The sequence below is a fragment of the Delphinapterus leucas genome, chromosome 20 (assembly GCF_059928025.1).
Source record: "Delphinapterus leucas isolate spDelLeu-1000000601 "Yukka" chromosome 20, BTC_Dleu_Yukka2, whole genome shotgun sequence".
NCBI classification, from domain to species: Eukaryota; Metazoa; Chordata; class Mammalia; order Artiodactyla; family Monodontidae; genus Delphinapterus; species Delphinapterus leucas.
This window is the reverse complement of record NC_143148.1, coordinates 31,177,742-31,301,875: the sequence shown is the minus strand read 5'-3', so window position 1 is coordinate 31,301,875 and position 124,134 is coordinate 31,177,742. Positions and strand designations below refer to the sequence as shown.

Here is a 124,134-nt window from a genome sequence, read left to right as displayed (position 1 = left end):
TCACTTTCCTTTTTTTTTTCTCTGTATATAATCTTAAGAAATACAGGATAAAATAAGTGTTTAACTAAAATCCCAAGTAGACCTAAGAAGTTTGTTGTGCTGAGGCCTGGATAGACTTAGGAACACATGAATCCAGGGGTTAGGGAAGAGTAGGGTCAAAAAGAAAGATAGTACACATAGTTTTTGCCTTGGTGAAAAGTCGGAACTTCGTATGCTGCAAAAGTGAGGTATCAGAGCAAATGTGAATTGCCACAGCAATCAGACAAGAAATAAAAGGAATCCAAATTGGATAGAAGGCTGTAAAATTACCACCATTGGCAGATGACATGATACTATACATAGTTGACCCTTGAACAACACAAGGGCTAGGGGAGCCGACCCCCTGCATGGTTGAAAATCTGTGTATGACTTTTGACTCTCCAAAAACTTAACTATCAATAGCCTACTTATGACTGGAAGCCTTACTAATAACACAAACAGTCAATTAACACATATTTTGTATGTTATATGTACTATATACTGTATTCTTACAATTAAGTGAGCCAGAGAAAAGAAAATGTTATCAAGAAAATTAACGAAGAGAAAATACATTTACAGTATTGTACTATATATTTTCAATACTGTTAAGTTTATGTCATCCATTTACAAGATGAATTGTCTATCTGTCAGCACCTACATCAATATTGGCTTATATGATACAAAGCACTGTAGATATTATACATATTACCAATAGCAGACAGCAAAAATGAAAAGACAATGTGAAAAAGAAATTCATATTTCTTTACAAGTATAACGATTCGTGCATTGATAACAAAGAAGCAGCAATATGATTGCTTTATGTTAGCCTAGTGTAACTGATACAATTGCTTCATGGTAGCCTAGCCTATAGGCTAATGAATGAATTGTTATAAATTTTCTTTATGGCACAAAATATTACAGTCATATTCATAATACAGTATTGGAAACATTGTTACATTATTTAGAAAACCACTTACCTGTGATGAGAGGCTGATATGCAGTTTCTCCAATTATGAGAGAGAGAGAAGCACACTGTGCAGTAAGGTAATCCTTTGAAAACGAAGATGTAAAACAGTAAGAAAACTAGCACATTATTAATCCTATATGGAATGTCACTCACCTATGCCTGTGTAAGAATACGCTATCCACTTCAATACAACTCTTGCACGTATATTTTTGTACATTTATTGAAAAAATGTACATATCAGTGGATTTGTGCAGCTCAAACTCATATTGTTCAAAGGTCACCTATATGGAAAATCCTAAAGACACCACCAAAAAACTATTAGAACTAATAAATAAACTCAGTAAATGTTCAGGATACAAAATTAATATACAGAAATCTGTTGCATTTCCATATACTAAGAAAAAACTATCAGAAAGAGAAATTAAGAAAACATTCACAGTTGTATCAAAGAGAATAAAATACTTAGGAATAAATCTAACCAAGGAGGTAACTCAGAAGTTATGACATTGATGAAAGAAATTGAAGACAATATAAGCAATTGGAAAGATATTATGTGCTTATGGACTGAAAGAATTAATGTTGTTAAAATGACCGTACTACCCAAGGCAATGTACAGATTCAATGCAATCCCTATCAAAGTACCAATGGAATTTTTCACAGAACTAGAACAAATAATTCTAAAATTTGTATGGAAACAGAAAAGACCCTGAATAGCCAAAACAATCTTGAGAAAGAAGAACAAAGAACAAAGCTGGAGGCATCACACGTCCTTATTCCTTATGCTACAGAGGTACAGTAATCAAAACAGTATGGTACTGGCACAAAATCAGACATATAGATCAATGAAACAGAATAGAGAACCCAGAAATGAACCCACACTTATATGGCTGATTAATTTACAACAAAGGAGGCAAGGATATACAATGGGGAAAAGACAGCCTCTTCAATTGGGAAACCTGGCCAGCTACATGCAAAAAATATCAAACTGGTCTACCTTATCACACCATATACCAAAAAAACAAAAAACAAAAACAAAAACAAAAACACCTCAAAATGCTTAAAGACTTTAATATAAGACCTGAAACCATGAAACTCCTAGAAGAAAATATAGACAGTACACTCTTAGAATCAGTCTTAGCAATACATATATATATTTTTGCCTACGTCTTCCCAGGCAAGGGACGCAAAAGCAAAAATAAGCAAATGGGGCTATAGCAAACTAAAAAGCATTGCACAGTGAAGGAAACTATCAACAAAACAAAAAGGCAGCCTACCAAATGAGAGTAGATATTTGCAAACAGTATATCTAATAAGGGGTTAATATCCAAAATATACAAAGCATTCATACAACTCAACATAAAAAAAAAAAACAACTGGATTACAAAATAGGAAAGAGCACCTGAATAGACATTTTTTCCAAAGAAGGCATACAGATGGCCAACAGGTACATGAAATGGTGCTCAGCATCACTAACCATCAGGGAAAGGCAAATCAAAACCACGAGATAAAAAAAAAAAAAAAAAAAAAAACCACGAGATACCACCTCAAACCTTTCAGAATGGTTATTATCAAAAAGACAACAAATAACACGTGTTGGAGAGAATGTGGGAAAAAGGGAATCCCTGCACACTGTTGTTTGGACTGTTCATTGGTGCAGCCAATGGAGGTGCCTCAAAAAGTTAAAAATAGAGCTGCTGTATGATCCAGCAATTTCACTTCTGGGTGTTTACCTGAAGAAAACAAAAACATTAATTCAAAAAGATAGACGCACTCCAGTGTTCATTGCAGCATTATAGCCGAGATACAAAAGCAACTTAATTGTCTGTCAGTAGATGAATGAATAAAGAAGAAGTGGTATATATTTTTATCGTTCATAAAAAGTGAAATCTTGTCATTTGCAACAACATGGATGGATCTAGAGGGTATTATGCTAAGTTGAGTAAGTCAGACAGAGAGAGACAAATACCGCATGATCTCACTTACATGTGGCATTCTAAAAAACAAAATCAAGGAACAAAACAAAATGAAAACAGACTCATAGATACAGAAAACAAATGGGTGGTTGCCATAAGGGAGGGAGGGTAGGAGGGGTGAATGAAATAGATAAAGAGGACTAAGAGGTGTAAAATTCCATTTATGTAATAAACAAGCCACAGGGATGTAGTATACATTATTAGAAATATGGTCAATAATATTGTGGTAACTTTCCATGGGACTGATCATGATCATTTCATAATGTAAGCAAATGTCAAATCATTACGTAGTATACCTGAATCTAACAAAACATTGTACATCAACTATATTTAATTTAGAAAAATCAATATAGTATGTTATTAGTGTAAGAATAGTGTAAGAATAGTCTGGTCAATGAGACACAATAGAGATTCCAGAAATAAACCTGTATTAACACAATAAATTGATTTTTGACAATGGCATTGAAAGAATTCAATAAAGAAAAACTTTCAACAAGTGATGCTGGAGGAACTGAATACCCAGATGGAAAAAAAATGAACCTTGACCCTTACTTCAGTCTGTATAAAAAAGTTCATTTGGGATGGGTAATAGACCTAATTGTAAGAGCCAAAACTGTAAAGTTCCTAGAAGAAAACATAGGAGAAAATTTTTATGACCGTGAGGTAAATAAAGACTCCCTAGAAAGAACACTGGTAGAAATAACCATAATATTTACAAAAATCAGATTTCATCAAAATTAAAAATTTCTGCTTATCAAATCGTATCATTAAGTACAGGAATAGACAAGCTACAGACTGGGAGAAAATATTCACAGAAAATATATGTGACAAAGAACTTGTATCTAGTATCGAGGACTTGAATCTTTCATAACTCATTACTAAAAGGACAACACAATTTCTTAAATTTGCAAAAGACTTGAACAGGCAATTACAATAGAACAGATACCAGTAATTAAAAAGCACACAAAAAATTCATTAGTCATCAGAAAAATATTAATTAAAACCATAATGGTATATTACTTCACACCACAAAATAGATAAAATTTTAAAATGCTGACCATACCAAATGTTAATGAGAATGTGGAGTGATCAGAATTTGAATCTATCTCTGGTACGAATTTAAAATGGTATAACCACTTGGAAGACACTGAAATTTTTTATAAGCTAAACATACATTTACTCTATGATCTAGTAATTCAACGCCTAGCTACATACTTAAAGAAACTGAAACATAAGTTCATAAAAAGATATGTATAAGAGTGTTCATAACAGCTTTATTCATAATAGCCCCAAACTGAAAACAGATCAGAAGTCCATCCTTGGGAGACTGGATCAACAAACTGTGGTATATTCATAGAATAAAATACTACACAGCAAAAAAAGAAACAACCTACATGAATGAATCTCAAAAACATTATGCTGGACAAAAGTCAGACACGAGAACTACGATTCCATTTATATCAAGTTTTATAACAGGCAAAACTAACCTATATTCCAAGATACATACTCAGGAGAATTGAAAACATAGGTTTACCAAAAAAACTCGTACACGAGTGCTCACAGCAGAATTATTCATAATAGAGAAAAAGTGGGAACCACCCAGATATCCACCAATTGATGAGTGGGTAAACAAACTGTGGTATATCCATACAATAAAATATTACTTAGCAATAAAAAGAAAGTACTGATACATGCAACAATGCAGGCAAACCTTAAAAACATTATGGTAACTGAAAGCCAGACACAAAACGCCACGTGTTGTATGACTCCATTTATATGAAAGCACTAGAACTGGCAAATCCATACAGACAGAAAGTAGTTTAGTAGTTGCCGGGGGCTGGCAGGAAGGGGCAGTGGGGAGTGACTACTGATAGGTATGTAGTGTCTTTTGGGGGTGATGAAAATATTCTAAAATTAGACAGTGGTAATGATAGTACAACTTTGTGAATATATCATTGAACTGTATACTTTAAAAGGATTAATTTTATAGTATATGAATTATATCTCAATAAAAAAAACTATAGTGACAGAAATTTGAGCAATGGTTGCCTTGAAATCAGGGTGTGGAAGGGGATCAAAAGGAAAATAGGAAGGAACTTTCTGGGAGGATGGAAATGTTCTGTATTTCTTTAGAAGTGTGAGTTAGAAATGGCTAATAGAAATGGCTGTATGCAAATTTTTCAAAACCTATCAAACTATAAAAAGTAAGATCTGTGCATTTACATGTAGATTTTTGCCTCAATGATAACCAAATTAAAGGCAAAAAAGAAAAAAGACTTAGTTAAATTGGAATAGAATACTTCTTTAACCTAGGTATGACAATTTTATCACATATATGAATCTCAAACCAGTAAGTCAATATCTTAGTATTGAAACCCTCTAGAATCTATCATTACAGTTGGAAACAAGACCAACATGTCCCGTTATGGGTGAAATGTTTTAACAAGATTCTGCAAGTGTTCACCAAAATAATTAGTGAAAATAAAAAAAATAAGGTTTCTGTATTAGAAAGGAGGTGGCCCCAAATATTGTTATTTACAGTTATTGGAATTGTCCACCTGAAAAACCCAAGAAATAATGAGAATTGTTGGAACCAAGAGGGTTTACCATCCTAATGGTAAAGCCAATAGCTTTCCTATATAATATTAAACACTATTTTTTAAATATAATGGTTAAAACAATACCATTTTTAAAATTAACAAAAATAGGAAATGCCCAAGACCAATATAAGCAAAGTTATTAAACTCTACTGATGGACATGAAAATCACTTTAATAATTCAAGAGTGCCTCTCGTCTTTGCATGGATGGACTCAAAATAATAAAGATATTGCTTTTCTCAATTCATGCACATGTACAGTCCCAAGCAAACCCCAGCAAGGTTTTTATGATATTTTAAAAAAAGGATTCAAAACTAATATGGAATTAAATGTGTAAGAATAGCAAGAAGAAGAGTGAACTTTCTTCTACCAGGTATAAGAATCCTGTTTTTCTGGCCGCGCTGTGTGGCATGCAGGATATTAGTTCCCCGACCAGGGATCAAACCCGTGTCCCCTGCAGTGGAAGCGCAGAGCCCTAACCACTGAACCACCAGGGAGTTCCCCAAGAATCCACTAATTAACGTTGGTGCAGAACTAGTACAGGAAGGGGGTACCTTGATGGAAGATAATAGAGAGCCAAGACAAAAACCAAAGCATGAGTATGGATTGGGACAAAGTAAAGGCAGCGTTGAAATAACGAGAAAAAGATTGGATTGTTTACCAAATAACGTTAGGACAACTGACGTTTATGTGCAAATAAAAATGACTACCTATTACACACCTTACCATACCACAAATTCACGATGGAGTAAAGGTTGAATGTAAAGACAAAACCAGAAAAGTACAAGGAAAACAATAGATAACTATTACATTTGTTAATTTTGGTTAGAGAAGGAGTTTAAGGAGGATGTTTGAAGTATATCATCAAAGCCAGACACTAAAGAGGAAAAGGATTGACTCCTTAAAAACAAAAAACTTCCATATGACAGAAACCTCCTTAAACAAAGTTAAAAAACAAACAATTGGGGAAAACACTTACTGCTTATGTGACAGACCAAACGTTAATACCTTCAATATGTGCTTTTTTATGGTTGCTTTCAACTGAAGAGTCCTGCTCAAACTTGCTGAAACATGCATGGGGATTTGCTAGCTTCTGTAACTGGAGAGCCCAGGGATGGAGAGGCCTGAAGCTTCCATCATGAGGAAGCCATGTTGGTTGCCTGTAGCCCGGTCTCTCCTATCCTACCAGCCTAACAGTCCTCCAGGAAAGAGTGCTGCTTCTCTGATCGCTCCAGCATAGAAGCTTTTGGAAGGATTCTGACCCAGTTTGGGTCACAGGTCCATCACTGAATAACCCCTGTGGCTGAAGGAAGGTTTCTTTCTCTTTTGCTCCTGTTTCTCTTTTGTTCTGAGATTCTAGTGTGTTACCCACTGATGATTCTACCCAGGCATGGATCATGTGCTACCCTTGTGGCAGGGAAAGGGGTAGGTCAGTGCTATACAAACGACTTGGGATGAATTTTTCATAATACGAGAGATTCTGTTATCAGAATAAGGGAGAAGGAATGCTAAGGGGAAAAAACAGCAGATTTTCACTAACATATATAAAGAGCTCTCACAAATCAATAAGAAATAGTATGTTCAAAAATCCATGAAAAGCCATAATGATTCATCATTAATTAAATTTCACTTTTCCTTAGTCCTATTCTTTTATATCTCTGCTGAATGCTTTCCAAGGTTGTAGTTGGCTACTTTGACAAATTAAGCTGTTATAATTTATCACAAGATGCTAATATGTTATAATGAGCTTCCTCTCCTCTTAGGTAACCCATAGAGTGCAGGGGCTTCCTACAGACAATGTTTTAATCAAAGGATTGTCTCGGTTGTGAGGATTTTAGGCATGAAAACTAAGATACAGTCCCTCAGGCAGAATGAATGCTCAAATCTTTATTTCACTAGCATTCAATAAATCTTTCTTCTTGTATCTTTGACAAGCAAGGGAAGGCCTTGTTCTTTTGGTTTTTCTTGAATAACCTGTGATTTTGCAGTTATTTTATGCGCATATTTCTTAAATGAATTTAGGGCCCTGAACTTTACTGATTTTTTTTCAAATTTAGTTTGTCTCATTGCAAGAAAGATTAGATTATTACTTTTATATAATTTATATGTTTTTTATAAATATAAATTTTTATCTATTAGATTTCAAGTTGCTGCTTTTTAAAAAACATACAGGCTGTATATTTTAGGCCTAAATGAGAGTATTCATAGAAGATAAAAAGTTCAATTTTTGAGAAAACAGAACATTTCTATTAACTTAGAACCCTGAAACTCAGGAAGCATGATTATTTTGATGTTTTGTTTGTTTGCTTTTAAATTTTGCACATTATTTTTATGAAAGAGAAGGAACCAATGGCAGGGAGTTAATTCAGAGACCCTCTCAAGTTTATATTTCACTGAGTAAATAAAAGTATATGCTTAACCCTTTATGTGTGCTCGGAGGCATTATTCACCTTCTCTGTGTCTCAGATTCATCATTTTTGAACAGGGATTACAATAGGATCTACCTCACAGGATGGTTTTAAGGGTGCAATGAGTTAAAAGTGCTTTGAAAAGTGCCTGGCCCAAAGTAAGTGCAGAGCAGTTGGCTATGCCTATTATTCATGTCATTTCTAACCATAGCCCATCCTACCGACAGTTATGTAGCTGACACTGTTCAGAAGTCCTTGGGAGGTTAAGAAGTACCTCCTGCATGACAGAATGCAGTTGAATAGAGTTGAGAAGCTTACTTCCTTGAACTAGAATTCCCTGGAAATAGATGTTTCAACTATGGATAAAAGAAATGAACACTACCATTAATCAGAAACATAAAAAGCTCTCAGGATTCCTTGTTACCTCTCTGTAGTCCTTATTCTATGATGATTTATCCACTGAGGTTTCTGTTTTCTCTACTAATCTGTGAATTCAAAGGATGCCTATGATTTATTTACTATTAATTTCCTCGACCCACTATGGGCCTATCACAGAGGGGCTCACTGAATATTTGTTGAATGAATGAATGAATGAATCAGCTAATGAACAAATAACCGAACAGGCATACAACTCTCCAACCCTTTTATATAAATAGTACCCTACTGAGCAGTGTACAAGTCAGGACTAGAAGCCCCAGAGGCCAACTACCTGGAGAGCAATGGGACAGATTTTATCTACTTGCAATCTATTAAAAGATCATCCTTCAAAAATTCTTTAAAGTGTCTTAAGAAGAGGAAATTCCATCATCACATGTGCTTCAGCCATGAATTTCAACATTTCTTCTTTGAAAAAACATGAAATATTATACCAACACAGATAAAATCTTTTGACTACTTTTATTGATCATTCATGCATATATACTGTTAAAGTTGAAACAGAATTGAAAGGTGGTAACCAAAAGGGAAGGTAAGTTAATTTAGAGAAATTTAAAGGATGAGAGGGAAGCAATAACCATGGTTGAATTTGCTGAATATTTTTCTATGCTGGGAAAAAAATATTACCTGATAGGTATTTGATACTTGAACAGAATGAAACAGTTCGATTCAGAAAATATTTTGAAGCTTTGATTTTCTTTTGACGCAGTAGGCGAGGTCTTTTGTTTTTTTAAGAAAGGATCTAGTTCAGTTCCGTTTGAGTGATCGTCCAGTGTCTCCCTGCAGACATAACTTGTTTTACTGCTCTTCGCTTTACTGGCCTTTGTAGATATTGTGTTTTTTACAAATTGATGGTTCGTGGCGACCCCTACCAGGCAAGTCTATGGGCGCCATTTTTCCAATAGCACTTGCTCACTTTGGGTCTCCGTGTCCCATTTGGTAATTCTCACAATATTTCACTTTTTCATTATTATCATATTTGTTATGGTGATCAGTGATCAGTGACGTTTGATGTTACTATTGCAAAAAGATTACAACTCTCTAAAGGCTCAGATGATGGTGAGCGTTTTTTTTTATCGATAGTGGGGTTTTTTTTGTTTTGGTTTTTTTTGTGGCCTCTCCCGTTGCGGAGCACAGGCTCCGGACGCGCAGGCTCAGCGGCCACAGGCAGACTCTCAACCACTGCGCCACCAGGGAAGCCCACGATAGTGTTTTTTAATTAAGGTATCTGCATTGTTTTTGTACAGAACACTATTGAGCACTTAATAGACTGCAGTATAGTGTAAACATAACTTTTACAGGCCCTAGGAAACCAAAACATTCGTGTGACTCACTTTAGTGCGGTATTTGATTTATTGCTGTGGCCTGGAACCAGACCTACAATGTCTCCGAGGTATTTCAGGTTGAGTATGATGAGCAATTGGATTCGGTTCAGCTTATAGCTCACAAAGGTTGTGTGTTCCATTCTGGTGGGGTGGTTGTTGTCACCCCTCGGTCTGGCTGACACCTCCAGCTATTGTGAAACTCAGGGGTCTCCCCTGGAACTGTCAATGGAGACCCCAAATGAGATCAAATGAGGCAGACGCCTTAAATCAGAAGTGTCAGCTGAAGAAAGAGCTCTTTCCCTGGGTTCCTGCAGTGAGCGGTCCAGGGGCCCATCACTTAATTCAGAGCTAAAAGATCATAAGCAATGTGCTGGGTTTTCAGAAGTGGCGAACTGAAATCCTTTCCCCTCAAATTTCAGAATTAATCAGGAAATATCTACAAGCATCAGATAGATGAAGATCAAAATGTCATCTTTATTGCTGGCCTCACTCAATTAGAACATGTGGCTGGAATCTGTGGCCCAGTAATTGGGTTTCCACATCTTGCTTCTCACTCCCTCCTCCAAGACAAGGTATTAGGATGGCCCCTTTGTAAAGCAGACACTTCCTTGGTCAACGGCAGATAGGGTCACTGTCTCCCATCTGAGAAATCTCATGAGTTCAGACCAGTAGAAATGGCCTTCCTACCTGCCTCCAGAAAGGAGATGCCAGGCCCAAGGTAACTCATCCTGTGGATGCAGAAGCAGGAGGAGATGCCCCCTCCAGGCAGACAGCCCTGAGACAGAGCCAGGACCAGCCAAGCCAAGCTCAGGCCAACTAGGCAGGTAGCTCCTTCTCCTCTGGGGAGCGAGTGAAGGGGAGAAAGGGACCAGCAGCATTAGGGAATAGCTGTCCACTTTCCACGTATTTTATCCTTGCCCTTTCGTCTCACAGTTCAAAACAGCACTTTGAAAACTTTCTTCAGAATTGAGTCCCTGAGTAAAAGCATCTTCATCCTTCAAAGGAGCCACTCCCATTGCTTTTTTTTTTTTTTTTTTTTTTTTGCGGTACGCGGGCCTTTCACTGTTGTGGCCTCTCCCGTTGCGGAGCACAGGCTCCGGATGCGCAGGCTCAGTGGCCATGGCTCACGGGCCCAGCCGCTCTGCGGCATGTGGGATCTTCCCAGACCGGGGCACGAACCCGTGTCCCCTGCATCGGCAGGCGGACTCTCAACCACTGCGCCACCAGGGAAGCCCTCCCACTGCTTTTAAGTCAGGAGAGCCATGGTTGACTTTTTCTAGAAATCCCCCTTTCCATCATGCCTACCCCTTCACCAGAGGTTCCTGTCCTTGTCACTTTCTTCATCCTTAACAACTGAAAGTCTGCGGCCCTTTCTTGCTAAGAAGGGCCTCTTGTGTTGTCTCACACCAGCCCAGGTGGCTCTCACCCATTTCGAGACATTTTTCTCCCTCTCCCAAGCACCTGCCCTCTACCCAGCACACACAACTCGGAAGCTCTGATCTCCACCAAAGCCTTGGACCATTTGGATTATTTCCTGAGCACTTACTGTAGTCACAGCCTGTCTTAGAAGACTTAGTAAAGGTAGGGAATTGATTCCCTGTATATACTAGTTTTCTCTATACTTACTAAATGTAAGACTGGAAACATTGATGTTGTTGATTTTGTTGTCATGTTCTGTTGCGTGTGAGTTCTTGGGCCGTTGAATTCATTCATTCAACTCAATCATTTATTCATTCACCTACTAATGTTTCTGCAGTGTGCTTGGCCCTGTGCTGAACCTGGGGTTACAGATAGGAATAATGCTCAGTTCCTATCTTTGGGAAATCAGTCTGGGGGGAGGGATGGACGTAATAGATATTTTACAATATGGCCAGGTAAACTGAATTATAGAAGCACATTGAACCGAGGTCTTGGTCGAAGGTTGAAGGGTGAGGGAGACCAGGACATTTTGGCATGTCCTGGTCTCCTTCCGTGTGAAGAAGAGTGGAATGTGCCGCAGGAACAGTGAAAGGCAGGCTGGGCCCAAGCTGTGGAAGCCTTTGTAAGACAGAAGAAGGAGTTTAAACGTCATTCTGTAAGCAACAGGAAGCTGGCAGAGATTCTAAGCAGAGGTGTAACTCCATCAGCTTTTTATTAGGGAGATAACTCTGCACCAGGCGGATGGGATTCATTCTTAGAAAAGTTAATCCTTCCAGGGCAATAGGCACTTGGCTGCTGAGAAGCCTGGCTTTCAGCTCAGTGTTTGGAGGGTCTCGAGCGATATTGATGTAATTGAGCTTTTAGCAAAAAAGATGAAATCGTAATAGCCAATATGTCTAAAATGAAAAGAACGTGATTTGCCTTATAATAAGGTACCCCCCTTAAAAATAAATCTTTAATTCAACGTATGAATTTTTAATGCCGAGAACGCAGCATAATACTTTGAAATTGAAACTTGAGATACAGGCATGGCAAAAATCATCCCTACAGTGGATTTGGGGCATACAAATTGAGCAGTATGAACTATTGACACCTCCTGGTGGCAGCAGATGTGTGCTGTTTGCTTGGTCAAAACAAGAGGGAAATGTATCAAAGGCATTAAAAATAAATAACACTGGCAGCCCAGGAGGAAGGGATGGGAGGATGAAATGGCCCTGGTCTCAGGACCGACCTGGTAGAGACCTGCTGGAAGAGAGAGATGGCAGAGGGAGGCCTCAGGTGACCAGGGCCAGCCGCCACTGCTCCTAGTGAGAAGGGCTGAGCAAGGGCGTCTGACAAATTTAAAACCAAAAGGTAGATGACCGAGATCGGTGTTCCAGAATGTCCACTGGCAGTTCTTTTGTTGCTGTTGGTTTATTTTAAATGTATTTATTTGTTTTTATTTTTGGCTGGGTTGGGTCTTCGTTGCTGTGTGCGGCTTTCTCTAGTTGAGGCGAGCGGGGTCTACTCTTCTTTGCGGTGCACAGGCTTCTCATTGCGGTGGCTTCTCTTGTTGAGAAGCACAGGCTCTAGGCACGCGGGCTCAGTAGTTTTGGCTCGTGGGCTCTAGAGCGCAAGCTCAGTAGTTGTGGCGCACAGACTTAGTTGCTCCGCGGCATGTGGGATTTTCCCAGACCAGGGATCAAACCCGTGCCCCCTGCACTAGCAGGCGGATTCTTTTTTTTTTTTTTTGCAGTACGCGGGCCTCTCACTGTTGTGGCCTCTCCCGTTGCGGAGCACAGGCTCCGGATGTGCAGGCTCGGCGGCCGTGGCTCACGGGCCAGCCGCTCCGCAGCATGTGGGATCCTCCCGGACTGGGGCACGAACCCGCGTCCCCTGCTTCGGCAGGCGGACTCTCAACCACTGCGCCACCAGGGAAGCCTTCAGCTCAAAACCTAAAATGAAGAGTTGAAGTTTCTTAGGAGAGTCTGGGAGTCACCTAACAACTGTGATACCTCAGTCAGGGGAACCGTGAAGCCCAGTGAAAAAGGCTTATTTCTGTCGGAGGCTCCTTACCAACTCTGGCAGTGATAAACATTACATGGCATGTCGCTCTCCTCTCCCCAACCCCCAGACCAAGAAGGCTCTATGAATTAGCTTCAGCTCACAAAGAACAGGTCAGACAGAGGCCCCCAATTTTGTGAAATCCCAGGGAGAGAACACTACACGTAATTTATTTCTATCACTCTGCATCTGAGGCTTGCACACACCAACTGCACAGTCCCAGGCCAGCCGTCTGCCGGGGTTCAGAGCCCGGTCCGGACCCAGGCCGGACTGGGTTTCATCTCGCGACCTCCGATGGCACCAGTGGGTCGGCCTGGCTCAGGGCGACCTGGTCCTTCTTCTCCTGCTTTAAGAGCTGCTCCTCCCACAGTGCCTGGACCACGTGATAGGCGGTGAGCACCACGGGCTTGGGCTTCTCCTCATTGAAGAGCCGCTCGTTGGCCTCCGGGTACAGCTGGTGGGGCCCGACTGCGCGCAGATGTGCCGGCAGGTGCAGGAACTCGTGGGCCTTGAGGTCGCAGTCGCGGATCCGGGACCCCGGCAGCCACCAGCGGCCCACGAAGCCCACATCTGCGATCCGGTCCAGGAAGTCGGCCCAGCAGGGCTGCAGGTAGCGGCAGCGGGCCTGGTGGGGGCTGACCTGGGCGTCGAAGGGCGTCTCATACACCAGCGAGTAGAGGCCCGGGCTCACGGGGCGCCGGTGGCCGCGACCCGGAAGTCAGAGCGGCTGCTGCAAGGACGCTTCCGAGTCGCGTTGCGTGAGGCGGCCGCCAGCGGAAGGAGGGTCCCCGACGCTTCGAGAGATCGCTCCAGGCCGGGGCGCAGCAGGCCGCCGCCTCCCCGCAGGCCTCGGAGGAGTCCCGGAGCGGAGCGAGGGCCCCCCGGAGCCCAACCGCGCCCACTTGCCGGGCTTGGCAGACGCAGCGTCGCCCTCCCTTCCGCGGCTTCGGGACCAGAATCCCTCCGGAGCGGCCACCGCCCTTCTCTTCAGCTTGGCCAGGTATGCGAAGCGGAAGGCCGGGGGAGTCTCTTCTGCTCAAGCGCCAACATTGCGGTTCGTGGCCCCTTTTTAATTAAAAAAAAGAAAAGAAAATGAGATTTTACGACTGCTTGCGTAGAAGAGAAATAGAAACAGGTGTGGATTTCATTTGCCTTTATGCCAACACAGTGAAAGTATGCATCTTGCTTCTTGCAAGAAGCGGACGTTCTTGTGCTATGGGCCCCAGGGGCGCGGTGCCCGCAGCATCTCCTGGCAAAGTCGGCCCCGAGGGGGGCAGCCGGAGAGGCAAAAGGTCACACGGGGAAAGAGGTGAGCTTCGCTTTAAAGGAACCTGGAGGGCTTCCCTGGTGGCGCAGTGGTTGAGAGTCCGCCTGCCAATGCAGGGGACACAGGTTCGTGCCCCGGTCCGGGAAGATCCCACGTGCCGTGGAGCGGCTGGGCCCGTGAGCCATGGCCGCTGAGCCTGCGTGTCCGGAGCCTGTGCTCCGCAACGGGAGAGGCCACACCAGTGAGAGGCCCGCGTACCGCAAAAAAAAAAAAAAAAAAGGAACCTGGAATCAAACTTGCACTCAGCCACTTATTCCTGTTTGGCTTCAGGCAAGTTATTTGCTCTGAGCCTCAAGTTTCTCCGACGTCAAATGAGGATAATAAATCAGAGCAGCTCCCTAGGATTGCGGTTAGGGTTGAATGAGACAGTCCTCCAGACTCAGGACTTGACGATTGCTCAGTGTCTGACATTTAGTAAGCGCTCCATAAATGGCGGCTGTTACTCTTCTTATTATTTTATTATCATCGTCTTCCCTAAGGGTTTGACCCATTTGGCCAGTATGGTTGCTCAGCTCAGAGCAGGGCCGACACCTGTCTGCCCACCCACTTCCTCCCTGGCAAGGTGAGCAGGGATCTTTCCTCCTGCAGGCATTAGGCCTAATTCATGGTGGCTTCACTTTGGGTTCCTCTTGCAAAGGGCGTGTGGGCCCATCGGGCTGCAGAGCCAACTGGTTGGTAACGCCCACCCCTAGGCACAAGCTGATGAACCTCACCTGTGTTCATAGTTTGGGAGGGCAGTGATGGTAGCAGCCATCGCCCTGCTCTATGACTGCTGAGATTATCGCATTCCAGGGTGCTAAAAACCCACAATCATTGTTTAACGCATTTGGTTGAGTTTCAGGCCTTTTTTTTTTGCTATGTACACAGATTATTATAAATTTATTAAAAGTACACTATTTAAGAACCTGAATCTATTCTTACACATTATTACTGGAGAGTAAAAAAGTTCCATGAAATTTGAGTGTGTGTGTTTGGGTCTTTTGCTAGCCTAAAGTTTCCATAACTACATCTGTTTAAGATTCTGTGGGTATGGAAATCTCATATTGTTGATCTAGAAGGGCTATTTTTGCTTTACCAAAGGCCAATCACACAGGTCAGTGGCAACCCCTCCCCCCACCTTGCTCAACTGCTATTCTTTGGGCATTAATTTTAATGTTTAAATAGCAAGTGCATTTTCCAAAGACTGCCTAAAGCACTAGATAAGCAGAAGGCCACTGGCTTGGGAAGAGGAGAATGCTCAGCGAAGCCTTTCGCATAGAGAGAATGCTGAATATCTCCACCATTATTTAGCATCAGAATCAGTTATGGTTGTCTGACTGATGGACAATTTTTTCCCTACCTGCTCTCTTTGCAAGTGACCTATACTGTCTAGACAGTTGCATATTATTTATACATTCATTTCAGATTTTATGATTTTTGTTTGTTTCAGTAAGGTTGTGCAGGTTTCATGCAGCCAACTGTTGGAAATGTACTTCATGAAAAGCCACATAATTGCACCAGGTGAATGCTTGCTTTCTTAGAGTTGCGTCACCATTAAAATTTTTAAAAAGTGGTTTTTTTTTAAGAAAAGACCATTAGATGAGCTCTGAAAAAAAATGAGACCAAACTTCCAACTTCAGCCCAAACACACACACACACACACACACACACACACACACACACTCCCCTCCTATCTTCAGAGTACCAGCAGCAGGCCATGGAGAGAATTAAAGACAGCTAATTTCAAAGGTTCTTAATCAATTCAAGTTGATCCCATTTGTTGATTAGGGAGTCAAAACGCATTATTTGCATTCTGTTTCAAATTCAGAATTTTCTTCAGGAGATTTGAGGCTGGAGAAATCTCTTTCAGAGCGATCCCTTGGGCAATAAGGGAGTTAATTTGAAAACTCTGGTGAGTCTGATGGGTTTTGAAAGTTTCACATGAAACATTTATAATGGCTCCTTTCAGGGTGGTGGATTTTGGTTGAGTGTGTGTGTGTGTGTGTGTGTGTGTACTTGTGTGCATGAGGGTTCTTCAGGAGTCGTGAACCAGTGGCTGAAGCTTTGTGTAATTATCTGGGTAGTGAACAAAATGCCCCATTTCCATCCAGATACATGGTGTTCTGTAGACATTACAGTTGGAGAAGGGCAAGTAACACGAAGTTTAGGATTAAATGGAGGGACATTCCCTTCCCGAGGTGCATCTGAAGCTTGGGGCTAATTCTGTGCAGGTGTCAGGCCCCAAGTCTGACCAGCCCCACTGCCTTGGATGCACAGTTTGGAACTGTGTCTTTTCCTGGCTTCATTGTGGGAAGACTTTCTACATGAGACTGAAATTTGGTATGGGTTCCTTCAAGCCCATGACCTGGTGAGCTCTGGGAGACATGCCCTGACCAGCGTCAGAGGAAGTGAACCCGAGGGCCAGTTCTCCTGGGAGGACGTGCTCAGTGTAACCAGAAGTGAGGGCATGCATCTGGAAGTCCCTCCCGTCGGATTTCACCTCCCACCCTCCCAACCCCAGTGAATTTTGCTAAAAAAATCCCAGCCCTGCTTAGAAAAGAAGCATGTTGATGTGTGTGCCCTACATATTGGAAGAAACTATTTCTTTGGGGCAAGATTATACATTAACCTACTTGCATCTCATTTATGTCAACTGGAGATGGTGAGGGTGAACATTTCATAGGAATTATATGAAGAAAAAAATGTAGCTCCAGCTGGATACACTTTGTTCTGTATCTTTGGAGTCTCACCCCTAGCCCCTCAATACGTACCCGCTTACACTGCTTCCATGTTCCATGGGGAGTCACAATGGACACCTTAAAATTGACCCTGGTCACCAAATTGTCAACCATGTTCTGTTTATCAGCCAACACCAACATTAAAGCGTAAAACTTGCTTACCAGGTGGCTAAAGTTATTTGGGATGTAAAAATATCACAATGAAGAAAGCAAACAGTCTTCACCACTCTTACAGAAGGGGAGAAAGCTTCACCTGTCTAAGTACCAATTCTAAAACACACCATTTCCTTCGATAACGGCAAAGTGGTCCTTTTCAAAGGCTGTTTCTTTCTCAGCTTTGATTTCATTTTCTATTCCATTCCTACAGTATAAGGTTAATTCCCACATTCTGCATATTGCCTGGAGTTCAGCACACATGTTCACTGAGGTGTACCGCCCTGAAATAACTTTGGTGCCTCTTTCACCCACTGTTAGGAAGTATATTTAAAAGAAATTGCCTTTTATAGATTTAAATTACAAAAGTACTGATATCATGCAAAAGGCAGTTTAACTCATGCAGGCATACAAATAGGTAAATCTTAGGGAAAAAGATACCAAGGCTAATATGAATGTAAATAGGATTAGCTGCCTGCATTAGCAGCGGCTGTGAAATTTAAAGTACTTTCTGTTAGGTTATTCTTTAAGATACACCTATATTTCATGTGTGCATTTGTAGATATTTGGGAATATATTTTACTTTGTCTTGAATTTTGTAACAAGTATAGACAACGGTCCTGAGCTCCACTTATTGACAGCCAAAGTAGAAGGGGAATTTAACTTTCTTGACGGTTAAATATTTATTGATGTAGAATTTTAAATCTCTAGGAAAATAGGACACATTTTGACCAAGAAAACAGAGATTCATATTGCAAAGAAATTAGAAAACCGAGTGTCTAGTGGTTTTATTTTTCTTTTAAGAAAAGCCTTGTTTGTTCCCAAAGGTTGAATCAGATGTCAGTGAGCAGTTCAGAGCAGGGATTGGCAAACAGTAGCCAATGGGCTGGATCCAGCTCCCTGCCTGTTCTTGTTCATCCTCCAAGGTAGGAATGGTTTTCACATTTTTCAATGGTTGTAAAAAAATCAGAAAAAGAGTACTTCATGACACATAAAAATTACGTTAACTTCAAAACTTAGTATCCATAAATAAAGTTTTATTGGAATATGCCATGATCACGTGTTTAAATATTGGCCGCTTTCTCACTCTAATAGCAGATTTGAGGAGCTTATGGCCTCTAGGGTCTAAAAGATTTACCATTTTCCTTTCACAGAAAAAGTTTGCCAGCTTTAGGTTTAGAGTAAAAGTATCTTTATGCGCGTTATTGTTGAGAATCAAAATTACATTATTGGAGTTGGAAATCCATTCTGAAAAGAATCTCTCATATTTGTTTACACTGAGATTATTTTCTTAGCTAGAAGCATCAGAAACAGATTATAGGTAATAAGGCATTTTTAAAAAGTAAGCCACAAGCTAACAGAGCACCTAAGGGCTACAGGTATGAGTCTTTGGATGGAAAGATGTGTGGTCAAGTGAGAGGGAAGAGCCTGGATCTGGAGTCCAACTCCCTGGGCTCACATCTCTGGTCTGCGACATAAGTTATCATGCTTAACCTTCTTTTTTTTTTTTTTTTTTTTTTTTTTTTGCGGTACGTGGGTCTCTCACTGTTGTGGCCTCTCCCGTTGCGGAGCACAGGCTCCAGACGCACAGGCTCAGCGGCCATGGCTCACAGGCCCAGCCGCTCTGCGGCATGTGGGATCTTGCCGGACCAGGGCACGAACCCGTGTCCCCTGCATCGGCAGGCGGACTCTCAACCACTGCGCCACCAGGGAAGCCCAGTGCTTAACCTTCTTGCTCCATAGTTTCCTTATCAGTAAAATGGGGGCAATAATGAAAACTTGTCTCAGGGCTTTGCCGGAATTAAATGAGATGATGCATTATCACATGTTTAGAAGAGTGCCGGTCGGCAAAGCTCAGTTAGCGCTGGTTATTTTATTTTTTTTTAATATAGGATGTTGGCATTTAAATCCTTGTGTATTCTGAGAGTTCACTTCCATGATAGAAGCACCTATTCTTTAGGTCACAATATTTTGAAAGGGCTCATTAGGTAACATCACTTTGGGGTTTTGGAACACTTCCATGTGATGTGCATGCCAGCTGAGGATAAAATGCTAAAAATACAGCTTCCAGGGGTCACTGATCAGGAGTCAGTTTTCTCAAGCTATGCTGAGGAATGGGATGGGACCAAAAGAATTGCTGAATTGATTTGCTTCAATCCAGCCTGTCCTATATTACTTAATTTTAGATCTAGTTAAGAATATTCACTTAGTCCATCATTTTCACATGAAGACATCAAGGTCCAGAGACTGGGATAGACTCAGCCAAGCCACACAATAAAGCAACCCCAGAGCCATGAGAGAACTCAGGACTTATAACTCTCAGACCTGGAGCCTAACAGTAAAAACACATGCACTCAGCACCCTTTTTCTTAGACCATGATACTTAGCATGAGCTTAGCATGGTGCTCAGCACTTAGTAAGTGCTCAGTAAACACAAGAACAACAAAAAAGAATGAACGAATGAGCTACCTGAAATCTTCAAAGCCCTTTAAAACACACACAAGCATGAGAAAGATTTATTCCAATGGTTAAATGAAGAAAACGCTCCACAAAGAATTTTTTATGGTAGATCTGCCCCAGTATCTTACACCTGAGCACCTGCTGTGATCAGTAGAGTCCAGTCCATCACTTTTTTTGCCAGTAAGAGTTCGAATGATTAGTGATTCAGTCCATACATAATGAGTTTATGCTTTTTCCTTTTCCCTTTCACCTACTCATAATTTATATTATAGTGGTATATTATATGGATCTCTATAAACCCCCTCCAATACATATTGGAATAAGGTAAAGTGTGCATAAATAAGTGAATGGATATATGGATGGATAAAGTACATAAAAGTGAGAAGGAGAATAAATGGATAAGTAGGTAAAAAAGAGACGGTCAGCCAACAGCCATAAATTGCTTAGACGGGTATGCAGTAGGTGCTTAATGAATATCGGTTGACAGGATAGCTAGATTAATATATTTTAGAAAGCTTTTCAACATGCAGAATTGCAACAGAATGTAACCTGACCATTAACTTGACCAAACTGGGCACATTGTTCCAGAGCCCTGGAGTTAGATGAGCTTTCTTCTGTCTGGCCTCACAAGGAGCACGGGAATACAAGGGCACCTCCTTCCCAGACCAAGTTTGATGCACGAAAATCTAGACTCCCAAAACAGATCAAAGAGCCATGCATCTCACTATTCATTCATTCATCGAGTCCCTGCATTTTTGCCAGACCAGTACTAAATGTTGGACATCCAAAGCATTGTGCTTACCCTCGTGGAGCTTATAGTCTAGAAGAGCAACTAACATGAAACAGATATTCACGAAATATTACAATGTAGTTACACTTCACTAGAGAGGGTGCCCCAGGATATGGCATGTGAAGGTTGGTTTGGCTAAATGGTACCTTTATTTAGCAAACCTTTAGTGGAGAAGACCTGATGGAGGAGGACAGATTTAATAATATATGTTCTCCTGGTGTTTAATGGTGTGTGAAGTCCTTCCCACAGGTGGGATGCATGATCACAATCCAACCATCAGCACTTTGGGGCATTTCTGTTCTCAGTGGAAAGCTTGTAAAACCAAGAGTCAGAGAAACCCATTGATCTAGAACTACCTTGGTCCACATAGGCCTCTTTTCTAAGGCTGTATGCACAAAGCCAAGGTCATTTGGAGGAAGCAGGAAAGAACTCACCTTTTGAAGATGCAGCAAAGGGTTAGACAGCCCTGTTAGTTGACTGCATAACTGGTTCATCAATTGGCTACTGTCTCAATGTGATTATGAATATTCCTCTTGCACAAATAATAAATAATTGATATTTTAAATAAGCATCATTAGTAAGTTATGCACTTGATAATTTGGTGGAAGCATTTGATGCGTGCCTAGATTGTACAAAACATTGATCTACATGCGGTGGAGATGGGGGCCTCGAAGGTGTGCCACTCACATCTCCCTTCCAGAAAGAACTTGCCATTCAGCTACAAAGAAGGCAGTTACCTTCTTTCAAGCCTCTATTTGTTGGCCTTCAGAATCCACCTCAGCTTTCAGCCAAGACCATGCTCTTCCTAGGCAGTCCCTAGGTCTTGGCCATTTTTGCCCCATGCAGAACTCCACCAACGGCAACCATTGTTCTGGAACTTCCCGTTGAATTGGTTAAGAGTTTATCGGATGAACATTATGTCCTGAGGCTCTTTCTTCCTAATCCTGCTTCCTCCCCACTTTTCCTTTCACTGGTATCAGCTCTGCATTGTGGTCCAATCTTGCTTCCTCCTTTGTACCAGTCTCCCTTCTAAGATGGTTCCCAATGATTCCCAGTCTCCCAGCATTCACGCCCTTGTGTAATCTCCTCTCCCTGGCTATTGGCTGGGCCTAATGACTCACTTTTAATAAATGGAAATCAGCCAAAAAACGATGGGAAGTCATTTCTGTGACTTCGGTCTCCCTAGGACTCTCTTGCTCTCTCCCCCAGTTGCTCACTCTGATGAAACAGGCTGCCATATTGTGAGCTGCCCTATGGAAAGGCAAGAAATTTAGGGTAGACTCCAGCCAATAGTCACCTGAGGGCCTCAGATCAATAGCCTTCAAGGAACTGAATTCTGTCAATAACCATATAAGTGATCTTGGAAGCAAATCCTTCTCCATTTGAGCCTTTAGATAAGAGCAGAGTTTCAGCTGACACTGATTGCAGCCTTGTGAGAGACCTTGAGTCAGAAGTACCTAGTTAACTTGCGCCATATTCTTGACCCACAGTAACTATGGGGTAATTTGTTACACAGCAATGACTAAATAACACATCCACTTTTATCTTTCATAGGCATTACTCCTTTCTGGAGGACCCAGCTGGCACATAGGTCATCACATCTGAGCCTTGGGAGAAAAGTCAAGGTAGGAAATGCAGACCTGATGGTCAGCAGCATAGACGTGGAACAAGAGATGCTATCATTTCAGAGCCCGAGGTTGAGAAGGGGAGGGATCGTGTTGGGATCTGTGCATAGCTTCAGGCATTGGAATAAGAGCCAGCCAAGGAGACAGAGGAGGGATCAGAGAGCTTCCTCCTCTGGGACCTCTTTCCTCACTCTTCCGTGACTCCTCCCCACTGCTCCCCTGCAGGGGTTGGTGAGATGCTCCCCCACACCCACCACCCCGTTTCCTCCCAATGCAAGTCATCCTCCTGTATCATAATTGTCGATTTCAGTGTCAACCTCCCTAAGAACCCACAAGAGATCCTTGAGGGCAGGGCTAGTGTCTTCTTCACCTTGACTTCCCAGTGTTTCACAAGGTTGGTGCTTAGTAGGAACCCATGTAATGTGTGAACAAATGTATGATCAGAATGTATGAAACCAGCAAAATGGGGTGTAAGTTTGACTGTTAAAACATAACTCAGTGAACAATTCTGTATTAAAACCTTAAGAAGGGGGCTTCCCTGGTGGCGCAGTGGTTAAGAATCCGCCTGCCAATGCAGGGGACACGGGTTCGAGCCCTGGTCCGGGAAGATCCCACATGCCATGGAGCAACTAAGCCCGTGGGCCATAACTACTGAAGCCCACGCGCCTAGAGCCCATACTCCGCAACAAGAGAAGCCACCGCAATGAGAAGCCCACGTACCGCAACGAAGAGTAGCCCCCACTCACCGCAACTAGAGAAAGCCCGTGCACAACAGCGAAGACCCAACACAGCCAAAAATAAATAAATAAAATAAATCTAAAAAAATATTTTAAGAAGGTAGATCTCAAGTTTCTTACTGTAATTAAAGAAAAAAAAAAACCTAAACCAAAAAACTATAGCTCAGCTTTGTCAACATCTGCCCTGTAATACATGCAAAGTAATATATGCAGTTTTCTCAGTTAACCTTCCTAACTCTGTGAGACAGTGACTGCTATTTCCCACTTCACAGGGAGGAGACCAAAGATGATGCATTAGCTAGTGGGCAGCAAGGATAGAGCTTGAATGTGGGGACTTTGAGGTCCCGCTCTGCATGGGAACTAAAAGTTAGGTGAAGGCTCCCCAGCCTTCAGTCTGGACTTAGAATCTGCTTCTTGTGTCCAGGGGCTGAGTCTCCAGGCAGTAGAATCTGCCTTCCCTTCTCCCTTCAGTCATCTGGATCCTAGGAAGTTCAGTCCCTTCTGGCTGAGATCTCTGGGGTGACTGGCCAGGTTGGGTGAAATGTCTGAGATCAGCTTTTTGTGGGGAGAGGCTGGGCTGTAAACAGGAATAGTATTCTAACCGCTTACCACCCAGCATGCTCTATTTACCTGTGGTTGGCTTCAGTGTCATGAAGATACAGACATCATCTGTCCTTTGAGCTATGTCACAACTATTTGTTGCAAAGTAAAAATTTAGTCAATAAGCAAGTCATTTTTCTTCCTTTTGGATCATTCCTCCTTACCCATCCCTCCCCTGCCCTAAATTGACAAGGCATACGGCTGTTATATAGATAGCACCTCAGTAAGCTGATTTTTCCTGGCAACATCAACAATATGATGCAATAACGTGAGGATTGTACACATGCAGGTGCAAAAGCTTTTGAAGTATCAGGGTGGGTACGTTTTCCTTGTAGTATAAAATCTGCATGCTGAGTGAGCACCTGCTAGTCACTGCCTATTCATATTATGGCAATAGCCAGTTAGTTGCACAATTACTGGGCACATTTTGGTTAGATGCATACCATGTTTTTCCAAGAACAATTAAAAACTACTTGGAAATGGTCATGGAAAGTGTCCTTTGTTGATTTGACTCAGTTAAACAATGATTTCAAATAACTTTTGATCTAAATTTCTGTATAGGGCCTCCAAATAAACCACTTAGTGACAAGCTTTATCTGTTTCTAATTTATAATATAGCAAAAAGAAAATTTATTTTAGGGTCCAGGAAATACTTCCTTAATCTCAATGTGTCCTATCACTACAGGGAGTGGCTTTGAAGAAGTGGAGATATCAACTCAGCAAATGAAACCAGAATAAGGCAAGGGTGCTGCTTTGATAGGAGAATTAGTTAGTTCCACTAACAAAGAGGCTACAAGGCAGTGGGACAAGCATAAACTTAGGAGACTTGCTTCTCTATTGAAAGTGTGGTCCGTGGACCAGCAGCGTGAACATCACCTGAGAGCTTGTGAAAGATGCAGAATCTCAGGCCCCACCTTAGACCTGTGGAATCAGAATGTGCAGGTTAAGAAGAGGCCCAGGTGATTCTTATGTACATTAAACTCTGAAAAACTGCTGTAGCACCAGCCTTGCCTGTAACTAGACAAGCCGGAGTATTATTCTCCATCTTTAAAATGAGGAGTTTGGCCTAGAGTGGTGCTTCCTAAAGTAGGATCTTCCAGATACTGCTATCCTAAGATGCTCCTTGGGAAAGAGGATTCTGTGGTCAAACATGTTAATGAACAATGAATGTTAGCTTATTCAAGGCTCTGATAAGTCCTGCAATAAAGGAACCTTTTTAAGTAGCATTATTTGATCTCTAAACCATTTTTCACTAAAATTCCATCCCATGGAATTAGTGTTCTACTGAGCATGCTCTGAGGGAAATTGTTTTGGTTTTTTTGGGTTTTTTTTTTTGCGGTACGCAGGCCTCTCACTGTTGTGGCCTCTCCCGTTGCGGAGCACAGGCTCCGGATGCGCAGGCTCAGCGGCCATGGCTCACGGGCCCAGCCGCTCCGCGGCACGTGGGATCTTCCCGGACCGGGGCACGAACCCGTGTCCCCTGCATCGGCAGGCGGACCCTCAACCACTGCGCCACCAGGGAAGCCCTACTGATTTGTTTTTAAAAGTCCTCTTTACCTCCCCAATTCTATAAAATACATGTCCTCTACGAATTTTAGTCAGCATTTGTGTTGTGACAGGTGGTCCTCTCAGTAATCTTCAACCAAAGCTAAATGTCTCCTCTTTCCCAGCTTGTTTGAACCTTTAGAATGCTTGACCTGGAAGCTTAAGCCAAAAGATAAATAGTATAGGGGGACCAACTGCTTTCCCTAGACTGTCCTGTTTTTAGCACTCAAAGTTCTTCATCCCAGGAAACCCCTCAGACCAGGGCAGTTGTTAACCCAAAAAATAGATCCGTCTTAACAAGATTGACAAGAGGCTCGTTTTCCATTCCCCTTCTCTCTCCTCCCCTCCCTATCTAGTCCCCGTCTCTACCTGGCTCCCCTCAAATGATCAGCACGGGAGGAGTTGCCTGGTGGTTTGGTCAGATTGAAAGACACATGAGAAAAAGGGTAGTAGGTGTTGAGTTTGCAGACACAAACCATGTGGGTCGCAGTTCCAATGAATGGAGTTGTCCCGTTCCGCCAACCTGATACAAGAAGAAATCCCAAGCTTAAGTTAGAGTGTGAGTCTTTGCTTCCCAAACAGATTCATCATAATGTTGAAAAATAAAGACCTACTTTGGAGGAAACATGAATGCTAAACATGTCAGGTGTATTTTTGTATCTTTTAATCAGTTCTTGAAGAAACGCAGTATCCCCTGTGGTGATGAAATCTAGATCGCTCAAGTTTCTGGGTATGGAAATTTGGGGCAGGAAACACCTAGACAGCCCCTGCCCTTGAATCTTTTTTTCCTGAGGCTTTCAAATATATTACATTTGATTGACAAGATCCGCACATGTGTACAAATTTCCTAGTTCAGGGATTTTTTTTTTTCCTTGCTACAGTCCAACCTCTATGAAGTATTCTTTGTTAAAGAATACTTTGTGGAGTCCTCCTTCTAATCCCTATATAATTCTAAATTCCAGCCTTACCTCACTGTGCATTGCATTTTCCTAGTTTCAGTTCGATGGAACGTTTTAAAAGACACCATTGCAACCAGAACTGGATGCCTCAGTTTTTGCAAAAGCAAAAACAAGTACTAGCATCCTTTAAATAACAATATTTTCTGATGTTAATGTTGAATTAATCCAAGAAATGAATATGTATTGATAGTATTCTTTTGGGTTTTGAAAATCCTTACAACCACATAATTAAATGAGTGCCTTTAGAAATACTGATAAAAGCCCATTGCCATTCAAATATCTATACAAGACAATGGCCGTAAGCTGTGGGCTTGGGAGATTAGTTTGGCCACGAGCCAGTGTTTATCACAATATTTCCATCTCAGCTGATAAAATTTAATCATTCTTATTTAAATAGAAATCAGAATTAATGCAGGTTTTAAAGAGAAGGAATAATAAATGAATCACACTATCTTTATTTCAGAGCTCCTGGCATATATTGTCTATTCAGAATGGAAATGCTAGCAGTTGTTGTGTTGTTTTTCTACCTTGGACTTTCATTCCAGAGTCCTCCAAAATAAGGAGCTATTGCTTCTCGAATATTTATGTCTTCAGCTCTGCTTTAAATAAAGTGGTTCCCACCCTCCTCTCCAGTGGGATAAGCAGGGCTTTGCGTGTGCCGGGGGTTGTGACTTGAGTTGGAAGCAGCAGGGCACGTACTTGAGTGATTTCTCCCAGAGGGGCCATGGGTTTGGACTGTCCATTCACATCCTCTTGCCTGGGTCCCTCCAGACCAACAGCGGGAATTGAGGAGGCATCCAGTGTAGATGGAGTGTGTGGCTGGCTTTGGACCAGAACCGTAGTGCTGCCAGAGGTCAAGTCCAGAGCCAAGTCTATCCCTGGAACAGAGACCACAGCTTCATGTAAGCAGTTACAGCCTAAAGAAACCTTATTGGTCATTTAGTTCAACCCACTCATTTTGTGGACTAGGAAGTTGAAATCCAGAGAGCAGAATTGACTTGATTCTTCAGGGTCACCCTTCAAGATAGCAGTCTTGTTAGTACCACACTAACCAGGCAAGTCAGATCTCCAGACCCCAGCCTTGTGTTCTTTAGACTTTGTACGGTCCTTTTAGCCCTGGGCTAGACCTGGAGTGGATGCAACTCAGTACTATTTTGTGTGACTCTGCCTATACATTTTTGGTGCATGTCTCAAATGGTGTGTACGAAACCAAACCCGTTCAAATTTAAATAACTCCCCATCCACAAAATAAACAAACCAAGTAAAGGAACCACATTTTACCTCAGGATTTTTATTTCTTGGGTGGAGAGGTGTAGACAACCTTATTTCTCTTCCTCCTCCTTGAAATAATATTTTTTAAAATTTAAATGTCTTACATTTAAATATAAAAAAAACCAGTTTCCCTGTCATTTCATTGTCTACATAATATTGCTAATATTAAAAAAATAAAATAATTCCAATAGGTAAAATTTACTGATCATTTACTATGCTCTAGGCACGTTACTATCTCATTTAATCCATACAACATCCCAGTGAAGTAGGTACCATTTTTATTCCCATTTTACAGTTGAGAAAACTGAGGCTCAGAGGGGTCAAGTAACTTTCTCAAAGTCACCCAGCTAGCAAGTGACAGAGCTAGGAGTCTAGTGGTAGAGCTAGTCATAGTCCTAACAGCTTATCAAAATGCAGTCTGGCTATAGGCTCTGGCTCTTAACCATGATTCCATACAGCCTCAGAAATGTGGATTCTTAATTTAGCCAGCACTAAGGACTTACTCGAATTTTTAGTTTCATTTCTTCTTCAAACTTTATGATGAATCCCATTGTTTCCATGACTGTATACTCTCTCCCAGTTGGAATGAGGCCCTAGTAAAGTCATTTGGTGTAAACAGTCAAATTTGTTAGAAAAGGCATTTTGGAATCAATTTGACTCTATTGCTTTTGACTTTGTTATGAATTTCAGTTTGGGTTAAGGGTGTATCAGACTTCAAAACATCTGGTTAGGTCATTTAAGAACCTTCCTGAGATTTCACAACCCCTTAAGACTTCCTTTCAAATGCAGACATTTCCTCTGTCACCACACTCTTACAAATGCTTTGAGAAACAATGAAACAGTGCTTTATTCACCTGCAATAATGTAAAGAAGCCCTCCTTAATCTGGCATCAGTGGGAGTAAGATGTTTCACATGAGTGAAATTTCCAGATACCTCGACCCTAGACGAGATGACCTTAGCTCTTAGATTTAAGAGCTGGGAATTTTTTCTCAATAGGTTTTGATAGTCACACATTCCTTTCTTTTCTGTTTTCTTTCTGTTTGTTTTTCTTGGGTTTTAACCTTTCTTGATAACCCAGAGCTATGGTCGTAATCATGAATAATATACTATGTACCCTAGTTGGAGGCTCTGGGAAAAGTGATCTTTTGGGATTTGAGATTTGCAAACAAATGCCACTTTGTAATGAAAGCATCCCTTAAATTATTTGACGCCTTTAGAACTTAAACTATAAGCAGGATGATATAATTTGAGAATCATGCAGTAGTTTGAATACAAATACCATGCTTGCATTTTGATAGGCTGTTAGGATTATGAAGACAAGTTGAGAGGTTAGTTAACTGTTATGGGTGGTCTGGGCTCACTTAGCATAATGTCGTTCAGGTTCATCCACATTGCTGCAAGTGGCAAGATTTCCGTCCTTTTTAAGACTGAATAGTATTCCATTTCATGTATACACCACATTTTCTTTGTCCGTTCATCCTTCCATGGACATTTAGGTTGCTTCCATGTCTCCTGTTGTGAATAATGCTGCAGTAAACATTTGGGTGCATATACCTCTTATAGGTCCTTTTGTTTGTTGCCCTTAGCTTGTGTGTTTTAGTCTCTGTCAAACTGAAATTTCAAACATAATAACTCAATTGAGAAACTCATGAGTGACAGATGGTCCTCTGTCTCCATTATTTATGATCATGTCTCGACTTAAAAATTAACCAGGTAGTGAAGAAAGTCATGTTTTGCACGACATTGGAGGCTGTTCCAACCAGTTAGCTGCTTTAAAAGGAATATTGGTCTTTAGATGTCCTAAGTGTCCCTTTAGGAGTCTGCCTGACCAAGAACAAGAGAGAACAAACTTAGCTGAGGTCCCAGCAGTTCTGTCCGTTCCAACCCGAGTCCCAGGGTGAACAGACAGTGCTGACCCCCAAAGAGGCAAAAGGCAGAGAGTCTGGGCTTCCCAGGCCATGCCCATTAGACTTGACCTAGATCAAGTTTCCCCATCATCCCCATCCACTTACGGGGGTCTGTGCTGGTAAATACCATTTTGGGCAGGTTCTCCTTGTTTTTTTACCATGGTTACTGCAGGGGCACTCTTGCTGGACTTACTGTATTTCCTGCTGCTGCCAAAGTAACATTGGTCATTCTCCATCACCTTTGTCTTAATTCCCCAGAGAGAACCTTGGATTCAGGACTTTTGAGAGCCCTCCTCTCTCCCATCCCTCTTTTCCAGCTTTTCCTGCCCCTCCACTCACTAACTCAGGCACTTAACCCCCCTCTGCCCAGGTAGTCCTTCAGTTATTCCCACCTGTCAGTCACTTTCCCTTTCCTTTTCCCCCCCTCCTCCCCTCTGCAGATTTGTACCCTCCACCTACTGGTTCTAGTCCCAGCCTGCTCTCTAACGCTGTGTGATCCTTGGCAGGTTGCTGCAGCTCTCTGGACCCCATGTGTGCATCTATACAATAAGAGAGTTGAATTGGATCAGCAGTCCCAAACCCAAGTGCAGGCAGGGTTCCAAAACGAGAAAATAAGACTGATATACTTTCTTTGCATATGAAATGATACTTAAAAAATTCTTCCCTTTCCCATCAGAACCTACTTGCTTTGATTTTTTTTGCTGAAACACATTACCGTCTCTGTCTAGCTTTCATCTTTCAACCAAGGATAGAGACAAGGGGCTGAGAAGTAGATCACAGTTCTGTTTGCTCTAAGAACAAAACTGCACAGGTGTGATGACATATAGCAAATGACACCAGCCTCTGTGTTGTGAGGCAGTAGGGAGCAGTGGAGATTGTGGCAACTGGAAAGCAGGACACGTGCCCAGGCTGAGGGAAGATCCTGTTGTGCAGCCCCAGATGGGTATAGCTTGGCTCTCCCTACCCCCAGTAGGATTTGGAAATTCAGGTTTTTAATATAAAAATCTCTCAATGTTTTATTTTCTTCTTAAACATTGGCATCTAATTTCAACTCTAAAATTTAAAAAAAAATCATTATATTAGTGAGCACCGTGCAGGCCTAACAAAAGGGGCCTCTGAGCCATATTTGGCTTAGGGGAGACCAGTTTGCTTTCTGGGGATTATAGGGCCTCTTATAGAAGAGTCCCTATGTGTTTCCAGTTAATAATTCAGCACCTCTGAATCACATCTTTACTCCATGGATTTTCAGCCCTTGCACATTCGATTTATACTAACCCAGCAATCATTTCATTCATTGCTTTGCAGTTTCTCCAACAGTTTAATTTCTGTGTTTTATCTCATTATCCGGATCGCTTGTTCCTTAGGGCTGAGCCAAGCGCTGGACTAGACTCCAGGGAGAATTGTTAGGGTGAAAGGCCCCGGTCTCTGCCTTGAAAGGGAGAAGATGGGATGGAGCATAGCTGATCTGGGCAGAGGGTACCGGGGGAGGTGCAGCCCAGGATGGGCCTGAGGGCAAGGGCAGCCCTTCCTCAGGTCTTTTCTTGATTCCAGGCGTCATCTCTAGCCCCAGCTCCATAGTTCTCTGCCCAGACCACTGCAGGAGCCCCCAGTGACCCCCTAGAGCTAGTCTGGTCCCCTCCAGGCCTTTGAAATCACAACAGCCAGAGTGACTTATTATGTTCGTCTGGCCTATTCTAAACCTTGTAAGGGCTTCTCATTGCTCTTTGGATGAAACCCCTAGGCGTTAATGGGGCCTAAGAAGATCTGCCTGGTTTGACCCTCTCCAGTCCCGTCTTCACATCCCTGCTGTCTTCTCCATTCTTGCCTTTCAGTTTCTCAAACACATTCCCTTTCCTCCCACACTGGGCCTTTGCACATCCTCTGCCCTCTGTGCAGACGCTGCCCTTTGCCTGGTTAAACCCTTCTCAGCATTCAGGTCTCAATACAAGGGTTGCTTTCATGAGGAAAGCTTTCCCGAGCCCCCAGGCTATGTCAGGCTTCCCCGTGGTCTGTGGGAACAGAGGTTTGAATTGCCTTCTTCACCATTAAATTCCTAGATTGTACAATGCCTGGCTCAGGGTCGGGAGAAAATAAATATTCACTGAGAGACAGAATAAAGAGCTGCTGGAAGGGTGTGATTTTAGAAGTACTTGCTACATCCCTCTGTCCTAAAAGTATGCCCTCATCTGGGTCCTCTATCACAAATTAGTTTTACAGTAAGAAATATGGGTCAAGAAAAAGCATCCTTCTGTAGCCCCTCCCTGGGAGGAGAGTTTAAGAATAGGCAGGGTGAACTCGGGCGACCGGGAATGTTCCCCGTCCCTGATAATTTTCGATCCGATTACTGCACCGATTACCACCTGAGAGATGCATGCATCTGAGAAAAGCCGTTTTCATTTTGAGGGTGCGGCATTCAGCACCCTGCTATCTGGTGCCTTGTTACCCAAAGCGTAGTCTGTGGTCCAGCCACATGGGCATCATCTGGGAGCTTGTTACAATGTGTACTTGACATGGACAGGCACTTTTTCTAGTTCACTCTTGTATTCCCATGGCCTGGAGTGGTGCCAGGTACACAGAAGGTATTCAGTGAATGTGTGAATGAATGAGCGATGGAAGGACCAAAAGCTGGAGTGAAGGGCTGTTTGAATGCAGGCATGTTGCAGATGAAGGAGGAATGAATGAATGCTGGATGAATGGACACGCGAGCATGACATCATAGGCGTGTCAATGATGGGTTCCTTCCCTATGGGCACAGGGCCCTGGAGGAGGGGCTAAAGATACCCTTAAGGCTTCCTCAGGGGAGAGGGTGGGCCATCAACCACAGGCCCAAGAGGTGGAGCTTTGGCTTTGATTGAAGAAAGGGCCCCAGGAGAGTGGCTGGACTTCTTCAGGAACATGGAGCAAGCCCATGTTTGGGCATTAAAGTAAAACAAACAACTAAACTGTTTGGTCTGTGGAACAGTGATCCTATTATTCCCAACCTCAACAAAGCTTGCTTAACTTGAACTTCAACTGTTGTCATTATTCATCAAGACAGCGCAACCCTAATCCCTTGGTCTTAGCTAAGCCCCAGGCTTGCCTGTGCTCCTTGCAATGGATCCCATGAGCAGATCCAAGCCACAGAGGGAAGAAAAAGGAGAGCAGATGACCACCAAGAGGTTGGTGATACATCCATGAAGGCCTGACTGTCCAGGCAAAACTTCAGAGGAGAAGCTACATTTTCTTATTAGTGTCATATTCCCAGGAAAAATAGGTCTGAAATATTAAGTGCTGAGTGTGGAACATAGTATATTGTTTGGTAAATTTTCTACATCATGATGAAAGTAATAATAGTTCATACTTACATAGGCATTGCTCCAAGAAACTAACTTATATGAACTCATTTCACCTCTGTAACAACCCAGTGAAGAGCTATTATCACCCTCCCATTTTACTGATGAGGAACTGAGGCCCTGAGAGATTAAGTGATTTCACCCAAGGTCACACAGCCATTGAGTCAGTAGCAGAGCTGGGATTCAAACCCAGGCAGCCAGGCTCCCCTGAGTGCATGATCTCAAACTATCCACTACCCAGCCTCATCTGAAGTCTGAAGACTATTAAACGAAGGGATGCGTGCATCCCTTCATGCATTTATTTATTCTGCAGATCTGAAAGCATCTGTTATAAACTAGACCCTCTCCGTAGGGATCCAAAGGCAAAAATAGCAATTCCTTACCCCTGTACAGTGTTTTAGAAAGTATTTCCTTGATGGCCCAATGATCCTCTTCACAGATGTGGACACCTGACGCCTGGAGAAATTGTGTGTCTTTTTCAAGGTCCCGCGATTAGAAATAGAACAAGCTAGAACCTGAACCTGGATGTTCTGACCCCAGACCCACTGTTATTTCCACCCTAACACGCTTGTTGAAAATACTGGAGGAGATCCGATACACAGACATGTGATAGGAATAAAACAAGATAGAAATGGTTTGTGCTTTTACAGAACATGTTAAATACAATGGGTAGCTGTAGATTACCATTATGTAACAGCCTACATGCTACCATCCTAGTGGAAGAACTCACCTCCTTTATCAGCCTTCCTGGAGAGGTGTTGGAGTGTGTTGTTTTAAAAGAATAAATACATGTATAAAACATCTTGTAAAATGCACGATTAAACCAGCCACAATTTCCTTTCCAAAGAAAGTATCATTCTGAACTTCATACTATTAGCTAAAAAAACCCTGTTTGCCAGTTTATGAAAATAATTTGGGGTCCATGTTTCTCCGCCTCGTGAACTGACTTGCCCACTTAAAAGGTCGCCCTTTTGAAATGAACTCTCATTAAAATGCTCGGCTAGTGACATCAATAAGTTTATCCCTTGGAGAAAGCAGGCATGCTGGGGCTGTAATGACATGGTCTTTTGGTGATCTGAAGGCATTGATTAACCCTCACCTGCCAGAAATCATTAGCAACCAGACTGCTATTTTCTGATAGTTTTGAAAGGAGGATAAGTTTTAGTAAATAATCATTGGCCACTTTCCCAGGGGGAAAACCAGGCTGGAGCAGCGCTGAACTGCCATACTGGTTTATTTTTTAGTGGGTGTATTCAGGGAGGAATGGAAATTGCATTCCAAGCAGCTAATTATAGGATAAGTGTGCCTACTTAACCAGGGAAAGCATGTCAGCTCTGCACAGAGCTATCATATTATATACATTTACTGTTCTCTGGATAATTAACAGGATCAAAATATTACTGTCAGATTCAAGGGGAAAATTAACACATTATCTTAATTGTCTTTTCTACTCAGGTACAAGGCATTACCATTTCAAAAAGGACTTGTTTAATACATTGGAATTTTACACTGCAGTTCATGAAGATGCCGTTAATCCCTTTGCAAACTTTGATCTACTGTTGTGATATCTTTGGACCCTGATTTCTCTGTTTCACTTTTGAACTGTTCAAAAAGGTCATAGAGGGTTACCACATTTTACTATTACCTTTGTTATTGAAGTTATCTCTACCGTATCTCTGTGGTAGAGACTATATAATGGTGACCTGGTGCTTAATCCTTTCCCAGCTCTGCATGCAGTGACATTACATTGGTAGCTTGCCACCAGCCATGGTGCAGGTATTTATGCCATGGAAACTGGCAAATACTACAAATCAAGGCTTTGTTAATTGTCTTAGAGCAGGGTTGGCAAACTAGAGCTTGTGGGCTGGATGTCTATTTTAGTAAATAAATTTGTTGGAACATAGCCACGCTCATTTGTTTATATATTACCTATGGCTGCTTTTGTGCTACAGCCACAGAACTGGGTAGTTCCTGCAGAGACTGTATGTTCCGTAGGCCTAAAATATTTACTGTCTGGCTCTTTACAGAAATGTTGCTCTGGTCTGTATTAAGAAAGTGATGGAGAAAATACTGATAATGAAGCTGCAATTTGTAAGTGTTATCATGTCTATAGCCATTACATTTATGACTAGCTTGTATAACTAAAGAAGCCGGGGATCTCGTCTTCAGTCATGGCTATATCTAGGAGTTCAAATGATGCCATTGGGTCTCTCAGCTTTGCTCTCTTCTCTATTAAGTATTTTCAGGCAGGGTTTACCACGATGTGATAAAGTGGCTTCTTGGAGTCTCTGACTAATATCCTAGTTATAGTTAAGTGACCCCAGGTAAGACAGCATCACTTTCATGGTAGCTGCAGCAGCAAAAGCTCTGCCATGGGTATATGCCCAGGTCATGTGAACCTGCCATGGGTATATGCCCAGGTCATGTGAACCTGCCATGGGTATATGCCCAGGTCATGTGAACCTGCCATGGGTATATGCCCAGGTCATGTGAACCTGCCATGGGTATATGCCCAGGTCATGTGAACCTGCCATGGGTATATGCCCAGGTCATGTGAACCTGCCATGGGTATATGCCCAGGTTCTGTGAACCTGCCATGGGTATATGCCCAGGTTCTGTGAACCTGCCATGGGTATATGCCCAGGTTCTGTGAACCTGCCATGGGTATATGCCCAGGTTCTGTGAACCTGCCATGGGTATATGCCCAGGTTCTGTGAACCTGCCATGGGTATATGCCCAGGTTCTGTGAACCTGCCATGGGTATATGCCCAGGTTCTGTGAACCTGCCATGGGTATATGCCCAGGTTCTGTGAACCTGCCATGGGTATATGCCCAGGTTCTGTGAACCTGCCATGGGTATATGCCCAGGTTCTGTGAACCTGCCATGGGTATATGCCCAGGTTCTGTGAACCTGCCATGGGTATATGCCCAGGTTCTGTGAACCTGCCATGGGTATATGCCCAGGTTCTGTGAACCTGCCATGGGTATATGCCCAGGTTCTGTGAACCTGCCATGGGTCATATGCCCATGTAGGAACCAGCCACAGAGATGAAGTGCCCTGATTGTTTAGGCCTAAGACACGGGCCCATGCCAAGAGCTAGGGTTGGGGTCAACATTAGTCCTATCTGTGTGCCCTAATTGAGAGGGAGAGAGTGTGTGTGGTTCTCCAAAAGAAAATCAGGTAATTGATTAGAGAACAAAGATGCTCTAATCCTTGGATGCTGGATAGGCAGAAGCAGCAGACATCTGCTGTAAATATCATCTAAGCCCTTGCCGCCGAAAGAGTGGTCCCTGGCCGGCATTATCAGGGAGCTTATTAGGAATGCAGAATCACAGATCCCTTCCCAGACCTCTCGAACCAGGATCTGCATTTTGACGTGATCTCCAGGTGATTTGTATGCATATTACGTTATGAGAAGTGCCGCTCTAGGCCAAACTTCTCACTCTGCAGGAAACCAGGGCTCAGAAGTTTCAGTGGCTTTTCCAGTGTCACCCAGATTAAGTGCTGATACTGCTTCAACCAGCTCGCTGTTCTCTCTGGTACCCCAACACACGTGCCAACACATGCTTCCCTAAACAAAACTGCGATGGCGCTCTCCCTGACCTCTGAGTCTGAAGCTGTCTTGAATTCTATACCCTGTCAGGAAAGAGGTTTTGAGATAAGACTCGAAAAAAAAATTCCCAGTGTTTCCAAAAGAGAGCCTGTCTTCAGCTCTCCATCGCCAAGAAACACAAAGTTAAACTCCCAAACAGTTACTTGCGCACACGTTGCTGGTGATCCATTAGTCCCCAGGCACCAGGTAGTCTTGTTTTATTTATGTTGGGCTAACGTGGAATGGTGTGTATTTTCATCATCATTACCGTTATCATAAAAACAACAACAAGAACAATGGTGATAAGGAGTACATACTTTTTTTTTTTTTTTTTTTTTTTTGCGGTACGCAGGCCTCTCACTGTTGTGGCCTCTCCCGTCGCGGAGCGCAGGCTCCGGACGCGCAGGCTCAGCGGCCATGGCTCACAGGCCCAGCCGCTCCGCGGCATGTGGGATCCTCCCGGACCGGGGCACGAACCCGTGTCCCCTGCATCGGCAAGCGGACTCTCAACCGCTGCGCCACCAGGGAAGCCCAGGAGTACATACTTTTAAAAGCCAACAGTGCCCTTTAGCATCCTTGGAGCTGGAGTGGAAATGCACAAATGTTAGGTCTCTCCCATATTTCCTTCCATGTTGACATCAGGAATGACACACATGGTTCGCAGATTTTCCACATGTTTTTCTCCCTGGCTGGCATCTCCCCACTCAATCAGAGCGAAGTCTGTGATCAGAGAGAGTGTTGATTGACTGCTTAGAGGGCAAGAGCCTTCACGAAAACACAGGCGTGACAGTTTATATAAATATCCTGACACTTCTTTCTTATTCTCCCCCATCCATTAAATTCCCATTTTTATTTTTTTTCTTTGAGCTTAAAATTAATATTTTCTTTGTGGACATGTAATATCCCGGCATGCCTCAGTGCTCACTCAAGCAGCTTGTTAGAATTTCCTATTTAACTGGACCTCTTTCTCCCTTACCCATGTGGAATTCTCCCACCATGGGTTTCCAGTCGGTCTGACGTCAAAAAGTAAGAAGAAAGAGACCATCTCCCCAAATTATAGAGTGTAATACATTGTCTTCTTTAGTAGAATGACCACAAAGATTCATACGTAGATCGATGTTATTTGGGGGTCCAGGACTACAAAGTTCCAATTATTTGGGTAATGTGGGCACATAGACCCTCTCTCATTTGTCCAGATTAGTTGGCTAATTGCAGCTGTTTGGTTCTAACCTGGAGGGATTTTGGCTCCTTCCAAAGTACAGGGAAATAAATGATGTCGTTTCCTTTGGAACAACGTTAAAGTTGGAAAGATTTTAATATGTGCAATTTTCCCACTGATAACATTTAACTTTCTGGACGCCCTGGAGTGGAAGGAAGATTGTACACTATTGACAGAGGTGAAATTTTTTCAGTTCGTGGTCTCAGAATCTAACATAATTATGTAGTACATGTTACCCAAAACTCCTTCAGCCACCAGAGGAGACTGGTGAAATACTCTCTTCTAGTCGTCCAGATAATTCCAAATGGCAGCTGGCTGACCCCAAGCTCTGTCAACATCCACCTAAGATCTTATGGGATTCACAATTCTTCCCAGGTTGGTCCTGAAAATGGAATTGGCTGTGACACTATTTCTGTCCCAGGGCTATACTTTTACCTGGGGGATAGAGCCTGTCCATTCTTTGTCTTCATTTGTCCCGTGGTGACACTGAGTGTGTGTATCCCACAGGTACTATGGTCCCTGACTTTCAGGGGACTCAATTACCAAAAGGTAGATCCTTCAGTCCTTTCTGAACATGTGTTTCCTAGGCTTACCCACTCCTTCCGAGAGCCCAAAAGGGCTGTCTCTTTTCAGTCCCTGATACCCAGGGGATCACATGACCCAAGGGCAGCCCTTACTAGTGAAATTCTAAACTCCTCCCCAACTCCTACCCCATTCCCAGGTTACTTGATAAATACCTCTTATTTCACCTTTGCTTAGACACTATAGAAACAAGTCAAGTCAAGAACTCTGAATTCAAATCCCAATTCTGACTATCTTGCTGTTTGACCTTGGGAGAGTCCATTCATTTCTCAAGGCCTCAGTTTTCCCCATCTATAGAATGGGAGGCATTAGCTAAGGTCTAAATTAAATCCAAACCCAAAAGATGAATCCATTTTAAGAGATTATCATACACCAGAGGAGACTTCCCTGGTGGTCCAGTGGTAAAGAATCCGCCTTCCAACGCAAGGGACTCGGTTGTTTCGATCCCTGGTTAGGGCACTAGGTTCCCACATGCCCCAGGGCAGCTAAGCCCACACACCACAACTACTAAGCTCGAGCGCCTCAACTAGAGAAGAGAAAACGCGCACACCACCACAAGTAGAGAGAAGCCCGCGTGCCGCAATGAAAGATCCTGCATGCCTCGAGGAAGATCCTGTGGGCCGCAACTAAGACCGACACAGCCAAAAAAAATTAAAAATAAATAAATAAAATAAATTTTTTTTTAAAAAAGAGATTATCATATACCAGAATTTAGAATATGGATTTTCCCATCTCTGAAAAGATGCCAGTTATTATGCATCTGTAAGAGTTTGCAAAATTATGACCAGTCTTAAAAAACCAGAGTATATAGTCATTGCCCATAACATAGAAAAAGCTGCTGCATCTTCCCTCTGCAATGAATGTTTTTGTCTTGGCTCCTGTGAATGTCTAAACACTTCTAAAGAGAAAATTTCGACTCTCTTTTTTCCCCTTTGTGGGCCAGTCTTTTGAACTGCAAATAGATGAGCAGAGACTATTTATGCATTCCTCTTCTCCTGTACATGTTTGTTTGACTGGTAAGATGGAAGGTAAGGGACTATTTAAAGATATCTTTGAGAATAATATAAGTACACAAGGGGGCCGGGAATAATAGGTTAACATCACAGAAAATGTAGGTTGGGTATAAATTTCCCGGCAGTTTGCATGATTCAGTTATGAAGTAGTATCCCATAGGAAGGGCTTTGATCATCTGTAGTGGAGATGTTTGCAATTTCGCTGGATTTTTAAAAAATCTCTCAGAGTCATCTTTGCAAAAACAAAAGGAGAGAACGCCAAATTTGGGCTTATTCTATGCATTAATTTCTTTCTCTTTTTTTCCCTCCACTTGCTAATTTCTTTGAATAATCATTACAATGAAGTGTCACAAAGGATCTATTTAGGATTTCAGAATAGCAACAGCATATGTGTACTTTGTAGACGGCTATATGAGCCTAATCCAATATTGTTGGCTCCTGTGTGAAGTGAAAATGTTTAACTTATTACTCAGGACTCATAAGTGGATGTAACTTGCTTGTCACTACTTGAGCTTTTCTTGAAGACTAGAATACTCCATTTTCTTTCTGCTTCCTTTATTTTTGGTTAACTGCTTTAAACTAAAATAAGACAGAGAAAAAAAAAACACCAAAAAATGTATAGTTTCAAGAGTTATTATAAGAGAAACATCCTTGCAGTCACTACCCAGATCCAGAAATAGGACTTTGCCAGTCACCCTGGAAGACCTCTTATGTGTTCCATTCTAATCACAGCATCTTTCCTCCCCACAACCCTGACTTTTGTGTCACTTCCTTGCATTTCTTTATGGTTTTATTAAGTGGACATCCCTAGGCACTGTAGTCTTGCGCATTTTAAAAGACATTTTATGTTTTTAAAGTTTCTCTCAATCTATCAGTTTTCTGTCCGTCCTTTTCTATTCTTTAACTACTTCTGTTGAAAAAACTTGGGACATTTGACTTGAGAGTTTCCCACAGTCTGGATTGTGCTGACTGCAAATTCAGGGTGCCATTTAGCATGCTCCTCTTCTGCTATCTTTCCTGCAAGGGAACCCAGAGGCTGTCTTGGACTCATGTGTGATCTGTTTAGAAAGAATATAGTTGGTGGTGTGTTCTTTCTGTGGAAAGCACATGAGGGTGTGTGTCTATTTCATGATATTAGCAGCCTTAGACATGCAATGCTTGGATCCTTTCATTCATTTGAGTTTATAAAATGATAGTATTTTAACTCTATAATTTTTCCCATTTAATAGCAACATGAATGTAAAGAGATGCTTGCTCTCATCTGTATTTGGCTGTCCAGTGGCACAGTTTATATATGAAAGGTTGGATAAAGGCTTAGTTTTCCCCCTGTATTTATGAGTTTCCAAGATAATGAATTGGCCGCCTACATTCCAAAGGTGACTAACCGGTGTCTTTAAAAATATCATTATGAATTGTCATCAAAAGAGAGGAAACAAATTGAGCACCAGAAAGAAATAAAGGAGGGAAGGAAGGAAGAAAGGAAAGGGAAGTGGAGGGGAAGAGAAGGGAGGGGCAATAAAAGAAAAGGAAAAGAAAAAATGGGAAAGGAAATGAAGGGAAAGGAAAAAGAAATACTTAGGTATAAATCTAACAAAACATGTGAAGGATCCATATGTGGGAAACTATAAAATACTAATGAAAAAAAATCAGAGACCATTCGAATAAGTGGAGAGATAGTTCATGTTAGTGGACTTTAGTTTAAAATAATGTATCAATATCAGTTCATTAATTGTAACAAATATACTCATGTAAGATGTTAATAGGGGAAAGTGGGTGTGGGACATATGGAAACTCTCTGGACTATCTCCACAATTTCTCTGTAAACTAAAAACTCTTCTAAAATGTTTATTTGTAAAATGTCATTATGATCTCAAGAATTTAAACATATTTGATGGGATTCAATCAATTGCATTTGTTTGTTTGTTTTTGAAGCTTAAATTGTCCTGTTGTTGGTCTCTTCAAAATTGGCTCTTGAGTCCTTTTCACATGACCCAAGTCCTCGAAAGTTTTCTGGGTATCTGGTATGACAAGGTGTTCCTGGCTCACCTCTTACACTCCCGCCCCAGACATAAAATCAGCCATTTCTCCAAGAAGCCCTGGTTTCTTCAGTTAGTTGGAAATGTATTTCAAGATCATAATCTTCGTGCTAGGGACAGTCATCTTTAGAACTCATCAGCAGAGCTCACGAGTTTATACTAATGATTCCACTTCAAATTCAAGACCCCAGTTATTTTTTATTATTTTTTATTGATTTTTTAAGTTAACTTAGCCTCTTCTGTAATACATCTGTACACCCCCTTTTCCGCACACTGAGAACCTTGGTTCTCAGGGACACAGGGAGTGATAAAAATCAGAACATCCCATATTACTCATTTACTTTACCCCAAATTACACAACAGTTTCAGGACAATACTAACACTGTACCACCAATATAACTATTGAGAAAAGTTAAAATTTTTTTCCATGTGGTCTTTTCATTCTTCCTGTTTTATAGTTGTACTATAGATAGCTACAATGCCTGGGCATGAGAGCCCTTACAAATTATACGCTTTTTCCCTTGAACCCTCATTTAGTCTTAGTTCCACAAGTAACTATATGTTAAAGCTTACAAACAGTCCTTGTGTTTATGCCTCTGAAGCTGGTTGTCTGAAGCTCGCGTTATAGAAACTTCCATGGGAAGGGCGCATGGAAACAATATTCTTTGAGATCTTGTATGTTGATAACATTTGCCTGTGTCCTTTGCACTTTAAAGTTACTATTATTAAATATAAAATTCTTGACTCATGTTTTCTTTCCTTGAATTTCTTAAGTATTTCACTCCATTTTCTTCTGACATAAAGTGTTGTCATTGAACTGTCTCATTTTCTTTCCCTTATAAATCACTTGTTCTTTTCCCTAATTGTCTAAAGGATTTTCCCATTCCTTCCTCCCTTCATTCCATCTTTTCTTTTTTCTTTCTATGTTCCATTATTTACTAGACTATGTCTTAATGTTGGTAGCTTTGGGTCAATAGTCTCAGTTATGTAGTGTATTCTTTCAACGTATAGTTTCAAATCTTTTTTTTCCTCAGTAAAGTTTTTCTGAATTACAATGTAATAGTAGTATTTGTTCGAAAGTATTCTTATTATTCCTTTGTTGGATAGTCGTTGCCTATCTTAAATACTTGTTACTTTATTTCAAACCCTTTTTAGTTCTTCCTTACTTTCATTTATATTTTTAATATTTTGATCTATTTATCTTAGGGCATAATCTGTCATATTTATTCATACTTGTGTCCCTTCTAGTTTAATTTTCATTTCTGAAAATAATTTTAAATTTCTCTTCTTATTCCTGTTGTCTCATCTCCAAGTTTTTCAAATTCTGATCAATACTGTTCTTTTGTGCATATTTTCTTATTGTCTTTTAGCTCATTTTAAAATAGAAGTTTATAGTTTTGATTGGTTTTGTGAGCATATATTTCTGGCAAGCTTTTATTGTCTGCAGGAATGTTTTTCTGCCCCTTTTACTCTTTTTAAGATAATTTTGTATGAGATTTATCTTTGGTGCATATCTGTCAATCATTTTTATACAGAATTGTTTTTCTGAGCTTTTGGAAAGAAGTTTAGTTTAGGGTAGCTTTTATAACTTCAGAGAATTCCCTTTCCTGATGTTTTTATATAGTATTAAGTATGATGACTTTTCTTGACCCTGTTTCCCTCCTTCACATTTATCTGGACCTTCTCCTTCCTTTGTGTGTGTTGACTCCTACTTATTTATGAATCTGTTTCTGCCAGTTATTCCTCAGTATGAGGGTCCTCTACTGAAAGGGAGTCCTGGCATACTAGTTTTGGATGTTGAAAGGAGCAAAGTTTCTGCAGTTTCTTCACTGCTTAGTGTGAACCCCTCCTATTCACCCACAATTAGATTGGGCAAAACCTCTTCCAGTTTGAGCTACTATTCTCATATTGGTCTTCCTTGCTTGCTAGTGAACACTGTTGGTATTTTGAGATTCTTCTGTTTCCAGGTTCATCGGATGCTCTGTTGCTTCCCTCTGTTTCTTCCTGCACAGGCCTAGTGCCATTGGTGGTTATGATATTGTGATTGAAAATGAGAAACGTATATTTGGTCTTCATCGCTGTTTCCAGCACAAAGCTCCTATCCTGGGATTTCTTAAGTGATAAAGATGTCTTGATATTCATAAGTTATTCCTCTCAACCACACCTGAGTTTCCATTAATGAAGTGACTTTTAGAAAGCACCAAGGGATGGGGGCTCGTTGCCAGGGGCACCAACCACTTCATTAGAGGGTTGGAACTTTCAATCTCACTCCCCCTGACCTCCAGGGAGGGGAGAGGGGTCAGTGATTTATTAATTTGCCTGTATAATAAAGCCTCCATAAAAAGCCAAAAAGATGGGGTTTGGAGAGCTTCAGGTTGGTGAACGCATGGAGATTTGGGGAGAGTGCCATGCTTAGAGGGAGCGTGGAAGCTCTGCTTCCCTCCCCGCATACCTTGCACTATGTATCTCTTCCATCTGTTTGTTCCTGTGTTATATCCTTTTATAAAAACACTGGCAATCCAGCAAGCAAAATGTTTCTCTGAGTTCTGTGAGCCACTCTAGCAAATTAATCAAACCCAAGAAGGGTGGGTCATTGGAACCTCTAATCTATAGCAGGTTGGTCAAAAGCACAGGTAACAGTCTGGACTAATGATTGGCTTCTGAAGTTCGGCGGTGTCAGTCTTGTAGGACTGAGCCCTTAACCTGTGGCATCTGACAGGTATCTCCAGGTGGACAGTGTCAGAACTGCGGTGAATCGTAGGACGTCCAGCTGGTGTCCCAGAATTGCTTGGTCGTGTGGAAAAAACACACACATTAGAATTTTAGTGGTTTATCCCCACGCATTAGTTTTGGGAGGGTTCTTGGGAATACTTGATGCATAGTGTAATTACCAATATTGTTTATAGGTCTTTGATTTTTTCATCTAGTTGCTCTATTTTTATCCTGGAAATTGGGGAGATTAAAAAACGATGCCACAGCTGCTCCCGCCTTTTCATAATTTCTCCATTTTTTTGACCCATTGCTACACTTATTCATTTTTTGATACCAAAGGAATAAACATTAATACATACAGAATATGAAACAGAGAACATTCTAGTTGTATTTTATTTAGAAATATTCATATATAAAATAAGTATTCTTAACTTGCAGAATATGGTATTTTTTGGAAAAATTTCAGGAAGAAATAAGTCAACAAAAGGGAAATAGACTCACAAGAAAGATTTTTGCTAACCATACTTTTTGTTTGTTTGTTTATCTGGGAATATCTTTAAAAATTTTTTTATTTTATATTGAAGTACAGTTGATTAACAATGTTGTGTTAGTTTCAGATGTACAGAAGAGTGATTCAGTTATACATATACATGTATCTATTCTTTTTCAAATTCTTTTCCCATTTAGGTTATTACAGAGTATTGAGTAGAGTTCCCTGTGCTATATGGTAGGTCCTTGTTGGCTAAGCATACATTTTAGAAAGCTGTTCATCTTAAATGATTTTAAGAGACTTTAAGAAAATTGGGAAAGCTGGTAAAATAAGAATATCGACTTCCTTAATTTACAAATGTGGTAAATTTGAAAATTGAATAGTCCCTGCAAATCTAATTCCAGACACTTCTTCATCGGCTATTGAGAACCTTGGTGGTCACAGATAGTCAACCCAAGTTGAAATTATCTGAATCCTGTTTCTCCATTTTTTTATCCCCATATCCCCCCTTAGCCATATCATACCACTAGCATTACCATAACTGTAATTAATATTCACATAGACTGCTCCTGTTTCCAAAATGCTTCTCATTTACCTAATGCTACTGAAGCCTTATAACTATAAAGATGTGTATCAGTTGGGGATGTGCTCTGTTGCAAATGTCAGGTAACCCAACTAATACTGACTTCAACACATAGGAATTTATTTTCCTATACACCAAAATCCAAAGATAGGCAGTCCAAGGTTGATAAAGTTGCTTACGTGACCATCATGGACCCGGTTCTTTCTACTTCTCCACTCTCCCATTCTAAATATGTAGTTTTTGTCCTCATGGTTACAAAATGGTTGCTGCCTTTCTAGATATTATATGGACCATTGTCAAGATTGGGCCTTTGATGCTAAATTATGACAAAATTCAATACACATAACACACATAATTCAAACACACATAAATATGAAGAGCATATATTCACTCTTCTGTAAATTCTCTCTTTGGAGATAAATAGTTGAATCCTAAATGGAATGTTCTCATTTGTCAAGATACTCTCTTGCAAAAATATGGCGTTCTTCTGATAGTTTCATAAAAATGTTCTGGGAATTTGCAGACCGAGCTCTGGGAATCTCTTATTCTACCATTTGTCTTCTTGCTTTGGTCTTGGGAATCTGCCAGGGGCCACACATAATCCTGGGGCTGTTATAGTGGAACCTGAATTTCACTTTTCTGTACCCCACGTGCAGAAAACCCACCGAGCCCAGTGACATGCCTGGCTGGGTCTTATTGCTATGTTGAAACTTTACTGCTCTTTGCTTGGTGACCAGTTGGGTACTTAATCTTTGTTTCATGGACAAATATTTGTAAGTGTTGGAGTTTCATTCTTTGCTTCATTTCTTCAATAGGCATGGAGATTTGTTGGCATAGCATTTTGCCAATGGTAGGTGTTCTATATGTAAGGCCTGGTGCCTATCCTCAACACCATTGTAAATATAGATATTAAAAGTACCAGTGTCCTACAGATGGGAGCTTATGTGAAGAAATCTACCACCTCTCTAAATAAGACCAAATTCTGCTTCGCAGAGCTGGCTGCTAATGGCACAGAAAGGTGATCAGTTTGGGTCATCCATTCTGACTTTTAGAGTCACCTCTCCTGGGGGCCATGAGCTGATCATGTGACCACCACACTGGCATCCCAGGGCTGCCCCTCCCTAAGGCCTGAACAGGTCTCTCTGACCCTGATTCTTCATCTGTAAAAGAAATAACACTCCTTAGTTCAAAGGGTTGTAAGGCTTAATGAGAGAACATCTATAAATCCAGCCATTCTCCTGTATCCACAGGTTCTGTATCTGCAGGTTTCTCATCCATGGATTCAACTAACCCTGGATCAAAACTGTTTTTTAAAAAAATTTCCAAGGGCTTCCCTAGTGGCACAGTGGTTAAGAATCCGCCTGTTAATGCAGGGGACACGGGTTCGAGCCCTGGTCTGGGAGGATCCCACATGCCGCGGAGCAACTAAGCCCGTGCGCCACAACTAGTAAGCCTGTGCTGTAGAGCCTGTGAGCCACAACTACTGAAGCCCACGCACCTAGAACCCATTGTCCACAACAAGAGAAGCCACCACTATGAGAGGCCTGCGCACCGCAATAAAGAGTAGCCCCCGCTCGCCGCAACTAGAGAAAGCCCGTGCACAGTGACGAAGACCCAACGCAGCCAAAAAAAAAAAAAAAAAAAATTTCCAGAAAGTTCCAAAAAGCAAAACTTGAATTTGCCATGTACCAGCAACTATTTACATAGCATTTACATGTGTTTACAACTACATAGCATTACATTGTATTAGGTATCATAAGTAATCTGGAGATAACAAGAAGGGATGTGCATAGGCTATATGCAAATACTATGCCATTTTATATAAGGAACTTGAGCATCCGTGAATTTTGGTATTCGAGTGGGGTCCTGGAACCACTCCTCTGCAAATACCTAGGGATGACAGTAGTGACACCTCTACAAATAATGCAGAAACTGATTAAGGCTCCAAGCACGATATCTAGCACTTAAGAAGTACTTACTCAAAGTTAATTTTTATTTTGCTCATCTGTATTATAGATGAGGGTATTGTGACCCAGGGAGTTTAAAAAGACTGGTCCAAGGGTATTCGGTTATAATTAGTGGGGCAGGAATTTGAACTCAGGTCTACCTGGCTCTTAACTTTAGCTTGAACGTGGATGCTAAGGAAGTAGGATAAACTTCTGAAAGGTTAGGGGACTATATCCCACCCACTTCATTACCAGCATCTCGAGGCTCAGGTGTGAGAGTACAGGTTATTAGCAAAATATTCTGTGGCAGTACTTGTGAGATACTCAAACATCCAGTCAGTTTAGACACTTTGGGGGAAAAAATGTTGAAATTAATTGTATAGACAATACAATCAGGTAATTGGCAGATTCTGACCCCAACCCTTCTCCAATTTTTTTCCTCTATTTTTCTTTCCTGTTCTCCTTCTAGTGATGGACTCCAGCAGTAAAAAAAAAAAAAAAAATGAACCTCCTTCCTGAGCTCTTCCTTTGTAAATGGTAAATATCTGTGTAAATATGCGGTATTTTGGATACGGATGGAAAGTGGAAAACCGAATGCATCATTCTGAGGTCCTGTTGACCAAATACTTGGAATTTTTTACTTGCCTTGTATTCCTTCAGTTTGGCATTACACGGGCTCAGAGGTATTCCTTTTTTCTAGTCACTTAACTACTTTCCCTCTGAAGATGGAAAGACTAATAATACTGATACACAATAAAAGAGAGAGAGCGCTTCCCTGGTGGCGCAGTGGTTGAGAGTCCGCCTGCCGATGCAGGGGACACGGGTTCGTGCCCCGGTCCGGGAGGATCCCACATGCCGCGGAGCGGCTGGGCCCGTGGGCCATGGCCGCTGAGCCTGCGCATCCGGAGACTGTGCTCCGCAATGGGAGAGGCCACAGCAGTGAGAGGCCTGCGTACCGCAAAAAAAAAAAAAAAAAAAGACTTCAAATCCTTTTTTGTTTTAAGCCTTTGGGAATTTCGCCGATTTTTTTTTCTTTTTGTGAGCTCAGTTTTGCTGCATTTAAAAGGATGTTAATCATATGTCACCCAGTAGTTCTAGAGATTTCGTGATCAGAGATTCTTCAGGTTATCTAGTCCAAAATATTCCTAGAAATAGAGGTCTGCAAAAGAAGTTGAAAGTCCCCTCTTCACTAGCTGTACCTACCCTGCATGAGCCATGGCTGAGTTTTCTCAGAAAATAAACATTTTGAGGAGGTTTTGCAAAAGTGAGGAAGAAAGATGAGCAAATCTAGTATCTCTTTTTCAGGTGAAGAAATAAGTGAGAGGTGTTGCAGTCACCTGCACTCTCTGAGGGAACAGTGGCATCTCTGGCAGGACATCTCATGACGTGATGTGATGTGATGGTTTCTTTTTCTTAGATTATGGAAGGATAATGCAATAGAGAGGAGGATATTTCATTTTAATCTTTTATGTCCATTCACAAGGTATAAAGGAAAAAATAAGATAAAGCAGTGCTCTCCTGAAAAGTCCATATTTTCAAAGGCTTTGGGCAGTAATGTGCTTATTAATTGTCACAGATCGTCACTGTCATCAAAAGAATATTGTATAATATATAGTGGCCTTTATAGGGCGAAGAGAGAGAATTTCAAGTTTCTCTCTTAACCTGAGCCACTTAAAATGAAAAACAAAGGCCATTAAATCCTGTTCACTTGAAGTGGATCCTAAATATAGTTTATTGGGGCTCTTAATTCACCCTGAAAAATGCTGTAATTATTAAAAGTGTCCAAGCTGTTAACTTGAAAACAACATATGCCACATTTACATAATGATTTGCATATAATTTCCATGTAATTCATTTAATGTCAAAATGTACAATTATACTTCCAACCCCTCTGCCTTTTACCCCCATGCCCCTTCCTGGCCCTGCTGTGTTAAATCAGAATATCTTCCTTGTTGGAATCTGTTTACGAATGGGTTTCAAAGAGATGGCTGGATGGAGATCATCTATCATATTGGTCCAAAAAGGTTTGGCCAAACGTATTTCTTCTTTCAGACTGGATTGGTTGTACTATCTGTACTGTGACACCTTGGAGACCAGTTACTCAGTTCTGCCTGAGACATATGGGCTCATGTTACAGATGAAGAAACTAAGGCTCAGAGAGGTTCTCCCTGATATGCTGTGGTCTTTGCTTGCTTTCTCTGCCCCAGCAATCCAAAGGCCTCCACCTGCCATACAAAAGGCTTTCTCGTGTATCTTTTACAACAGACAAATATGCTTTGTTTAAAAAAATCACTTGCCGTAGCTTGTGTGATTATTTGGGATGTCAAAGAGGTAGCTCTTGGGCTTGCCATCAAGGACAGGGAAGAATCCTTCCATCTGATTCCATAAACGTATTTATGCAATGCAGGTGGACTTTCTGTCTAAACTAATTGCAGTCCCACAAACATGTCATGCTTTTTTCTGGCTCCTACCTGTGTTTTCTGCATGGGTTACTTTCCCACCTCTCCCCTCTCCCTGAATCTCTGTTTGCACTCAACATCCAGTGTCCCGTTTACACATCACCAGGATGCCTTCCTCCATGCCCTGTGACTAGGTTTGATGCCCTTAAATTGAACTCCTAGATCACCCTGTTTGACTTGAGTTCCCCTGAAAGCAACCCTTGAGACAAAGACTTGGGTGTAGGTAGTGTATTTGGAAAGTGACCCCAGGGTAGAGGGATGAGGGAGCCGGGAGAGTGAAACCGGGAGGGAAGAAAAGCAATATTAGGGGGCATTGTTGAAGTTGCTGCTGTCGGCAACAGGAGCTCGATTCCACTGGGTCCTCCTGGGGAGTGTTTGGAATGACTCCAGCATGAGTGCCTGGAGGATGGGAACTGAAGCATTTATCCCCTGGGTCAGTTGCCACTGGCTGAGGGTTGCCCTGGGAGCTGCTGATTTCCCTGCCCTTCCCAGCTGTGCAGCTGCACGGGATGACCAAGCTCTCCAGGGCTTCTGCCGTGTTGGGGTCACCCAGAAAACGAAGCTGTGTGTCCCTCAGGTTGGTAGCAATCTGCCAGGCGCTGTCCACCCAGCCCTGGCTGAGATCAGAAGGAAGGCCAAGCAGGCGTGTCCCCAGATGTGTCTACCACTGCACTCACCATTCTGTTTTGCATTGCGTTTCTCCTCTAGAGCATAAGCAACCTGAGGACAGGGGCTGTGTGACCACTGGGTCCCCAGCTAGACACAGTGTTTGATAATAATCTGTTGCACGAATGCCTCAGGTACCAAATTTAGTTCAGCTTCAGCAACTGGTTACCTCTAAGCTTGGGAAAGTCATAAGAGTTTTTTGTTTTTAATTTATCCATTTTTTCTCCCCAATTCTGTCCTTTCTAAAAAATTGGAAGAAAGTAAATGAATGAAGGGAAATACACATACACATTAAAAAGTTGTCAGAAGCAAAAAGAAAACTGGGTCCGTCAGGATTCTTTTCTTGAAGACACCGGCAAATTCTGAGGCAAAATTGTAGCTGATATTTGGTTTCATTCAAAGGAATAGCCTCAAATAAACTAAGTTAAATGGGTAACAGCCAAGGTCACAGTTAGAGACACTTAGGGCGTTTTCTCCCAGAAGCAGCTCTATCTTTTCTACTCACCTCTTTACTTTGTCCTTCCTGCCCTCTCATTTAGTTTCTGTTCCTCTCCTTTATTTCTTTTCTTTTTTTTTTTAACATCTTTATTGGAGTATAATTGCTTTACAATGGTATGTTAGTTCCTGCTGTATAACAAAGTGAATCAGCTATATGCACACATATATCCCCAAATCCCCTCCCTCTCGAGCCTCCCTCCCACCCTCCCTATCCCACCCCTTTAGGTGGTCACAAAGCACTGAGCTGATCTCCCTGTGCTATGCGGCTGCTTCCCTTGTGTCCTTCCTCAGGTCTAGGACTCCGGCTGCTGTATGGAGCCGAACAGGGTGACAGGAACACCAGTGGGCGATGGGGCCACTTTCACTTTGGACTGCACATTTTGTCAAGACAAGAAGCCAGGTGCTCATTGTTCCTCCCCAAATAAACATGAAGATCTGACAGCCAGGGTGCTGAGAGGAGGCCATGCAAGTAAGCAGCCCTTGAGGCTTCCTTATCTAGTAGGAACCCATCAAAAAATGTCAAGTCAACAGATATAGAGGACAAACTAGTGGTTACAGTGGGGGGGGAGGGGCAAGATGGGGGAGGAGATTAAGAGGTACAAGCTATTAGGTATAAAATAAATAAGCTATGAGGATATATTGTAAAAATAAACAAATAAAAAATAATAGCATTTGAGGGCTTCCCTGGTGGCGCAGTGTTTAAGAGTCCGCCTGCCGATGCAGGGGACGCGGGTTCGTGCCCCGGTCCGGGAAGATCCCACATGCTGCGGAGCGGCTGGGCCCGTGAGCCATGGCCGCTGAGCCTGCGCGTCCGGAGCCTGTGCTCTGCAATGGAAGAGGCCACAACAGTGAGAGGCCCGTGTACTGCAAAAAAAAAAAAAAAAAAAAAAGTAGCATTTGATAACACTAAAACAATTTAAAGTAAAATACCTAAAAATACTGAAAAAAAAAAATGTCAAGTTAGTGGGCCTGCAGGGGTGACATGGCACCCGCATTGGCCCCCCTCCATATCTCCGGGGACCTCTAGGCTATGGAAGCCTTGCCCTCCAAGCAGGGCCTGAGTGGCGGGCTGTACCTCACGCCGGGAATCTGCCAGTGGGTGATCCCTCGGATGTGCTCACACTCCAGGGGGTAGGCAGCTGCCGAATGGGGCCAGGGAGAGGATCTGAGAGAGGAGGGGACGTCCGGTTGGGAGACAGAGCAGCAGCCTCTCTTCCTGCCTCCCTCCTCACTCTGTAACTTTCAGATGCTCCAAGGGGATCCCTGTTAGCACAAATACCTGTGTCTGGTGCGTCCCTTTCTGGAAGCTCCATCCAGATATTCCTGTGATTGACACTGGACTGTGTGTCTGTGTATGTGTGTGTGTGTGTGTGAGAGAGAGAGAGAGAGAGAGACAGAGAGACAGACAGGGACAGAGATGGAGACAGACACAGAGAGAGATAGAAATATTATAAACAATATTTGTTTATAATAATGATGATAGCTGGGAATTCCCAGTAGTCCAGTGGTTAGGGCTCCGTGCTTCCACTGCTGGGCCCAGGTTCGATCCCTGGTCAGGGAACTAAGATTCCACAAGCCGAGTGGCGTAGCCAACAACAACAAAAAATGATGATAGCTAAATTTATCAAGGTGTTTATCAAGTTCAGGCACCATGCTACGCTCTTCCCAGGTATCCTCTCATGGGTTCTATGAATATTCCCATTGCACAGATCGAGGACTGAGTCTCAGAAAGGTTAAGTGACTTATGCAAGGTCACACTGAGTAAGTGGAGTAGCTGGGCCTCACACCCAGGCAGGTCAAACTGCAGAAACCGGGTCTGTAATCATCACGGTGGGTGGTTAGACACCTGCAGGATGTGTTCCAGGCGGTGCACAAGTGTGTGTGTGTATGTGTGTGAGTGTACATGTGTGTCCTCTTGTGTGCACATGTATAGAGAAAGTCGTAGCTGAGAATACAGAATGGAGCCAGATGGCATGGGTTTGAAATCCAGATGTTATATCTCATCTGTGCTATCTCAGGCAGGTAACTTACACCTCTCTGTGCTTCAACTGCATCATCTGTAAATTAGGCACAATAGTATCTAGCTCATCGGCTTGTGTGCACTTAGAAGGGTGACGTGTGTATGAAGTCTTATGTAAATGCTGGGTATCAGTTATTAGCAGTAGTAATCACATATCATTGTTGAGTAAATGAGAGAGGTATAAAATGTTTATTGATAAGCATAATAATAATAGCATTTACTGGCTGCCCACCTTGATGCAGTGCTGTGAATACAGTCCCTGATTTAGACCTCCCAACTCTACTGTGAGGTAGGTATCATTATTTCCATTTTATACAGGAGGAATTGAGTCTCAGAAATATTAAATAATTGGCCCAAAGACAAATATCTAGGAGAGGTCAGAACAGAGACACAAACCTTGATCTCCGTGCTTTCCTGTCTTACACACTTTTTGTGGGTTCATTTGTTCATTTGAACAAATACCTTTCATACAGACTTAGAATTTTTTTTCCGAATTGGGAATTGTGCCCATCTGCCTGCCTGAGAAAAGTTTGCACAGAGCTGCTTTTGAATAGCGACCTCTTGTAGCTTTTTAATTGCCACTATCTCTTTGAACATTTGGAATTTGTAATGAAATCACTTTCCAACCCTGATTCATCCCAAATTCAATATTCTGTTTCCTTTCAGCTTTTCTTTGTTTCCCGAGCAATGAAAAGATTGGTAACTTTATAAAACATCTAAAAGTGCGGTGGAAGTTTCCTGGGGCTTCAAGTGTTGTGTTATGTTATCTTTGGAAAAACTTTGAAGTCCCACCGGTGTAACAGAAGCCGTTATTATGTCATGGAGCCGATTAGCATGCCTGTGGGAAACATTAATTCATGCTGACATCATAGCTGGGTTTGCAATCAATCAGTTTGTTTTGCTTCTTCTTGTTCCCCGCCTACCCCACAAGCCACCCCTTGGTGCTCTTCACGTAAAGGTGATGGGCTGACTTTCTGAGGATAATGGGACATGTAAGGATGCCTCCAGATGAGGCTGAACTGAACCACGGAAGAGGCCACCTCGTGACAGCCCTGGGAGGAAATGGCGAAACAAAGCTTTTGACAGAAGCAGGGAGAAGGCTGCTGGCCCTTTGATTTGCCTTGAAAGGTTTTGATTTAGTTGGCATTCAGACTCTTGATATATAAAACTTTTTAACTCAGTAGTCTGCACGGCTGCCTGAATCCATTTGGTTCCGGTCAGTTATGATTAAGCTGATTGCTGGTGGCTCCGGTGTGGTGAGGGGCAGCGCTGGCCTTCATTGGGTGAGGCTAGCACATTCCAAACTGTCTCATCCTTCGGCCCCAAAGTACATCTCATTGACAAAGGAAGCTGTAAAGAGGAGACATGTAGACTCCTATTATCTCAAATTGTTAATATTTAACATGCATTAAAGAGCTATCTTTCTGTTCGCCACGTGCAATTAATTTAATCACCAATGCACTGTTAACTTATCTATCAGAAATGTGAATTTTTTCACGATGTATTAATCTGGTAATGATGTCTTTCCTTTTACCTTTAGATGTAGTATTATTATTTTATGTTATGTGGCATGTTCTCTTGGGAACTAGGGAGAAATTACAGGAAGTGTTGGGAAGAGCCTAATGACAGCTGATTTGGGGTAGGGAAGGTTCAGGGTATTTCTAATCTGAACGGAACTTGGGGCTCCCTTTCTCCTGGGCATGTGTGACCTGCTCTGCTCCCTTTCTCCGACCTCTAGATTTATGTAGCTTGGAAAGCCGGGGTGATCAGTTCCCTGGGTCAATTTTTGACCTGGAAGATGGAAACTCTGTAGTCTATGGTGAATCAAGGAAGGAGAAAATTGGGGAAGGGAGGTGTTATTTTAGATGCCTATGTAAATAGCTGTATTTTCATAGCTGGGTCCCATTTTGCCACAGTTATAAGCCGCCCCCCACCCCAAGCTCCCTTTCTGAAAAGCCCATCACATTCACAACTGCCTGCTCAGAATCTGCTTTCTCCCATTAGATTCAGGCTGCCTGAAGGCAAGAACGTGTCTGCCTTGTTCACCAAAGTGAGAACCTACTATGTGTTAGATACTGTCCTGGACCTCAGGGTTATAGAGATGAGTAAGGTATGGTTCCTGCCCTCCAGATGTCATACTCTTATGAACAAAACAGTCATGCATTCAGATAAACAAAAGAATATTTGGAAAATGTCCCAAGCGAGGTCTATCTTACATGCAGTAGGAACAGAGGGGGGACCGACTTCATAGCAGAAGTGAGGTTTGCACTAATTCGAAAGGTAATTGGGGATTTCTCCTAGCAGAGAAATTGGGGTGGGGCGCTGTGTTTTTGGTCACCTGCAAGAAACCCAGAATGGCTCCATTACAGGGGGTCCCCCGGGGGAGAGAAAGAGAAAGGAACAGGTAGGGAGTTCTGAAGCTCAGAAAGGCAAAGTGACTTGCCCAAGGTTGCACAGCAGAGAGAGCTGGGAGTTGAAGGCAAGTCTACTCATAAACCCAGTACTCTTTTGGCTGGATAATAGTTTGCATGGGCTGCCCATGGGGAGAAAACACATCCCTAGTATCAGGATTCTCTCCAGGCGGCCCTATTTGGCTGCAGCAGACTTCCAGTTAACACATAACTTTCAAGCCCCAAATTCTAAGTGCCCAACCTATGGGGAGGACAGAGGTTTAAAAAAATTCATAAGTTATCATGTTGGAGAATGGGACTTTTGCAAAAATGAAACAACATATGATATAGATAGAAACTGCTATAGAAATCCCCCTTCCCAGCTGAACTGTTGGTCCACAATGATCTATTGTCCTTATTTTATTTTTTTCCTCCAGTTCACGCTAGGTGTACCTTTATTTTATTTTTTCTATTCTATTCTATTTTCTATATTACATTTCATTTTTTATTTTCCCCTTCTGTGTCCTATCCTGACTCCAGATCTCTAACTCCATGTACATGCATCCTTGCTGGTGAATTTAGTTGAGGCTCTTCTAATCCGCCCCTCCATACACTGATATGTGCATCTCCTGGAACACATTCTGTATCTGTGCTAAAATTAGGTGGCATTGGACTACCAATCTCATTCTACGAGCCCTGGGCACCATGCTGTTGTCAAACACATTAATATATTTCTATATCAAAATGTATGAATATTTACACTAAGTGGAATATGAAGAGACTCTAAGGGGCCTCACGTCAGTTCAGGTCAAGTTCTGCCTCCAAATAAGTTTGTGCCAAAGTTTTGAAAAAATTTCATATTTTCAGAGCTTTTAAGAATTGCAGATAAGGGACTGTGGACCATTTTACTCCTCCCCGTTCCGCCTCTGATGGACCCCTCTGAATTTCCAACTCTCCCAGTTTGAACAGTGCTTCAAAAGCAGGCCTCATCCACGTCTTCCTGTGAAACTTTGGGAGAAAGTCTCTGGGGTAGACACCCCAGAGAAGAGGGTGTCCTGGGATCTTAGGACCTGTGCATTTTTACTCTCACTACTGCCAGATTCATTCCTCTGCAAAATACCTGTAGCAGTTAACCCCCTGCCAGCAGGACATGAAGGAGAGTTCCTGTTTCCTAACATCCTCACCATCACTTAATATTATCTGACTGTCTAATTCTTTTTTCCAGTTTGAAGGGTGTAAAGTGCCACATCACAGTCTTGTTCTAATTTGCCTTTCTCTGACTATCAGTGCACGTGAACTTTGTAAATATGTTAGCTCTTCTTGTTTTCTCTACTGGGAAACACCTATTCATATCCTTTTAGTTTCGCATCTTTTGTTCCGCCACTATATCATTTGTTCTTTGGGGTTTTGACTACAGATCATTATCTACTCCAAGGTCACAAACACATTTATCTTACCTGCTTTTACTATATTTCTTAAGCTTTACTGTTCATCAGTTCAGTCTTTAATTCATCCAGTTTATCTAGTGCTTATGTTTTGTATATGGTGTGAGGTATAATCCAGCTTTTTCTCTATGCTATGAGTCATTTTCTCCTTTTACCAAATAATCTGTACTTTCCCTATCCATGGGTGGTGCTCCCTCCCTTAGATACAAATGAAGTAGAAAATCCTACAAGGACATTGACTGGAATTACAGTTGACCCTTGAACAATACAGGGATTAGGGATGGCAACCCTACGCATATTCAAACATTCACGTATAACATTACAATTGGCCCTCCAATACAGATATCATGGTTCTGCATCCATGGATTCAACCAACCATGGATCATGTGGTACTGTAGTATGTATATATTGAAAAAAAATCTGTGTACATTGCTGTGTATGTGGACCTGCATAGTTGAAACCCATGTTGTTCAAAGGTCAGTTGTGCTGTAGTACATATTTAGTGGAAAAAATTCACATATAAGTGGACCGGCACAGTTCAAACCCATATTGTTCAAGGGTCAACTGTATATATTTATATAGGGAGATTTAACATCTTTTATAGCTCATTTAGTCCTCACAAGAACACGGTGAGTTAGATCTTCTATCCTCAATTTACAAAGAAGGAAACAGAAGCTCCAAGAAGCTAAATAAACCAGTTATTGAGTGGTAGAGCAAGGATTCAAACCCACATCTGACTTTCTGAGGGTGTTTATTATTATTATTGCACCTTTGTCTTTAGTATTACCAATCAGCCTTTCTCTTGTCCTTGTGAATGTATATCCTTGCGTATTTATTTATGACCAACCAATCCCTCATAACCTGCTTTCCTTTAGCAACAAAAATAACCCAAGGGTAGTAGTTGCCAAAGCAGCTTGATAGCCTATCATTTTTTTTTTTTTTTTTTCTACCTGAAACACAGGGGAATCTCTTGACTGCCTGCCACAGGAAGCAAGAACAAAAGCTTTGAGGTTCCGTCTGCCCTCAAATCAGATCAGGGTCTTAGAGAAGTGACCTGTTCTACAAGTAAAACAAAAATGAATAGACTCTATAACTAATTTCCATTTTTAATACCTCTGATGAATGAAAGAATATCTGATGGCTGAACTTAAATTTGAAGTTTATAAAGAATCTCTAATTTGATCTAGAAAAATATCATAAAATATTTATGGTATAAAAATAAGTAGAAAGTAATAAGAGCGATGATAAATTATATAGCCATAGTTCTTTATAGTTGTCAGAGCATATTAATGCTCTTTGTTTGTTTTGGTTCTTCCAACGGTCTTTTAAAGCAGGTAAACTGAGCCACCATTTTACAGACAAAGAAATTGAGGCATGGAGTTTTACCCAAGCCCAGCTGATTGTGTGAATTCCCCCAGCTCTTCACCTCTAGCTGTATTCATCCTCTTTGCCATCTATCTTTAAAATTCTTCCCATTGAGAGGCAGAATATATTTCCTCAACCACTGATTCTGTGTGTGACCATGTAATTTGCTTTGGTTCATAGGATGTTAGCAGACATGGCTAAAGCAGAGGTTTGAAAGTGCTCGGTGTGCTCGCCTGCGTGTTTCTGCTTGCTTTCTTGCTTTTTGGATGTTACAATAAGGACAATCCAGGCTGGCCAGCTATTCCAAGGAGGAAAGTAAGAGACATCTGGAGCAAAGCTTCCCCAAATAGGATGCCCTGGCCAAGCCCTACCTGGAGCAGAGCCTCCCACTGACCTGCAGATTCATGAGTTTAATTATTTATGATTGTTGCCTTAAGCCACATAGTTTGGAAGATAGTTTGTTACACAGCAGTAGCTAACTGATACATCAAGGTAAACCAGCTAGTAAGTTGTAGAGCTGAAATTAGAATCTAGATCTTCAAACATGTAGTTCTACACACTTTCAACTATGCTAAGTTGCTTTCCATGCAGAGAGACATTTATTTGGGTGTGAAAATACCTCAGGATGGAGTCTTTTCTGGTCAGGGACTGTGTCTCACTCTTCTTTGATTCCTCAGATCCTAGTCCAGTCCCTTGCACATGGTAGGTAGTCAGGATATGTTCACTAAATAAATAAGAGATAAAAATATGAGGGCCATACCTCCATCCCTTTGGTCTTATTTTTACAGTTTCTGGTTAATAAAAATAAAGTCAAAATGGAAGGTATATTGATCAGTGAAAATCACCTTCTAAAAATTGGTCCCAGCAACTGCACAAAGAGGGAACAGTCATCCTCTTCTTTCAGACATCTGTCCATATGTGGCATATTTCCTCTCTGAAGAAAGATCAAACCCCATAAAATGCATCATTTATATGCCACTCCCCATTATGAACCAGCATGGAGACGATTAATGAGAAGCAAAGGCTAAAAGAAGAGTCCACGGGTTGGATTCAGGCAGACTGGTGAAAATGCACTGTCCTTTGGGAATTACACACAGGAAAAAAGAACAAACATCGTGCCTGATTCCCTGCCTGCCCCCCACCCTCACCTCCATCTCCACGTCCCCCGTCGAAACAACAGCTTGAGGTAGAGAATTTGTATAACCCACATGGAGAGCTTTTTCCTCTGATTTTTTAATCTCAGAAGTCCAACAGTGGCGATGAAGGTAGCTGTGACATTTGCAATTTTCCATGCACCAGCCCATTCCATTTCCTTTCCTGGTGCTGCTTCCATGGTACAGTAAACCTCCAGCTCTGACAATAATTATAGCCAGAATAATATGAAGGGAGTAATAGGAACAAAGTGTCGCTGTAATTGCCTTTTCATTATTTGCTAACAGTTACTTATTCAGTCACAGGGAGAAATTACACAGTAATTGGTTGACAATGGGGAAGCAATCGCTGAATCCCACAACTATGATATTTTTGCTTGTTGGGCTTTAGCCCTTTTATTCATATTTTGATTAAACAGCTGGAGCATTAAACTGACATATGAATGTATCCTTGGTCAAATTCCGATGTGATTGTTTCTACCCCATTCAAAATGTTGAATTTAAACTAGCACCTACAGTAGAGCTGTAAATAGTCCATTGACTTTCAAATAAATCCCTCCTCTTTACTCCAGTTCATAAAGAAGGCATGGTGGGTGTAATAGCACAGACTATTTTTTTTTTTTTTAACAAATCAGTTTTCAGTTGGGTGTTTTCAAAAGGAAAAAAAATATGGAATCACGTGGTGGAATCTTCCTGCCTTCAGATTTTTCTCGAATTTAACTTTCTAAACTCAAGGTCTTTATAAATAGAGTCCTAGAAAACATTCACTTTCACTTTCTCCTACAGGTAGAGAAACTGAGGTCCAGAAAGGGAGCTGTTCAGGGCTATCCGGCTCTCTGCTCTTTTTAGGACTAGAAACCAGAATGCTGACTCTTAGTACTTCATCTCAACTGTCTTCTGGCTCCACATTTGCATGCAGGAGGACTAGGACAGCAAGACAGGTAAGATCTACGCCTGCGCCTGCACAAGCGTGCATCTCTACGTGCGCGAGCACACACACACACACACACACTACACGGATAGATACTATATGTTGCTTGACTGTGGGATGTCATTTAAGTGGTGTTTACAATCTCCATTGGTAAGCTTCATGGGTACTGTAAGGAAGGGCACCAAAAACGGAAGAGAGCTTAAACAAGCTTTATTTGGGAACGCTCCCGGGCGAGGTTCACTGGTCCGAGGGAAAGGGGCCAGAGAAGTCGCGCCCGGGTGTGGGCGCGAACAAAATTTATAGGGGTGGACACAGGGGAGGTGCTTGCTGTGTGAAGCAGCCCTTTTTTGGTAATCTCTCGGGTGTTGTGGCAATGTCAGGTGTCGGTTGCATCAGCCTCAGAGCCGTTGGTTCCGCCCCTCGGGGAGCGGGAAGACCGGGGCCGAGTGGTGTGGTAATGTCAGGTGTCGGTTGCATCAGCCACTTTGGCGGGGGTTCCGTCTGGCACCCTGGGCCCTTCCCCGGACCTGCTGGCCTTACAGGTACCACCTTTCCTTGGATTATTCCAGGCATCCAAGGACCTAGCCTAGGGCTGTGTGTGCCATGACACCTTGCGAAATGTTTGATGGTGATAACAAAGCGAGAAGATCTAATTCTTAGGATCCAAGCTTAGGAATCTTTTTACTCTTGGTGATATAAATGTTATCTTGGTTAAACAGCAGAGTGTTGAGTTGGTGTCCTTGTGGCAATTGCAGAAGCAGCTGAGAAGGTACATCGTAAAGAATACATCCGTGTTTGTATGTATGTGTATCCATGTGTCTATATCAGAGGCTGGTGATGAAAGATGGAAAAGCTGCCCCAAAGTCTTCATTTAAAGATGGAAATTTTCTGTTTACGGGGTAGAATGCCCTAGATCATATGCATGGGGACTTGAACCCACTTCGGTATGCAGGTAAAAGAACCTCAAGGCCATGACTCTGAGGAATTGGTTATGTATAGGAAAGACATGTGGGAACAGGATGGATCTAAAGCTATGACTAACTCGGAAAGTCAGGAAATAAGCTTGGTGCTTCATACATGATCTTATTTAATTCTCACAGTAGCTCTAAGGGGCAAAGTTTCTCATCTTCATTTCATAGATAGAGACTAAGTCTTAGAGAGATTAAGGGACTTGCTCCAGATCACCAAGCTAGTAAGTGGGAGAACCAGTGAATAAAACCCAGAAGCTAAACTTTGTCCCTTGAAGTCGTTGGTGGCCTTTAGCCACCTGCAAGTAATTGGAACTTACCTAATTTTCCAAGTCAATCCACAGTCAACATTGTTTGATGTCTACCCTCTAAGTGCACCATGGGGATTCACAGGCAAATGAAAAGTTCCTCTCCTTGAGATGCTTAACCTCTCCTAGTGGAAACCATGAAGCAAGGCATGGATGAGTCAGTCCAGCATAGAGGCCACTCCTATAACCGTGGTGACTCGGTTTAAGTTGCCCCAGAAGCAGACCCTGAGACAAAGACTCAAGTGCAACTAGTTTATTTGGAAGGTGATGCCAAGAAATGTGGATACAGGGTAAGGAGTCAGACAAAAAGGGCAGGAAGCCAACACGGGGTGCCTTGAAGGTTATTGCCAAGGACATCAGGGCCCCATTTTCCTGGGAGAATTCTAAGAGGCAGTGGCAATCAGGCTTCCGTGTTATCCTGACATGAGGGTGAGGGAATTGGGGTATTTATCCTCAGTGCCCTGTCCATCACTGTTAAGGGCTGCTTCTCAGGGTATTAACTCTTTGCATTTCCAGTTTACTCTGTGCACAATCTCAGGGTACACCAGCAGCCAGAAAGAGCCCTTGGTAAAGATCTGCCAGTGGTCTCACTGAGCATCTTTCTGTATGAGTGCCAAGGTGATATGGCTGGGGAGCTGGCACTGTCTGTCACCATGGTGACAGGCAAAGTGTGTCCCAGAGTGGGTGGTATTGCTGAGCAAAACTTCAAAGGTGAACGAAAGGGCATTCTAGAGCATGGTCGCCGCCTGAACAGGGGTGTAACTTGAGACCATCAATCTCTAAAAGAGCTGCCAGGCTCCGTACCAGAGGCAGAAATTGTCTGAAACGGCAGATTCAATCCCAATGAAATCATCTCCTGCTCACTACATAAAGCCCATATTCTTGTCCTGGTATTCAACGCTATTCACAATGCAGCCCAGTTTACCTCTTGACAAGTTCTGAGTAACACACCCTGGGCCTGGATTCCTGTGTTGCTGCCCAGTCTCGCTTTTGAGACCCTGCCAATCCTTGAGGCTCTCAGCTCCAAGCCTGCCTCCTATACAGCCTTTCACGACCAGCTTGGGTGGAGACCATTCTCTGCCCCCTGCTCCTGGCTTGACACACTTACGCAGCCTCCGTAACTTCCAGTGATAAAAGCCACAACCTCTTCTGCATTTCCCAAATCCTTGGAGCTCTAGAACTTCAAAGAGTTTTGCTTTTGGTATCATTTGTTTGTTTTGCTTTTTAAAAAATCTTATATGGTAGCAAAATCTGACCTGAACTGCCGTGAAGCTATTTCTAGTTCTTGTTTGATCTAAATATTCACGTATTTCACTACATAAATATTCGTGTATTTGGTTACAGAATACAGCCCCAGATCCTGCTGTGATTTTCTATGTGTACCATATTTCTTCTCTAAAATCTTTTTATCTGTACCATATTTCTTTTCTATAATTTTTATATGTGTGTCATATTTCTTTTCTAAAATCTGAAAAATTCTGAATTATAAAACACGTATCTCTGGCTCACATGATTAAGACATGGGGTTTTGAGCCTGTAATAATAATGATAATAATAATAATAATAGGCAGTACTGTAGTCCATTCTAAGGATTTTATATATTTAATGATTTTAATCCTCATAAGGACCCAAGAAGATGAGTTCTAGTAATAACCCTATTTTCCTAACATCGCTTAGGAAACTAAGGTTCAGAGATGTTACGTAACTTGCTCCAGGTCACACACAGCTTGCAAGCGCTGGAACCAGGATTTGAACTTAAGGCAGTCTGGCAGAGTCAAAGCTCTTACTTGCTCACTGGGCTTCTTCTGAGTCTGAATGTCCAGCCTTGGAGTTGTACCTAGCACCCAGCTCAGACTTACCGTCTGGCTTGTCCCTGAGTGTTCTCCTGGGGAGCCTGTTTCCTTCTGAGTCTGATTCTCGACTTGGAGCTTTAAGCCACCAGCATTGAGTTGGTGCTGGATATTTATCTCCCTGGAATGAGAGCTTCTGGAACTTCTTGCAAACTTCAGTGGTCCTCAGCTCCTCAGTCCACAGCCTCAGGAAGAGCAACTTGCCTCTTGCAGCCCAGCCCTGGAACTGGTGCTGTGTGCGCCCTGGGTCTGTAGCCCCTCCTCAGGCACCTCTTCCCTGCCCCTGGAACCTCACCCCTGCCTCTCCCATGTCTTGGAACACTTCTAAGATTAGAGACTGTGTAAGTGTGTGTGCCCAGGAGTTATCCCAAGATCTTGCCTGTAGTAGGGCCTTTGTGACGTATGGTGGCAAGAATATATAACTGAGCGAGGAGGTCCAGATTTAGAATTTTTGCTAGTGCAGACATGGCCTTGGTTTTGAAATTACTCTCACACTTGACTCTCCCCACCACCCCATTCTATAGTACACACATAGTGCCAGGATTTGAACCCCCAAAATTGGATCCAGAGTTCATCCTCTTAACTATGGTGACGAACTATGCTTGTTAGGTGCTTCTTCTGCATTAGTCGCTACAGTAAGCCACTTAAATGCCTTGTCTCTGTTGATGCTCACATCAGCCCTATAAGGAGGTGCCATATCTGTATCCTTTTACCATATGAAGAAACTGAGGTAGAGGAAAAGGAACTTCCCCAAGGCCTCAGTACTTACTGCACCCGTCAACTGTTACCGTCACAAAAGTTACCGTCACAATAACTTTGTAACAAACCACTCCAAAACTCAGTGTCTGAAGGTAATCCTCATCTTTTATTCTTGCTTACCGATCTGTTAGCTTTCATGACGTCATCTGGGCTACTACAGGCTTAACTCCAAGCTGCCGTTGGGTTCAGGTCCGCTCCATATGCCTTTCATCCTGTTGGACCACGGGCTAGTCTCGATATGTTTTTTCTCATCGTGATGGCAGGGCAAACCCGATGTCTCAAACGCAGTTTGAACCTCTAACTCTATCAAAACCACTAACATCTCTTTGACCAACGCAAGGCACACGATCAAGCCCAACATGGGGACGAGGGGCAGAATGCTCCTTCCAAGGACATAGGGAAATGGGACCCAGAGAGACTATCCATCAAACAGTAATCTAATCTACCATACCCACTGAAAATTAGAGCCAGAAGCCCCCCAGGGCTTCCGGCTCCGAAGCCACTTTTTCTTAAGCACGCTCTTGAGTAGCAACAGGTTCCCAGGGTACAGCTTTTGGACTTGTAGGAAACAACATCAGTCTCTTGGGATTTTTGCTTCTGAGTTGGAAGACGTAAGGCTGCTCCTAGGCATGTGAGAGACGGCGGGAGAGCCTGAGCAGTGGAGGGCAGGTAAGTGCGTGTCCTGCCAAGCTGACATCCGCCCCTCTGCATCCACACATGACCCTGTGATGAAGCTCCCCTCTGGGCCTCAGACCTATCATTAGAGGATTAACTTTCTCATCACTCTCCTTACACATGTCTCCATGCAGCCTTGGAATGCATCATCAAAGTCCAAAGCAAGGGCATTTTAATTCTTTGCCTGGCAGACCTATTTTCTGGTGTTTAAAGAGATTGCTAGAAATTCCTAAATTTTGGAGCGTTTTTTTTTTTTTTCACTGAGAGAGAGGAAGGAATAGCAAAAGCTCCCAGTGGATTAATTTATTCGTATTTTGCTCTAGCTCCTGACATTTGGAAAAGGCTTGAAGAGCTTCCTAATGTTTGCTATTTTGCATTTGCTTTGTAGGATGCTAGATCAAACCACAGAATCCTGGAAAATAGACTTGCTGTTTTCCTTTGCAGACGTACAAGGTCTGAAACTGTTCTCTCAAGTGCCAGGGTGGCCAACCCTCAGCTCCAGAGCTACGGCTCGTCTCCACCCTCACCCTAACAGACATTGCCAGTCGATCCCAGCACTGCTGCCCACGAAGCCCAGAAATGGCCCCAACCCTCCCAACACAGCCCTCCAGGCAGCCACTACCATTTGATCAGAATTAATGCAACTGAGTTCCCATCCTTGCTCTAAAACTTTTCCATTTTTAACATGCCAGTAAAATAACTTTTTCAAGTTCTTTACAGGGTTCTGATAAAAAATACTGCCTTTTTCTGCTCTACTTCTCATTATGCTACTATCCAACTTAAAAATTCTCAGTCTCCACACTCCTTGTCTTGCAGTCAAGTTCCTTCATCATCTGACACTTTCACCCCCCAGAACCAATGCCCTTCGAACCCCTTTATCACCCCTTGTGTCAGGAAATATTCCTTTTTTTTTTAAGATTTATTTATTATTCATTTATTGATTTTATTTATTTTTGGCTGCGTCGGGTCTTAGTTGCAGCATGCGGGATCTTTGTTGAGGCATGTGAGATCTTTTGTTGTGGTGTGCGGGCTTCTCTCTAGTTGTGGCGTGTGGGTTTTCTCTTCTCTAGTTGTGGCGCGCAGCCTCCAGGGTGCGTGAGCTCTGTAGTTTGTGGCACATGGGCTCTAGTTGAGGCATGCGAGCTCAGTAGTTGTGGCACACGGGCTCTAGTTGAGGCGCGCGAGCTCAGTAGTTGTGGCACGTGGACTCAGTGGCCCCGCGGCATGTGGGATCTTAGTCCCCTGACCAGGGATCGAACCCACGTCACCTGCATTGTAAGGCGGATTCTTTACCACTGGGCCACCAGGGAGTTCCCTGTGGTAGTAAATATTCTAATTCAGCTGCCAAGGTTCCTACTCCTGCCTCCAATCCTGATATATGTGCCCTGTATAATCCTCTCTCCTTGAGTATGGGAGAAACTTGTGAATATGATTAAGTTACTGATCAGTTGACTTGGAGTTAATCAAACGAGAGTTATCCTAGGTGGGCCTGACCAAATTACGTGAGCCTTTAAAAAGAGGGACCGATCCTTCTGGAAGACAGAGAGGTTCTCCTGCTGGCCCTGAAGAAGCAAGCTGCTGTGTTGTGAAAGGGGCTACGAGGGGTCCATGAGGAAAGGACCTGAGGGTGGCCTCTAGAAGCTGGCAGGGGTCTGTGGCCAGTAGTTAACAAGAATGCAGAAACCTCAGTCACACAATAGCAAGGAGCTGAGCCCTGCCAACAACCACATGAGCTTGGAAGAGGAGCTCCCCAGAGGAACACCTTGGTTTCAGCCCTGGGAGATGCTGAGTGGAGAATCCAGCGAGGCTGAGCCCAGACTTCTGACCCACAGAAGCTGTGGGATGATAAATGATTGTTATTTTAAGCTGGTAGCTTTGTGGTAATTTTTAACATAGCAATAGAAAACAATCATATCCCTGTTCTCAAGCCACATCCACATCCTTGCTACTATCCATACCCAGGTGAGTTTTCCTACCTCAGGAAAAACTTTGATTAGAGCCTTTTCTCAAACTGGGAGCCCTTTCTCATCTCTGTGCTTAAATCTTACCCAAGCGTAAACCTTACCCAAATGTACCCTCACCTCCTCCCTGAAGCCTGTTTTGGTAGGCTCAGACATACGTTACCTGGTCTTTTTTGTTTTTTTGGTTTTTTTAAGGCCATAATTGTTTCCCTTTGTTTGGGCCTTGTATTGTAAAATCCCCCTGCAGACTTCTTTGCAAGGAGTCCTTGTCTACCTAATCCTTGCAGCCCATCGTAATTCACTGTACCCAGCACACAAGAGGTGGTTAATAAATATTTATTACATGAATGAGTGTTTTGTGAATTACAGTATGCATTTGACTAACTTGTGTATTTGACAAATTTTCTAACCTTATATATAATATTTTGATGATATTTAAAAAGTTTACATGACCAGGAACCAAATGAAGACCTCCCCACTCTACATGCCCAAGTATAGTTACTCTCACATTCCTCTCTCTTCTGTTTAATTCAAATCAGTGCCCATCTGTTGCGTGCCAGGTCTTGTGCTCAGTCCCTGCCCTCAATGAACTTAGAGCCTGAGGGGGTTGGGTTCATCTGGTAGGAGAGGGGGAACCACCAAGCAGCATTAAACAAAGGAGTGGCATGGACCCACTTGTACTTTAGATGGATCATTTGGGTCCCTGGGTGTATGAGAGACCTGAGCTACCCAAGGCAGGCAGGAGGATGACAATGAGGAGACTGCTGACCTTATCAGGGAGAGGTGACCATGGCCTGAACTGGACAGTGACAGTGGAAATAGAGAGGAAGCAGAGATCTCTCTATCTCTCCATCTATCTACTCTTACACATACACATGCATAAACAAACATAGTGATGGAAAATATTTGTATGGACATTTATCTGGGATGTATATGCTTACCTTGTTAGGGTACAAAAATGGGATTACACCATATATATTATACCTTTTCACGCATTTTTAATAGATCTTGAACATCTTTGTATAACTGTGCATATAGGTCTCTTCTCTCTCTGTGCCTTCAGTAGCTGCCTAGTATCCTGTTGTATGGATTTATCAGAAAGCAGTCCTCTATTAATTGGCATTTAGATTATTTTATTTATTCTTTCTTTTTTTTTACTCTTCCAATGCTGTAATGAACATCCTTATACATTATTTTTGAGTGCTAATACAAGTCTGTCTACAAGATAAAAATCTTAGAAGGTGCATGGCTAGTTCAAAAGGGCATAGACGTTTTAGTTTTTTTTGTTGTTGTTGTTCGGTTTTTGTTTTTGTTTTTTGCGGTACGCAGGCCTCTCACTGTTGTGACCTCTCCCGTTGTGGAGCACAGGCTCCGGACGCGCAGGCTCAGCGGCCATGGCTCACGGGCCCAGCCGCTCCGCGGCATGTGGGATCCTCCCAGACCGGGGCACGAACCCATGTCCCCTGCATTGGCAGGCGGACTCTCAACCACTGCGCCACCAGGGAAGCCCCGACATTTTAGTTTTAATAGTTGTTGACCAATTGCTGTCTGAAAAAGTTGTACCAATAAGCATTTCCATCAACAGCATATGAGAGTGTTTTATAACCATTTAAAAATTGAGAAGAAGTTGTATATCCTGATATAGAAATACATTTAAGAACGAGTAGAGTGGGACTTCCCTGGTAGCGCAGTGGTTAAGAATCCACCTGCCAATGCAGGGGACGCAGGTTCGGTCCCTGGCCCCGGGAAGATCCCACGTGCTGCGGAGCAACTAAGCCTGTGTGCCACAACTACTGGGCCTGCCTTCTAGAGCCCGCAAGCCACAACTACTGAAGCCTGCACACCCTAGAGCCTGTGCGCCGCAACTACGGATCCTACACACTGCAACTACTGAAGCCTGCGTGCTCTAGGGCCCACGTGCTACAACTACTGAGCCCGCATGCTGCAACTACTGAAGCCCGCACGCCTAGAGCCAGTGCTCCGCAACAAGAGAAGCTGCCGCAATGAGAAGCCCGCGCACCACATGGAAGAGTAGCTCCCGCTAGCCGCAACTAGAGAAAGCCTGCGCACAGCAACAAAGACCCAACGCAGCCAAAAATAAAAACAAAATTAAAAAAAAAAAAGGTTGATTGGAGGAGTCACCACATTATGTATATAACTCTGACTTTGATTCCTTTAGAATATGATCCAGAGCATAACCTTTAATATGCTGTATTTATCTAGTGTGAATCTTAAATGATTCAGAAAAGCATTTTACAATACACATTTTAAAGTATGAATTGGGCTTTAAGCAGTACTGCATGGCTCATATGAAATCATATCAATATAACAGCTCGCTTTGCCTTTCAATGTGACATCCACAAAAAGATATATTAAATATATCTATCATGTGATAAGTGAAATGTTTTCTATTAAAAAATGTCTACCACACTTGGTTCCGTTGCAATGCAAATTTTATGTTATGGTTCTTAAGTACATTTTTTCTTGCAGCTAGATCTTTATTAAAGTCAGTCAAAGGCTGCGCTTTTCATGTTATGAACAGTCGTCATAATTATCTAATGCAACTACTCCAAAAATCAGATTAGTAATTAGCTGGACCAACTGATTGGTATGACTTCCTGGATGCAGCTCTTTAATGTTGAACATTTACTTTGTGCTTGAAGGATTTGTTTGTGTATTTCCTATGTGTGATGAGAGCTTTTCGATAATTAGCTCCTAAGGGATGTCATATTCCAATAGTTAAAGAATAATTACAGCCTTATGAAAAGTGAAATGACTTCAACTTCCTTTTGTTGTGGTTTAATTGTAGGCAACAAGTCCAGGAGGCCTCTCGTTTCAAATTGTGATAGTGAAGATGTAGCTTTCATTAGAAAAAAAGAAAAAGATGTGAATTTGGTAAAATGGCAAATTGGTGTAATTTTGAAAACAAACAAGGAAACCATCCTATTAAAACAAGACGTGTTATTTCATTAGTTCATAATTTTGATTACAAATTAAACTGTGGCAGAGTGAGGAGTTGTAAGGTTATACGACAAGGGAATGGAACTTGAAAAAGTTCACATCAAAAGGCATCAGCTGGGGGAATGCCGTTGTAATGGATTGTTAATTAGTGCCAATGACCAAAATGAAGAGTAGAACGACAGGCCCGTTCTCACGGATCATATAATTTCGGGTTGAAGTTAGAATAAAACACACTAAAAATACTATATTTTCTTGAGTACACTTGTTATTTTTGAAAAATGGACTTTTTGGGGAAAAAAGTTTTAAATCCAGCTGTATCAAGATATTTTTCACTCTGAGCAAGTGTGAGGGATTAAAGGATGCTAGTTTATACAAGACAGTAATATGTGAGTCAGTTATTGCTTCAATAATGCTGCATAACAAACCACTCCCAAAATCGGTGTCTTAAAATAACAAGCATTTATTTGTCACCCATTGGTCTGTGCATTTTTTGCAAATCTGTAAAAAGATTTTGCACACGTGCTGTACTGATGCCTTTCTTTTTTTATAGACATTATCTCTGTGATTTTTTTTTAATTTTTATTTTATATTGGACTATGGTTCATTGACAATGTTGTTTCAGGTGTACAGCAAAGTGATTCAGTTATACACATATCTATTCTTTTTCAGATTCTTTTCCCATTTAGGTTATTACAGAATATTGAGCAGAGTTCCCTGTGCTATATAGTAGGTCCTTGTTGGTTATTTATTTTAAATATAGCAGTGTTTATATGTCAATCCCAAACTCCTAATTTGTCACTCCCCTCCCACCTTTCCCATTTGGTAACCATAAGTTTGTTTTCGAAGTCTGTGAATCTGTTTCTGTTTTGTAAATTAGTTCATTTGCATCATTTTTTTTTTTTTAAGATTCTGCATATAAGTGATATCATATGACATTTGTCTTTATCTGACTTACTTCACTTAGTATGCTAATCTCCAGGTCCATCCATATTGCTGCAAACAGCATTATTTCATTCTTTGGGCATTGGTTGCAACTTGATTGGACTAGGCTGGACTTCAGGCTCATGACTCCAAGTTCCAAGGTCAGACTCAGGTGTCCTCCATATATCCTCTTTGGACCAGTGGCTACCCAGAATGTGTTTTTCTTACAGAGAATGGCAGAAACAAAAGAGCCTAACCAGGATACACAAGACACATAAGGTTTTTGCTAGTGTCATGTCCAAACTTCTGTTTGCCAAAGTGAGTTACATGGCCCAGCCCAAGATCAATGGGGTAGGGAAGTGTGCTCTGCCCAGAATGCAATAAGGCAGATGGAAGATGTGTGCTGAACAATCAGTCACATGATCAGAGTAACATGTGTTGATCATCATGGTTGAGATTATTCCCCCATCAATAGGAATTAAGATCTTCCAGCATTTTGATACATACACATTGTTTCCAGTTTAGGTGTGGCCTGATGCAGTCAAGCCACACCTAAACTGGAAAATGTTAAAGAAAAGAAAATATGATGATACCAGTTGACTTGCAGCACTGGTTGTGACAGGACACAGTAAAAAGCCGCACTTCTTGTGCAGTGAGGCTTGGACCACTGGAAGCACGAAGCCAACAAATTAAAGGGGTATTTTCCCTCTGTCCATCTTGAAAATTCTCTAGGCCGAATGGTGTGAAGTGGAAAGTAGACTTGTTCTGAAAATACTGGAACTTTACCTAAACTTGCATTATTTCCATCCAAAACCTGCCTTGTTTCAAAGCATCCTATGAGATTGCTTATTCCAGCATCAATGAAATAATGGACATAGTTGCGGCAACCTTGTTGAAGCCACGTGTCTTGGAAATGGTTGAGCTAGGGTATGGTTTGGAAGGAAGAATAAAATGGTAGAACTGCCTTAGTCAAGTGACATCACCCATTCCAGAATCACTGATCCATTTTCCACTATTTTGAAGCAGAACATGGAGGAATTCCCAGCTACTCTGTGTCCCTTCATCAAGAGACTGGAGGAGATTAGCAATGTCCTCTTTACAGTCTTGTTTTTGTCCATTATATAGAGGATGGTGTCAACAAGAAAAACTCATTGCTGGTGAACCTGTTTCTAGAAATTGCAACAGCCTCTTGGAAATGGTGCAAATGTCACCTGGAAGAAAACTCACAGTATCTGTGTGTAGCAGACCCTGTCCATGCCCTTCTCATATCTCCTTGGCCCGTATCATGACTCACCATCTCCTGAATTCTGATGGCTTCTTGCTGTAAACACCTCCCACTCTCAAGCTGAAAATATTTTCTGGACGCTGGAGTAGGCTCAGCCCACGCACCAGGCAGGATCAAAATGCTGGAAAAGTTAGTGTCTCCAGGGGAACAACCCCCAACCAGTGATGAATGGGGGTTGATGCTTAAATATCCCTCACTGGGGACAATTCTGAAGCAGCTCTCCACTCTCTCCCAGGATTTGCCAGCAGGACCGCACCCGAGTGGCCCGCAGCAGTAACCAGCTTGATGATACACCCTTTAATGTCTTCTTTCCATTCCCTGACTCCTTTCCCCACTCCCCTACAGGTGCTTCCTGGGATCACCTCCAAAATAAACTGCTTGCGTTCATGTCCCCGTGCCAGGGACGGTTTAGGGGGAAATCTGACCTAAGACACTGTACACCTGCAAAGCTGACGTCTCATCTGGTTTTGCTGCTTGGTGAATAAAGAAGTTCTGTACTTTATCCTAACTTGCTGCTGTTTCTCACAGGATTCCACTAGTGTCAAAGCAGTCGGCCAACAATGCTGACAGGCATCTGGTCGACCACAGGGAAGCGTCTCCGTGATATTAGAGCTAGATTCTGTTCACCACCTTTCCAGGGGGCTTGTCAGAAAGTGGAAACAGACTGAAGGCTTGCTCCAAAATCCTGAAGTTCCCTAGTTTCCAGGGGTAAATCTTCATGCACTTGATTACCATTGGGAAGAAGAAACGTGCCCTTTCTCAAAACAATTTGGAAGAATTTCTTTAAGTCTTGGCATTCTTGGCAGATTTTTTTTTTTTTTTTTTTGCGGTACGCAGGCCTCTCACTGTTGTGACCTCTCCCGTTGCAGAGCACAGGCTCTGGACGTGCAGGCTCAGCGACCATGGCTCACGGGCCCAGCCGCTCCGCGGCACGTGGGATCTTCCCGGACCGGGGCACGAACCCGTGTCCCCTGCATCGGCAGGCAGGCTCTCAACCACTGCGCCACCAGGGAAGCCCCTTGGCAGATTTTTTTAAAAGATCAAATGAACAAGATAAATCTCTTAATTCAAGGTCTTGCCATTCTTCTTATGGAAGCTGTTGCAAAAAAGCTCTGAACCCTTTAGGCTTCATACTGCTACTCTGGGTGAGAGGACTGGTGGTGGAGAATGTACCCGTTTCTTCAATTTTAAGATGAAATCTGCTGTAGAATATGCCATTACTTTACTCACAGTTCAAGTGGGCGAGGGGACATTGCCCACATCCAATGTACTCATCACCTCTAAGAGGGGAACTTTTAACATGTGATCTGGGAATGGGTGACTTATGAGGGAGCACCTGGTCAGCGCTAGTTGGAATGACCTCACGAGTACGCTTGATGGTGGCAAATCCTCGTCAGTTTGGGGGCAGATGGAGATTGATGGACACCTGGAAGGCTATAAGGGCTTTTTGAAATTTTCTTATGCTCAGGGAGCCTTAACATTGAAATACGTAACCTTCTGCTGCTGTAGCTATTGTCAACGAGGCAGGTCCTGGCACAGATGACCTCTCTGACTTGACAAAGGGACTGATGTAAAACGCATTCCACTTTAAGTCTTGGGGAATTCTGATGTTTCTCTGACTAGCCTCACCCTTACCCGACCACAGGAGCGACAGGAATTCTGACACTGTTCGCCACTGTTCATGACTGTGCCTCTCTATTATCAGCCTGTGTCCCTCACAGAATGAACAAGAAATGAAATGAGTCAGATGTCAATGAATGACCGTGTCGAAGACCCATCCACAGATTTACCCTCGCAGTCAATCCAGACAAAAGAACCTTCCAGTGGAAATTTACTTTCAAGCAAAATTAAAGTTTACTTTTTGTTTTATTTGTGTAATCTGTATCTGTTTCCTTCTGAAGGAGGGGGAAGCAGCCATTCATTTTCATCTGGGAAAAAAATGAAAGACAAAATTTTGACAAAAATTGATCTTATTGATGACTATATGAAAGGAACCTATTTCCAATGCAGAAGGCTGATATACACAATTTTGCATGTATGTGCATTTTCCTGAGGTTCATGGATTCCTTTAGACTTTTCAATGGCTTTGCAACCTCCCCCCAAAAATTTTTTTTAATTACTGTTTGAGTCAAACTACTTTGGAAACTGAGGATTAAAAGAATGTAAGTGATTTACTCCATCATGATTATATAGTAAGGTATTTTTGAAGTTATGAAAAGAAGTGTATTTTTTCTTGAAGGTGAACAAGTCCTTCTTGCTCTGTTGACGTAACTATTAATTATCCTAATAACCTTCACCACCCTTCTTATACAGTGGAAAGAAACAAAAAGTCCACAGTTTGGTCTAATCACAAATGCTCACTTAGTAAATTAAGCTAACTAAGGTTTTGCAGTACATGTCTTATTATAATACTTTTGCATAAATCTCAATTTCGATCTATTTCTTCATATACCGGGGATAATTATGTAGCAAAGTTATCTCTCTTGCTTGGGGATGATTTATCTTTTCCATCCACAGTGTTTCTCCTCACCTCCACCCCCAACTCCAAAAGTCTTAACATATTTCCTTTCATTCAGAACCTATATAAATATATGTTTCTTTGTGATGCTAAAAACTAATCTTTGTTTTTTCAAGCTTTTAGGAGGGATACTTACCTTAATCCTCTTAGGTCTGTGTGCCTTGAAGTGATAGCACTTGGCAAGTTTCAAGTTTCAAGGAGTAGGCTCTCCTAGGACTCAGGTTGGGTTGACCTTCCCTGAGATTCCTGCCCTGTCACCCTTGTGGGGAACACTTTAAAAAGATTTGTGGCTCCCATTATTGCTCTGTGCTTGGATATCTACCAATGGTGCATTTAACAAAGAGGAAAGACAAAAAGAGAAAAGAAAGAAGAGGAGGAAAGGGGAGGGGGGAGGGGGAAGGAGGAGAGGGGGGAAGAGGGAAGGATTCAAATTCCAGTGCATTGTTTCTACTTTTCTACTCTTTAAATATTTTCCTAATTGTGTCGGTGTTTTCTTTCTTTTCCTTTTCTTCTCTCTCTTTTTAAAAAGATTTTAGAACCCCTCTTATTTCATTAAAATACTATATTCCCATTATCAGGCTCATACATTTGATAATAAGCTACAGGGTTTTCTGATGGGGCATTCAAAGCTGTTTGTAAATCCCATCTGTCTTTGTGTTACTGGCAGACAAACCAGCCTTCAGCAAGTTGCCTTGATGAAGAGCCTCATCTCCCAGAGCCTTTAGTAAGCACCTGGCACTGCCCAAGAGGTAGTGAGAGGTGCAGTTACTGAAGGAGAAAAAGAAAGCAGTTGTCAAGATCTGCTTTGCTTGTTTTAAAGACTCCCTCTGGCGATTATTTTGGATTTAGTGAAACTCGTTTAATACTTAATAATTGGTCTACCTTCCTAGGATCTAAACCAACGTCTCTTGACGTAGCGTTCACAGGTCTTGACCTACATTACATTTAGGGGAGCAGTTTAAAATGCGAATCCTCGTACCCCAGGTCTGCTGAATTTCTGGGAGCGGAGTACAGGAATCTGCTTTTCTAACAAAACTCCTTTGGCAATTCTGTAGTAACTGACGTTGGAAAATTACATCTCTCAGCTTCCCACCCCTGACTGTTTCAGCTCCTGTGTACTCGCTCGAGGTACCCTCTCTAGTCCCCTCTCTAGTCCCTGCTCTCTCTCCCTGACGGCCAGTGTCTGAGAGATCGGGGGTGGTGTGTGTACGTGTTCATTTTGCCTGTTTGGTGTTGATTTTCACCCACTTCCCGTACCAGCTCTCAGATTTTCCTCAGTGGGAACCACCCATTTCCTACTCTTAATTCATATGACCAGACAGGAGCCCACATCTTCACACATCTAGGAGGTGGCATGTGACAAATGGGCATTCTTGTGCAAGAATTAAATGAGATGATGTATGTAAAGTGCTTATCACAATGCCTGGCCCAATTAATTAATAATTACCCAGTTAACCTTAGTTCTTCTTATTGACCTCAGTATACCTTTTCAACATTTTTATTCCACTTTTACCATATGTTGATATGTTTCATAAATGTCTCCCTAACTACCCACCCGTCAGTTCAAACTTTTAAGCTCTTTGCAGTAAGCACTTCTGTTAACCAACTGTGGTTGGCTTTAGGTCTTTGAGCCTCAATTTACCTACCCAAAAATGGAGGGAGTAGGGGCAGAAGGGCTAGATTGTTGGACTAGATGTTCACTGATGTTTTTACTACTTTTAATATTTCTTCTGTGATTCCAAGAACTCTAAGTATGGTAACCCACAAACTAAAATTTCCTAGGCAAACATCTCAATTTTGTATTGCTTAATCACTGATTTTGTCAAGGTACTTTAAAATATGCTTTTTATTCTCTGCATGAGGAACTATAGGTGTGACTCTATATGTATGAATTTGGTCAAGAATCATATACACACTACTATATATAAAATAGATAACTAATAAGGGGCCTACTGTACAGCACAGGGAACTCTACTCAATACTCTGTAATGACCTGTATGGGAAAAGAATCTAAAAAAGAATGGATATATGTATATGCATATCTGATTCAATTTGCTGTACAGCAGAAACTAACACAACATTGTAAATCAACTATACTCCAATAAAAGTTAATTTAAAAAAAGAATCAGAATGACTTCTACTGTATACACGTAGTTTTACTGCAAATGCTATCAATAGGTAAGAATGTTCTTTTGAAGCTTCCAGCCCAGAAGATAAATTGCATTTTGAAGATACCCGAAGATTCCCCCCATTTTTTTCATTTCTTTGATGCATGTAATTCTTTTGACTTCAGCCCAAGTCTCATCTTTTGGCAAATGACCAATTCACAGTTTCCAAGCAATATTCAGAATGTATTCAGCTAAAACAAATCAAGCCAGACAGTTGTCACAGAAGCATTTAACCAAAATTACTTCAACATTTTAACAATGCTTGACGTTTTCAGGGACGTCTTTGAAGTACAGAGCTCCCAAAATATTTAGTGTTAACAGTTTTAGACAGGTGTTTTGCCAAAGACATGTAAAGATGTGTTGAGTGAAGATTATTATTTTGCAGTGAGCTTAGCCTCTGGAAAAATATTTATGTCTTAATTGGATGGAATTCCACCTGTCATTTTAGCAAACACTTTGCTTATGGTCCGTTTTGCTTAGAGTCCAAGAAAAATGAAAGTATTTTAGTTGTGAGAATTAATGAGACACGTTTGGGCTTTGTGGAATCACTGCATTTGTTAGGTGATAATTATAAGAGAGTGTTTTAGGAACTTGAACTGGAGTTTGCAATTAGAACATACAAAATTGGGTCTCAAAAGAAAGCTTAAGAAAGAAGAAGCGTGACAGAAAATGTTGCAAAGGTCCTTTTAGAGCAAACCAAAGTTATAGAACTGAAAAAATCCCTTAATGAAAACTCAGATGGAAAAAGTCAGTCAACACATTTTCTAGGAGCTTCTTTCATTCTAGGGACCAGTTACCTTAGTACCTGTCACATAGTAGGTCCTCAAAAAGAGGGAGCTTCCTGCCTATGTCTCCCTAGCTTTTCCCTTCTTTCACTTCATCATTCTTCCCTCTACAAGGTTTTTGGTCATTTACAACGTGATTTCAACAAGGGATACTGAAAATAGAAAACAGAAGTCAGCTGCTTTTGAATCACTCTTTAGATCAGTGCAAAGAAATCTCCCTCCTTTGCTCAGAGAAGTTCTCTGTGTGAGTGTAGCTGATGAAGTGTTAGCGTATTGACTCCATTATCGAGATGAATAAATCTGGTTCACATTTTGATGGGCCAAGAGAGACTGTGAAAGTACCTGAAATGTTCTATTTAAGGCCCAACCACGTGTTGAATGAGTGTCAGCTCTGGGTGGGTCAGGGTGAGCCCCACTGTCACCTTAGAGACGTGATCCTGAAGGGAGAAGTGGGTCATAGGTGAGGTGTTTTGTTGGGGGGCGGGGCGGCAAGAGAGTGTTGGATCTACCTTCTGAACCTCTCATTTTGGGTCGTGGTACCCCAAAACCCCAGCAGTAAAAGGTCCGACTCAAACCAAAAAGCAAAGTCTCCCTCCTGTGTGGTGGCATCTAAAGAAACAGAGTGAAGGACAAATCCAACTAGAGGACTTGACTCAGAGATTCCTTATAATGCACACCCGTCCCACCTCCACTTTGTTCTCTGCAGACCAGGCATTCTCACGTAGTCCCCAGATAAAGAAATGGAGAAGTTGTTGTTCACCAGATCTCACCTCTATTTTCCTTGTAGTGAAAACACTTGAAGTGCTTGGGCTAGAAATTGAGGCTCTGGAGGGCCCTTGAAGGAGGCGGAGGGGCTCTGGGTAAGATTTGGTGGGGGGGAAGTGTAGCCTGAGGAGGGCTGGGGGGAAGTAGAGCCGTGGAGCTAGTGAGAGGCTGTGGGTGATGTGATGACTGACCCCCCTATCTCTGCCCCTGAGCCCCTCGAACTTCTAAACTCCCACAAGGCTTGGTGAGGGCTCTGGCTTAGCCTCCTGTTCTTGGTGATGTGGAGAAGCAGTGCGTGCAGCCATGGGTCACAGAGGTAGAGAAGTGAGCCGGGGCAACTCACGGGCTTCATGGTGCGTTTGCCTCGATGGGAGCTCAAGGCCAGCTTCAGCCGACGACCAGGTCTCCCAAGGGACCCCGGCCACCACATTGTCATCGTAAGGACTGGGTAGGTGAGCCACTCCTGCACCCCTTTTTACCAGGGAGTGAGCCTCTAGCTTCTTGATGTGGGTAACATCCTTCTCATCCCTCTTAATGCCCTTTCTTGTTCTCTGGCCTCTTATGCTATGGTTTCCTTTGTTTTCCTTTTTTTTTTTTCTTTTTTTTTTTTTTTGGCCATACCACTCGGCTGGCGGGACCTCAGTCTCTGGACCAGGGATTGAACCCGGGCCACAGCAGTGAAAGCATGAGTCCTAACCACTGGACCACCGGGAACTCCCTACTGTTCCATTTTTGAATTTTTACAACATGCCAGGCACTTGTTGGATCAAGGTGACAGTCTGGTGTTTGTTTTTTCCAGTGTCCCCGTCAGGCCTGATACCTTGATCTTGGACTTCCAACCTCCAGAACTGTGAGGAAGTACATTTCTGTTGTGTAAGCCACCCGATCTGTGGTACTTTGTTTTGGTAAGCTTGGCAAACTGACACACTCCCCAAACACGTAGATGGTCTGCAAATAAAGACACACGACCATGTAGATAGCTGGCAGTGGAAAAAATATATACAGCGAGGAAAGGAATTCCAGAAGCACCAAGAGCTCAAGCAAAGATACAGAGGTAGGAAGAGGAAAATATATTTGAGACTGGAATGTGGGAAGGAATAAAGGGTGATAAAGCTAGAAAGGTGAATTGGTCTCATATGATCAAGGTCAGTGAATTCTAGGTGGAGAAGTCTGGCCTCTCCAGATATCCTTTGGACCGTCAGTAGGACAAGAGAACCAGGGAATAGATGTTGGATGTAAATTTAGAGCATGTGGAAAAGCCCAGCATTTTTTCTTGCCTCTTCTTTTCCTGTATGAGCTATTACTTTAAAAGTTGAAAGAGATTCTGGAGCATAAAAAATGTCTATAAAATGAAGAGAGAAGTTGAAAGAAGGTTTCTTCGCTTCAGGGGCTTTGGGTGGAAATTTTCGTTGGCTTGAAACTTTTATGGGCGCAACGGCATTTCAATGCCCATTTATTTGAGTAAATTTGGGGACATTCTCCTAGATGTGATACATTTATTGGCGGGGAAGGTAAGAAGCTTCCTGACTGGGTCCCTTCAGTGCAAGCAATGAAATGACTTTGAGTCTTTTTACATTCAGTGAAGAAAATGTAGGTGGGTCCCTTTCTGCTGCTGCTGCGGCTTGCAGTGGAGGGGTTAGTGCTGCGGATACCTGTCTGGCAGAGGGCTTCTCAGGGGCTCCCTACATCGCAGGCTTTTGTGTGCTCGGAGGAGAGACAGCTTGGAGCACAGGGACAAGGTGTGGCTGATAGGACCTGATAAACCCCACACAAAAAGCCAACTGTAGTGCTGAAAGGGTCTCCAATGTAGCTCTTTAATTTCCTCGCTTAGAAATGTTTCTCCTCTTTTCATCCCCAGCCTTTATCTTAACTTCTAATCGGAGCAAAGCGGCAGCCTTTCAAATTGAACAAATAGGTTCCTCTGGCCGTGACAAGATGTACCTCATTTTCTCAGCCAGCCTTCAGCAAGGTCACACCTTTTTAATTTATTTTCTGTAAGAAAAATCTACTTGCTGGATAGAACAAGAGCCAGATCTCGCTAGAGGTCATTTCTTGAGCTAGTCATAAAGCAGAATGGGATTAGAACCGTTTAATATCCTCACCCTCACCTTGCTGCCCACCGCCAGCAATGGAGGGAGCAGACGGGAGCTGGCTGGGCGACAGGGACATTCCACGTGGATTGTTCTGCCTTCCTATTGTGCTGGGGGGTCTTTCCCCTTGTATTTATTTGTATTTCACACATGACTTTTACTCTCCAAAAATGCACTTACTTAAAAATGTTAGCGAAAGATCACGGACTGGTTTAACATTTTCTAACATAAAAAAAAAGAAGGGACAGGAGATAGTTTGCTTCTATTTTATATAAGCTAATTGATTCGTTAACGGAACTTGCCCACCACCCCAACTTTTAAAATTGTTCCCAGACATTTTTCCCCCCCCCGGGCATTTAAAAATTGAAGTGAATGATTTTACTCCGAAATCAAGGAAGTCTTCATTCTTTAAGTTTTAATTATTGGATAATTTACTAAAATATCCAGCCAGTTCTTTTTGTTTTGCTTGTATTAAGTAACTTCATTTTTCTCTTTGTAAAATTAGTTACCATGTACTTTTATATATGTAAATATATAGAAAAATGTCTGGAAGTATATACCAACCTTTAATAGTAATTACTCCTGGGGAAGCACATAGGGATTGTAGGGAAAAGAGGGCTCCATATATTAACTCATTACTTGAGTAATTTACAATGATAAGGCATTTATGTTAAAAAAAGTTTTTTTAATAAACAAAAATAAATTTTTAGAAAACTAAGACCATGCTAAAATGGATAGCAAGTAAATACAAGTCACCTGTAATCTTACCTTCCAGGAAGAAATATTGATGACATTTTGTTGTATTCCTTCCCACACTTTAATCCTGTATACTTTTCTAACTCTTTTTCTCCATTTCATTAAATATTCTTTTAAAACAGTGTATTCAGTGCCTTCAGAGTATTCCATCATATATGCATACCTAATGCATTTAGACATTTTAAAACCTGCTTGCTGTTTTCGGCTTGTGGCCTCTATTAAAGGAACCACTGTAATACACAGCTTTATCTAGACACATTTGGGTACATCTCAGATCATTTTCTTAGGCTGGAGAAAATTCCTAGAAGTGGAGTTACTAGTTCAAAGCAGAGAACATATTCAAGACTATTGATACATTTTGCCAAATTAAACTCCAGTAACAGTGCATTCATTTAAATTATCACCAGCAGTGTAGTAATGTGTCTATTATAATTTTTCCTTTTACCTGACTCTTTGAGTTTGATGAGGGGAGTAGTCATTGTTTTGATTTGTATTTTAAAAATTATTAGTGATGTTAAACACCTATCATTAGTTTATCAGTTGTTGGTATTTCTTCTCTTGTGACTCAGCTGTTTGGATTTTTTATCCATTTGTTTACTAGGGTTTTCATTTTTGCTTACTGACTTGTAAATCATCTTTAGCGTTTAAATATATTAACCCTTTGTATATATTTTGTATTCTAATGTAATTCAATATCTACATTTTGATTTTAATTATTTTTAAAATATCATTTTTTCCCCATTTTTATGCATTCAAGCTCACCACTCATGTCCTTCGTGGTATTTTCATTTGCATTTATGCTTAGAAATGTCTTTTCTACCCTAAAAATATATACCTATTTCATATCCTACTCAGATACTTATCCTTTCATTTTTTTATGTAACTCTGTATTGATTCAGAATTTAAATCGTATAAGATAGGAAACACATTTTATTTCTCTAACTAGAAAACCAATTTTTCTAAAACTGCTGATTGCATTCCTTTTTCTTGAAAATTTGAAATTCTAAAATTCTGTGCCTGTTCCATTGATTTCTTTGTTTATTCTTACATTGACAACATACTGGTTTAATAATTGTAGTTTTATAATATGCTTTCATATTTGTCAGTTTATTATTCATTATTCTTCTTTTTCACAACTTCTTCCATAGTCTTGCCCATTTAATTTGCAGGTGAATTTTTAAATTTCCCTGTCATTTGGTGCTTACCAATAAACACTTAGTACTTAACAAATAAACATTTTTGATTGTGCAAATGAGTAATTAATTTGATTGGAATGGAATTAAACCTCTAACTGGGAAGTATTGACATCTATGCAATATTAATTTTCCCATCCATGGACATGATTTGTCACTTCATTTGTTTAAAAAAATTGTGTTCCTCAATAATGTTTTTTTTTTTTTTTCCACATAGGCCTCAAATATTCTGTGGTGCTGGTGGAGAGGGAGAGAACTAGATGGATTTGGGAGATAGATAAGATTCACAGGCTTTGCTGGTAGATCAGTCATGGGAGGTTAGGGAGAAGGTTCTTGGCTTGCATAACAGGAGAACAGATGGTGCCATTCACTAAGACAAGGAACATCAGAGGAAAACCAGCTTTGGGGGAGAAAGATCCATACTTTGGTTCTGGACGTGTGAATTTTGGGATGACTTTGTGACATCCAGGTAGACACATGCAGGTTAGCAGATGTGCAGGTTTGAAGCTCGGCGGAAAGGGCAGAGCAAAAAAATCCACATTTATGAGTCACCTGCAAACGGATGGTAATTAAAGCCAGACTTTACGCAGGGAGCAAGCATGGCATGATAAGGGAAATATGCATAGGACTGAGCCTTTATGGCTGGGGAGATGTTGAGCCTGCAAAGGAGATAGAGAGACCAGAGTGAGCTTAAATTCACCAGAGCCAAGGCAAGAAAAGGTCTCAATTACATCTACAGCTAACTGATCTTTGACAAGGGGGCCAAGACCATTCAATGGGGAAAGAGTAGTCTCTTCAACAAATTACGCTGAGACAATTGGATATCTACCTACAAAAGAATGAAGTTGAACCCTCACTTCATTCCACATAGGAAATTAACTCAAAATGGATCAACACCTAAATATAAAAGTTAAACCATACAAGTCTTAAAAGTGTCATTTAAGAAACTACACACAAATCACCAACTGTTCCTCAAATTCTGAAAGAGTATTTGGAGCTTTATGTGGTAGTTAAGTTTTGGTTACAAGTTACAGAAATGGACTTCAGCGAGTTTATGTGAAAAAGAGTGAATTATTAGAGGAAGTCTCAGGAATTTAGTAAAAGTCAAGAAAATCAAGAGCTGGGAATGGGCTGGGACTGGGCATCTAAATTGCCCTGGGGTGGGAACCAAGGAAGTTTGTTGGTTTATTAGTTTTTTTCTCCCTCCCTTCTTTCTCCCATCCCCACCCAATCTCTCTCTGTCTCTGTCTCTGTCTCTCTGTCTCTCTCTCTCTCTCTCTCTCTCTCACACACACACACACACACACACTTTATGTCTTTCTGCTTCAATATCTTCTTTGTCTGCATTGTGGATTTCTCTGTTTCTCATTCTGAGTGGTGAAACATGACTAACAAGAGCTCCCAGGTTTACACGTGTTCAGTTTCTGCCAATCTTGGTTCCACTTCCAAAATCCTAGAGAAGAGCTCTGACTGGCCCGCACTGGGTCAGATGCTCCAGCTTGGACAATCATCTGTTACATTTTACTAAGACTGTGACATTCACCTAAACAATGCATACGTAGTGGATGGGGAAAGAGCAGTTCCCTGAAATATGTGTAAAAGGTGGATACTAAACAAGTAAGTTTGGTTTTCTCTAAAAAAGCATAGTCCAAAACTTCTGAATTTGGAAGAAAGTGGCTAACTTTCAAATATTCAAACCACCTTAAGGAGCTATCAGTATGATTTGATTCAAGCTCCCTTTGATCCCTTGGGAAATGAGAGCTACTTGAGAGTCATCTCTGATGATTGTAGGGTGCTGCCATTTTCAACACAAGTGCAAGTTTGTATGATAACTTGTTTTTGAAACTAGGGTGAATTAGGTGTAGCTCCATTGCAGTAGGTTAGCTTTGAAAGAGGATGTTATAATAGTCAGGCATCAGAGTAGAAGATGCTTCATAATCAGGTAACAATGTGGTTTGTTAAATCATGGCCAACACAGACAGACGTTTTTCCATGATGACTACAGAATGTTCAACAAAATCAAAGCATTTTGATTTTGCCCAATAGTTTGACTTAGTAATATCATTCAGCTACTAGTAATACAGACCCTCAAATACAATAAGTTGGACCAGACAGGCATTCATTTTTCTCCCATAAAATGAAGTCCTGAGGAAGGCAGCCCAGTGTTGAAGCAGCAGTGACAATTCATGCCCAAGCTTCTCTACCCCATGTCTTTGGCCATCTCTAGCATGCTATATCCATCCTCAAGGTTGCCTCAGCATCGCATAATGGTCCCTGATGCTCCAACCATCACATCTATGTTTTATGAAAGAAGGAGGAGAAAGAGGGGAAGGCAAAAGAGCCCCTACCAGTTGAGTCAGTAAGTTTTTAAGAAGTATCTCAGAAACTCCACCCAACAGTATCCACTTACTTTTTGTTTCTAGAACTTAGTCATGAAACTGATCCTATCTGCAAGGGAGGCTATGGAATGGAGATTTTCATTGGCTGTTATGCTGTCTTTCCCCTCAGATTTTCTATGGAAAGGAAGAAGAGATAGGACCATGAGTTGGTAACCAGCAGTTTGTCTTACCAACTTTGCTTTCTTTGACATTCTTTGGTTTCCACATTTACATTTCATGATTCTCCCACAGCTGCACACTAGTCTGTTCCCTGCGTTGAGAATTATCTATTTTTGCAATTTCATTTGCTTGTTCGTCTAATATCTATTGAGCACCAACTGTGTGGCCGCATTTGTAGCTATGGCACTGAACAAAATTAAACAAAAATCCCTGCTCACAGAGTTTCATTTTAGTGAGAGAAAAGATGATAAGTAAGAAAAAATATGTAAAAAAGATACTGTGCTCAGTGGTCACAAGTGCTAAGGCAAAGAAAGGCATCAGGGCAGTGGGATGGGAATGAAGCATTGGAGTAATGGTTGTTGAAATTTTAGATAAGAAAGCCCAAGGAGATCTCATCAATTTTTGGAATATAGGCAGAAAGAAGTAAGGGAGCTAGCTTCAGGAAGAGCATTCCAAGGAGAGGAAACTGCAGGTGCAAAGGCCCTGTGGTGGGAGTATCTGGAGTGTATCTGAAGAAAACAAAGGAGGTCAGTGTGGTTAAAGCAGAGTGCAGGCAAAGTAGTGGGAGATGAGTCAGAGGGAGAGCAGGGAGCTGATCACTTGAGCATCAGAGACTCTATGAGGGACATCAGCTTTCATTATTTTGCCTCCTATCCCTACTCGGAATTTCTATAAACTGATAAAGCTTTCGCTTTAGTTTAATTTTAGTATTTATTTTTAAAATTCAGCTTATTTTAGTTGATTCACAATATTTCATTAGTTTCAGGCGTACAACATAGTGATTCGATATTTTTATAGATTATACTCCATTTAAATATTTCATTATTTGTTTAATGAAATATTAGGTTTATAGGCTGATTACCAGCATTGGGTGAATATTTCTGCTTCTGTCTCATCAGCTTTAATAGCATTAGACTCATGCCTTTATTCTCCCCGATTACACACACATTCACACACATTTGCAAATACTTTTTATTTTTAGTTGTTGTTGTTGTTGTTGTTTTAAGTAGCATTGCTACTCACCAGCTGGCTGTGCTGGTGCACATTTTTATGTACTCAGTTCTCTGTAGAAACTGAGCGATATGGCCTGAATGTGGTTGACATGAGTGGGTGAGAGGATGATGACATGTGAGAAACATATTAAATATGAAGGCGATCCTTGTACAAAGGGATTTCAACCAGTGGGTTTAAAGATGGGAACCAACCCAGCGGCAGATGGAGTTACTTAGAAGTAGTTAGAGAAGGAATTCAAAGTGCAAGCTGAAACACAAACCTGGATTAAACCTCCCAAATATGAAGGAACTTTCATGATGAAGTTTGTTTTCATTTTTTTTTCTCTCTTCAAATCCCAGCCCCAAACTGCATGTCTCAGATGAATAGGGAGCAAGTGTAATTAACTGAATAGAGCAGTAAAAGGAGAATTATGGGATATGGAAAGCATTTAAATATGATTCATGGGTTTGGAGATATTGCAAACATGTGATAGATGCTCGGAAGAGGCCATCAGAGAGATTGTGCTGAGAGCTCAGTTGGGAAATGACTAAAGCCTGCCCCCGAATCTTGGCAGTTCATATAATTAAAAGACTAAGTATTTTATAAAGATGAAGCAAGTAAGATTTCACCAGCACCACACTCTGAGCCAGAAGTGATTAAACATAAACCAAAAATGCATGCACATTTTGTCCCTGGGAAGCAGGGTCTGTTTCTTCCCTCCGGAAGTCAGGACTGGAGGGGCACGGTGCTTACATCATTGCTGAATGGATTACTAGTGGCAGGAATCTGAAAGTAAGTGGAAACCAGGTCCTTGGCTCTATGGTGGATGGAACCAGGACATGAGCTGGCATTCTACAAGAGAAAAACCATCCCAAAGCTTTCATATATCACTTACCCTCTCACCACTCCCAGGATATCAGCACAGACCATGCCCACAATATGAAAGTTGAAACCGTAAGGCTTCTTAAAGAAAACATAGGAGACTATCTTTATGACCTTGGGGTCAGCCAAGATTTGTTAGATGGGATGCAAGAAGAACTAACCGTAAAACAGAAGATTTGATAAATTGAACTTGAATCAAAATGTAAACCTCTTCTCATTGAAAGAAACTGTTGTGAAAATTAAAACACAAACACAGACTGGGAGAAAATATTCACAAAACATATATTCATATCCACAATATATAAAGAACTCCTATGAAACAATAACGAAAAATACAATACAATTTTAAATTGGCAAAACAAAACAGAAACAAACCAAAAAGTGGCCAAAAGACTTGAGCTGGAACTTCATAAGAGAAGACATATGAATAACCAGTAAGCATATGAAAAGGTGCTCAATATTATTACTCATCAGGGAAATATAGATTAAAGCCACAATGGGATACCAACAGTACTCAGCAGGATGGCCCAGCTAGAAAAGCTTGGAGAGCTCTCACTGTGGCCATCCTTATCTTCCACCTCCAGTTGGTGGCCACATCTTGGCTGTTGTTCCCCCTTAATGTCACCAGTGACTGATCCACAGCCTTAGTTTCTGCCTTAGGACAGTCTCTCCCCAACTCTTCCTTTCACTTTTGGAACATCTTCCTTACCCATCTCCCTGACTCTGGTCCCTCTTCTTCCACTCTTCTTCACTCTGTTACAAATTTGGTCAAATCCCTCCCTGTCCCACTTTCTTGGTGAGTTCCCCAAGCCTACAGGTAGAGTACGCCCTCCCCTAGCACCCTTGCCCCTCCAAAACCTCCACCTGTGGCCTCATCTCAGGAACCTGCTCTGTTCCAGACACACGACAAACTACCTTTACAGATTCCCAAATACATGGGCTCTGTGTCCATTTGTTTGTTTGTTTCCTGGAGATTCTGCCAGCCTATCCCCATCACCCTCAGGATAAACACCAAACTCCAAGGCCTTGCATGGCCCACCTCTGCAGGTAACTACCCACTTGGTCACTCTCTTTATTCCAGCCAGGGTTGGCGGGGGGGTGGCTTATGCTCCATCCTGCCCCAGGGACCTTGCACACGCTATTCCCTCTCCCTGAAACACTTTTCTCCTTTCTACATCTAATTAATTCCTACCCAGGCTTTGCTCTCAGCTCAGTTTTCCCCTGCCCTTACCTGGACTGATTCGGATACCCCTTATTATCCTCATAGCACCATGGACCTCTCCTTTGCAGTGTGTGTGTCATAGCTATAGTTTTACACACACAGTTTCTCTCACCACATTGTAGACAGGAACAGCATCTGTTTTTCCACCGTTATACCCAGTGCTGACAGCAGTGCCTGGCTCCTAGTAGGAGCTCGTAAGCATTTGTGGAGGGGCAGGGACTTGGTTGTGTGCTCAGACTCAGGTCAGACTGCCTTGATCCAAATCCTGGCTCAGCCACCTACCAGCCACGTCAGCAAGTTATTTAACCTCTTGGTGCAGGGCTAGGACTAGAGTGGGGAAAGGTGCCTGGGGTGTAAAATGTAAAGAGGTACTCACTGCAGGACCTCCCCCTGTCCTAGTGTTGCTGAACCAAACTTGGGTCTGCTCACCCGTGTGCAGTAAAGCCAGTCTACCGACATCGGGCTGTGGTGAAGGGAAGTGCAGCGTTTATTGCAGGGCCAAGCAAGGAGTCCGGGCAGCTAGTGCTCAAAACACCTGAACTCTCCGATGGGTTTCAGCAAAACATTTTTAAAGACCAGGTGAGGGAAGGGAGTTGCAGGCTACATACGTGATCAACTCCTGCATGATTCTCTGATTGGTTGATGGTGAGGTATCAGGGCAGTGTCACAGGGGTTAACATTATCAATCCTTAGGCTCCAGGAGGCCTGGGGGCCTGGGGGTCATCAAGTAATAAACATCTTCCTATTGGTGGGGGTTTTAGCGTCTGTAAAAAACTCAGGAAATATGGATCAGATACTATTATCTTGATACTTCAGAGAGGAGCTAAAGCAGAGAATATGGGGGAGGGTCTGTCCTGGGAAGGCCCCATAGGGTCCTGATCTGTTACACTGGCCTTGTCTCTCAGTGTCCTCATCTGGGATAATCACTGGGCCTGGGTCATAGGCTTACAGAGATGAAATGATTTCATGGATGCAAACCACTGGGACCAGTTCCTGGCGCAGCATCTTCATTTGTCAGGTGGCTCAAGGCTTAGTTCACACCTGTTCTGCCAGCACTTCCAACTCAGGCCCACCTCTTCCTTGGACCCCTGCTGCCACTGTCCTCTTCTGAAAAAATGGCACCCCTAATAGTACTGAGGTGCACAGTTCTCATGGCACTCGACACATCTGTCACTTTCTCTACTAGACAAGAGCACTCTGAGGACATCTAAACCTGAGCATCTCCTGCCCTAACCCAGGTCCCAACAAAGAGGGTGTCCTCCCTGAAAACAGGTTGAATGAATATTTATTTGCTACTCTTGTTCAAGGCCAGGCCTAAGAGCCCCTCCCACCCCAGAGGGCATGTAATCCTGACTCCTGGTTGTCAAGCTTCAGAATTTGAAACTTGCGGCAGGGGGAGGAGGAAGGAGGTGCAGATTCCAGCAGCATCCATACCTGGTCTCAGGGAAGCCCAATTTGCTGGCAAAATGAGTATGTAGCCCATGAAGAGCAGAAATGCTCAGAGAAGGAAACACCCTCAGAGATGAACATTTGGGGGGCTGGGGTTATTGTACTACGGAGAAGTTTATACATAAACCCATCTAGGTAGCTAACCTTTTTGTTTGTTTGTTTGTTCCTTTAGTGGCTTGAACTATCTAGGAAACACTGCATACTTCCAAGCAGTAAGCAAGCCTCTTTTCTTTCTTCATTGTCCTGCTTGTCACTCCTGGCCTATCTGCCATCCCCTGCTATCCACGCCTGCCCACTGGGAATACTGAAGGATCCCAGGTTCCCATTCCTCTGAAGAGGACCGGGATTGTGGCTTCTGTCTCTCTGTACGCCAGTGACCCTCACACTGAGATTCCATGCTGCCCAGCTTCTCACAGCCCGTGAGGTTGGTCACAAGGGGGCCGACGTCGGGGGGGAACAGGTTTTCCAGGCCTGGGGGCACATGCCCAGACTCTTGCCCCACGAATGGCCCGTCATCTTTAGAACCGTAGAACAGTGTGCATCTTTGTTTGGTGGAGGATGAATCCATCAGGAGACCCACCTCTGGGGCTGCTGGCTGGTGACTCACATCCAAATGCTGTTTATTTCAAGCCCTGTGGGAAACTCTGAAACTGACATAGGTTTTCACACAGCTGGACTCTGGCTTGTCTCCTATATCCACTCCTCCACCCCTTTTCTCTCCAACAGGAGAAACTGAGGACAAGAACGATAACAAGGTCATTCTCACTGAACTGGGGGAGCTGTTTGGAAGGGCTTACAATTCCACAGGCGAATCTGGGTCCAGTGCAGCGTGTGGGGTCACCGTCTCCCCCGCTGTAAACCCTGATTATTCTTGCCCTCTTAATCTGCATCATTCCATCTGGCATCTGCAAAGGGAGAAAGCCAAGCAATCCAGAATATTGTCAGTTACCCAGAGACGACAGAGAGTTAAGAACAATCTGGAATGATGTAAAATGGTACATTGTACACTGTGGAGTGGATCACTTCCAGTTAAGTTACAAAGGCTTCTGTTGCAATTATGACTTTATTCAAATCAATACTTAAACGAAGCTTGGAAATAGAGACGGAGAGGTCAGAAGGCAAAGCACAGCACGCCACGCAAAGCACCTTTCCAATAAATATGCAAGAGTGTCTCCGCCACGGAATCTATTGCTCCCGTGAAGTCAGCATAAATATGCGAAGTACTTAACAACACTCGCTGCATGTATATTGGCAATTTGTCAGCGTGCTAGCAGCAGGAATCGAATGCCTAGCGCCTGGTGTTGGGCTGGTGTCGTTTTTCAGAGGACCAGTACAGGAAATTGCTAACTCTGGTTAATTCTTTTGAATTAAAATGACCCACATGTTTTCCTGAATGAACCACAAACAATTCAGGGAAACTTCCTCCCCACCTTTCCCCAGCCTTACCACCCATCCCGGGGTTCCTTATATTCTCAGCTTCCTCTCCAAAAGCTAGCCAAGTTTGGTGGATATCTTTTGTTTCTTTCATCTAATCACCTCTGGACAAACTATCTCAATTTTCCTCGAGGATAACTGTCCCTCCCGTATCCTCAGCCAGTGGTAGTCTGGGTGGGGTTGACTCCACCCTCAGCCTGTGTTTTGATCTGGCCAATCAAATAATCACATTCCTCTAGCCCCAGTGACTGGTTCAGAGATAGGCATGTTACTCAATTTGGGCCAATGAGAGTCAGGCCTGGGAATTTTTTTTTAAGCTGTTTGGAGAAAAGAAGCTCTCTCTTTCTGCAGGGCTTGGAGCTTTGAAGAGTGAGCCTGGAGCTGCCCACGACCAGCACATGAGAAAATCTGCCTGAGAATGAAGCCAGCACAGAGGAAAGTGGAATCAACTGAGTCTTAATGACATTGTTTGAACCACTGGATCAAGCCATGCCTGAAGGCAGTAATCTCAATTTTTTAACTATTAGAATGTATTTAAAAATTATTATTTTTTGTTCAGTAGATTGAGTTGTGTTTTCTGTCACTCAACAACTGAAAAACTCCTAACTGATATGTCCTAAATCCCCAGAACATACACACTATCCTTTCAAGTACCCACTATTCTTTCAAGTACCCATGTTAGATTAGTGAAACTAAATGGCTCCTAAATAAAAATAAGTAATTATTTTAAAAGGAGAATGGGATGTTGCTGCAGACAGAGGGCACTGGATGTGTCATCAGCATCCCTGAAGTTAGTGTCACTCACCTGTGGGCTTCCCCTCACCTTGTTCAGTCTCTACTCCACGGCGTAGTGATGCTTCATGCTTCCTCACTAGACCCATGTGTTAGCCCTGTCTCAGTTTCAGCACTTAGGGCACTGCTTGGCACAGAGGAGATGTTTGATGTGTGACTTTGGGGAGATAGCTTAGCTTCCTTGTGCCATAAAATGCCACCCCCCCATGGAGATGCTCGCTAAGGCTGTGTATTCTGCAGTGGGAATGATGCACGGACAGCCCATGGCAACTGGAGCAGAAATCAACATCACAAAACAAGTAAAACGACCTTCTGTTTATGCAGCATGGATGGAGCTAAAAATTGAACTCTGATTTTTTTTATCTTAGTATGTCCACATCCAGTATTTTCCATGAGGAAAGAAGATATGCCTTAACCAACAATTTCTCAAATTCCTTTTAGTAGATACACTACTCCTTGACTCCTTGTTCTGTTGCAGTGTCCATGAGTCTGTGTTATTTCTGCAAAGATGGTAACTGGGGTGGGGGAGAGAGTCACTTTGATTTGCTATGTGTCATTGAAATGCCTTAGCGCTGTCAGCCAAAAAAGCAGCTAAAAAACTCCCACACTGTATGCGCCCATCTGTGGAGCAAAATGAAGGTCTGAGTCGCGTGTTTGGGTTATGATCATAATCACAGCAAATAACCGCTTTGCTATTTTGCTGTCTGTACAGCCTTGTGTTTCAGCTCTGAGCTATCAGGTTTACTATTACCCCCAGTGCCATCTCACCAGCACACCGAGTTCAAAGTGGTGCCAGGCAGTGAGCTTTAAGGTTGGGTTTCTGCTGTTGTAGCAGATGTGACTCTTGTCCAATAAAACACATGCTCCTTTAGCATCTCCCGGTGACTTCAGCCTGAAAGGACAGGTTAAGGGACCATCATTCTTTGCGGGGAGATATTTCATCTGCTAAATTGTTTTCAGTGAAACAATCAAAGCTACTGTGTAGAGCTCCAAAGTACAGGCAGGGACGAAGCAGGGAAAGTGCTAGGGTTTATATGCAATCTGGCTTGGGTTATAGCTACGTGTAGGCAAAATGCGGCTCCAGAAATAACTGTGAGGTTCCCGATTTTGATGCAGAAGTGGATAGCAGACTGGGCAGCTGGTAAAGCCAGGTCACAATGAGCTCAGCACCAAAGAACATCAATCCTTTCAATGTGCCTGTATCCAGGACCTGCCCTGACTCCTATTTTCCCCCGGGGGTGGTGGACTTCCTCTTCTGAATTAAGAGGTAAGTCCCACAAAGGCAGAGAATTTCGGTCTTTTTGTTAACTGTTGTTTCCCCAGTGTCTGGAGCAGTACCTGGCATGTGGTAGGTGCCCGTAAATTTTTGTTGAAGAAAAGAATCACTCAGTCGACAGACTCAAGTCTCCTTTGGGTGTTTACATGTTGAGAAGGAAAAATACAGTGCACAAGGACTAATTATGAAATACCCCAAGAGAAGGATAATGTCCCTCTGCAATCACAGCCTTTGTTTTACATGTAGATTTCAAGACTGGAAACTGCCATCACTGGTATGTGACAAGTTCACACTCTTAAACCGCATAATGATTGCTGATAACACTCCGTGTTCTGGTGGCCTGTGGGCTGGGTCCCTGCAGCTCACACTAGTGTGAATCCAGCCTGTGTTGCGTTTAAAGTACAATTAAACTAGTTGGCAATGTTTAAAACCTGGGAGCTTTTAGATTACAATATGAATTGCTGGGTTTCCCTCAGTAGCAGAAAGGCACTCGCCTTCCTGCAGGGTAACACTTGGCTGGCGCTGAGATGTGGATGGTCCCATGAGAGGAGCCATCCTGTGACATCCAATTTGCTGAAGGTGCCTGGGTCACCTCCCTTGCTCTCATAACCTACCTGCCCCTGAAGACTTCTGAATTTGCTGCAGGGAGCCCTAGGGTATTATGCAGAGAGAATTATGTCCCTGTGAATTTTGGGTGTAGGACAGTCCAGAAAAGTGTGTCCTGAGCACCTTGATAATTTGTGAAAAGGCAACATTTTGTTGATTAGGAAAACAAAGCAGCAGGATTTCAGGAACAGATGCCATTAAATTTTTTGAATCAGTAAAAGCAAATTTGAAAACTTCATTATGGATCTATGGCATAAAAATTGAGGGCATATCTTTCTCAGGGCACTTTGAGGTCACAGCCAATGTCTCCTTCCAGGGTAGTTTTTAATAGCAAAGAAGCTGATTTGTTTCAGAAACAGATGCCTTTTAAAACTTTGACTTGGATGTGTGCTATAAAATATGTTAATGTATTTTATTATTTTGGGATGAGACTTTAGTCTTGCTAGTTGTGGTTTCGTACAACTGTTACGTATTTTTCTCCTACCCGCCTAGAACTGTAACCCCTGTCAGCAACAGGAGGTGACCGCATGGGGTTCAGGGTCAGGTTGTAGAGTTCAGACTAAAAGTGCTGTAAGGAATTCAGCAAAGCTTTGAGATTGGAGTGGACCAGGATTTCAGAGGAGGCTTCAAGGGAGCCAGGAAGCTGGTTCCCAGAATGCCAGGATGACAAAGGACTGCTCTAGTTGGGGGGAGCAACGGGAACCTGAGAGAGGAGAGAGAATTTAGTACTGCATCTGGTAAGCTTTGGGAGGCAGTGCAGTCGAATTCTTAAGGGCCAACCTCTGCATTCAAATCCCACTGCATTCAGATTGCTTCCTGCTTGGGCAAGTTACTTAAATTTGCTGAGCATCAACTTCTTTATGTGAAATACGGTTCCTACCCCATAGGAGAGTTCAGTGAGTCTAAGTGCATACACTGCACTTGAAAAGAGTGCCCGGCTAGTGCTCTATAAATGCTTGCTACGATTGTCAGAATGTGGGTAGGCCTTGAGGGCAGACTTGTCCCCGGGAGCATGAAGCTTGGTGCAGTCGTCTAAGACTCTGAGAATTGGTCCTCCTTGTGCTACATCTTCTCTTTGAGCTGCAGATAAGGCCTTGATACAGCTTTGTTGCACGGTATGGTCTGTCACTTCCTGGAAGATAAGGACCTAGTCTTAGGGTCTTTTGTGCCTGCCACAGGGTAAATACTTGGTATATATGATTTACTCACCAAATATTGGCTAGTTAATTCACTTCGAAGTCTCCATTCTTGTCCTAGATCAATTAGATCAAAAATTTCAAGAGAATGCAAAAATCCTAATTCTCAGGTAAAACTTTCCAATGTTAAAAAAAACTTAGTATGGGTCAACTAAAACATACCTGCAGGCTGCGTTCAGCCAGTGGACTGCTAGTTTGAAACTTCTAAGCTAGCTCTTTGTAGTGGATACTAGTGGCGCTTGTGGGGGCTTATTACTTCAGGGCCCTCAGGGATGCTCAGCCCCTATGTCCCTTTGCCTGGGGTCTTTCTCAGGCCAAAGCATCCACTCAGTTCACACACAAGGATTTCAGTGCCAGGGAGTTGACCCTTTTCAGAAACAGCTTACGTTAATAACTGATGGGAGTGGTGGATAAATACCTCAGCTCCCTCGCCCGTCAGACAGGATAACTCTGAGACCCATGGATGTTCTACACTGGTTCTCCGTACTCTCCAGCGGGATCGAGCCCCAGTTTGACTGGCTCAGTAACACACCCTTTATTGGCTGGCTGCCTTCCTTCCCCTGTCTCACTCCTCCATTCTACCGCCCTGTTTCCTGAGACCACTTCCCTACAACTTACATGTGAATTCTTGTCTCAGGGTCTATTTCCAGGGGAACCCACACTAAAATAATTCTCTTGGACACCTGTCACTTGGGAAGACTGAGTCTTCCAGCTTATCTAGTTGGTGTCATTGGCCAGGCACTGCAAAATGGAGTGGCTTTGGGGGCCCAAGGGCCTTTTGGGGGCCAACATAAGGTTTTGTGATCAACCTAAGCTTTTAGAGAATTCCCTCCTAATTTTGGAGGGAGAGTCTTTCCATACCCATGCATTCATTTGCATTTAAATTTGAAGTTGAAATTAAGGTTTTTAGAAACTTTTAATTTCTATTTAACTATAAGAATTTCACTGCAGGGTATCTATCTGATTTAAAAGAATAATTAAAATTAGGTATAGCTGCAGTGATTTGCCACAGCGTATGTCTGTCCTTTAGAATGTTAAGCAACAGAAAATTATCTGTGGCTGGAGGTGCTCTATATGTAAATTCCCACAAAAAAAGAATTTGGTGATAGAGAAATTCAGATTATGAAAATCACGTTGCAAGTTTGAACATCAGTGCTTAATAAATGCCTTAGTTGCTACCATTGCTTCTCTTAATATCCTCAATTAAATGATTTAAAATAGAACAACAGATAAGCAAGATCAATTAATTTTATAAGATGATCAAAGGAATGTGGTTCAGCATTGTCAAAGCTGTAAACGTGATAATGGTTTTATCAGACAAGAAAAATAACTCGAAGTGGCTCAAACCTTATTCATTTATGCTCAAAGGGGTTTTATTTGTGATTCATCAAATCGTCTTTTGTAATAGGGAGAGTTTTAGGATCTTGCCCATTAATTTGAGAAAAAAATAATTCAGACATTAAAATAGATGCTATTCTCAGATGCTTGTATGTCAACCATAATAAGTAATAACAACCATCAAAGTTTCTTGATCCCGTAACCTGTTGGAAGGAGGCTGCAGGAGGAGTCAGGGAACTGCCAGTGGCAATGACATTGATCCTCCTGAGTACTCAAAGAAAGGCCCTAATTCAGCTTGTGTGTCTGAGGTCTAGGCTGGAGGCCAAATGCAAGGTACAGAATCAGCCAGTGATTCTCTGCTCAGATGAAGCATGTGCCATCGGGAATTTGAGAGTAGCAGGGTGAAAAGAGGGATCATTTCTGAAAGGCTACATTTATCTGCAGTGTGTATTGCGGTTAAGAATGATTCAATTATTTATACCCCTCTGCCTTTCAAAAAGGAAATAGGTAGCTTCCCCCCCCCCCAAAAAAGTAAACAGAACAGAAAAAGAGCAAAGCTGAGTAATAAGAGGGTGGTGAGTTACGATTACGGTGGCTCAATCTAAGCCAAGGGAAAATGTTTGCAGCTAAAAAATATTTTTTGATTTGGAGCTTCCTGGCAATCAAAGCAACAAGGGAAGCATAGTGAGTGATTGCCTCTTATTATCTTATTTAAAGTAGAAAAGAGATGACTTTTAATTTCTAAGAGGATATTTTTTTAACAAGAGTAAGAAAGTGAACACAAGCATTGATTGTAAAAAAAAAAAAAAAAAAGCAAGGTAATAGTGTCAGAAACACAAAAATAGTTCCTCTGTAAATTACCCTGCTTCATTTGGACCAGAAGACTTTTGTCTGGATGAAAACACATCAGCAAGTTTTGAGCAGGTGTCCATCCGTCTTGTGATATCAGTCGCAAAGGCCAGAAATATCACCACAAATCTAGTTTTTTTCACAATGTAAGTTGGTGTCGTGGCTCATGGCCAGTCAGCATGCACTTGGTCGAAATGGGGTTGAATGATCAAATATTGGCTTCATGACTTTGAAGGGCAGTTCAGTGATTTCTGAGGAGAGAGCAGGGCACAGGGCGGCAGGCAGGGGACGGCACTGTGACCAACGAGTGGCTTTTTGGCAGTCAGCTTGCTGCATGAGCCACGGTTGGATTTCCCCACTGCTGTGAGGGTAAAGCTCGGTCACTAAGTGGCTCATGGGCTGGGGCCTGCCCTGCATTAGCGCAGCTATTTGGGGCTTACTGAAAGGGCTTTGGCACGCTTGCTGATTCAGCAGACCACAGTGTTCCCTTGCTCCTCCCCTGAAACTCCTGGGGCTAATCTCCTATGGCTCTCAGGTCTAATGGCAAAAAGGTGCAGCACACTGCCATGGACCAACTCCCACTGGAAAATCAGCAAGGAGAAAGCTCCTGGACTCGGCTGTTATTTGAAATTCCTGGAGGGTAGATACGCCAAGGAATTTTCCTGACCGATGCTGATCCCTTTTCCAAGTCTCAAGGTACTTCAAATACAAATCCTGCAGGAATGTGTCATTTTCTGCCTTACATTACATTATTTCTGGGTGTGATACAAAGGGCTTGGGTTTGGGAGACAGATTTGGGTCCAAATCCCATTTTGCCACTTACTGGTTATGAGATCCTGGGTAGATTATCTAACTTTGTTGAGTCAGTTTTCTCATCTGAAAAACAAGTCTCCGTGAGTTAATAAATGTAAAGCATCAAGATCTGTCCTTGTGTGTAGACAGTCCTCCGGTCATAGTTCCATTTTTAAATATGTGATCGACCCTGTTCTAGATGTTGAGCATACAGAGACAATAAAACACAATCCCTTGAAGAATTCCAGGTCTACAGGGGAAACACCAAGACACTGTGACACGTGCTATTACTGAAGCATGTGTTGACAGTGCCAGAGAAGGAGGGAGTCTAGGTTGGTGATTTGTACACCAAAGGACGGTGTTGACCCAAAGGCCATGGCTGAAAGCAGAAGAAACAGTCTCTAGCTGCCTAGGGTATGAGCCATGGCTGAAGGTAAGCACTTATATTTTAGTTGCCTCATCTATAAAAGAAAGGAAGGTCATCAGGAGGTCCCTTATGTTCCTTAGTAGCCATATGGAGACTGGCCTTCAAGGTAGACATTGATAAAATTACAGAACTCGGGCAGATTTGAGCGTTAGAAAATTTACCCTGTCTCCACCCAGAGTTCACCCTGGAACTCTTCTATGAGAACCAGTGCTTTTCCATTAGCTAATCCCTGGTACCCAAAAAATACAAAGAGGGGAAACAGAGTACATAATCCATTCCTGTAAAGTAGTTATTAACCTTGCATTATGATTGTGTTTACAAGGTGACTGGTATGCCATTAATAAGAAGGATCCCATCCAGCCCAGTGACTGCGATTTAGTTCAGGGAAGGCAACCCATAGAGGTGCCCTGGCTGTCTTGCTGGCCAAGTACACTGAGTCAGGGTCACTCATCCAGCCTGATGTGCGCTTCAGCTTAAGCGCTGAACTTCATCAGCAGTGTAATTCCATTTATGCTATTACAAAATTAAATCGAGACTTGAACTGTGCTTTTTAAAAGATTATGTGACCATATGTACCTTGAACGAGGGCCAGCTTTGAGAAACGTGGTCTTTTCACAATCCCTTTCTATTAGGTTAGGACTTTGTTATTTCTTGTTTCCTTTTTTTTCTCTCCCATAAATTTGAATCAAACCCAGTCAGTAGTTAATACATTGATATGATTACAGCTTAAAGTATTTTTATTTAAAAATATGCTTTCAGTATGTTTTAAAACAAAAATAAAATCTTGTGGAATCCAGATCATGTATCGGGCGTGGGATATCAGTGTTCCCACACTCTGAGGACAACATAAGCTAATGTTTCAAATGGCTTTTTATCAAATCAAGTTTTAAACCAAAAGTTTTAGAGTCAATACTGAGTAATTTAATTAGCAAATGGTACCCTTAATTCTTAAAGTAAGTCAGGTTAAGGAAAACAAAATCTTATTTCTAGTATAAAGCTACCTTTTTTTGAGAAATTATTTAACATTCAGGGGAATGCCTCTCTTGTACTCACTAATACTAGGGAACTCAATTCAGATATATAAATTAAGCCAGCAGAGAATTTTGATAGCAATTAATTTTATAGATAAAACAATACGAATAGTTTTCAATGAAATCCAGCCATTATTTTAAAGCACACATCATATCTGGAAAAATTAATAGGAAAAATAACCGTACTTGAAGTCTAAGGAGAACATGGCCAGTTTTAATTTTTCTTAATCAGCATAAAGTGTTCCTTGTAAAATCTAGACTGGTCTATGCATATGCAACAGCTCTTATTAAGATGCATTAGAAAACACAAGTGCCATTAGATAATGAAACTGACCAGAGGTATTTTCTAGTGCTTCAATTAATACCCTGGTGGTTAAACTATAATGACCAAACTCAATTGGCATCACATTCAGACGTGAATTGTACTTAAGGACCTCAGAGTCACTTCTTAGTGGATTGGTTTTGAAACACAAAAGCACTAAATTAAAATAATTGTTTTGTCTGAAAGTTTTTTTTCAGTGATCTCCAAAATGGGTGCTCCCTCAATCTCAGACGTTAGCACAGAGCACGGCAGGGTATTAGCATCTTCCATTCTTGTCCCGTGCCTGGCACATAGCTGGTACCCAGTAAATGTACTGGGTTAAGTACATAAAGAGTGTTTTCAGAAACTCAGTATGATCTGATCCAAAACAATATGCTCTTTCCTTTGAGATCTTCAAGTCCACAGGCTTGCCTTGACTGAAGTTCATTCAGTGCTAAACTCAATCTCGGTTTGTTTTTTATTTTTAATTTTTATTGGAGTATAGTTGATTTACAATGTTGTGTTAGTTTCAGGTGTACAGCAAAGTGAATCAGTTATACGTATACATATATGCACTCTGTTTTTAGATTCTTTTCCGATATAGGCCACTACAGAGTATTAAGTAGAGTTCCCTGTGCTATACAGTAGGTCCTTATTAGTTATCTATTTTATATATAGTAGTGTGTATATGTCAATCCAAGTCTCCCAACTTATCCCTACCCCCCCGCCACTTACCCCCTGGTAACCATAAGTTTGTTTTCTACATCTGTGACTCTACTTCTGTTTTCTAACTAAGTTCATTTGTACCCTTTTTTTAGATTCCACATATAAGCAATATCATATGATATTGTTCGTTCTGTGTCTGACTGACTTCACTCAGTATGACAATCTCTAGGTCCATCCATGTTGCTGCAGATGGCATTAGTTTGTTCTTTTTTATGGCTGAGTAATATTCCATTGTACCACATCTTCTTCATCCATTCCTCTGTTGATAGACATTTATGTTGCTTCCATGTCCTGGCTATTGTAAATAGTGCTGCAATGAACATTGGGGTGCATGTATCTTTTCAAATTATGGTTTTCTTAGGATAGATGCCTAGGAGTGGGATTGCTGAATCATATGGTAGCGCTATTTTTAGTTTTTTAAGAAACCTCCATACTGTTCTCCATACTGGCTGTACCAATTTACATTCCCAAAAACATTGGAGGAGGGTTCCCTTTTCTCCACACCCTCTCCAACATTTATTGTTTGTAGATTTTTTTGATGTTGGCCATTCTGACCAGTGTGAGGTGATACCTCATTATAGTTTTGATTTGCATTTCTCTAATAATGAGTGATGTTGAGCATCTTTTCATGTGCTTTTTTGGCCACCTGTATGTCTTCTTTGGAGAAATGTCTATTTACATCTTCCGCCCATTTTTTTGATTGGGTTGGTTTTCATTTTTAAAATCTTGAAGGTGGAGGCACACAATACTTTTCATTTCATGAGTTTCTAAGTAACATCCATATTCAGTTATTTGATCTTCACAACAACTCTATCCCAATTTTACATAGTGAAATTAGATAACTTCCTGAAGGTTGCACATTCAGTTGGTGGTAGAACCAGGACTGGACCCAGTCAACCTAGATCCTAAAGCCATTCTTTCAGCCTCTACATCAGAGGTCCATAAACTATGGCCCAGAGGCCAAGTCCAGCCTGTTTTTATTAAGAAACTTTCCTTGGAACACAGCCCCACCCATTTGTTTGGGTATTGTCTAGGGCTGCATTCATGCTACAAAAACAGAGCTGAGAAGTTGCAACAGAGACTATATAGCTGTAAAGCCTGAATTATTTACTATCTGATCCTTTAGGAAAAAGTTGACTGACTCTTGTTCCACACAATTTGCTTAAGAGTAAAGAGGAGTCAAGATGACAGCTCAAACAAGGTTCACATCCACAAAAGCCTTCCACTGAAGTCGACCAGAATCCACTTTCAGAAATAACGGTGTCTGTCAACCAATTCAAGACAGTGTGGGATGGTGAAAGGAGCATGTGGCTTTGGAGCCAGGTCAAGTTTAAATATTAACTCCAGCAGTTAATGATGTAGAGACAAGTAAGTCACCTCTTTTCTCTGGGTCCTCATTTTCCATCCGTAAAATTGGACTGGTTTATACTTCCCATGCTGAGTTGTTTTAGTGAATTAAATAAGATAATTTATGTTGAAGTCTTAATGCAGTGCCTGGCATATAGTAGAAGGTCAATAAATAGTCATGAATCAACAGGGATTGATCCTTGTATTTTTTTTTTTTTTGGTCTATATCTAACTACATCCATATATCTATTATCAGAAATCTCTTTTTTTTTTTTTTTTTTTCTGTACGTGGGCCTCTCACTGTTGTGGCCTCTTCCATTGCGGAGCACAGGCTCCGGATGCGCAGGCTCAGCGGCCATGGCTTACGGGCCCAGCCGCTCCGCGGCACGTGGGATCTTCCCGGACTGGGGCACAAACCTGTGTCCCCTGCATTGGCAGGCGGACTCTCAACCACTGCGCCACCTGGGAAGCCCTAATGTGCTTCTTTTATTTGGAGTCTCATGACTAATTCTAGGAAACCCTCCGCCTTCATGTACAACTGACACATGATGTTTTCTCCCATTCTTCCTATACTCATCTCTGGAACTCCAATTAGTTGTATTTGGATCTTCTGATTCCTTCCTCTCTGTCTCTTCATCTCTCTTCCATATGATCTGTGTTTCTCTGCTTCCACACTCCATTCTGAGAAACTTTCTCAGATCTATCTTCTGAGTCACTAATTCTCTCCTCAGCTGTATTTAATTTGCTATTTAACTAGTCCTTTGAAGTTTAACTGTCCATGAGTATATTATGCACAAATAAGAAGTTATTAATCAGAGAATTATTTATAATTTGAAAATTTAGGAGCTGCCTAAATATCCAACAATTATAAAATAAATGATGATCAACTAAATCACAGTGCATATATTTGATAGATAATTATGTAGCCATTAAAATTATAATTACAAAAAGCCTGAAAGCAAACAGTACAAAAACTTATTAAAATTAAAAAAATATAAAATTATATGTATGCTATCCTTGTGAACATATGCAAAGGTAAAAGTGAATACACAAGATAATAATAGTTGCAGTAGGGTGATTTCATTGGAGATGACCTTTTCCTCTTCCAACCTTTCTATAACGATGTTGCATTATTTTTACTATTAAAAATAGTCCCTTAAAACACATTCAACTTCTCAATAGAATGTCTGAGTATAGATGCTAAATATGAGGTCAGAATTAACACTTGCTTAAATATGTCCCTCCTGTTGAATACTTCTAGCAAGCAGAAATCCATTTCTGGATACTGATAGTCAAAATCTTGTTAGTCATTTTGAATCCCTACATGTTATTTCTGTCCCAGAGCGGAGTTCAGAAAATTGAAATCCATGTGCTTGTATCATGACTGAGATGCCCCGAATCTGTTTCTTGCTTTTCTCTCAAACACAATTAAGAGTTTGGCTTTGAATATTGTCAATTAGGAACTGAAAAATGCATTTCCATTCTACAAATTGTGCTTTTGAAAAAAAGAGTTTATAAAGCATGGGCCATGCTTAAATTAACTGGGGACATGTTTTTAAAGATTTGGCTTTTGCTACATAAAAAACAAGTTTACGGGCTTCCCTGGTGGCGCAGTGGTTGGGAGTTCGCCTGCCGATGCAGGGGACGGGGGTTCGTGCCCCGGTCCGGGAAGATCCCACATGCCGCAGAGCGGCTGGGCCCGTGAGCCGTGGCCGCTGAGCCTGCGCGTCCGCGTCCGGAGCCTGTGCTCCGCAACAGGAGAGGCCACAACAGCGAGAGGCCCGCGTACTGAAAAAAAAAAAACAGAAAAACAAGTTTACATTTCTAAGAAAGAACTTAATCACTGCGTATTTGCCAATCATACTAATTTCTTACACTGGCAATGTCGGGGTTTTCCTTAGCTTATCTGAGGCTAAAATTTGGCATTCAGAAAAGCTGTTACACAGGCCGCTCTAAAAATATCTGCCGTGTATCTGACCACATCCTTTAATTTGGTCAGTTTCCTTCATTTTCTTTCCTTCTTCCTAGTGTTTCTATAATGTTTTCTCTGCAGACTCAAAGATGCCCTTTCCCTGTTACATGTCCTCCACCAGCACTCTCTCACCTGATTAAACAACAGGACAGCAGGGGCCATAAAAACTGATAAAGGGAAAACTTCTCTAAAATTTCTGGATTTTTGACTCTCAATGGCCTGGCCTGGGTTCCTGTTTTCAAGATGCTCCTTGAGTTTGTATCATCCTCTGGTCGGACCATAATCCTTAAACACAATGATAATCATAAATGCTCTTCTGTTTCCATTTATTCTGAGAGGTCAAAAGATGCGGCTGGTTTATGAGTTTATTCTGCCATGTATCACACTACAGGCGGGTCAGCAGGCCAGTGGATGGGTGGGCAGTGCTCAGCTCCCCATTTATTACTCTTGTCAACTCGGAAGGGATTTTTTTTTTTTTTTTTTTTTTTACCTTGTGAAAGGCCCATCAGCAATGAATCAGTGAAGTGAAGACGACAGTTGATTTGTGAATTTAGATTCTATAAAGTGACTCTGCTTTGGTGGGCTGTGTAGATAAAGCAACTGTCATGATAAGGTGGCAAGTGCAATTCCACAAAACCAAATTTATTGCACATTTGAGGAAATCATCCTATTTTAAAATGCCATAAATTCGAAATTGAATATTACTTATTCCCATGAATTTTGATTTATATTTTGAATATTTTTAATGGGATGCTAAATAGCCTAGGTTCGAAGCTATGAGTTTATGCATTTCTTCTTGCAGGCTATTGTGGCTTGGCGCAGAATATATTGGCCATTCTTAGGATTTTATTCGTGTGGACCACGGTGCAGGTGGGAGAGAGGATTCATGCACTTGCTGAAGACGCCCTGTGGGGAATGATAGGGATGCTGGTTTAAAGAAAGGGAGCTGGCTGGCTGCAACCTTCTTTCTTCCAAGCAGTGAGCAGTCTCATATGGATGCCACGGAGCTCAGGGAGGGACTTTTGGCCCGAGCTCAGACAAGGTTGGGAATCGTGACTCTCCCCACGTGGGTTCGACCCCTATTAGCCACCTTCATTAGAATACCCATACTTCTCTGCAACACTTATTGTTGCAGTAATGAATGATTTCAGTGTTGACTTATTTACAAGCTGTGTCCAGCAATGGGCTGCATCTCCTGGCTCACGACTGTAGCTCCACAGAGCCTGAGAAGCAAGAAACCCTCCGTCGATGAAGACAAAAACCTCCCTTTCCCAGAATGCTTTAGCCTATCACCTTTCCAGTTAGTTCAGCTTTCTGCTTAACTGATAAGTAAAAAGAAAACCGGCCTAATTTCAACCCTGGCTGGTAACGCACTTCAGAAAAGGTATACCCAGTTTACCGTCCTGCAAGGAGAAAGATCCAACCTGTACTTGAAAACTGACAGCTTTGCCATGTCCCCACCAGGCAGCGGCCTCCAGGACTGTTTACCCGGCCCTCGGTGGAAAGGCAGCTGGGTTGGAAGGTCTTGAATAGTTTCCCCACTCCTTGTGCAGACTTCACCCAGCACCTGGCATTGTGTGGAGCCAGGTACTGAAACTGGCAGATGACATGGTCAGGATTTCTCCAGCCTAGACTGGAGCTGCCTTGTCATTAATCCTCCCAGGCAGTGGCTGAGCTGGCAGAGAGAGAAACTTCCTCCAGTTGAGAAGATTCAGCAGAGCAGATTTAATATGCAGATGAGGGCCTGGGAGAGCCATGAAGGTGTCCAACTCCTTTTTAAATACTTTTAATCACTGCTGTGTTTGGAGCATGGGTGAAATTTGCATGGTACCTGCTAGAAACTTTCTAATCTCTGTGTAAAGTGAAACCTTATAACTTTTACCACCTGAGTCCTCTTAGGCCCCAAAGCCGCCAAAGAAATGTGCTGTTCTTTGCATTTACTGTGGTTTCTCTTCCCATGAAGCATAGAGAATAAGAGAAACACACAAATAAGCTTTGAAAAAAAAGATAGGGGGATTATCTGGCATACTCTACTCCACCGTCTCTGACCACCACACCTACCAGGCCGTATAGCTGCATCTGGGTAGCTTAAATACACAAAATAATGTGATTCCACATACGACTGCATTGGCTGAGACCTGAGCTAGGGCTTTCTGGGAAAGTACCACCACATGGCCTCACCAGGTAGCCTGGGCGTCCTCACAACATGTTGGCGGGGTCCAAAAGTGAGTGTCCAGAGTGGGAGAGAAGGATAGGAAGAGAGGGGCAAATAGAGACAGACAGACACACACACACACACACACACACACACACACAGAGACAAAGAAACAGAAGAATAACGAGGGAAAGAGAGAAGAGAGGGAGGGAGAGAGGGACAGAGAAAAAGAGACAGAAAGACAGAAAGAGAAACAGGGGCAGCGGGGGAGAGAGAGAGAAAACTAGGCAGAAGCTATAAGCTTTTTATGACCTAGCCTCAGAAGTCATAGAAAATCACTTGTCACTTCCTGTTCATTAAAATAAAGTCGCTTGATTAAGTCTGACCCACATTCAAGCAGAAGGAAATTATACTCCACCGTTTGAAAGTGTCAATGAACGTGCAGACCTGTTTTAAAACCACCACATAGGTTCATTGTGGGGAGCAAACTTGCCCCTATGGGTGTTGAGATCTACTCTGGGTGGTGCCTGAGACCTTTCAAAACTCAATTAGCATCTTTTGGAAGCAACCGAGGGAGTGGGGTTTGGCAAGCCACCTTCCTACCTGGACAGGAACTTGTAGCATCTCCTGTAGTGACATTTTTTTGGTTATAGGGGCTTTGAGGGAAAAGTGCATAAGCAAGTCTGAGGCCTCCTCTAGCATTCCAAATGCCATTTAATATTTTCTGGAACATCTCTATGTCAGGAGTAGAGGTAGCTGTGCTGTGCCCTCTGCTTGCAATGTCTCTGTGCTTGACAGACTCTACTCATCCTTTAATGCCCACACTTCAAGCACATCTCCTCTTTGAAATATTTCAGGGTGCTTCCAGGGATTGTTGAATACCCCTGCCTCTCTACTTGCGCATAGTCTGTTATTCTCAGGTCCATCACAGCACCAAAATGTCTGTCACCTTGTCTTTTGGATGGTGGGTTCCCCTAGAGCCGTAATCCTGCCCTTTCCCAGCCATAAACAGGGCTCCTGGAATGGGCTAGGCATTTATAGTCCATAAATGTTGGCTCAGAGGAACTTAGAAAAATGGGCAATTGTTTTAGGCTAGCATTTTCCAATATGGGATGTATGCAAGCTTAACTTCATGAGATCCTGTAAAAGGAGGGTTTTGTGTCAAATGAGTTTGAAAAAAAATCTACTGTTTCTCATGGTGGGTGGTGATCTTGCTGAGTTTAGTGGGTGTCCTTTTGTGAGAACTCAGCACTCGTTCTGCCATCCTTGCAGGCATGTTCAGGAAGAGATGCAAAGCTCCTTTTGCGGTCAGGAACCTCCATCTCTGGTAGGGAGCTTCCGGCTCCTGATTACAGAAGCTCTGTTGCTTATTTACCCCTGCGAAGCTGCTCATAATTTTTGTTTAGCTCCTCATAGAGACTTGAGGGTGTCAGGGGCTTCCTGAATCCCTGGAGAGGTCTGGGCTCAAGGTGGCTACTTAAATACCTGTGGATACCTGGGTCCTGAGTTGAGTCAAATAAAGTGGTTTTAACTGTCCCACAGCTATGTCTCCCTTTTCTGGTAATAAACCACCTTGATCTTTCACTCCCTGGCTTTGTAGCTTAGGTAGGGCCAACCGTAACCCCTGGCAACAGACTGGGCACATGACCCAGGTCTGGCCAATCAAAACATCCCATTTCCCTGCTTCAGAAAAGGACTTGTGACCTAAGTGGGCCAATGAGGTGACTGGGTGGAACCATGGGAAGAGAGCCTGGCTGGTCGCGGGGTGCGGAGTGTGGAGCCGTGGAGAGTGCTGCCTTTGTCCGGGGACATCAAACTCGTTGAAACCTCCGTTCTGATAAAAAGTGGGGAATGAGAAAATTTGCAATTACATTACGGTTCCTCTCCGGAATAATCATTAATACTACAATGACTGTGTTTTATTGACTATTTACTATGTGCCAAGCTCCTGGGTCTCCTCAGTTCTAACGCACATCATTTCCCATTTGAACATCTCAGGAATCAGGTTTCATCTTCCCTTTGATGACTTCATACAACTGCTTCCAGCCAAGCAGTGGCCATGACCTGGTTGTCATTACCTTAACCAATATATCCCACTCCCATTTTGTATGAATACCAAGCGTGATACGTAGTGAAAGTCTACGTCAAGATAAATCTTCAAAATACTTTTTCAACAAAAATTCCAAATGATAAGAAAGCTTTGGGATATGGTTCCATCACCAGCGTTTTTCGTTTCTTGGAGAGACACAAAATAACGTTGCATCTTGCAATTGATGACATCTCCATTTCTACAAAATACAAGATTTCCTTATTTAGTGTTCGTCTTGGTGTTGTGTTACATTTAAGGAAACCAATGCTTGGGGAAGTTAGCTAATTACCCAAATCCACCACCAAGTGCCAAGTGCTGAACCAATGTGTATAAAGCACATAAAACTGGGCCCAATTAGATCAGTTCAAAACTCAAATCAAAAATGGACTTTGCCCTCTGGGGAAAGATTTCTAATTTGTGATCGTAGGCAGAGGTCATCTTTTCTTATTCCTGTATTGAAAAAAAAAAATTTGCTTCTGTCCTTTCCCAAATCCAAACCTTCCGTTAGTGTTGCTGCTTTAGATAATACCATCTCAGTACAGTAGCATCATGAAAAAGTTACTTGTAATCTACAGGATTAGCTGAAAGCTGTGTTCCCAGTCTGCTGTTTCTCTACCAGAAAATTGATACCAGGGATTTTCAGAGCCGAAAGAGACTAGTGAGCTTGTTTAAAACGACCAAGGACCCAGTTGCCACGATGTGGCAACAATTAGAATATGATTTCCTTTGGGAAAACGGCACTCAGCTTATTTCAGCCAAATGCCCAAGTCGTTACGGACAATTTTTCTGCACGACCCACCCGCTCCCAAATTTTTATAAATTAGAACCATCCAACTAGGCTTCAGAGTTTGTTTTGGGCGGGGGGGGGGCGGTGAGTTTCATTCCAGAAAAAATTGTACCACGGAAAGCAGGGTCTTAGCACAGATGCTGTTTCCTGATGGCGTGGAGGGGATGGGGGCATCGCGAGACTTTCCTTCAGAGGTTGCTTTGAACCCTGGCTTTCATGTGAATATCAGACGCTTTATTGCCCTGACTCAGGTGATCTCATCTACCAGAATGAAGTCATCCAACCCGCCGGGAAAGACAAACCTTCGTTCCAGAGAATCAATCAGGCCCATCAGGGGCCCTGCTTCCCCCCTTATCTCCAGCCAGTGAAGGAGTGCACAGTTATAAACCTGACAGGCCCCAGCGAGCCCCCGTTCTGCAGGTCCCACTAAATCAAAAAGGGACCCGGAGACTCGCAAAGCACCAGCTTGCTACTGGGTAAGCACTGCGTGACATCATTTCTGACTTGGGGGATTGTTTTGCCTCGAGGTATTTCTTGAGAACAAAACCATGGCATTCCCCTGAACTTCGGGATGTTTCTCCTTCTTGTTATTAAACTATTAACTCCTGCCAGATAGGAATGCCAGGCACGTAATTGCTCACCCGGCCTTTTTATCCCAGGCTGTTGCACAACCCATAAACATTCCAATTAGGGAACCAATTAAAATGAGAAAGAGGCTTCCTGAATTACCCAGCAGTTGAGGCAGCGCTGCCTTTTCGATGTCAGCCAGTGAAAGGTTTTTATTACATCTGCTGAAGAGGTGAAAGGAGGAAGGAGAGCCGTGCTGCCCGCCTATGGGCTGAGCTGCAGCGAGAGGGGAGCCCTGGACAAACTCAGGGATGCTCTGGGAGACCACGAGGAGGGTGTCGGAGAAGGAGGAAGCTTTGCTTTGCTTATTAGAAGCAAGACAGAAATTACAAACAAAAATTAAAAACCGTACCATGAAGTTTATTCCTTTATTTCTGCAGAAGCTCTGGTGAATATGTACGTTTTCAGAAAGCGGATTCTTTCCCTAGGAAATGGATCCCGCCTTGCGATCCTGGAGGCCTCTTGTGTACGTTGGGTGCTGGATCCTTCTTCAAGGCATCCCTCTCAGTGGTTGTAGGAGCTTCACGCTACCAAGGAAGAAACTGACCTTGGCCAAGGTCACTTACCTCTTCATGCATCTGTTCAAGAGACACTTACTGTTGGCTGACTCAGGGCAGTAGACACCGCGGGCCCTGGGGGCCTGAAGAGTGAATCGGACAGACTTCTGCCTCCACCGACCCTGCAGGTTATAGACACATTCACTCACTTCTCCCTGGGCTCGCCTCCAGTTTAAACCTTTAGCTTCAGACCTAATACCAGTGCTTGACGCACAATGGGTACTCAAACAGGGGGATGGTGGAAGTGTCCAGACTCATAAACCTCTGCTCATCCTGCTTGGCCATCAGCATCCCGTCAAGGGTCCTCAAAAAGATGGGTGCTAATGATTCCTTTTCCTGAGATGGAAACTTGCATGCGTGTGTGTGCACACGTGCATACATGCATGCGTGTGCCTGTGTTTATGGGAGATATAGTTAATAAACTGAGCGTTTCTTGCTCTCCACGGTAATAGAGCCTCTTCAAAATATTGAGGCCACTCAGAACTCCACTTGTAAAATTGACTTTGTTCTTTGCTGCTTATAGAGTCAGAAGAAGGAAAGTGGATTGGAGGTGCAGTAGACCTCTGAAGTGCCGAGGGGTGGTGCCCTACGAAAGCCCCGTTGCACTCTGTAATGGCACCAACTGCTCTCTCCTTCTCTCTCAGAGATTTTGCCGTGTCTCCTTCCTCCCTGTCTGGATTTGAGCTCCTTGAAAATAGGCACGGGGCCTCTTTGCTGCTGCAGCCCCCAGGACCTCTGGCTCAGGGCCTGGCCCAAGGGGGCCCCTCCCTGCATCACTGACAGGAGAACACACGGTTCTTGAATGTCTCTGACTTCCTCCGCCTTCTCACTCCGTCGGCCCCATAACCTCCTGGCCCACTTTATTTCCATTTGAAATGAGATGGTGGCTTCAGCACTAGGATTTGAGTCTGTTAACTTCAGCCTCATTGGGTAAAAAATTGGGTCTCATCCAAGTTCCTCCAATTAGTCACTTGGGCAAGTTGCTTAATCTTCTTAAGTCTCTGTCTCCTTATCTGTAAACCACAAATTATAATAGTACCCGAGTCAGGTTGTTGGAGGATTGAACGAGTTCATATATGCAGCTTGCCTAGACCATGGCAGGTGCTTCACGATGTAAGCTGTTATCATTTCTGTGCTGTGGTACTTGTCCAAGCTGTTGGCTTTCTCCTGGCAAGACTAGACCTCGAGTGTGCAAGGCTATACTCACCCCTTTCCAGGAGGCTGAGAGCAGCATCAGTTTCAGTGGACCTTGGGGGACTTCAAGTGCTCCCAGCATCTATGCTGGACTCCGCTGAAAGGTTGGTTGCCATGGATTGGGCAACTGGTATGTAGTAATCGCCATACTTTGTGTTTTCACATGTCCTGTCTCATTTAGTAAAATGTCCAGCCTTGGCTTAAATTTCTGGTGGCTGGGAGCCCACTACATCATAAGATTTCTACTAAAATGTAGCATAGCAGGGTAGTTAAGAGTATGAGCTAATCATGTTTGAATCCCAGCTCTACAGCTGTGTGACCTTGGATGAATTACTTAAACTCTCTCTGCCTTATTTCTCCATCCATAGAATGGGGATAATAATAGTCCCGACCATACAGCTTTTATGAAGATTAAGCGAGGGAATATTTATAAAGTTTCTTGAAGAGTATCTGCTGTGTATAAAGTTAGCAAGAGCCTGGCTCAGAGAGGGTCTGTCACCACTGGGTTCAAGATGAGTTTCTGCATGCTAATTTGGACTGGGCTACCCATTTTAGAAATGAGGAAAGGAAAGAGGAAGTAACCTCCCTAGACAGCATGGCTAGGACATGGCCTAAATGATAAGGGGCACCGAACTCAGGACTTTCTAAACTTGGCACCCTTGCTTGGCTCCACTGAGGGGCAAGTATGGATTTCAGATCAGTAAAAGAAAGAACTGTCTAACATTGAGTCATCATAAAAGTGGAACTTATTTACCGTATTTTCAGATGAAAGGACATGATGTCATCCATGTGTTTTTTGTTTTGTTTTGTTTGTTTGTTTGTTTTGCGGTACGCGGGCCTCTCACTGCTGTGGCCTCTCCCGTTGCGGAGCACAGGCTCCGGACGCACAGGCTCAGCGGCCGTGGCTTACGGGCCCAGCCGCTCCGTGGCATGTGGGATCTTCCCGGACCAGGGCACGAACCCATGTCCCCTGCATCGGCAGGTGGACTCTCAACCACTGCGCCACCAGGGAAGCCCATCCATGTGTTTTGTTTTGTTTTTTAAATTTTTATTGGAGTATAGTTGCTTTACCGTATTGTGTTAGTTTCTACTGTACAGCAAAGTGAATAAGCTATACGTATACATATATCCCCTCTTTTTTGTATTTCCTTCCCATTTAGGTTACCACAGTGCACTGTGTAGAGTTCCCTGTGCTATACAGTAGGCTCTCATTAGTTATCTGTTTTATACATAGTATCAATAGTGTATATATGTCAATCCCAATCTCCAAATTCATCCCACCCCAACTTTCCCCCTTGGTGTCCATACGTTTGTTCTCTACATCTGTGTCTCTATTTCTGCTTTGTAAATAAGAGCGTCTATACCAATTTTTTCAGATTCCACATATATGTGTTAATATACAATATTTGTTTTCCTCTTTCTGACTTACTTCACTCTGTATGACAGACTCTAGGTCCATCCACGTCTCTACAAATGACCCAATTTTGTTTCTTTTTATGGCTGAGTAATTGTATATACGTACCACATCTTCTTTATCCATTCCTCTGTTGATGGCCATTTAGGTTGCTTCCATGTCCTGGCTATTGTAAATAGTACTGCAATGAACATTGGGGTGCATGTGTCTTTTTGAATTATGGTTTTCTCTGGGTATATGCCCAGTAGTGGGATTGCTGGGTCATATGGTAGTTCTGTTTTTAGTTTTTTAAGGAATCTCCATACTGTTCTCCACGGTGGTTGTATCAATTTACTTTCCCACCAACAGTGCAAGAGGGTTCCCTTTACTCCACACCCTCTCCAGCATTAATTGTTTGTAGATTTTTTTGATGATGGCCATTCTGACTGGTGTGAGGTGACACCTCATTGTAGTTTTGATTTGAATTTCTCTAATAATTAGTAATGCTGAGCATCTTTTCATGAGTTTGTTGGCCATCTGTATGTCCTCTTTGGAGAAAGAAGACATGATTAGGCCTTCTGCCCATTTTATTTAGGTCTTCTGCCCTTTTTTTTTTTCTTTTTTTGTGGTATGCGGGCCTCTCACTGTTGTGGCCTATCCCGCTGCGGAGCACAGGCTCCGGACGCGCAGGCTCAGCGGCCACGGCTCACGAGCCTAGCCGCTCCGCGGCATGTGGAATCTTCCCGGACGGGGGCACGAACCTGTGTCCCCTGCATCGGCAGGCGGACTCTCAGCCAGTGCGCCACCAGGGAAGCCTGTTCCGCCCATTTTTTGATTGGGCTGTTTGTTTTTTTTGATACTGAGCTGCATGAGCTGTTTGTATATTTTGGAGATTAATCCTTTATCAGTTGCTTCGTTTGCAAATATTTTCTCCCACTCTGAGGGCTTGTTTATGTCTTTTTGCCTTGTTTATGGTTTCCTTTGCTGTGCAAAAGCTTTTAAGTTTCATTAGGTCCCATTTGTTTATTTTTGTTTTTATTCTCATTACTCTAGGAGGTGGGTAAAAAAAGATCTTGCTGTGATTTATGTGTTCAAAGAGTGTTCTGCCTGTGTTTTCCTCTAAGAGTTTAATAGTGTCTGGCCTTACATTTAGGTCTTTATTCCATTTTGAGTTTATTTTTGTGTATGGTGTTAGAGAGTGTTCTAATTTCATTCTTTTACATTTAGCTGTCCAATTTTCCCAGCTCCACTTATTGAAGTAGCTGTCTTTAGTCTATTATATATTCTGGCCTCCTTTGTCATAGATTAGGTGACCATAGGTGCATGGGTTTATCTCTGGGCTTTCTATCCTGTACCATTGATCTATGTTTCTGTTTTTGTGCCAGTACCATATTTTCTTGATTACTGTAGCTTTATAGTATAGTCTGAAGTCAAGGAGCCTGATTCCTCCAGCTCCGTTTTTTTCCTCAAGATTGCTTTTGCTGTTCGAGGTCTTTTGTGTTTCCATAAAAATTGTAAAACTTTTTGTTCTAGTTCTGTGAAAAATGCCATTGGTAATTTGATAGGGATTGCATTGAATATGTAGTTTACTTTGGGTAGTATAACCATTTTCACAATATTGATTTTTCCAGTCCAAGAACATGGTATGTCTCTCCACCTGTTTGTGTTGTCTTTGATTTCTTTCATCAGTATCTTATAGTTTTCTGTGTACATGTCTTTTGCCTCCTTAGGTTGGTTTACTCCTAGGTGTTTCATTCTTTTGGGTGCAATGGTAAATGGGATTGTTTCCTTAATTTCTCTTTCTGATCCTTTGTTGTTAGAGTATAGGAATGTAAGAGATATCTGTGTATTAATTTTGTATCCTGTGACTTTACTAAATTCATCAGTTAGCTCTAGTAGTTTTCTGGTGACATCTTTAGGATTTTCTATATATAGTATCATGTCATCTGCAAACAGTGACAGTTTTACTTCTTCTTTGCCAATTTGGATTCCTTTCATTTCTTTTTCTTCTCTGATTGCTATGGCTAGGACTTGCAAAACTATGTTGAATAATAGTGGTGAGAGTGGGCAACCTTGTCTTGTTCCTGCTTTTAGAGGAAATGCTTTCAGTTTTTCACCATTGATAATAATGTTTGCTGTGGGTTTTTCAGATATGGCCTTTATTATGTTGAGGTAGGTTTCCTCTATGCCCACTTCCTGGAGAGTTTTTATCATAAATGGGCGTTGAATTTTGTCAGAAGCTTTTTCTGCATCTATTGAGATGATCATATGGTTTTTATCCTTCAGTTTGTTAATATGGTGTATCACATTGATTGATTTGCATATATTGAAGAATCCTTGCATTCCTGGGATAAATCCCACTTGATCATGGTGTGTGATCTTTTTAATGTGTTGTTGGATTCAGTTTGCTAGTATTTTGTTGAGGATTTTTGTGTCTATGTTCATCAGTGATATTGGTCTGTAATTTTCTTTTTTTGTGATATCTTTGTCTGGTTTTGGTATCAGGATGATGGTGGCCCCATAGAATGAGTTTGGGAGTGTTCCTCCCTCTGCAATTTTTTGGAAGAGTTTGAGAAGGATGGGTGTTAGCTCTTCTCTAAATGTTTGATAGAGTTCACAACTCTGTGAAGCCATCTGGTCCTGGACTTTTGTTTGTTGGAAGATTTTTAATCACAGTTTCAATTTCATTACTTGTGATTTGTCTGTTCATATTTTCTATTTCTTTCTGATTCAGTCTTGGAAGTTTGTACTCTTCTAAGAATTTGTCCATTTCTTCCAGGTTGTCCATTTTATTGGCATAGAGTTGTCTGTAGTAGTCTCTTACGATCCTTTGTACTTCTGTGGTGTCAGTTGTAACTTCTCCTTTTTCATTTCTAAGTTTGTTGATTTGAGTCCTCTCCCTTTTTTCTTGATGAGTCTGCCTAAAGGTTTATCTATTTTGTTTATCTTCTCAAAGAACCAGCTTTTAGTTTTATTGATCTTTGCTATTGTTTTTTTTTTTCATTTCTATATCATTTATTTCTGCTCTGATCTTTATGCTTTCTTTACTAACTTTGGGTTTTGTTTGTTCTTTCTCTAGTTGCTCTAGGTATAAGATTAGGTTGTTTATTTGAGATTTTTCTTGTTTCTTGAGGTAGGATTGTATTGCTATAAACTTCCCTCTTAGAACTGCTTTTGCTGCATCCCATAGGTTTTGTTCATTGTCATTTGTTTCTAGGTATTTTTTTTGTTTGTTTCCTCTTTGATTTCTTCAGTGATCTCTGGGTTATTTAGTAGCAATATTGTTTAGCCTCCATGTGTTTGTGTTTTTTATAGTTTTTTTCCTGTAATTGATTTCTAATCTCACAGCATTGTGGTTGTTCCATATGTTTTGAAGTGACCGGGCGTGAGGAAGGGGTGGACAGTGGGCAGAGAAGGATGAAACAATGACTAGGTGTTGGTAGGCATTAAAGCTGAGAACAGCAGACTCATTTGATTATTCTCTCTACTTCTATATGTGCTTGAAATTTTCTATAATAAATTTAAAAATAAACAGGGTAATGTAATAGAATGAGCAGGGTTAGTGATGGAGAGGGAAATCAGGGAAGTCTCTCTGAAGTTCAATGGCAATGAGCCAACCACATGGGGATAGAGGGGAGGGGGATTCCAGGCATAGGGAACAGCAAGTACATCACCAAGATTACTCAACTCTATCTAAGAAATAACCTTGTAAAGCCTTGGAAAATGCCACTTACACATTTCCTGAATGATCGGATCAGCCAAGAGAAGATGTCTAATTAGCAACTGAAAATATTGCTGCTTTGAAAATGATGCTAATTTTCAGTAGGGTTTCTTCTGTCCAAATGGAGATGTATGTGTGCAAACCTTATGCTTCGGATTAAAATTTCAAGTGTTTTAAATTTTGATTAGGATTATTGGAATTTAAAAAATCTTAATTGCCTTATTGTCTTCATCGTTTGCTGTCTGATTCCACCACTGGGATCCATCCTGCACCTGCTGGAGTTCCATAAGCTGCCAGTTCAAACAGCCGCATGTCAGTGAATAAAAGGAAAAGACAGTTTTTTATGTTTGTGAAATACTGCACCAATGCATGTAGTGTAAAATAGGCCAGTGTGGTCCCAGCTGAATAGTAAGAGGGTGATTTATTCCCAAGGCTCTGTTTCCATTTTTGCTGTTTATGATAGCATATCAACGGAGCTTTTTGATTGAATTACCACCTTGTATTCAGGCTGGGACCATGCATTATTACATATGTAAGTATAAATGTTGATGCAAATGAGTTTTCTTAATGAAATGAGAGGCAGTTTATTTTTCCTTGCTTAATGGGTGGTTCTAAGGACCAGATTTATTTTCCAAAAGTGAGTACATGCTTATTTTTCAATTTGTCATCCATTTTTAGCACGAGCACCCCAATAATTCAGATCTGCAGATCTTTAAGCTTTCACATGTTAATGTGGAATTTTTTTTTTTCGTTTTTAAACTGAAATCAATTTCAATGTGATTTATCATCAGAGAACTAACTGCCTTATATAAAATGCTTAAGTGAATGAAGTAATAACTTTAAGCCTATCAGTTAGAGGGCAATTTTCAGATTCTGAGGTCTGAATAAATGGTGAGATCCCTGGGTCACGTTTTCATTTCATTCATGACACTCTGTGCTTTAGTTATTACTAAGTTTGGGAATGTTTAGCAGCTTCAGATGAGCTGAATTGCTTTTAAATATTGCTGAATTTTACTTTATACAATTTGAGCTACTTTGCTTGGGTGTTGCTTGCTATTCTATTATCCCCTTACCTGAACCAGCTGGCCAAGTCTGGGGTTTATTTCACTCTTCATAAATTAGGATACTAATGCGGAGCCCTGGGCTCTTTCTTTGCATATGAAATTAACCACAGCTTCCTTGCTTTGAAAAGTAGAGTCAGTTGAGGATTTGCTTAGTAAACACTTGTCCAGAGATTGCAGAGGGAGAACCAGGCTGAAGGAAGTGCGGTACAGCAGTGTTTCTCTCCCAGCTTTGAAGAGGTGAAGGATCAGGTGAGCAGATCTCAAGACAGACAGGAGTGTGCCCACCAAGCCTTCTTGTGTCAGTTTGGGGGTTAATTGGGCGGCACCTCTGAGAGCATAATCTGAGTTTAGGGACAATGACCTCTTTCTTTTCACAGGCCAGACATCTCCTAATAATAGTAATAGTATTTAATAATAATCTTTCTTTATTATACTTACATATAACTAATATATAATAATAAATATATATATTATACTAATATATAGGATTTATATTGTAATAATAATAACATTATTATTATTCAAATACTTATGGAGCACTTACTGGGTCCAGGCACTATGTTAAGTATCTAACGTGTTATCTCATTTAATCTCCAAAACAACCTTCCAAGGTAAGAACCACTATAATCTCCATTTTACAAATAAAGAAGCAGAGGCTCAGAGAAGTTAAGCAATTTGGCCAGGGTCACCCAGCGAATAAGTGGAGGAACGGCGATTAAAAAGCAGTCTGGCCTCAAAGCATTCTTCACCTCGCAAGCTTCTACTTTAGCAAGGTTTCCGCCTATGGAGGAATGCTCCTCTGTGCAGTGTTTGTGAAAACCCCCACAATCTCTCGTCCTGCGGAAGGGAAAGGAGATTATGTAGCCAGGTGGTGGGTGAGAGGGCCAACTTTAAAAGTCAGACAGATCTGGTTAAGTTCCAGCTCTGGGGCTGTCATTTCAGCTGCATGGCTTTGCATAAGTTGCTTGACCTCTGTCTGCCTCGGTTTCCCCACCTACAGTATGGAGATGCTAATGATACTATTGTTATTGTGAAGAATTAGTGAAGTAAGGCCACATCCAATGGGTCAGAACCTACTGGCACTAGCTACCCTTAAACTAAAATCTTACACCAGATTTATTCAGGTGGGAGCTGCCTCTGGGAGCTATTTTAAAGGGGCTTATCAATTTGCATTTCTAATTATCCTCTAACTACCTGCCTGGCCAGTCCTCTGAGGACTTGCTCGGTGATTGATGTGATACCACTTAGAAATTTCTTTGAGTTCCTCAGAAGAAAGATTTTCTGTACAATCCAGCTGGTGGTGTTACCGTTTAGAGGCATCTGAAAACCTAACTGTGCCGTTGATACGCTCATAGGGAGTTGAAAGGGGGATTATCTTTTAAGACCGGAGAATGTTGATGTTTGCAAATATTTTCTAGCTGCCTCTCCTAATACTGCAAATTGACTGCAGAGATAATGGGCAAAGGATGACATCATACAAAACAGCAGCCTTTTAAGTGCAAGAGCTGGAGGAACCACTTAGAGTAATTAGGAAATCCTTAAAAAAGTGTTTGCAAAGTATTGACTCACCCTTAAGGTTGGCTTTTTTTCCCCCTGGCATCCACCTCGGAAAAATCTGACCTTGAATAATTATCTACCCACTGGCTTTCAGCACCAGGAGAAGAAAGGTTCCGGGTCGCCGTCTGGTTGCGTGTGGACAGCACCGCTGAACCCGAGTGCAGTTAACAAGCGAGGAGCTGTTTGGGAAAAGTGCTCTCAGACGAACTGTTCAGAGTGGCGTTCCATGAGGCCCCTGCTAGATGCTCTGGGATAAAGTGCCAACTTCCTTTCCTCTTGCTTGTGTGGACTGTGTGTGGAGATCCAGGGCAGTCCTTCTGATGGAGGAACGTGGCGCACACTGATTGCTGATGCCCTCGAAGGCAGCAGTCCCCATTATAATTTCCTTTCTGCCACTGTACATCCCAGGGCTCTTTAGGTTCTGTATCAGGCCCTTTCCTCGATGCCCTGTCACAGGGTGCTTTGGGAAGCCAGCAGAGAGAACAGTGACCTGGGGCTCACCCATCCTCTGAGCATGCATGTAGAAGCCATTCCCTTGGAACCTCCCCTGTGTCACTCTTGCTCTGGTCTTCTGTTCCCCTCTCTCCCTTCTGCTCAATTTTTTATGGGGCTTCCCTGGTGGTGCAGTGGTTGAGAATCCGCCTGCCAATGCAGAGGACACGGGTTCGTGCCCCTGTCCGGGAGGATCCCACATGCCACGGAGCGGCTGGGCCCGTGAGCCATGGCTGCTGAGCCTGCGCGTCTGGAGCCTGTGCTCCGCAACGGGAGAGGCCACAACAGTGAGAGGCCCACGTAGCGGGGGAAAAAAAAAAAAAAAAAAAAATTTAAGAATTGAGTAATATTTAGGAATAACCACAGAACTTGAAATCAGGTTGAACTACAACAGTACAAGTTGAGATATTTAATATTGTACTTATTCTTAGACTCGGCAGTTGAAATCGTGTCCCAGGGTAAATGGTGATATTTTCCTCATTAAAATATTATGAGAGGGGCTTCCCTGGTGGTGCAGTCGTTAAGAATCCGCCTGCCAATACAGGGGACATGGGTTCGAGCCCTGGTCCGGGAAGATCCCACAGGCTGCGGAGCAACTAAGCCCATGCGCCACAACTACTGAGCCTGCGCTCTAGAGCCTGCGAGCCACAACTACTGAGCCCATGTGCCACAGCTACTGAAGCCCGTGCGCCTACAGCCTGTGCTCCGCAGCAACAGAAGCCACCGCAATGAGAAGCCCGTGCACCACAACGAAGAGTAGCCCCCGCTCGCTGCAACTGAAGAAAGACCACACAGCAACAGAGACCCAACACAGCCAAAGATTAATTAATTAATTAATTAATTAAAAGATATTATGACAGATGAATTACACTTTTTGCCCAATTGATTTGTAACACTAATTTATAACATTATATGTTTCATGTGGACAGCATTATAATTTGACTCTGTCTACACTACAGCATGCTCACCACTAAAAGTTTAGTTGTCATCCCCTACCATACGCTGACTCCCTTTACCCACTTCACCCTCCTCCGCCCCCTTCCCCTCTCATCACCAGTGTTCTCTGTATCTACGTGTTGTTTTTGTTTTGTTTGCTTGCTTATTCACTTTTTATATTCCACATATTGAAATCGTATGGTATTTGTCTGTCTCTGTCTATTTCACTCAGCATAATCTCAGAGAAATGCAAATCAAAACTGTAATGAGGTATCACCTCACACCAGTCAGAATGGCCATCATCAGTGTGCACACTGCTATATTTAAAATAGATAACCAACAAGGATCTACTGCATAGCACAGGGAACACTGCTCAATATTCTGTAATAACCTAAATGGGAAAAGAATTTGAAAAAGAATAGATACATGTATATTTATAACTGAATCACTTTGCTGTACATGTGAAACTAATACAACATTTTTAATCAACCATGTTCCAATATAAAATAAAAATTTTTTTTTAAAGTCTACAAACAATGAATGCTGGAGAGGGTGTGGAGAAAAGGGAACCCTTCTACACTGTTGGTGGGCATGTAAATTGGTACAGCCACTATGGAGAACAGTATGGAGGTTCCTTCAAAAACTAAGAACAGAACTCCCATATGATCTAGCAATCTCACTCCTGGGCATATATCCAGAGAAAACCATAATTTGGAAAGATACACGCACCCCAATGTTCATTGCAGCACTATTTATAATAGCCAGGACATGGAAACAACATAAATGTCTATCAACAGAGGAAATGATGAAGATGTGGTACAATGGAATATTACTCGGCCATAAAAAAGAACAAAATAATGCCGTTTGCAGCAACATGGATGGACCTAGAGATTATCAAACAAAGTGAAGTAAGTCAGACAGAGAACGACAAATATCATATGATATCACTTATATGTGGAATCTAATTTTTAAAAATGATGCAAATGAACTTATTTACAAAACAGAAACAGACTCACAGATTTCAAAAACAAACTTATAGTTACCAAAGGGGAAATGGGTGGGAGGGATAAATTAGGAGATTGGGGTTAACATACACACACTATTATATATAAAATAGATAATGCACAAGGACCTACTGTATAGCACAGGGAACTCTACTCAATATTCTGTAATAACCTATATGCGTAAAGAATCTGAAAAAGAATGAATATATGTATATGTATAACTGAACCCCTTTGCTGTATGCCTGAAACTAACACAACATTGTAAATCAACTGTACTCCAATAAAATTTTTTAAAAAATAGCACCTCAGCATAATAATACCTTCGGGGGCAAGTCTTAATCCTCAAAAAGTAATAATGGGGTCTAATAGAGTTCAACAAAGAGGAGATCCACCATCATACATTAGCTTTTCAGATTCAAAACTATCTAAATTCCAAAGGCAATAAAAGGCATACAAAGAATTGGGGAGAAAAGTTTCCAAATAGATTAGAGCACAGGGATTCAGATTTTCTGCTGTGTTATTTTTCTTAATGATGCTCAAATTTCACATGGTAATTTCTTTTTTTTGTTTTTGTTTTTTTGTTTGTTTTGCGGTCCGCGGGCCTCTCACTGTTGTGGCCTCTCCCCTTGCGGAGCACAGGCTCCGGACGCGCAGGCTCAGCGGCCATGGCTCACAGGCCCAGCCGCTCTGCGGCATGTGGGATCTTCCCAGACCGGGGCACGAACCCGTGTCCCCTGCTTCGGCAGGCGGACTCTCAACCACTGCGCCACCAGGGAAGCCCTAATTTACCTTTTTTAAAGCAGTAAAGTAACATGATCAAATTTGTATCTCAAGATCCTTTGGGCTGCATTGTTAGGAAGGAGGTGAAGGTGGTAGGGAGACCAGCTGAGCCAGAGTCCACATAAAAGATGGCGGTGTCTCAGATGAAGGTCCTGGAGATGGCTCATGGAGAGACAGATCAGAAAAGGACTGTTTCTGCAGGAAAAATTGACAAGCCTTGGCGAGACTGGATGGAGGTGGGGGCTGGTGAGGGAGAGGAAGATACCAAGGATGAATTCTGGATATCTGCCTTCAAGCAGCCATTTACACGGAAGGAAAACCCTGAAGAACAGCGAACTTGGAGGTGGAAGAGAAATATGAGGGAATGAAGCATCGCAATGATTTCTTTACTTCGTATTTAAGACCTCTGACTCTCTGGGTAGTCTGGGAGTAGAAGACAGGACCCCATGTAGATGGTCCATTCTTGTCCTCAGAAGTTTACGATGATGTGGAGCCCAGGTGTTTTCACAGCATCAACACTGATATCCCATTTCTTTTTTTTCTTTTTTTAATTTTTATTTATTTTCTTTATTTTTGGCTGCATTGGGTCTTCGTTGCTGTGCACGGGCTTTTCTCTAGTGTGTCAAGCGGGGGCTACTCTTCGTTGCAGTGCGCGTGCTTCTCATTGCAGTGGCTTCTCTTGTTGCGGAGCACGGGCTCTAAGGCACACGGGCTTCAGTAGTTGTGGCACGTGGGCTCAGTAGTTGTGGCTTGCGGGCTCTAGAGCGCAGGCTCAGTAGTTGTGGTGCACGGGCTTAGTTGCTCCGCGGCATGTGGGATCTTCCCGGACCAGGGCTCAAACCCGTGTCCCCTGCATTGACAGGCGGATTCCCAACCGCTGCGCCACCAGGGAAGCCCTTATATCCCATTTCTTTACACATGCTAGACTTCACATCTCTCCTGTTGGGGACGTAAGTGTATTCACTCCCAAATTTCTATATCATTTAATGCCTTTTGATAATGAATATAAATCATCCATCCACTCACCACCCAAAATGGAGGGATCGATCTGTTTTCCATCCCAAGTTGAGCTCTGCTATCCATATTCTTCTCCTGGTAACCACGGAGTGTGCAATTCTTACGATATATTTTAACAAGTTTTCTTGAGTCATTTCAATAAGAAACGGTGTATATTTTTTTCGGGAAGTAAACGATGGCATTTGTGCCATTATAAATCATGATGGATTTCCATATTCTCTGAACCTTTTTTTCTCTTAGAAAGGGAAATTAAGGTTGCTGTACCAGGGGATCACTTTCATTATCTTTAGCATACAAATGATCTTTTAAAAAGATTTTCTTCCTTTACATATGTACGGTATCAATGATATAATTTACATTGCATCCTTCATATTAACACTCTGATCCATCATCGCTAACAATGCAGGGTCTTTGTGTGAGAGGCTGTCGGACAAATGTTTTAGCTTGTGGGAAGAAAATTGTTAGCGTTTGAATAGAGAATGGTACAGGAAGGATTAATAGCCTACTTTGATGGATTAGAATGTAGGGAAATTGCTCAATATTAATATGAAAATGTTTGTGAATTGGTGGCAAGGTGCTGTCAATGGAAAATGATTATGTCTCCAAGGCCTTATCAGTTGAGACTTGACTCTTAGCTAAGACTTTCACACAGAAGACTGATGAGGGGCTTGGAAGATGGCTGGCTCAGGGAGCCTGGACAGAAACCCACCATTCCACCAGTGGAGTCCTCCTGTCACTTTGCGTGCCCTTTCTGTATTACTGTACATCTTTATATTAGCATATCTGAATATGCATTTATAATAGAAGAGAAAGGAAAGTGTGGGCAATGTTATTATATTTATAATTTAGACTTTCCATTTTGGAAACCCCATCAAAAACAAGCAGGTTTTTGTTGCACAGACAATCTAGCTCCCTTTAACTGAACTTTTGGTCTGTGTACAATGGTTTCCAAGATGGTAATTTGCAAGGATGGTCAACAGTTCAAAAACCATGATATGAAAATGATTGTTTAATACTAGTGTCAACAGACTCAGTGAGAACCAGCCTAATTCTAGAATGATGTCTGTGAGGTTTGGGGGAGTGGGGTATTAAAAAGTCATATTTGGTAAAAAAAAAAAAAAAAAAAGTCATATTTGCAAAACTGCACTCTGGTGCTTTAAAAATATCTTAGGTATTAATTTACCTTTGAAAATAGATTTAGTACAGAACGTTCAGATTCATGACAAAAGGGAAACTAATAAAGCGCTGTTGCCTCTACAATCTGAAACAATAGCTGGCTCTTTTTGCCCATCTGATGGGGTACCCACCAGTGTCGGGCAGCCTCATCCTGCACCGGTGCGGTAACGCTGTCATTCCTTCTCACTGAGTGTCATCAGAGTAGAAATGACAGGCTGGGCAGCGGGAAACACTGCTCTTAAAATCAAGGCACTGTCTCTTCCAAGAACGGAATGCTCAACAGGGTCCTTGGACTATATGTTTCCGATTTAAGTTTCATATTTAGTGCTAGAGCAGACTTTTCCAGCCTCAGTACTATTGGCATTTGGGGCAGAAAAAGTCTTCGCTGTGGGAGCCGTCCTGGGCATTGTAGATATTTAGCAGTATCTCTGGCCTCCACGCACTAGATGCCAGCAGCATCCGCCCCCAGTTGTGATGACCAAAAATATCTCAGACGTTGCCAAGTGTCCCCTGCGGCACAACTCCTCTCCTCCCACCAGCTGAGAACCACTGGGCTAAAGGCGAGAAAGGTAACCATGAGTTACGGAGAAATATTACTGTTGGAATTAAAAGATATATAATGTTAAATTATTCTCTCCTTAAAATACTGTAAAAGGTGAGATTCCATGACGTTTATTTACACATTTTATTTATTGATTGTTTTATTTACACGTTTTTAAAA

General features: G+C 42.1%; 1 pseudogene; it reads right to left on the bottom strand.

The window, feature by feature from the left end:
- Nucleotides 1-13,448: 13,448 nt before the first annotated feature.
- On the bottom strand, nucleotides 13,449-109,370 carry LOC111165034 (mitochondrial import inner membrane translocase subunit Tim29-like; annotated as a pseudogene).
- Between the last annotated feature and the right edge of the window lie 14,764 nt (nucleotides 109,371-124,134).